General features: G+C 46.7%; 2 protein-coding genes across 3 annotated transcripts; both read left to right on the top strand.

The window, feature by feature from the left end:
* Nucleotides 1-41,741: 41,741 nt before the first annotated feature.
* On the top strand, nt 41,742-143,238 carry LOC121581837 (ras-related protein Rab-27B). Of its 2 annotated transcripts, none has more exons than XM_041897200.2 (7): nt 41,742-41,843; nt 118,401-118,502; nt 123,925-123,994; nt 126,547-126,632; nt 131,133-131,236; nt 132,592-132,715; nt 140,390-143,238. In XM_041897200.2, exons 2-7 carry the CDS (start codon nt 118,420-118,422, stop codon nt 140,574-140,576), a joined length of 654 nt encoding a protein of 217 aa, XP_041753134.1. In that variant the 5' UTR covers nt 41,742-41,843; nt 118,401-118,419; the 3' UTR covers nt 140,577-143,238. The 2 variants fall into 2 exon arrangements, with proteins under 2 accessions (XP_041753134.1, XP_041753133.1); XM_041897199.2 differs by lacking the exon at nt 41,742-41,843 and adding an exon at nt 100,244-100,406.
* LOC123483949 (vegetative cell wall protein gp1-like) lies at nt 81,543-84,848 on the top strand. The gene is made up of 6 exons (XM_045213883.1): nt 81,543-81,641; nt 81,793-81,978; nt 83,878-83,991; nt 84,122-84,311; nt 84,426-84,575; nt 84,685-84,848. The coding sequence occupies exons 1-6, from the start codon at nt 81,543-81,545 to the stop codon at nt 84,846-84,848; spliced, it is 903 nt and encodes a 300-aa protein (XP_045069818.1).
* Nucleotides 143,239-144,179: the final 941 nt, after the last annotated feature.

The following is a 144,179-nucleotide window of genomic DNA, read 5'->3' as shown; positions in this document are numbered from 1 at the left end:
TTGTGGGAGCTATTTTGTTAGATTTCAGTGCGGCTATTGACATTATCGATCATAGTATGCTGATGGAAAAACGTATGTGTTATGGCTTTACACCCTTCTGCTATATTGTAGATAAAAAGTTACCTGTCTAAAAGAACAGATGGTGATCCTTAATGGAAGCCTCTCCAACCAAATCCAGGTAGAATCAGGAATTCCCCAGGGCAGCTGTCTAGGCCCCTTACTTTTTTCAATATTTTCTAATGACATGCCACTGGCCTTGAGTAAAGCCAGCGTGTCTGTGTATGCGGATGACTCAACACTATACACGTCAGCTACTACAGCGAGTGAAATCACTGCAACACTTAACAAAGAGCTGCAGTTAGTTTCAGAATGGGTGGCAAGGAATAAGTTAGTCTTAAATATTTCAAAAACTAAAAGCATTGTATTCGGGACAATCATTCACTAAACCATAAACCTCAACTAAATCTTGTAATAAATTATGTGGAAATTAGCAGGTTGAGGTGACTAAACTACTTGGAGTAACCCTGGATTGTAAACTGTCATGGTCAAAGCATATTGATACAACAGTAGCTAAGATGGGGAGAAGTCTGTCCATAATAAAGCGCTGCTCTACCTTCTTAACAGCACTATCAACAAGGTAGGTTCTACAGGCCCTAGTTTTGTCTGAAGAATAAAGAGACATGTAAACAGCCATAGAAATAGAATGTCAATGAAGGGCATTATCACATTATTATATTTCTATGTTCACAGCCTCTTCTTCAATGCATACAGCTATGTCAAATATGAGATCTGGTTATTAGTGCCTATATCATACATCATAGGATATTTATATTCATAGGAAGCGTTACCATACCATAAATTCATTTTACACCAATAGTGCAAACATCTATATTGACCACAGTAAACGGTATGCGTAAGAGCTAAGTCTGTCTATAATACTAACGGGTAGGGTCTAAGCCTGTCTATAGTATCGATGGGTAGGGTCTAAGCCTGTCTATAATAATGATGGGTAGGGTCTAAGTCTGTCTATAGTATCGACGGGTAGGGTCTAAGTCTGTCTATAATACTAACGGGTAGGGTCTAAGTCTGTCTATAGTATCGATGGGTAGGGTCTAAGCCTGTCTATAGTATCGACGGGTAGGGTCTAAGCCTGTCTATAGTATCGATGGGTAGGGTCTAAGTCTGTCTATAGTATCGATGGGTAGGGTCTAAGTCTGTCTATAGTATCGACGGGTAGGGTCTAAGTCTGTCTATAGTATCGATGGGTAGGGTCTAAGTCTGTCTATAGTATCGATGGGTAGGGTCTAAGTCTGTCTATAGTATCGACGGGTAGGGTCTAAGTCTGTCTATAGTATCGACGGGTAGGGTCTAAGTCTGTCTATAATACTAACGGGTAGGGTCTAAGTCTGTCTATAGTATCGATGGGTAGGGTCTAAGTCTGTCTATAGTATCGATGGGTAGGGTCTAAGTCTGTCTATAGTATCGACGGGTAGGGTCTAAGTCTGTCTATAATACTAACGGGTAGGGTCTAAGTCTGTCTATAGTATCGACGGGTAGGGTCTAAGTCTGTCTATAATACTAACGGGTAGGGTCTAAGCCTGTCTATAGTATCGATGGGTAGGGTCTAAGTCTGTCTATAGTATCGATGGGTAGGGTCTAAGTCTGTCTATAGTATCGACGGGTAGGGTCTAAGCCTGTCTATAGTATCGATGGGTAGGGTCTAAGTCTGTCTATAGTATCGATGGGTAGGTTCTAAGCCTGTCTATAGTATCGACGGGTAGGGTCTAAGCCTGTCTATAATACTAACGGGTAGGGTCTAAGCCTGTCTATAGTATCGATGGGTAGGGTCTAAGCCTGTCTATAATACTAACGGGTAGGGTCTAAGCCTGTCTATAGTATCGATGGGTAGGGTCTAAGTCTGTCTATAATACTAACGGGTAGGGTCTAAGCCTGTCTATAGTATCGATGGGTAGGGTCTAAGCCTGTCTATAATACTAACGGGTAGGGTCTAAGCCTGTCTATAGTATCGATGGGTAGGGTCTAAGTCTGTCTATAGTATCGATGGGTAGGGTCTAAGTCTGTCTATAGTATCGATGGGTAGGGTCTAAGCCTGTCTATAGTATCGACGGGTAGGGTCTAAGTCTGTCTATAGTATCGATGGGTAGGGTCTAAGTCTGTCTATAGTATCGATGGGTAGGGTCTAAGCCTGTCTATAGTATCGATGGGTAGGGTCTAAGTCTGTCTATAGTATCGACGGGTAGGGTCTAAGTCTGTCTATAGTATCGATGGGTAGGGTCTAAGTCTGTCTATAGTATCGACGGGTAGGGTCTAAGTCTGTCTATAGTATCGACGGGTAGGGTCTAAGCCTGTCTATAATACTAACGGGTAGGGTCTAAGCCTGTCTATAGTATCGATGGGTAGGGTCTAAGCCTGTCTATAGTATCGATGGGTAGGGTCTAAGTCTGTCTATAGTATCGACGGGTAGGGTCTAAGCCTGTCTATAATACTAACGGGTAGGGTCTAAGTCTGTCTATAATACTAACGGGTAGGGTCTAAGCCTGTCTATAGTATCGATGGGTAGGGTCTAAGTCTGTCTATAGTATCGATGGGTAGGGTCTAAGCCTGTCTATAGTATCGATGGGTAGGGTCTAAGCCTGTCTATAATACTAACGGGTAGGGTCTAAGTCTGTCTATAATACTAACGGGTAGGGTCTAAGCCTGTCTATAGTATCGATGGGTAGGGTCTAAGCCTGTCTATAGTATCGACGGGTAGGGTCTAAGTCTGTCTATAGTATCGATGGGTAGGGTCTAAGTCTGTCTATAGTATCGATGGGTAGGGTCTAAGCCTGTCTATAGTATCGACGGGTAGGGTCTAAGCCTGTCTATAGTATCGATGGGTAGGGTCTAAGCCTGTCTATAGTATCGACGGGTAGGGTCTAAGTCTGTCTATAATACTAACGGGTAGGGTCTAAGCCTGTCTATAATATCGACGGGTAGGGTCTAAGTCGGTCTATAATACTAACGGGTAGGGTCTAAGCCTGTCTATAATACTATCGGGTAGGGTCTAAGCCTGTCTATAGTATCGACGGGTAGGGTCTAAGTCGGTCTATAATACTAACGGGTAGGGTCTAAGCCTGTCTATAATACTAACGGGTAGGGTCTAAGCCTGTCTATAGTATCGACGGGTAGGGTCTAAGTCTGTCTATAGTATCGACGGGTAGGGTCTAAGCCTGTCTATAGTATCGACGGGTAGGGTCTAAGTCTGTCTATAGTATCGACGGGTAGGGTCTAAGTCTGTCTATAGTATCGACGGGTAGGGTCTAAGTCTATCTATAGTATCGACGGGTAGGGTCTAAGCCTGTCTATAGTATCGACGGGTAGGGTCTAAGCCTGTCTATAGTATCTAACGGGTAGGGTCTAAGTCTGTCTATAGTATCGACGGGTAGGGGTCTAAGTCTGTCTATAGTATCGACGGGTAGGGTCTAAGTCTGTCTATAGTATCGACGGGTAGGGTCTAAGCCTGTCTATAGTATCGACGGGTAGGGTCTAAGCCTGTCTATAGTATCGACGGTAGGGTCTAAGCCTGTCTATAATATACGAACGGGTGGGGTCTAAGCCTGTCTATAGTATCGATGGGTAGGGTCTAAGTCTGTCTATAGTATCAATGGGTAGGGTCTAAGTCTGTCTATAATACTAACGGGTAGGGTCTAAGCCTGTCTATAGTATCGACGGGTAGGGTCTAAGTCTGTCTATAGTATCAACGGGTAGGGTCTAAGTCTGTCTATAGTATCAACGGGTAGGGTCTAAGCCTGTCTATAATACTAACGGGTAGGGTCTAAGTCTGTCTATAGTATCGACGGGTAGGGTCTAAGCCTGTCTATAGTATCGACGGGTAGGGTCTAAGCCTGTCTATAGTATCGATGGGTAGGGTCTAAGTCTGTCTATAGTATCGACGGGTAGGGTCTAAGCCTGTCTATAATACTAACGGGTAGGGTCTAAGTCTGTCTATAGTATCGACGGGTAGGGTCTAAGCCTGTCTATAGTATCGATGGGTAGGGTCTAAGCCTGTCTATAGTATCGACGGGTAGGGTCTAAGTCTGTCTATAGTATCGACGGGTAGGGTCTAAGTCTGTCTATAGTATCGACGGGTAGGGTCTAAGTCTGTCTATAGTATCGACGGGTAGGGTCTAAGTCTGTCTATAGTATCGACGGGTAGGGTCCTAAGCCTGTCTATAATACAACGGGTAGGGTCTAAGTCTGTCTATAATACTAACGGGTAGGGTCTAAGTCTGTCTATAGTATCGGCGGGTGGGTCTAAGCCTGTCTATAGTATCGACGGGTAGGGTCTAAGCCTGTCTATAGTATCGACGGGTAGGGTCTAAGCCTGTCTATAGTATCGACGGGTAGGGTCTAAGCCTGTCTATAATACTAACGGGTAGGGTCTAAGTCTGTCTATAGTATCGACGGGTAGGGTCTAAGCCTGTCTATAATACTAACGGGTAGGGTCTAAGTCTGTCTATAGTATCGACGGGTAGGGTCTAAGTCTGTCTATAATACTAACGGGTAGGGTCTAAGCCTGTCTATAGTATCGACGGTGGGTCTAAGCCTTCTATGTATGGGGTGGGTCTAAGCCTGTCTATAATACCAACGGGTAGGGTCTAAGCCTGTCTATAGTATCGACGGGTAGGGTCTAAGCCTGTCTATAGTATCGATTGGTAGGGTCTAAGTCTGTCTATAGTATCGATGGGTAGGGTCTAAGCCTGTCTATAGTATCGATGGGTAGGGTCTAAGCCTGTCTATAGTATCGACGGGTAGGCCTGGGGTGGCCTAAGCCTGCTCCACAGTACGATGGGTAGGGTCTAAGTCTGTCTATAGTATCGATGGGTAGGGTCTAAGCCTGTCTATAGTATCGAAGGGTAGGGTCTAAGCCTGTCTATAATACTAACGGGTAGGGTCTAAGTCTGTCTATAATACTAACGGGTAGGGTCTAAGTCTGTCTATAGTATCGACGGGTAGGGTCTAAGTCTGTCTATAATACTAACGGGTAGGGTCTAAGTCTGTCTATAATACTCTATATAATACTAACGGGTAGGGTCTAAGTCTGTCTATAGTATCGATGGGTAGGGTCTAAGCCTGTCTATAGTATCGACGGGTAGGGTCTAAGTCTGTCTATAATATCTATCTATAATACTAACGGGTAGGGTCTAAGTCTGTCTATAGTATCGACGGGTAGGGTCTAAGTCTGTCTATAGTATCGACGGGTAGGGTCTAAGCCTGTCTATAGTATCGACGGGTAGGGTCTAAGTCTGTCTATAATATCGACGGGTAGGGTTTAAGTCTGTCTATAGTATCGATGGGTAGGGTCTAAGTCTGTCTATAGTATCGATGGGTAGGGTCTAAGCCTGTCTATAGTATCGACGGGTAGGGTCTAAGTCTGTCTATAATATCTATCTATAATACTAACGGGTAGGGGTCTAAGTCTGTCTATAGTATCGACTGGGTAGGGTCTAAGTCTGTCTATAGTATCGACGGGTAGGGTCTAAGCCTGTCTATAGTATCGACGGGTAGGGTCTAAGTCTGTCTATAATATCGGCGGGTAGGGTTTAAGTCTGTCTATAGTATCGACGGGTGGGTCTAAGCCTGTCTATAGTATCGACGGGTGGGGTCTAAGTCTGTCTATAGTATCGATGGGTAGGGTCTAAGTCTGTCTATAATATCGACGGGTAGGGTCTAAGCCTGTCTATAATACTAACGGGTAGGGTCTAAGTCTGTCTATAGTATCGATGGGTAGGGTCTAAGTCTGTCTATAGTATCGACGGGTAGGGTCTAAGCCTGTCTATAATACTAACGGGTAGGGTCTAAGTCTGTCTATAATACTAACGGGTAGGGTCTATTTCTGTCTATAGTATCGATGGGTAGGGTCTAAGTCTGTCTATAGTATCGACGGGTAGGGTCTAAGTCTGTCTATAATACTAACGGGTAGGGTCTAAGCCTGTCTATAGTATCGACGGGTAGGGTCTAAGTCTGTCTATAGTATCGACGGGTAGGGTCTAAGTCTGTCTATAATACTAACGGGTAGGGTCTAAGCCTGTCTATAGTATCGACGGGTAGGGTCTAAGTCTGTCTATAATACTAACGGGTAGGGTCTAAGTCTGTCTATAATACTAACGGGTAGGGTCTAAGTCTGTCTATAATACTAACGGGTAGGGTCTAAGTCTGTCTATAGTATCGACGGGTAGGGTCTAAGTCTGTCTATAGTATCGACGGGTAGGGTCTAAGTCTGTCTATAGTATCGACGGGTAGGGTCTAAGCCTGTCTATAGTATCGACGGGTAGGGTCTAAGTCTGTCTATAATACTAACGGGTAGGGTCTAAGTCTGTCTATAGTATCGACGGGTAGGGTCTAAGTCTGTCTATAGTATCGATGGGTAGGGTCTAAGTCTGTCTATAATATCGACGGGTAGGGTCTAAGCCTGTCTATAATACTAACGGGTAGGGTCTAAGTCTGTCTATAGTATCGATGGGTAGGGTCTAAGTCTGTCTATAGTATCGACGGGTAGGGTCTAAGCCTGTCTATAATACTAACGGGTAGGGTCTAAGTCTGTCTATAATACTAACGGGTAGGGTCTAAGCCTGTCTATAGTATCGATGGGTAGGGTCTAAGTCTGTCTATAGTATCGACGGGTAGGGTCTAAGTCTGTCTATAATACTAACGGGTAGGGTCTAAGCCTGTCTATAGTATCGACGGGTAGGGTCTAAGTCTGTCTATAATACTAACGGGTAGGGTCTAAGTCTGTCTATAATACTAACGGGTAGGGTCTAAGTCTGTCTATAATACTAACGGGTAGGGTCTAAGTCTGTCTATAGTATCGACGGGTAGGGTCTAAGTCTGTCTATAGTATCGACGGGTAGGGTCTAAGTCTGTCTATAGTATCGATGGGTAGGGTCTAAGTCTGTCTATAGTATCGACGGGTAGGGGTCTAAGCCTGTCTATAGTATCGACGGGTGGGGTCTAAGCCTGTCTATAGTATCGACGGGTAGGGTTCTAAGTCTGTCTATAATACTAACGGGTAGGGTCTAAGTCTGTCTATAGTATCGACGGGTAGGGTCCTAAGTCTGTCTATAATACTAACGGGTAGGGTCTAAGTCTGTCTATAATACTAACGGGTAGGGTCTAAGTCTGTCTATAGTATCGATGGGTAGGGTCTAAGCCTGTCTATAATATCGACGGGTGGGTCTAAGTCTGTCTATAGTATCAACGGGTAGGGTCTAAGCCTGTCTATAGTATCGACGGGTAGGGTCTAAGTCTGTCTATAGTATCGACGGGTAGGGTCTAAGTCTGTCTATAGTATCGACGGGTAGGGTCTAAGTCTATCTATAGTATCGACGGGTAGGGTCTAAGCCTGTCTATAATACTGATGGGTAGGGTCTAAGTCTGTCTATAGTATCGATGGGTAGGGTCTAAGCCTGTCTATAATACTGATGGGTAGGGTCTAAGTCTGTCTATAATACTGATGGGTAGGGTCTAAGTCTGTCTATAGTATCGACGGGTAGGGTCTAAGTCTGTCTATAGTATCGACGGGTAGGGTCTAAGTCTGTCTATAATACTAACGGGTGGGGTCTAAGCCTGTCTATAGTATCGATGGGTAGGGTCTAAGTCTGTCTATAGTATCAATGGGTAGGGTCTAAGTCTGTCTATAATACTAACGGGTAGGGTCTAAGCCTGTCTATAGTATCGACGGGTAGGGTCTAAGTCTGTCTATAGTATCAACGGGTAGGGTCTAAGTCTGTCTATAGTATCAACGGGTAGGGTCTAAGCCTGTCTATAATACTAACGGGTAGGGTCTAAGTCTGTCTATAGTATCGACCGGGTGGGTCTAAGCCTGTCTATAGTATCGACGGGTGGGGTCTAAGCCTGTCTATAGTATCGATGGGTAGGGTCTAAGTCTGTCTATAGTATCGACGGGTAGGGTCTAAGCCTGTCTATAATACTAACGGGTAGGGTCTAAGTCTGTCTATAGTATCGACGGGTAGGGTCTAAGCCTGTCTATAGTATCGATGGGTAGGGTCTAAGCCTGTCTATAGTATCGACGGGTAGGGTCTAAGTCTGTCTATAGTATCGACGGGTAGGGTCTAAGTCTGTCTATAGTATCGACGGGTAGGGTCTAAGTCTGTCTATAGTATCGACGGGTAGGGTCTAAGTCTGTCTATAGTATCGACGGGTAGGGTCTAAGCCTGTCTATAATACTAACGGGTAGGGTCTAAGTCTGTCTATAATACTAACGGGTAGGGTCTAAGCCTGTCTATAGTATCGACGGGTAGGGTCTAAGCCTGTCTATAGTATCGACGGGTAGGGTCTAAGCCTGTCTATAGTATCGATGGGTAGGGTCTAAGTCTGTCTATAATACTAACGGGTAGGGTCTAAGTCTGTCTATAGTATCGACGGGTAGGGTCTAAGCCTGTCTATAATACTAACGGGTAGGGTCTAAGTCTGTCTATAGTATCGATGGGTAGGGTCTAAGTCTGTCTATAATACTAACGGGTAGGGTCTAAGCCTGTCTATAATATCGACGGGTAGGGTCTAAGCCTGTCTATAATACTAACGGGTAGGGTCTAAGCCTGTCTATAGTATCGATGGGTAGGGTCTAAGTCTGTCTATAGTATCGATTGGTAGGGTCTAAGTCTGTCTATAGTATCGATGGGTAGGGTCTAAGCCTGTCTATAGTATCGATGGGTAGGGTCTAAGTCTGTCTATAGTATCGATGGGTAGGGTCTAAGCCTGTCTATAGTATCGAAGGGTAGGGTCTAAGCCTGTCTATAATACTAACGGGTAGGGTCTAAGTCTGTCTATAATACTAACGGGTAGGGTCTAAGTCTGTCTATAGTATCGACGGGTAGGGTCTAAGTCTGTCTATAATACTAACGGGTAGGGTCTAAGTCTGTCTATAATATCTATCTATAATACTAACGGGTAGGGTCTAAGTCTGTCTATAGTATCGATGGGTAGGGTCTAAGCCTGTCTATAGTATCGACGGGTAGGGTCTAAGTCTGTCTATAATATCTATCTATAATACTAACGGGTAGGGTCTAAGTCTGTCTATAGTATCGACGGGTAGGGTCTAAGTCTGTCTATAGTATCGACGGGTGGGGTCTAAGCCTGTCTATAGTATCGACGGGTAGGGTCTAAGTCTGTCTATAATATCGACGGGTAGGGTTTAAGTCTGTCTATAGTATCGATGGGTAGGGTCTAAGTCTGTCTATAGTATCGATGGGTAGGGTCTAAGCCTGTCTATAGTATCGACGGGTAGGGTCTAAGTCTGTCTATAATATCTATCTATAATACTAACGGGTAGGGTCTAAGTCTGTCTATAGTATCGACGGGTAGGGTCTAAGTCTGTCTATAGTATCGACGGGTAGGGTCTAAGCCTGTCTATAGTATCGACGGGTAGGGTCTAAGTCTGTCTATAATATCGACGGGTAGGGTTTAAGTCTGTCTATAGTATCGACGGGTAGGGTCTAAGCCTGTCTATAGTATCGACGGGTAGGGTCTAAGTCTGTCTATAGTATCGATGGGTAGGGTCTAAGTCTGTCTATAATATCGACGGGTAGGGTCTAAGCCTGTCTATAATACTAACGGGTAGGGTCTAAGTCTGTCTATAGTATCGATGGGTAGGGTCTAAGTCTGTCTATAGTATCGACGGGTAGGGTCTAAGCCTGTCTATAATACTAACGGGTAGGGTCTAAGTCTGTCTATAATACTAACGGGTAGGGTCTATTTCTGTCTATAGTATCGATGGGTAGGGTCTAAGTCTGTCTATAGTATCGACGGGTAGGGTCTAAGTCTGTCTATAATACTAACGGGTAGGGTCTAAGCCTGTCTATAGTATCGACGGGTGGGGTCTAAGTCTGTCTATAGTATCGACGGGTAGGGTCTAAGTCTGTCTATAATACTAACGGGTAGGGTCTAAGCCTGTCTATAGTATCGACGGGTAGGGTCTAAGTCTGTCTATAATACTAACGGGTAGGGTCTAAGTCTGTCTATAATACTAACGGGTAGGGTCTAAGTCTGTCTATAATACTAACGGGTAGGGTCTAAGTCTGTCTATAGTATCGACGGGTAGGGTCTAAGCCTGTCTATAGTATCGACGGGTAGGGTCTAAGTCTGTCTATAATACTAACGGGTAGGGTCTAAGTCTGTCTATAGTATCGACGGGTAGGGTCTAAGTCTGTCTATAGTATCGATGGGTAGGGTCTAAGTCTGTCTATAATATCGACGGGTAGGGTCTAAGCCTGTCTATAATACTAACGGGTAGGGTCTAAGTCTGTCTATAGTATCGATGGGTAGGGTCTAAGTCTGTCTATAGTATCGACGGGTAGGGTCTAAGCCTGTCTATAATACTAACGGGTAGGGTCTAAGTCTGTCTATAATACTAACGGGTAGGGTCTAAGCCTGTCTATAGTATCGATGGGTAGGGTCTAAGTCTGTCTATAGTATCGACGGGTAGGGTCTAAGTCTGTCTATAATACTAACGGGTGGGGTCTAAGCCTGTCTATAGTATCGACGGGTAGGGTCTAAGTCTGTCTATAATACTAACGGGTAGGGTCTAAGTCTGTCTATAATACTAACGGGTAGGGTCTAAGTCTGTCTATAATACTAACGGGTAGGGTCTAAGTCTGTCTATAGTATCGACGGGTAGGGTCTAAGTCTGTCTATAGTATCGACGGGTAGGGTCTAAGTCTGTCTATAGTATCGATGGGTAGGGTCTAAGTCTGTCTATAGTATCGACGGGTAGGGTCTAAGCCTGTCTATAGTATCGACGGGTAGGGTCTAAGCCTGTCTATAGTATCGACGGGTAGGGTCTAAGTCTGTCTATAATACTAACGGGTAGGGTCTAAGTCTGTCTATAGTATCGACGGGTAGGGTCTAAGTCTGTCTATAATACTAACGGGTAGGGTCTAAGTCTGTCTATAATACTAACGGGTAGGGTCTAAGTCTGTCTATAGTATCGATGGGTAGGGTCTAAGCCTGTCTATAATATCGACGGGTAGGGTCTAAGTCTGTCTATAGTATCAACGGGTAGGGTCTAAGCCTGTCTATAGTATCGACGGGTAGGGTCTAAGTCTGTCTATAGTATCGACGGGTAGGGTCTAAGTCTGTCTATAGTATCGACGGGTAGGGTCTAAGTCTATCTATAGTATCGACGGGTAGGGTCTAAGCCTGTCTATAATACTGATGGGTAGGGTCTAAGTCTGTCTATAGTATCGATGGGTAGGGTCTAAGCCTGTCTATAATACTGATGGGTAGGGTCTAAGTCTGTCTATAATACTGATGGGTAGGGTCTAAGTCTGTCTATAGTATCGACGGGTAGGGTCTAAGTCTGTCTATAGTATCGACGGGTAGGGTCTAAGTCTGTCTATAATACTAACGGGTAGGGTCTAAGTCTGTCTATAGTATCGATGGGTAGGGTCTAAGCCTGTCTATAATACTGATGGGTAGGGTCTAAGCCTGTCTATAGTATCGACGGGTAGGGTCTAAGCCTGTCTATAATACTAACGGGTAGGGTCTAAGTCTGTCTATAATACTAACGGGTAGGGTCTAAGTCTGTCTATAGTATCGATGGGTAGGGTCTAAGCCTGTCTATAGTATCGACGGGTAGGGTCTAAGTCTGTCTATAATACTAACGGGTAGGGTCTAAGTCTGTCTATAATACTAACGGGTGGGGTCTAAGCCTGTCTATAATATCGACGGGTAGGGTCTAAGTCTGTCTATAATACTGACGGGTAGGGTCTAATTGTGATACAGTTCACAATGTTGAAGCAAAAGTGAAGTTACTGTTCTAATAAATACTATCAGGTTACCTCATGCAACTCTCAATAACTGCGAACAAAACAGGTAAACATTTAAATGAAAAATTGATATTTACTCCTCAACAAAAAAGGATTTGGGTGACTATACGCATGTTTGGGTGACAGTACACGTGTTTGGGTGACATAGTACACATGTTTGGGTGACGTGTTTCCTACAACAGTACCTGCTGTTTGACAGTCTTGGTGTCCCACAGCAGCAGCTGTCCAGAGACAGGGAGGGGATTGGGACAAACTGGTACTGTCTCTGTTACACTGCCAGAGCGCCCAGGTCCAGCGTGTGGTGCTGCAGAAAAACACAAAGGACGTCCCACTGGGGCTACAGGCCAGGGACAGGATCCTACACAACACCACACAGCAACAGGACAGGATCCTACACAACACCACACAGCAACAGGACAGGATCCTACACAACACCACACAGCAACAGGACAGGATCCTACACAACACCACACAGCAACAGGACAGGATCCTACACAACACCACACAGCAACAGGACAGGATCCTACACAACACCACACAGCAACAGGACAGGATCCTACACAACACCACACAGCAACAGGACAGGATCCTACACAACACCACACAGCAACAGGACAGGATCCTACACAACACCACACAGCAACAGGACAGGATCCTACACAACACCACACAGCAACAGGACAGGAGACACCAGACAGATCAGTGAGTATGACATCTGACATACTGCCTTCCATTATCAGAAGTCTAAAACATTTTAGTCATTTAGCAGACGCTAAATGATCCAGAGCGACTTACATTAGTACATTCATCCTAAGATAGCTAGGTGAGACAACATATCACAATCGTATCAAGTACATATTCCCTCAACAAAGTAGTTATCAGCAAAGTCAGAGCTAGTAGGAACATCTGATAAAGGCCTGATGCATGAAGACTTCTATTGTTGTTCCCCCCTTACCAAGATCTCCCTGATAGGACTCAGTTTACCATACCAAGATCTCCCTGATAGGACTCAGTTTACCATACCAAGATCTCCCTGATAGGACTCAGTTTACCATACCAAGATCTCCCTGATAGGACTCAGTTTACAATACCAAGATCACCCTGATAGGACCCAGTTTACCATGGATAAGATCTCCCTGATAGGACTCAGTTTACCATACCAAGATCTCCCTGATAGGACTCACTTTACCATGGATAAGATCACCCTGATAGGACTCAGTTTACCATACCAAGATCTCCCTGATAGGACTCACTTTACCATGGATAAGATCACCCTGATAGGACTCAGTTTACCATACCAAGATCACCCTGCTAGGACTCAGTTTACCGTGGATAAGATCACCCTGATGGGACTCAGTTTACCATACCAAGATCTCCCTGATAGGACTCAGTTTACCATACCAAGATCTCCCTGATAGGATCCAGTTTACCATACCAAGATCTCCCTGATAGGACCCAGTTTACCATACCAAGATCTCCCTGATAGGACCCAGTTTACCATACCAAGATCTCCCTGATAGGACTCACTTTACCATGGATAAGATCTCCCTGATAGGACTCAGTTTACCATACCAAGATCTCCCTGATAGGACTCACTTTACCATGGATAAGATCACCCTGATAGGACTCAGTTTACCATACCAAGATCACCCTGCTAGGACTCAGTTTACCGTGGATAAGATCACCCTGATGGGACTCAGTTTACCATACCAAGATCTCCCTGATAGGACTCAGTTTACCATACCAAGATCTCCCTGATAGGATCCAGTTTACCATACCAAGATCTCCCTGATAGGACCCAGTTTACCATACCAAGATCTCCCTGATAGGACCCAGTTTACCATACCAAGATCTCCCTAATAGGACTCAGTTTACCATACCAAGATCTCCCTGATAGGACTCACTTTACCATGGATAAGATCACCCTGATAGGACTCAGTTTACCATACCAAGATCACCCTGCTAGGACTCAGTTTACCGTGGATAAGATCACCCTGATGGGACTCAGTTTACCATACCAAGATCTCCCTGATAGGACTCAGTTTACCATACCAAGATCTCCCTGATAGGATCCAGTTTACCATACCAAAATCTCCCTGATAGGACCGAGTTTACCATACCAAGATCTCCCTGATAGGACTCAGTTTACCATACCAAGATCTCCCAGATAGGACTCAGTTTACCATGGATAAGATCTCCCTGATAGGACTCAGTTTACCATACCAAGATCTCCCTGATAGGACTCACTTTACCATGGATAAGATCACCCTGATAGGACTCAGTTTACCATACCAAGATCTCCCTGATAGGACTCACTTTACCATGGATAAGATCACCCTGATAGGACTCAGTTTACCATACCAAGATCACCCTGCTAGGACTCAGTTTACCGTGGATAAGATCACCCTGATGGGACTCAGTTTACCATACCAAGATCTCCCTGATAGGACTCAGTTTACCATACCAAGATCTCCCTGATAGGATCCAGTTTACCATACCAAGATCTCCCTGATAGGACCCAGTTTACCATACCAAGATCTCCCTGATAGGACCCAGTTTACCATACCAAGATCTCCCTAATAGGACTCAGTTTACCATACCAAGATCTCCCTGATAGGACTCACTTTACCATGGATAAGATCACCCTGATAGGACTCAGTTTACCATACCAAGATCACCCTGCTAGGACTCAGTTTACCGTGGATAAGATCACCCTGATGGGACTCAGTTTACCATACCAAGATCTCCCTGATAGGACTCAGTTTACCATACCAAGATCTCCCTGATAGGATCCAGTTTACCATACCAAGATCTCCCTGATAGGACCGAGTTTACCATACCAATATCTCCCTGATAGGACTCAGTTTACCATACCAAGATCTCCCAGATAGGACTCAGTTTACCATGGATAAGATCTCCCTGATAGGACACAGTTTACCATGGATAAGATCACCGTGGGGCGTCAAGTAGCTTAGTGGTTAAGAGCGTTGTGCCAGTAACCGAAAGGTCGCTGGTTCTAATCCCCGAGCCGACTAGGTGAAAAGTCTGTTCGATGTGCCCTTGAGCAAGGCACTTAACCCTAATTGCTCCTGTAAGTCGCTCTGGATAAGAGTGTCTGCTAAATGACTAAAAATGTAAAATCACCCTGATAGGACTCAGTTTACCATGGATAAGATCACCCTGATAGGACTCACTTTACCATGGATAAGATCACCCTGACAGGACTCACTTTACCATGGATAAGATCACCCTGATAGGACTCAGTTTACCATACCAAGATCTCCCTAATAGGACCCAGTTTACCATACCAAGATCACCCTGATAGGACCCAGTTTACCATACCAAGATCTCCCTGATAGGACCCAGTTTACCATACCAAGATCTCCCCGATAGGACTCAGTTTACCATACCAAGATCACCCTGATAGGACTCAGTTTACCATACCAAGATCTCCCTGATAGGACTCAGTTTACCATACCAAGATCTCCCTGATAGGACTCAGTTTACGATACCAAGATCTCCCTGATAGGACTCAGTTTACCATACCAAGATCTACCTGATAGGACTCAGTTTACCATACCAAGATCTCCCTGATAGGACTCAGTTTACCATGGATAAGATCACCGTGGGGCGGCAGGTAGCTTAGTGGTTAAGAGCATTGTGCCAGTAACCGAAAGGTCGCTGGTTCTAATCCCCGAGCCGACTAGGTGAAAAGTCTGTTCGATGTGCCCTTGAGCAAGGCACTTAACCCTAATTGCTCCTGTAAGTCACTCTGGATAAGAGCGTCTGCTAAATGACTAAATATGTAAAATCACCCTGATAGGACTCAGTTTACTATGGATAAGATCACCCTGATAGGACTCAGTTTACCATGGATAAGATCACCCTGATAGGACTCAGTTTACCATGGATAAGATCACCCTGATAGGACTCAGTTTACCATGGATAAGATCACCCTGATAGGACTCAGTTTACCATGGATAAGATCTCCCTGATAGGACTCAGTTTACCATACCAAGATCTCCCTGATAGGACTCAGTTTACCATGGATAAGATCTCCCTGATAGGACTCAGTTTACCATACCAAGATCTCCCTGATAGGACTCACTTTACCATGGATAAGATCACCCTGATAGGACTCAGTTTACCATACCAAGATCTCCCTGATAGGACTCACTTTATCATGGATAAGATCACCCTGATAGGACTCAGTTTACCATACCAAGATCTCCCTGATAGGACTCACTTTACCATGGATAAGATCACCCTGATAGGACTCAGTTTACCATACCAAGATCACCCTGCTAGGACTTGGTTTACCGTGGATAAGATCACCCTGATGGGACTCAGTTTACCGTGGACGGTTATCATCTATGGCCATCTCATAAAGGTTCTTCTTAGCGTCAGTGTCGTACAGCCTCACTGTACCCACACCACTGCCCACTAACAGCTATAAGGACACAAGACCAAAGACAGTATTACTGATGGGGTTCCCCGTTCTCCACCGCTGAAACACTCACAGAACTACCTCAGCCCTGGGCTGTGTTCATTAAGCACCCAATGGAAGAAAACAGACTGAAACAGGGAGGGACTACCTGAACTTCGCCAATAAGAAACGGTCATTTTCATTTTCGGTTGCGAAACATTTTACAACGTTTTCCCACTTCATGCCCTTATGAACACTAGTCAAGACCCTGAGAAGCTAGGCCAAATGTCTTACTGTCTGTGGCCCACTCCAGGAACAGCAGAGGGAGGGTTAGGGTTAGGGAAGCTGTGTTGAGGTCAGAGGTCATACCAGTCTGTCAGGCTTGGTGGCCCACTCCAGGGACAGCAGAGGGAGGGTTAGGGTTAGGGAAGCTGTGTTGAGGTCAGAGGTCAGAGGTCATACCAGTCTGTCAGGCTTGGTGACCCACTCCAGGGACAGCAGAGGGAGGGTTAGGGTTAGGGAAGCTGTGTTGAGGTCAGAGGTCAGAGGTCATACCAGTCTGTCAGGCTTGGTGACCCACTCCAGAGACAGCAGAGGGGACTTGGACATGATGGTGGCCTTGGTCTGCATGATGTGGTTGAAGGACCACACCTTGATGACCCAGTCCACGTCCAAACTGGCTACTCTCCTCTCTGAGCAGTCCATCCTGGGACCGGACAGAGAGGTGGATATACATGATGGAGCTGGACATGAAGTGTATCTCCATTTCCATGCTAGTGTTTAGAATGATTACAAGAGCTACTGTAGATAGCTAATGAGTTCAACTCCAACTGGTGCTGGACAAAATAATATTTTCTTGGAGCGAGGCACAACATGTGGTCCTCTGTAGCTCAATTGGTAGAGCATGGCGCTTGTAACGCCAGGGTAGTGGGTTCGATCCCCGGGACCACCCATACGTAAAAATTTGTATAAAAGCGTCTGCTAAATGGCATATTATTATTATTATCAAGGACAGGAAGAAGTGGAGGGAGTGTCATAGTGGCCTTGTGTCCCAAAAAGATAGAGAAGACAAAGGAAGTAGTTAGTGCTGTCCTACCCCCAGCCCCCCTGTACCCCCAACACCCTCCCCGCTGACCAGTGTCTGGCTGGGGGAAGAAGGCTCTATCAGGCCCCATGTCCCCCCCTCAGGATGGGGCTCTGGGTCCCCACTCTCCTCAGGCAACTGCAAGAAAGCATGAGAAGGTGACATGCACATCCTCTCCCAAGTTTCGAAAACTGGTGCAGGGCAAAAATATGTAATACAGAAAGAATAGGTCTGCACACAATATACAGCCAGGTTCAAAACTATTGGCACCCTTGATAAAGATGAGTACAAAATAAACAATACAAATACGGAGCTATATTGAATGCTCCAATTTTGTACAAATTATATTATTTTATACTAATACAATTGCTCAGAGAAAGAGATTTTGTTGAACAAGTAAAATTATTGGCACCCCTGTTTCAATACCTCACCTTGTGAGGATAATGGCACTGAGTCTTTTTCTAGAATGTTTTATGAGTTGGAGAACACTCTGGAAGGAATCTTAGACCTTTCCTCCATACAGAATCCTTCAGGTCCTTGGGGTCCTTGGGGTCCTTGGTACCGGGTCCTTGGGGTCCTTGGAGGCTGGTACTGGGTCCTTGGGGTCCTTGGAGGCTGGTACTGGTTCCTTGGGGTCTTTGGAGATTGGTACTGGGTCCTTGGGGTCCTTGGAGGCTGGTACTGGGTCCTTGGGGTCCTTGGAGGCTGGTACTGGTTCCTTGGGGTCATTGGAGATTGGTACTGGGTCCTTGGGGTCCTTGGAGGCTGGTACTGGGTCCTTAGAGGCTGGTACTGGGTCCTTGGGGTCCTTGGAGGCTGGTACTGGGTCCTTGGGGTCCTTGGAGGCTGGTACTGGTTCCTTAGGGTCTTTGGAGATTGGTACTGGGTCCTTGGGGTCCTTGGAGGCTGGTACTGGGTCCTTGGGGTCCTTGGAGGCTGGTACTGGTTCCTTGGGGTCTTTGTAGATTGGTAGTGGGTCCTTGGGGTCCTTGGAGGCTGGTACTGGGTCCTTGGGGTCTTTGGAGGCTGGTACTGGGTCCTTGGGGACTTTGGAGGCTGGTACCGGGTCCTTAGAGGCTGATACTGGGTCCTTGGGGTCTTTGGAGGCTGGTACTGGGTCTTTGGGGTCTTTGGAGGCTGGTACCGGGTCCTTGGGGTCTTTGGAGGCTGGTACTGGGTCCTTGGGGACCTTGGAGGCTGGTACTGGGTCCTTGGGGTCCTTGGAGACTGGTACTGGGTCCTTGGTGTCTTTGGAGGCTGGTACTGTGTCTTTGGGGTCTTTGGAGGCTGGTACTGGGTCCTTGGGGTCTTTGGAGGCTGGTACCGGGTCCTTGGGGTCCTTGGTGGCTGGTACCGGGTCCTTGGGGTCTTTGGAGGCTGGTACTGTGTCCTTGGAGGCTGGTACTGGGTCTTTGGAGCCTGGTACTGGGTCTTTGGGGTCCTTGGAGGCTGGTACCGGGTCCTTGGGGTCCTTGGAGGCTGGTACTGGGTCCGTGGGGTTCTTGGAGGCTGGTACTGGGTCCTTGGGGTCTTTGGATGCTGGTACTGGGTCTTTGGGGTCTTTGGAGGTTGGTACCGGGTTCTTGGGGTCCTTGGAGGCTGGTACTATGTCCTTGGGGTCCTTGGAGGCTGGTACCGGGTCCTTGGGGTCCTTGGAGTCTGGTACTGGGTCCTTGGGGTCTTTGGAGGCTGGTACTGGGTCTTTGGTGTCCTTGGAGGCTGGTTCCGGGTCCTTGGGGTCCGTGGAGGCTGGTACTGGGTCCTTGGGGTCTTTGGAGGCTGGTACCGGGTCCTTGGTGTCCTTGGAGGCTGGTACTGGGTCTTTGGAGGCTGGTACTGGGTCCTTGGGGTCTTTGGAAGCTGGTACTATCCTTGGGGTCTTCGGAGGCTAGTACCGGGTCCTTGGGGTCCTTGGAGGCTGGTACTGGGTCTTTGTAGTCTGGTACTGGGTCCTTTGAGTTCTTGGAGGCTGGTACTGGGTCCTTGGAGGCTGGTACTGGGTCTTTGGGGTCTTTGGAGGCTGGTACTGGGTCCTTGGGGTCTTTGGAGTTTGGTACCGGGTCCTTGGTGTCCTTGGAGGCTGGTACTGGGTCCTTGGGGGTCCTTGGAGGCTGGTACTGGGTCCTTGGGGTCCTTGGAGGCTGGTACTGGGTCCTTGGGGTCCTTGGAGGCTGGTACTGGGTCCTTGGGGTCCTTGGAGGCTGGTACCGGGTCCTTGGGGTCTTTGGAGGCTGGTACTGGGTCCTTGGGGTCTTTGGAGGCTGGTACTGGGTCCTTGGAGACTGGTACTGGGTCTTTGGAGTCTTGTACTGGGTCTTTGGAGGCTGGTACTGAGTCCTTTGGGTCTTTGGAGGCTGTATAGATATCTTAGATTGTCTTTTAAGAAATTTTACCTCTTGGGGATGTTATTCGAAAAACATAATGTTAACTTTCACTGCTATGCGGATGACACACAGCTGTACATTTCAATGAAGCATGGTGAAGCCCCAAAATTGCCCTCGCTAGAAGCCTGTGTTTCAGACATAAGGGAAGTGGATGGCTGAAAACTTTTACTTTTAAACTCGGACAAAACAGAGATGCTTGTTCTAGGTCCCAAGAAACAAAGAGATCTTCTGTTAAATCTGACAATTAATCTTGATGGTTGTAAAGTCGTCTCAAATAAAACTGTGAAGGACCTAGGCGTTACTCTTGACCCTGATCTCTCTTTTGACGAACATATCAAGACTGTTTCAAGGACAGCTTTTTTCCATCTACGTAACATTGCAAAAATCAGAAATTTTCTGTCCAAAAATGATGCAGAAAAATTGATCCATGCATTTGTTACTTCTAGATTGGACTACTGCAATGCTCTATTTTCCGGCTACCCGGATAAAGCACTAAATAAACTTCAGTTAGTGCTAAATACGGCTGCTAGAATCCTGACTAGAACCAAGAAATTTGATCATATTACTCCAGTGCTAGCTTCCCTACACTGGCTTCCTGTTAAGGCAAGGGCTGATTTCAAGGTTTTACTGTTAACCTATAAAGCGCTACATGGGCTTGCTCCTACCTATCTTTCCGAGTTGGTCCTGCCGTACATACCAATACGTACGCTACGGTCACAAGACGCAGGCCTCCTAATTGTCCCTAGAATTTCTAAGCAAACAGCGGGAGGCAGGGCTTTCTCCTATAGATCTCCATTTTTATGGAACAGTCTGCCTACCCATGTGAGAGACGCAGACTCGGTCTCAACCTTTAAGTCTTTACTGAAGACTTATCTCTTCAGTAGGTCATATGATTGAGTGTAGTCTGGCCCAGGAGTGTGAAGGTGAACGGAAAGGCTGGAGCAACGAACAGCCCTTGCTGTCTCTGCCAGGCCGGTTCCCCTCTCCACTGGGGTTCTCTGCCTCTAACCCTGTTGCAGGGGCTGAGTCACTGGCTTGCTGGTGCTCTTTCATGCCGTCCCTGGGAGGGGTGCGTCACTTGAGTGGGTTGAGTTACTGACGTGATCTTCCTGTCTGGGTTGGCGCCCCCCTTGGTTTGTGCTGTGGTGGAGACCTCTGTGGGCTATACTCGGCCTTGTCTCAGGATTGTAAGTTGGTGGTTGGGGATATCCCTCTAGTGGTGCGGGGGCTGTGCTTTGGCGGAGTGGGTGGGGTTATATCCTTCCTGTTTGGCCCTGTCCGGGGTTTCTTCGGATGGGGCCACAGTGTCTCCGGACCGCTCCTGTCTCAGCCTCCAGTATTTATGCTGCAGTAGTTTATGTGTCGGGGGCTGGGGTTAGTTGGTTATACCTGGAGTACTTCTCCTGTCTTATCCAGTGTCCTGTGTGAATTTAAGTATGCTCTCTCTAATTCTCTCGTTCTCTCTTTCTCTCTGAGAACCTGAGCCCTAGGACCATACGTCAGGACTACCGGGCATGATGACACCTTGCTGTCCCCAGTCCGCCTGGCCTTGCTGCTATTCCAGTTTCAACTGTTCTGCCTGCGGCTACGAAACCCCTACCTGTCCCAGACCTGCTGTTTTCAACTCTAAATGATCGGCTATGAAAAGCCAACTGAGAGACCTGAGCCCTAGGACCATACGTCGGGACTACCGGCCGTGGTGACTCCTTGCTGTCCCCAGTCCGCCTGGCCTTGCTGCTATTCCAGTTTAAACTGTTCTGCCTGCGGTTATGGAACCCCTACCTGTCCCAGACCTGCTGTTTTAAACTCTAATGATCGGCTATGAAAAGCCAACTGAGATTTATTCCTGATTATTATTTGACCATGCTTGTCACTTATGAACATTTTTGAACATCTTGGCATGGTTCTGTTATAATCTCCACCCGGCACAGCCAGAAGAGGACTGGCCACCCCTCATAGCCTGGTTCCTCTCTAGGTTTCTTCCTAGGTTTTGCCTTTCTAGGGAGTTTTTCCTAGCCACCGTGCTTCTACACCTGCATTACTAGCTGTTTGGGGTTTTTAGGCTGGGTTTCTGTACAGCACTTCGAGATATTAGCTGATGTAAGAAGGGCTATATAAAATAAAATTGATTGATTGAAATTGATTGATATATGCTTGTTGTGAAATCATTTGTGAAAACAGAGCAGGTAAGGGATACGTTTAAAGCTACTTGAGTAAAGTAACATTTATCTAAAACTGTAGTGAAGGTTGAGTAGAATAACAGTTATCTATAACTGTAGTGAAAGTTGAGTAACAGTTATCTATAACTGTAATGAAAGTTGAGGAATTTTCCCAAAAAACATGTAGCCCCTGAAAACACAGAGTCTCAGGCTGTCCCAAAAGGCAGTGCACTACTTTTAACCAGAGCCCTTTGGGATATCCTCATTTGGGATACAAACTCAGTCTCAGGGGATGCGCCCAATACCCAGAAAAACAAGCGCTTCCTAAAACGTCCTAATTTCCTGAGGAACATATGGTCTCACTTGATTGGGTGTGGTGTCCTTGCGTCCTAGAGAGGCCTGTGTTGGAGAGTACCCAGGAAGTGCTCCTTGAGGCGTCTTGCCAGGTGGCCGTCTGGCCTGTAGAGAATCAATTCCTGGAGGGGGTGGGGGTGAGGGCGGCATTACGCTGGCTCGTCACCAGGTCTCTGTATGGAGAAAAACATATTGTATTGTTTTAAATGAAGATACTCTCCTTGGTCTTTGCTCCTTGGTTTCAGTGCCTGCTGAACCCCAGTGAAAATATGGAACATAGCTTAGCTGTTTTAGGTAAAGTCATGCTACTGTATCTCCTCACAACACCACCACACTGAGGCTATTCTTCTGTGTGCAAGCCCACTCACTCATAAGGATAACTCCATTATCTCTCTGAGACCATGTGATGTTGTGTGCTAATAGTAAACATGCTCTAAGAATGTGGTGGAGGAACGCTCAATGAGAATGTGGTGGAGGAACGCTCAATAAGAATGTGGTGGAGGAACGCTCAGTGAGAATGTGGTGGAGGAACGCTCAATGAGAATGTGGTGGAGGAACGCTCAATGAGAATGTGGTGGAGGAACGCTCAATGAGAATGTGGTGGAGGAACGCTCACTGAGAATGTGGTGGAGGAATGCTCAATAAGAATGTGGTGGAGGAACGCTCAATGAGAATGTGGTGGAGGAACGCTCAATGAGAATGTGGTGGAGGAACGCTCAATGAGAATGTGATGGAGGAATGCTCAATGAGAATGTGGTGGAGGAACGCTCAATGAGAATGTGGTGGAGGAACGCTCAATGAGAATGTGGTGGAGGAACGCTCAATGAGAATGTGGTGGAGGGACGCTCAATGGGAATGTGGTGGAGGAACGCTCAATGAGAATGTGGTGCAGGAACGCTCAATGAGAATGTGGTGGAGGAACGCTCAGTGAGAATGTGGTGGAGGAACGCTCAGTGAGAATGTGGTGGAGGAACGCTCAGTGAGAATGTGGTGGAGGAACGCTCAATGAGAATGTGGTGGAGGAACGCTCAATGAGAATGTGGTGGAGGAACGCTCAATGAGAATGTGGTGGAGGAACGCTCAATGAGAATGTGGTGGAGGAACGCTCAATGAGAATGTGGTGGAGGAACGCTCAATGAGAATGTGGTGGAGGAACGCTCAATTAAAAAGATATTGGATTCTTTATTTGAAGACCCTTCATATTTAGTTTGCAATGAGTCTCTTACAAATGGTGTAGGTGTGTCCTACGTTTGCAGGATGTAATAAATCAAACTTCTCAGACTAGCTTGAAATGTCCTCAGACAACTGTGTTGTGGTTACTCTGTGTGCGGTAATGTGTCCTCAAATCAAACCAAGTACAAACCCAGGAGCGCACGGCTCAATCCCTTGAGGACCAGAGCTCCACTAAAGCAGACGCCGACCCCGTCCCAATTCTCCATCCTTCTCCCAAAAAGTCCACTTGCACACTCCCTGTCATGGATTTAAAAGCATTGGATTGGTGTAAGCGTTGGGCTGACGGGAAGTGTGTGAGTGCACACTTGGGGAAAAGTGTGGAGAATTGGGACGCAGACCTCCTTGAAGGAGCTGTGCATCCCTGCCTCGGGCAAATTAAGACAGAACAACTGAACAAATCAAATCATGATTAATTGTTTATTGAAAATGATCGGAGAGGTTGAGAGTAGAAGTAGTTCAGGAGCAAAAACAAATAAAATATAATTATTGTAAAATTGACTGTGTCCATAAGGTGTAGATAGTAAGTATAGGCTGGAAGTAGAGGCCTGGGCATTGTTGTTCACTAATTTACCCCAAGTAGGGAAAGGATGGCGGGGTTGAAAAGTAATAAAGGGGAGTATATATATAAAAAACATGGGGGGTTGGAAGTGATGCAGACAATTACATTGATGGAAGATACAATCTATCTGCAATATTAAGCTGATCTACCCCAAATAAAACATTTTTTTTAAAGCAAAAAAATTAATTATAATAATATATATATATATATAATAATAAAAAAAAATATATATAATAATAATAAAAGACAGAACAACTGAACAAATCAATCATGATTAATAGTTTATTCATCGTCCTAAAACATAAAAACACAAGTTAAAACAGTATAAATATGATATTAACATGAACAATAAGTTAGTTAAATAGTCCATGTAGTGATAGTCCATCTACAGTATCATATGAAGTGGAGAGAAACACCAAACTACAGTATAGCTGCAAGCAGCAATGCCGGGGTTCAAGCTGTGGGCCAACTTTGCCACCATCCGGTCAAGTTGGAAACATTGCCCCAGGATGAGCTACTTTTGTACTCCTACCCACGCTTGCTAATGATCAGAACTTCAAATCAAACAGATCATGCAATACGCTTTTAATGTATTTGACCATTTTTTATTACGTTGACGACTTTCAAACGTCTTCTTCTACAGAACCGCTGGACCGATCGGCACCAAATTTGATATCCAGCTATCTATCGATTCACATCTTCAAACACAATATTTTCCCAGGCTCTTGTTCAAACAATATGGCCTCTATGAGCCAATGAGCATGCATGAATGATTTTCCCTGTCAAACAGTGCCACAATGCGGCCAAACGGAACCATACTTCACAGCTTAGCTAGACTCATATCCCTGAGCAGGTGCGCCAAATTTCAAACAGATCAAGAGATATAAACATGTGCCGGTTATAGCGCCACCGTGTGGTCGGTCTGAATGTGCTTAGATGTGTTGAGTCTTGACAGTGTTTGGAACACGTGTACTCAAGTTTTGTTACAATACGAATATTCATGTCGGAGTTATATGCAGACCACACCCACGTGAATGTTTATTGGAAAAACATAATTGGTGAGAGCTTGGCCATAGATGCCATCTATCAAGTTTTGTGCAGATCGGTCATTCGGTGCTAGAGGAGTAGCGTTTTAAGTGTTTTTCACAAAATTCAAAATGGAGGAAAATTCATCATGGCGGACCTTAAGTGTCCTTGAGGCAAATGTGTTCCTTGTGAGGAGAAGGACCTATGAAGAAAATGTAATGACTCTAGCTCACACGGGGTGAGGGGCATGACCTTTCAAAGTTTGCATTTTCAATCGCTTGTTATAGCGCCACCATGTGGCCAATTGGCATGGCATCACATGAGAGGGTGTGGCCCTTGGCCCTTTACCATCTTGGTTTTAACAAAATGTATGGAAGAACCCAAATAATAATAATAATGAACACCAACAAATACAATAGGGTTTCACCCAGCTTCGCTGGCTTGAACCCCTAATAACTGTGTTGTACAATCATTATTAAAACTTTCACCAAAACCCCCCCCTCGACCCAAAAGTGGATCAATCCAATGTCAAAGTCAGTCCTCACAGCTCAGTGTCTCCAAGTCGGTCCATGTTTTGTACGTAGGGGGGGAGTTTGTGATGCAGCATCTCTTCCTCCTTCTTTAGTTTAGCCTCTCCCTGCAGGGAAAATAGCTGGAGGCAGAGATGGGAAGAGAGAGACAGAGACAGAGAGAAAGATGAGAAGAGAGAGAGAGAACGTTAGCTGCCATCCTTAAACCTTTCGATACTTCCTCATGGGGGGCCGTAGCAACCCTGATAATGACATTAAGCTGAGAACTATAATATTTTACAGCAACAACCTGTGGAGAAGAGAAGACACCACGTTTTTCCTAGGTGGTGACTGAAAGACAGTGTGTTTGTGTGTGAGACAAACTTACCACGTGTCTGAGCTGATCATTCTCCTCCTGTAGACCAGTGGTCCTCTGGACTTCAGAGTCAAAGCTGAGGAGCGCAGGCTGGGGTGGTTAGCTGTCAAGGATCCACTAGGAAACGCCAGTATGCACATAGGTTGAAGGCACCACTAGGAAACGCCAGTATGCACATAGGTTGAAGGAACCACTAGGAAACGCCAGTATGCACATAGGTTGAAGGAACCACGAGGAAACACCAGTATGCACATAGGGTTGAAGGAACCACGAGGAAACACCAGTATGCACATAGGGTTGAAGGAACCACTAGGAAACACCAGTATGCACATAGGTTGAAGGAACCACTAGGAAACGCCAGTATGCACATAGGTTGAAGGAACCACTAGGAAACGCCAGTATGCACATAGGTTGAAGGATCCACTAGGAAACGCCAGTATGCACATAGGTTGAAGGTACCACTAGGAAACGCCAGTATGCACATAGGTTGAAGGAACCACTAGGAAATGCCAGTATGCACATAGGTTGAAGGAACCACTAGGAAACGCCAGTATGCACATAGGTTGAAGGAACCACTAGGAAACGCCTGTATGCACATAGGTTGAAGGAACCACTAGGAAACGCCAGTATGCACATAGGTTGAAGGTACCACTAGGAAACGCCAGTATGCACATAGGTTGAAGGAACCACTAGGAAACGCCAGTATGCACATAGGTTGAAGGAACCACTAGGAAACGCCAGTATGCACATAGGTTGAAGGAACCACTAGGAAACGCCAGTATGCACATAGGCTGTATTTCCATGGACATTGTTTAGTTGCCATTTGCTTTATTTTCTTGTTTTGAAACTATTAGATGTTCCTATTACTAGTAGTTCTATTGTCAGCATAGTGCCTATGGTATTATGTTGACACAAACTGAGGCGCAGAGCTAGGTTGGAAATGTCGTTGCTTATTGACCAGGTATTCCTCTAGTTCAGTGTTTCCCAAACCTGGTCCTCCAGTTCCCCCAACAGTACACATTTTTATTGTCACCCTGGACAAGCACACCTGATTCAACTCGTCAACTAATCATCAAGCCCTCAAAGAGCTGAATCAGGTGTGCTTGTCCAGGGCTACAACAAAAAATGTGTACTGTTGGGGGTAACGGAGGACCAGGGTTGGGAAACACTGCTCTAGTTCATATTCATTAGGGCACACAACAGAAAACGGTTTAAAACATTGTGCAACAAAACATGTACATTAGTGTTTCCAGGTAGCCCATGAAGTCCCACCCTGTTTGTCAGTTTTAATCCGTTAGGTGCTTAATGAATACGACCTTGTGACCTAGTGTTTCTGAAGTGTATCAGGGGTGTAATCATTAGTCCAAAAAAGTTGCAAAACATTCAAGAAAGATTTTGCAACAGAATCTGTGTAATGAATACACCCCCGTAGTGTGTCTATAGTCTTGCCCAGAACAAAAGGATATGCATGCACTGGAACAGCACAGAGAGGAAGTTGTGCAGTGAGACCAGGAAGGTGTCAGACCACTGACGGGAGAAGTACGGCGAGAAGACGGGGTTCTGCTCGGGGGCGGGGATAAACGGCAGGATGAACCAATCACGCCACTCCGACTGGCCCTGCAGCTCCTGAGCCTGACGCTGGAAAAACTCCTGGGTCTTCTCTTGGTTCTTTAACTGGGAGGGAGGGAGGGAGAGAGAGAGGCTATGCTGTATATCATTAATCAGTCAACAACATTGGGCTATCCACATTCACACATAATATGTCTGATTAACAATATAAAAAGGACAACAACAACAACAGAAGTCTAAATGCACCTGTACAGTGTAAACAACGTAGTATCTGAAGAGACTGATCCGTAGCTTGGAGACTGTGGGTCTGTAGACGTCTTCTAGCCTACAGAACAGTCTCCGGTCCAGATAGCCCCAGTAGTCCTTCAGGCCATTCAGGTCAAAGTTATGGATGAACAGCTGAAGCTGGTCAATGATCTTGTCCACCTAAAAGGACAGTTCAGCAAAACAATAAGAACTGTTTCTGTGAGAACATACAGGCTTTACTTGGGATACGAACCCAGCAACAACAACAACAAAAAGAGAGAAGTACACATACATGTACCACATTAATCAAATGATGGAAAAAATGCATCATCATCACAGTTTTTGCCTTTAATGCACTGTTCTTTCATACCCGGAAACCTTTGTCCTTGTCTGCTTTGATATCCGAGTCTAGGTGCTTCCGTGCGCTGGTGAAGCCGCGATATATCAAGTATTCTCGGACATGTTCATCCGTCCTCTCGACAGCTGACCCCATCTTTCTCTCCCCCTGTCGATGCAACATGACACACAACGGTGATTGGGTTACACGCTCATGTTCAAGTAAACTCATAAACATTGCAGCTAATAGAGAGAGGCTACAAAAGCATAATAACTATTCATTTACTTTTTCAAATTGCATTGCTATACGAGGGGGTTGCTTTACTGCCTGGACAGGCTGCTTGCACAACTCCATTGCTGGCTATACAAGAGTACCTAGATAGATAGCTTGGTTAGAAAAGTGGCGAGCCACTGCCACAATTGCAAGGTTTTCAACAACAACAAAAATAAGATGAGTTGTAGTGTAATTTACTATTTTATAAGTCACTGTTGGTAATAGTGTGATCAAAATGTATACACACTGTATTTGGTGTAAAACTTACCAAGAGAAAGGGCTGGCTAAAATATTTCCTGTTTTCTTTTTCTCTAGGCTGTCATGTGATAGGAAACGTGTGACGTCATGTGCAGTAGCCCACTAGAGGGCGCATTCACAACAAGTACTGGACAAATAATATGCATTAGAATATTAGGCTACTGTGCACTGAGCGGTCACTCCGCACTCTAAGTAAATATGGTAGCATAAAGTGATTGCAATCTGGGAGCATTGCAGCTCATTTCTAATGTGAGTAGATATATTATAAATACATGAACATTTGCCAATTGTGATCAAATCAAATTGTATTTGCCACATTCACCTTACAGTGAAATGCTTACTTACAAGCCCTTAACTAACAATGTAGTTTTAAGAAAGACTACCAAAAGAAATCACAAAAAAAGACAGTATAAAATAATACGAAATAAAAGTAACAAATAATTAAAGAGCAGCAGTAAAAATAACAATAGCGAGGCTATATACAGGGGGTACCGGTACCGAGTCAATGTGCGGGGGCACCGGTTAGTCGAGGTAATTGAGGTAATATGTACATGTGGGTAGAGTTAAAGTTACTATGCATAAATAATAAACAGAGTAGCAGCAGCGTAAAAGAGGGGTGGGGGGGCAATGCAAATAGTCTGGGTAGCCATTTGATTAGATGTTCAGCAGTCTTATGGCTTGGGGGTAGAAGCTGTTTAGAAGCCTCTTGGACCTAGACTTGGCGCTCCGGTACTGCTTGCCGTGCGGTAGCAGAGAGAACAGTCTATGACTAGGGTGGCTGGAGTCTTTGACAATTTTTAGGGCCTTTCTCTGACACCGCCTGGTATAGAGGTCCTGGATGGCAGGAAGCTTGGCCCCAGTGATGTACTGGGCCGTACGCACTACCCTCTGTAGTGCATTGCGGTCGGAGGCCGAGCAGTTGCCATACCAGGCAGTGATGCAACCAGTCAGGATGCTCTCGATGGTGCAGCTGTAGAACCTTTTGAGGATCTGAGAACCCATGCCAAATCTTTTCAGTCTCCTTAGGGGGAATAGGTTTTGTCAGGCCCTCTTCACGACTGTCTTGGTGTGCTTGGACCATGTTAGATGTTTCTCAAAATGGTAAATTGTCCCAATATAAATATTAGATCCTATAACTAAGTCAGTCAGTCACAGTTCGGGTGGATAGAGATTCAGTCATTGTCAGTGCAAGGCATTCACCCAAGCATGATGCTTCCCTGTAGGCCCCTAACCCTAACCCCTCCATGTAGGCCCCTAACCCTTCCCTGTAGGTCCCTAACCCTAACCCCTCCATGTAGGCCCCTAACCCCTCCCTGTAGGTCCCTAACCCCTCCATGTAGGCCCCTAACCCCTCCCTGTAGACCCTAACCCCTCCATGTAGGCCCCTAACCCTAACCCCTCCATGTAGGCCCCTAACCCTAACCCTTCCATGTAGGCCCCTAACCCCTCCCTGTAGGTCCCTAACCCCTCCATGTAGGCCCCTAACCCCTCCCTGTAGGCCCCTAACCCCTCCCTGTAGGTCCCTAACCCTAACCCCTCCATGTAGGCCCCTAACCCTTCCATGTAGGCCCCTAACCCCTCCATGTAGGCCCCTAACCCCTCCATGTAGGCCCCTAACCCTAACCCCTCCATGTAGGCCCCTAACCCTAACCCCTCCCTGTAGGCCCCTAACCCCTCCATGTAGGCCCCTAACCCCTCCCTGTAGGCCCCTAACCCTTCCATGTAGGTCCCTAACCCTAACCCCTCCATGTAGGCCCCTAACCCTTCCATGTAGGCCCCTAACCCTTCCATGTAGGCCCCTAACCCCTCCCTGTAGGCCCCTAACCCTTCCATGTAGGCCCCTAACCCTTCCCTGTAGGCCCCTAACCCCTCCCTGTAGGCCCCTAACCCCTCCATGTAGGCCCCTAACCCCTCCCTGTAGGCCCCTAACCCCTCCATGTAGGCCCCTAACCCCTCCATGTAGGCCCCTAACCCCTCCATGTAGGCCCCTAACCCCTCCATGTAGGCCCCTAACCCTAACCCCTCCCTGTAGGCCCCTAACCCCTCCATGTAGGCCCCTAACCCTCCATGTAGGCCCCTAACCCCTCCATATAGGCCCCTAACCCTAACCCCTCCATGTAGGCCCTAACCCCTCCATGTAGGCCCCTAACCCATCCATGTAGGCCCCTAACTCCTCCATGTAGGCCCCTAACCCATCCATGTAGGCCCCTCACCCTAACCCCTCCATGTAGGCCCCTAACCCTAACCCCTCCATGTAGGCCCCTAACCCATCCATGTAGGCCCCTAACCCCTCCATGTAGGCCCCTAACCCCTCCATGTAGGCCCCTAACCCCTCCATGTAGGCCCCTAACCCTAACCCCTCCATGTAGGCCCCTAACCCCTCCATGTAGGCCCCATAACCCATCCATGTAGGCCCCTCACCCTAACCCCTCCCTGTAGGCCCCTAACCCTTCCATGTAGGCCCCTCACCCTAACCCCTCTCTGTAGAACCCTAACCCTTCCATGTAGGCCCCTAACCTCTCCCTGTAGGCCCCTAACCCTTCCATGTAGGCCCCTAACCCCTCCATGTAGGCCCCTAACCCCTCCATGTAGGCACCGAACCTCTCCATGTAGGCCCCTAACCCTAACCCCTCCCTGTAGGCCCCTAACCCCTCCATGTAGGCCCCTAACCCCTCCATGTAGGCCCCTAACCCCTCCATGTAGGCCCCTAACCCTTCCATGTAGGCCCCTAACCCCTCCATGTAGGCCCCCTAACCCCCTAACCCTCCATGTAGGCCCCTAACCCCCTCCATGTAGGCCCCTAACCCTAACCCTCCATGTAGGCCCCTAACCATTCCATGTAGGCCCCTAACCCCTCCATGTAGGCCCCTAACCCCTCCATGTAGGCCCCTAACCCCTCCATGTAGGCCCCTAACCCCTCCATGTAGGCCCCTAACCCATCCATGTAGGCCCCTCACCCTAACCCCTCCCTGTAGGCCCCTAACCCTTCCATTTAGGCCCCAACCCCTCCATGTAGGCCCCTAACCCATCCATGTAGGCCCCTAACCCCTCCATGTAGGCCCCTAACCCTTCCATGTAGGCCCCTGACCCCTCCATGTAGGCCCCTAACACATCCATGTAGGCCCCTCACCCTAACCCCTCCCTGTAAGCCCCTAACCCTTCCATGTAGGCCCCTAACCCCTCCATGTAGGCCCCTAACCCTTCCATGTAGGCCCCTAACCCCTCCCTGTAGGCCCCTAACCCCTCCCTGTAGGCCCCTAACCCCTCCATGTAGGCCCCTAACCCCTCCCTGTAGACCCCTAACCCCTCCCTGTAGGCCCCTAACCCCTCCCTGTAGGCCCCTAACCCCTCCATGTAGGCCCCTAACCCCTCCATGTAGGCCCCTAACCCCTCCCTGTAGGCCCCTAACCCCTCCATGTAGGCCCCTAACCCCTCCATGTAGGCCCCAAACCCCTCCATGTAGTCCCCTAACCCTTCCATGTAGGCCCCTAACCCTTCCATGTAGGCCCCTAACCCCTCCATGTAGGCCCCATAACCCATCCATGTAGGCCCCTAACCCTAACCCCTCCCTGTAGGCCCCTAACCCTTCCATGTAGGCCCCTAACCCTTCCATGTAGGCCCCTAACCTCTCCATGTAGGCCCCTAACCCTTCCATGTAGGCCCCTAATCCCTCCATGTAGGCCCCTAACCCCTCTATGTAGGCCCCTAACCCCTCCATGTAGGCCCCTAACCCCTCCATGTAGTCCCCTAACCCTTCCATGTAGGCCCCTAACCCTTCCATGTAGGCCCCTAACCCCTCCCTGTAGGCCCCTAACCCTTCCATGTAGGCCCCTAACCCCTCCATGTAGGCCCCTAACCCCTCCATGTAGGCCCCTAACCCTTCCATGTAGGCCCCTAACCTCTCCCTGTAGGCCCCTAACCCTTCCATGTAGGCCCCTAACCCCTCCATGTAGTCCCCTAACCCATCCATGTAGGCCCCTCACCCTAACCCCTCCCTGTAGGCCCCTAACCCTTCCATGTAGGCCCCTAACCCTTCCATGTAGGCCCCTAACCTCTCCCTGTAGGCCCCTAACCCTTCCATGTAGGCCCCTAACCCCTCCATGTAGGCCCCATAACCCTTCCATGTAGGCCCCTAACCCTTCCATGTAGGCCCCTAACCTCTCCCTGTAGGCCCCTAACCCCTCCCTGTAGGCCCCTAACCCCTCCATGTAGGCCCCAAACCCCTCCATGTAGGCCCCTAACCCCCTCCATGTAGGCCCCTAACCCCTCCCTGTAGGCCCCTAACCCCTCCCTGTAGGCCCCTAACCCCTCCATGGGCCCCAAACCCCTCCATGTAGGCCCCTAACCCCTCCATGTAGGCCCCTAACCCCTCCCTGTAGGCCCCTAACCCCTCCATGTAGGCCCCTAACCCCTCCATGTAGGCCCCTAACCCCTCCAGGTAGGCCCCTAACCCTAACCCCTCCATGTAGGCCCCTAACCCTTCCATGTAGGCCCCTAACCCCTGCATGTAGGCCCCTAACCCCTCCATGTAGGCCCCCTAACCCTTCCATGTAGGCCCCTAACCCTTCCATGTAGGCCCCTAACCCCTCCCTGTAGACCCCTAACCCCTCCCTGTAGGCCCCCTAACCCCTCCCTGTAGGCCCCTAACCCCTCCATGTAGGCCCCTAACCCCTCCATGTAGGCCCCTAACCCCTCCATGTAGGCCCCTAACCCTTCCATGTAGGCCCCTAACCCCTCCATGTAGGCCCCTAACCCCTCCATGTAGGCCCCTAACCCCTCCATGTAGGCCCCTAACCCTAACCCCTCCATGTAGGCCCCTAACCCATCCATGTAGGCCCCTAACCCATCCATGTAGGTCCCTCACCCTAACCCCTCCCTGTAGGCCCCTAACCCCTCCCTGTAGGCCCCTAACCCTTTCATGTAGGCCCCTAACCCCTCCATGTAGGCCCCTAACACATCCATGTAGGCCCCTAACCCCTCCATGTAGGTCCCTAACCCTTCCATGTAGGCCCCTAACCCCTCCCTGTAGGCCCCTAACCCTTTCATGTAGGCCCCTAACCCCCCCTGTAGGCCCCTAACCCTTTCATGTAGGCCCCTAACCCCTCCATGTAGGCCCCTAACCCCTCCCTGTAGGCCCCTAACCCCTCCATGTAGGCCCCTAACCCCTCCATGTAGGCCCCTAACCCCTCCCTGTAGGCCCCTAACCCCTCCATGTAGGCCCCAACCCCTCCATGTAGGCCCCTAACCCCCTCCATGTAGGCCCCTAACCCCTCCATGTAGGCCCCTAACCCTAACCCCTCCATGTAGGCCCCTAGCCCCTCCATGTAGGCCCCTAACCCCCTCCATGTAGGCCCCTAACCCCTCCATGTAGGCCCCTAATCCTTCCATGTAGGCCCCCTAACCTCTCACTGTAGGCCCTAACCCCTCCATGTAGGCCCCTAACCCCTCCATGTAGGCCCCTAACCCTTCCATGTAGGCCCCTAACCCTCCATGTAGGTTCTAACCCCTCCCTGTAGGCCCCTAAACCTTCCATGTAGGCCCCTAACCCCTCCATGTAGGCCCCTAACCCATCCATGTAGGTCCCTCACCCTAACCCCCTCCATGTAGGTCCCAACCTAACCCCTTCCATGTAGGCCCCTAACCCTAACCCCTCCATGTGGCCCCTAACCCCTCCCTGTAGGCCCCCTAACCCCTCCATGTAGGCCCCTAACCCCTCCATGTAGGCCCCTAAGCCTAACCCCTCCATGTAGGCCCCTAACCCTTCCATGTAGGCCCCTAACCCCTCCATGTAGGCCCCTAACCCATCCATATAGGCCCCTAACCCTAACCCCTCCATGTAGGCCCCTAACCCCTCCATGTAGGCCCCTAACCCCTCCATGTAGGCCCCTCACCCTAACCCCTCCCTGTAGGCCCCTAACCCTTCCATGTAGGCCCCTCACCCTAACCCCTCTCTGTAGAACCCTAACCCTTCCATGTAGGCCCCTAACCCCTCCATGTAGGCCCCTAACCCCTCCATGTAGGCACCGAACCTCTCCATGTAGGCCCCTAACCCTAACCCCTCCCTGTAGGCCCCTAACCCCTCCATGTAGGCCCCTAACCCCTCCCTGTAGGCCCCTAACCCCTCCCTGTAGGCCCCTAACCCCTCCCTGTAGGCCCCTAACCCCTCCATGTAGGCCCCCTAACCCCTCCATGTAGGCCCCCTAACCCTCCCCTGTAGGCCCCTAACCCTAACCCCTCCATGTAGGCCCCTAACCCCTCCATGTAGGTCCCTCACCCTAACCCCTCCCTGTAGGCCCCTAACCCCTCCATGTAGGCCCCTAACCCCTCCATGTAGGCCCCTAACCCCTCCATGTAGGCCCCTAACCCCTCCATGTAGGCCCCCTAACCCCTCCATGTAGGCCCCTAACCCTAACCCCTCCATGTAGGCCCCTAACCCCTCCCTGTAGGCCCCTAACCCCTCCCTGTAGGCCCCCTAACCCCTCCCTGTAGGCCCCTAACCCCTCCATGTAGGCCCCTAACCCCTCCATGTAGGCCCCTAACCCCTCCATGTAGGCCCTCCCTAACCCCTCCATGTAGGCCCCCTAACCATTCCATGTAGGCCCCTAACCCCTCCATGTAGGCCCCCTAACCCCTCCATGTAGAACCCTAACCCCTCCATGTAGGCCCCTCATCTAACCCCTCCCTGTAGGCCCCTAACCCTTCCATTTAGGCCCTAACCCCTCCATGTAGGCCCCTAACCCATCCATGTAGGCCCCTAACCCCTCCATGTAGGCCCCTAACCCTTCCATGTAGGCCCCTGACCCCTCCATGTAGGCCCCTAACACATCCATGTAGGCCCCTCACCCTAACCCCTCCCTGTAAGCCCCTAACCCTAACCCCTCCATGTAGGCCCCTAATCCCTCCATGTAGATCCCCTAACCCCTCTATGTAGGCCCCTAACCCCTCCATGTAGGCCCCCTAACCCTACCCCCTCCATGTAGGGCCCCTAACCCCCTCCATGTAGGCCCCTAACCCCTCCATGTAGGCCCCCTAACCCATCCCTGTAGGCCCCTAACCCATCCATGTAGGCCCCTCACCCCTAACCCCCTCCATGTAGGCCCCTAACCCCTCCATGTAGGCCCCCTAACCCCTCCATGTAGGCCCCTAACCCCCTCCATGTAGGCCCCTAACCCTTCCATGTAGGCCCCTAACCCCTCCCTGTAGGCCCCTAACCCCTCCCTGTAGGCCCCCTAACCCTAACCCCTCCATGTAGGCCCCTAATCCCTCCATGTAGATCCCTAACCCCTCTATGTAGGCCCCTAACCCCTCCATGTAGGCCCCTACCCCTACCCCCTCCATGTAGGCCCCTAACCCCTCCATGTAGGCCCCTAACCCCTCCATGTAGGCCCCTAACCCATCCCTGTAGGCCCCTAACCCATCCATGTAGGCCCCTCACCCTAACCCCTCCATGTAGGCCCCTAACCCCTCCATGTAGGCCCCCTAACCCCTCCATGTAGGCCCCTAACCCCTCCATGTAGGCCCCTAACCCTTCCATGTAGGCCCCTAACCCCTCCCTGTAGGCCCTAACCCCTCCATGTAGGCCCCAACCCCTCCATGTAGGCCCCTAACCCCTCCCCTGTAGGCCCCTAACCCCTCCATGAAGGCCCCTAACCTCTCCATGTAGGCCCTAACCCCCTCCCTGTAGGCCCCTAACCCTTCCATGTAGGCCCCTAACCCCTCCATGTAGACCCCTAACCCCTCCATGTAGGCCCCTAACCCCATCCATGTAGGCCCCTAACCCCTCCATGTAGGCCCCTAACCCTAACCCCTCCATGTAGGCCCCTAACCCCTCCATGTAGGCCCCTAACCCCTCCATGTAGGCCCCTAACCCCTCCATGTAGGCCCCTAACCCCTCCATGTAGGCCCCTAACCCTAACCCCTCCATGTAGGCCCCTAGCCCCTCCATGTAGGCCCTAACCCCTCCATGTAGGCCCCTAACCCCTCCATGTAGGCCCCTAACCCTTCCATGTAGGCCCCTAACCTCTCACTGTAGGCCCCTAACCCCTCCATGTAGGCCCCTAACCCCTCCATGTAGGCCCCTAACCCTTCCATGTAGGCCCCTAACCCCTCCATGTAGGCTTCTAACCCCTCCTGTAGGCCCCTAAACCTTCCATGTAGGCCCCTAACCCCTCCATGTAGGCCCCTAACCCATCCATGTAGGTCCCTCACCCTAACCCCTCCATGTAGGTCCCTAACCCTAACCCTTCCATGTAGGCCCCTAACCCTAACCCCTCCATGTAGGCCCCTAACCCCTCCCTGTAGGCCCCTAACCCCTCCATGTAGGCCCCCTAACCCCTCCATATAGGCCCCTAACCCTAACCCCTCCATGTAGGCCCCTAACCCTTCCATGTAGGCCCCTAACCCCTCCATGTAGGCCCCTAACCCCTCCATGTAGGCCCCTAACCCCTCCATTTAGGCCCCTAACCCTAACCCCTCCATGTAGGCCCCTAACCCATCCATGTAGGCCCCTAACCCATCCATGTAGGTCCCTCACCCTAACCCCTCCCTGTAGGCCCCTAACCCCTCCCTGTAGGCCCCCTAACCCTTTCATGTAGGCCCCCTAACCCCTCCATGTAGGCCCCTAACACATCCATGTAGGCCCCTAACCCTCCATGTAGGTCCCTAACCCTTCCATGTAGGCCCCTAACCCCTCCCTGTAGGCCCCTAACCCTTTCATGTAGGCCCCTAACCCCTCCCTGTAGGCCCCTAACCCTTTTCTGTAGGCCCCTAACCCCTCCATGTAGGCCCCTAACACATCCATGTAGGCCCCTAACCCCTCCATGTAGGCCCCTAACCCCTCCCTGTAGGCCCCTAACCCCTCCATGTAGGCCCCTAACCCCTCCATGTAGGCCCCTAACCCCTCCCTGTAGGCCCCTAACCCCTCCATGTAGGCCCCTAACCCCTCCATGTAGGCCCCTAACCCCTCCATGTAGGCCCCTAACCCCTCCATGTAGGCCCCTAACCCCTCCATGTAGGCCCCTAGCCCCTCCATGTAGGCCCCTAACCCCCTCCATGTAGGCCCCTAACCCCTCCATGTAGGCCCCTAACCCTTCCATGTAGGCCCCTAACCTCTCACTGTAGGCCCCTAACCCCTCCATGTAGGCCCCTAACCCCTCCATGTAGGCCCCTAACCCTTCCATGTAGGCCCCTAACCCCTCCATGTAGGCTTCTAACCCCTCCCTGTAGGCCCCTAAACCTTCCATGTAGGCCCCTAACCCCTCCATGTAGGCCCCTAACCCATCCATGTAGGTCCCTCACCCTAACCCCTCCATGTAGGTCCCTAACCCTAACCCTTCCATGTAGGCCCCTAACCCTAACCCCTCCATGTAGGCCCCTAACCCCTCCATGTAGGCCCCCTAACCCCCTCCATGAGGCCCCTAACCCTTCCATGTAGGCCCCCTAACCCTCCCATGTAGGCCCCTAACTCCTCCATGTAGGCCCCTAACCCATCCATGTAGGCCCTTCACCCTAACCCCTCCATGTAGGCCCCTAACCCTAACCCCTCCATGTACGCCCTAACCCTAACCCCTCCTGTAGGCCCCTAACCCCTCCATGTAGGCCCCTAACCCATCCATGTAGGCCCTAACCCCTCCATGTAGGCCCCTAACCCCTCCATGTAGGCCCCTAACTCCTCCATGTAGGCCCCTAACCCTAACCCCTCCATGTAGGCCCCTAACCCTAACCCCTCCATGTAGGCCCCTAACCCCCCCCTGTAGGCCCCTAACCCCTCCATGTAGGCCCCTAACCCTCCTTGTAGGCCCCTAACCTCTCCATGTAGACCCCTAACCCTAACCTCTCCCTGTAGGCCCCTAACCCCTCCATGTAGGCCCCTAACCCTTCCATGTAGGCCCCTAACCCCTCCATGTAGGCCCCCAATCCTTCCATGTAGGCCCCTAACCCCCTCCCTGTAGGCCCCTAACCCCTCCTGTAGGCCCCTAACCCCTCCATGTAGGCCCCTAACCCCTCCATGTAGGCCCCTAACCCCTCCCCTGTAGGCCCCTAACCCCTCCCCTGTAGGCCCCTAACCCCTCCATGTAGGCCCCCTAACCCTCCATGTAGGCCCTTAACCCCTCCATGTAGGCCCCTAACCCCTCCCTGTAGGCCCCTAACCCCTCCCTGTAGGCCCCTAACCCCTCCCTGTAGGCCCCTAACCCCTCCATGTAGGCCCCTAACCCCTCCCTGTATGCCCCTCACCCTAACCCCTCCATGAAGACCCTAACCCCTCCCTGTAGGCCCCTAACCCCTCCCTGTAGGCCCCTAACCCTTCCCTCAGACATTAATAAACACAGTGTCCAGAAGAGGCTGTTTAGCCTCAGACATTAATAAAGACAGTGTCCAGAAGAAGCTGTATAGCCTCAGACATTAATAAAGACAGTGTCCAGAAGAGGCTGTGTAGCCTCAGACATTAATAAACACAGTGTCCAGAAGAGGCTGTATAGCCTCATACATTAATAAAGACAGTGTCCAGAAGAGGCTGTATAGCCTCAGACATTAATAAAGACAGTGTCCAGAAGAGGCTGTGTAGCCTCAGACATTAATAAAGACAGTGTCTAGAAGAGGCTGTGTAGCCTCAGACATTAATAAAGACAGTGTCCAGAAGAGGCTGTATAGCCTCATACATTAATAAAGACAGTGTCCAGAAGAGGCTGTATAGCCTCAGACATTAATAAAGACAGTGTCCAGAAGAGGCTGTATAGCCTCAGACATTAATAAACACAGTGTCCAGAAGAGGCTGTATAGCCTCATACATTAATAAAGACAGTGTCCAGAAGAGGCTGTATAGCCTCAGACATTAATAAAGACAGTGTCCAGAAGAGGCTGTGTAGCCTCAGACATTAATAAAGACAGTGTCCAGAAGAGGCTGTGTAGCCTCAGACATTAATAAAGACAGTGTCCAGAAGAGGCTGTGTAGCCTCAGACATTAATAAAGACAGTGTCCAGAAGAGGCTGTGTAGCCTCCTTTTAATCACTTTCCCAGGATAGACGTGAAGGCCTTGTGTGTAGGCACAGCATGCTGCTGGTGGTGTAGACCATTGCGAATCAAACATGATTATAACCCTGAAGTGCTGATCGTTCCTGCTAATGTCTGTCTCTTCTGTTCTACTGTCTGAAATTGTATTATCTATGGACACAGCTATTAATAATTCAATATGATATGTTTTCCTCCTACTCTGTACTGAACCATTATTCATGAATCATGTTCATTTTCCCACGACAGTACAGTACAATATGCCTATCCTATATTCATTTAGGCATCTGCAGATCTAAATCCATTAGCTTTTCCATGAACGTGCAACAGGGACTTTCTCCATTAAACTGATCGATTGTAGTCATTTCTGCACGGCGCTGCATTTTTCAGGCTATTTTCATTGTCCTCGTGGTGTAGTGACAGGCAGCGGCGGACCAGAAATGCCAGATGTCCAGTCCGCCCCCTGGTGATGGCAGGTAGAAGAAGAAGAGAGAAGGACTTTAGCCATAGGCTACGTGGGATCAACAAGGCAATGCACAGGAGGATGAGCCTATTATGTCCTATTGTGTCAAGGTAAATCAGACATACAATATTGTAGAACCAATAATATTCTACGCTAGGCTTAGCTACGCTAGATATACTTTCTGTAGGATGCAAAAGGTTAAGACAAAGAGAGAGATTACAAGGGAATGACTTACTGTATTGTCCTGTAGGGTACATGTATTGTTCTGTAGGGTGCATGTATTGTTCTGTAGGGTGCATGTATTGTTCTGTAGGGTGCATGTATTGTTCTGTAGGGTACATGTATTGTTCTGTAGGGTACATGTATTGTCCTGTAGGGTACATGTATTGTTCTGTAGGGTGCATGTATTGTTCTGTAGGATGCATGTATTGTTCTGTAGGGTGCATGTATTGTTCTGTAGGGTACATGTATTGTTCTGTAGGGTACATGTATTGTTCTGTAGGGTACATGTATTGTTCTGTAGGGTACATGTATTGTTCTGTAGGGTACATGTATTGTTCTGTAAGGTACATGTATTGTTCTGTAGGGTACACGTATTGTCCTGTACTGTAAAATGTTGGCAAAGGTTTGCAATGGAATGCATTTGCATGCATTCTCCCCATCCAATGTTTGTTGTCATGGAAACATCCTTTTTTTTATGTCTGTATGTACAGTACAGCATATTTTCAACTGGTGGTAAATCTCTAAAATATTCACATATTGTCACCCTCTGCTCTGGTCGACTATACTCAGGAATCAACGGTACTCTGAGGTAATGTACATTCATAACTATTCCCACTACCGACATCTAGGGCACCACACACACTCACGCACACAGCACCCAGATCACTTTGAACATTCTCCTTTTTCAGTCTTCAGACTAATTGGACGGGGCAAAGCTTTCCTTTTTAAAAGTTTCCATGGAAATACATGTATTTATTTTGTTTATACCACTAGATTTTAATACTTTGATTCTGGTATTGGTGATATGCAGAATTATAGAATCATGTTTGATGAAAACCAACCAGGCCTAAGCAGAATGTCAGTCCTCATCGAGGATCATCTTCATCAGTACAATAAACTATAGACACACTAGAAGGGTTTCTGTTCTGAACCATCTAGCTGCCCCACAGATGTTTGCAATGAGTAAAGAGTTTCCATGACAACAGGTGAGTAAGAAAGTAGATTACCTTTACATGGAAAAAGGTACTGAACTTGCTTGATACCTAAACTAAACATGTACTATGTGTGTGGTACAACGCATGATATTCAAATCTTTATTTTCTAAAACTGCAGCAGAAATCTGTCATGTCATCTGTAATGAGTGGACATCATCATCATCATCATCATCATAGTTTTTGTAGTTGTCGCTGATTTGCCTGAGGGACAGGCAAGCATTAGTGCGTAATCTTTTGATTGATGTGAAATATTTTGAAAAAAGGAGTGTCATCACATCACCATGGCATGTAAATAAAATGCGAACAGGGGCTCTGGGTGGACCTGCACGGGGTGGGTGCAGTGCAGGACATGTAACCTGTTGAATATGAAGCGACAGCTCTTAGAAGATTTCACGGCACTAGGACCCAGACCGAGCTACCGTTCTTCTCTACAGTAGAAACTGTGTTCGCGACGTACAAGTGTCAGCCATCCTCACATGGGAAGGAGCACCATGCTAATAAAATAGGTTGTGAAAGGTACGTTGAAGTATTTTGTTACCATGTGCCATGAATATATGATTTTTTTTTTTAAAACGTCAACGCTGTTGTTGTGCTGAAATGAGAGGTATTGTAGATGTTTTATTCTCTCGATGCAGGATATGAAGATGATGGAACGACTCATTGGTAGAGAAACATGGGATAGGCAGCACACACCTGCAAACAAGATTTTAGTCGCAAGCAGTGTTATAAATGACAAATTATGGAATTCTAGGTGGTTACTTGTGCGATACATTGTTGCCATAATAGGTGAATCGTTTCTTTAGCACATTTTGCTACATTTCTCATCACTAACCCCACCGTAGACTGAGTCATACGGTTCCAACCCTGCCCAGTGCCCACTGATGGTAGCCTGTAGAAAACTGGCTGCATCTTATATCGACAACTGCATCTTGCGAAACAATTCATTGAAAAATATGTACTGCAAAACAATGCAACGGGAACCGCAGTACATTTGTTTTCAGTTTGGATGTTGGTTTGATATTTGGAGTTTGCTCGTCAATACCTCTTCGACGGAAGGTCCTATGATTATTAGGGTGATATATCTAGAATCGGATGACGATTTCTGCCTTCCGTTTTCAAAAAGTGACTTTACGTTGGTTTCAATGAGGGACTATTATGCGCTGGCGGCTAAGGGACCGTCTTAAAAGTGCAATCAGCCAAACCTGGTGTTTACAGAAAAACTAGATTTTTGTCTCACTTATCTAGATATCTTAAACCAACTTAGTTTTTTCCCACAACAATTACATTTGAAAATGTTAACTTGTTAATTTTTGTATGGATTTCATGTAAAAATATGAGCTCAAAAAAACAATGAGAATTCCCATTTTAAAGTTCCCTGATTATAAATGAATACTTAATGTCATAATTATATTTTTTAATGGCTTCCGATCCACATGTGCTAGAGCTCTACAGACGAGCGGTGTTCCCTGACCTCTATTATCAAAGCAAATTACCTTTTCAAAATGCCTCCCCTTTGATTTTCTACAAATATTTCTGCTATTACAGCTGTGGTTATGAATTAACATACAGATAAAATTGTTTCATACCTTCCAGCCCAAATGACTATACTATATCTAAAACCACTTGATGTTAGGTCACTGACCCCCGTCCTCCATAGTACTACACCCATTAGAATTGCAATTTTTCATTTAACTGAAAAGACATGAATATTTCCTGTGATCGGTCTAATTTTCAATAGCTCACTGTCCATATGAGCTATAAATCTACAGACAAGTGTGATGGGTTCCTTGAATTCTCTTATCATAGGTACACTTTTTGTTTTGATTCCCCTTGGTCCACTTGGAAATATTTCTCATATTACTGCTTTGGTTACTAATTAACGTACAGATCTACTTTTCTATAGCTTTATATCCAGATGGTTTTGAAATCTAACACTGAAAATACTTTCCAATATTGTACATATATTGGAAAGTATTAAACCAACATATATTGGAAACAGTCACCTCAAATATTTGGCACCCTTGATAAAGATGAGCAAAAAAGACAGTATAAAATAAATAATTCAAATACAACAAAAAAGATTTGTCAATTATATTTTGTACCCTATGTTGTGATTTTCACCCAAAAAAAATCTCACACTATTCAAACCCCACAATCGAATAAACAGCCTATGAAGCTCTCTTAGCCTATAGATCACATAATGCTGACAAAATAATCTGAACAAAAAACGACACACATATTCTGGAATTTCTGTGCATCCAATTGCTACTCAATATCCAAAAAACAGCACACGCTTTTTCTGCGAACCTGCACATCATCATCCTCTCTTTTGTGGCACCGATGTGAGGGTTTATGGCAGGGGAAACGGTGTTGCAGTAGTCTAGTGTGTGGGTTTATGGCAGGGGAAACGGTGTTGCAGTAGTCTAGTGTGAGGGGTTTATGGCAGGGGAAACGGTGTTGCAGTAGTCTAGTGTGAGGGTTTATGGCAGGGGAAACAGTGTGGCAGTAGTCTAGTGTGAGGGGTTATGGCAGTAGTCTAGTGTGAGGGGTTATGGCAGGGGAAACAGTGTTGCAGTAGTCTAGTGTGAGGGTTTATGGCAGGGGAAACGGTGTTGCAGTAGTCTAGTGTGAGGGTTTATGGCAGGGGAAACGGTGTTGCAGTAGTCTAGTGTGAGGGTTTATGGCAGGGGAAACGGTGTTGCAGTAGTCTAGTGTGAGGGTTTATGGCAGGGGGAAACGGTGTTGCAGTAGTCTAGTGTGAGGTTTATGGCAGGGGAAACGGTGTTGCAGTAGTCTAGTGTGAGGGTTTATGGCAGGGAAACGGTGGTGCAGTTGTCTAGTGTGTGGGTTTATGGCAGGGGAAACGGTGTTGCAGTAGTCTAGTGTGAGGGGTTTATGGCAGGGGAAACGGTGTTGCAGTAGTCTAGTGTGAGGGGTTATGGCAGTAGTCTAGTGTGAGGGTTTATGGCAGGGGAAACAGTGTTGCAGTAGTCTAGTGTGAGGGTTTATGGCAGGGGAAACAGTGTTGCAGTAGTCTAGTGTGGGGGGTTATGGCAGGGGAAACGGTGTTGCAGTAGTCTAGTGTGTGGGTTTATGGAAGGGGAAACGGTGTTGCAGTAGTCTAGTGTGTGGGTTTATGGCAGGGGAAACGGTGTTGCTGTAGTCTAGTGTGTGGGTTTATGGCAGGGGAAACGGTGTTGCAGTAGTCTAGTGTGTGGGTTTATGGCAGGGGAAACGGTGTTGCAGTAGTCTAGTGTGTGGGTTTATGGCAGGGGAAACGGTGTTGCAGTAGTCTAGTAGGTGGGTTTATGGCAGGGGAAACGGTGTTGCAGTAGTCTAGTGTGAGGGGTTATGGCAGGGGAAACGGTGTTGCAGTAGTCTAGTGTGAGGGGTTATGGCAGGGGAAACGGTGTTGCAGTAGTCTAGTGTGTGGGTTTATGGCAGGGGAAACGGTGTTGCAGTAGTCTAGTGTGTGGGTTTATGGCAGGGGAAACGGTGTTGCAGTAGTCTAGTGTGAGGGGTTATGGCAGGGGAAAACGGTGTTGCAGTAGTCTAGTGTGAGGGTTTATGGCAGGGGAAACGGTGTTGCAGTAGTCTAGTGTGAGGGGTTATGGCAGGGGAAACGGTGTTGCAGTAGTCTAGTGTGTGGGTTTATGGCAGGGGAAACGGTGTTGCAGTAGTCTAGTGTGTGGGTTTATGGCAGGGGAAACGGTGTTGCAGTAGTCTAGTGTGTGGGTTTATGGCAGGGGAAACAGTGTTGCAGTAGTCTAGTGTGAGGGGTTATGGCAGGGGAAACGGTGTTGCAGTAGTCTAGTGTGTGGGTTTATGGCAGGGGAAACGGTGTTGCAGTAGTCTAGTGTGAGGGGTTATGGCAGGGGAAACGGTGTTGCAGTAGTCTAGTGTGTGGGTTTATGGCAGGGGAAACGGTGTTGCAGTAGTCTAGTGTGTGGGTTTATGGCAGGGGAAACGGTGTTGCAGTAGTCTAGTGTGAGGGGTTATGGCAGGGGAAACGGTGTTGCAGTAGTCTAGTGTGTGGGGTTATGGCAGGGGAAACGGTGTTGCAGTAGTCTAGTGTGTGGGGTTATGGCAGGGGAAACGGTGTTGCAGTAGTCTAGTGTGTGGGTTTATGGCAGGGGAAACGGTGTTGCAGTAGTCTAGTGTGGGGGTTTATGGCAGGGGAAACGGTGTTGCAGTAGTCTAGTGTGGGGGTTTATGGCAGGGGAAACGGTGTTGCAGTAGTCTAGTGTGAGGGGTTATGGCAGGGGAAACGTGTTGCAGTAGTCTAGTGTGTGGGTTTATGGCAGGGGAAACGGTGTTGCAGTAGTCTAGTGTGGGGGTTTATGGCAGGGGAAACGGTGTTGCAGTAGTCTAGTGTGAGGGGTTATGGCAGGGGAAACGGTGTTGCAGTAGTCTAGTGTGTGGGGTTATGGCAGGGGAAACGGTGTTGCAGTAGTCTAGTGTGTGGGTTTATGGCAGGGGAAACGGTGTTGCAGTAGTCTAGTGTGAGGGGTTATGGCAGGGGAAACGGTGTTGCAGTAGTCTAGTGTGTGGGGGTTATGGCAGGAAAACGGTGTGTGGGTTTATGGCAGGGAAACGGTGTTGCAGTAGTCTAGTGTGAGGGGTTATGGCAGAACGGTGTTGCAGTAGTCTAGTGTGAGGGGTTATGGCAGGGGAAACGGTGTTGCAGTAGTCTAGTGTGTGGGTTTATGGCAGGGGAAACGGTGTTGCAGTAGTCTAGTGTGTGGGTTTATGGCAGGGAAAACGGTGTTGCAGTAGTCTAGTGTGTGGGTTTATGGCAGGGAAACGGTGTTGCAGTAGTCTAGTGTGTGGGGGTTATGGCAGGGGAAAGCAGTGTTGCAGTAGTCTAGTGTGTGGGTTTATGGCAGGGGAAACGGTGTTGCAGTAGTCTAGTGTGTGGGTTTATGGCAGGGGAAACGGTGTTGCAGTAGTCTAGTGTGTGGGGTTATGGCAGGGAAACGGTGTTGCAGTAGTCTAGTGTGTGGGTTTATGGCAGGGAAACGGTGTTGCAGTAGTCTAGTGTGAGGGGTTATGGCAGGGAAACGGTGTTGCAGTAGTCTAGTGTGTGGGTTTATGGCAGGGGGAAACGGGTGTTGCAGTAGTCTAGTGTGAGGGGTTATGGCAGGGGAAACGGTGTTGCAGTAGTCTAGTGTGTGGGGTTATGGCAGGGGAAACGGTGTGTGGGTTTATGGCAGGGGAAACGGTGTTGCAGTAGTCTAGTGTGTGGGTTTATGGCAGGGGAAACGGTGTTGCAGTAGTCTAGTGTGTGGGGTTATGGCAGGGGAAACGGTGTGTGGGTTTATGGCAGGGGAAACGGTGTGTGGGTTTATGGCAGGGGAAACGGTGTGTGGGTTTATGGCAGGGAAACGGTGTTGCAGTAGTCTAGTGTGTGGGTTTATGGCAGGGGAAACGGTGTTGCAGTAGTCTAGTGTGAGGGGTTATGGCAGGGAAACGGTGTTGCAGTAGTCTAGTGTGTGGGTTTATGGCAGGGGAAACGGTGTTGCAGTAGTCTAGTGTGAGGGGTTATGGCAGGGGAAACGGTGTTGCAGTAGTCTAGTGTGTGGGTTTATGGCAGGGGAAACGGTGTTGCAGTAGTCTAGTGTGTGGGTTTATGGCAGGGGAAACGGTGTTGCAGTAGTCTAGTGTGGGGGTTTTATGGCAGGGGAAAGCGGTGTTGCAGTAGTCTAGTGTGGGGGGTTTATGGCAGGGGAAACGGTGTTGCAGTAGTCTAGTGTGTGGGTTTATGGCAGGGGAAACGGTGTTGCAGTAGTCTAGTGTGTGGGTTTATGGCAGGGAAACGGTGTTGCAGTAGTCTAGTGTGGGGGTTTATGGCAGGGGAAACGGTGTTGCAGTAGTCTAGTGTGTGGGTTTATGGCAGGGGAAACGGTGTTGCAGTAGTCTAGTGTGGGGGTTCATGGCAGGGGAAACGGTGTTGCAGTAGTCTAGTGTGAGGGGTTATGGCAGGGGAAAACGGTGTTGCAGTAGTCTAGTGTGTGGGGTTATGGCAGGGGAAACGGTGTTGCAGTAGTCTAGTGTGTGGGTTTATGGCAGGGGAAACGGTGTTGCAGTAGTCTAGTGTGAGGGGTTATGGCAGGGGAAACGGTGTTGCAGTAGTCTAGTGTGTGTGGGTTATGGCAGGGGAAACGGTGTGGGTTTATGGCAGGGGAAACGGTGTTGCAGTAGTCTAGTGTGAGGGGTTATGGCAGGGGAAACGGTGTTGCAGTAGTCTAGTGTGTGGGTTTATGGCAGGGGAAACGGTGTTGCAGTAGTCTAGTGTGTGGGTTTATGGCAGGGGAAACGGTGTTGCAGTAGTCTAGTGTGTGGGTTTATGGCAGGGGAAACGGTGTTGCAGTAGTCTAGTGTGAGGGTTTATGGCAGGGAAATGGTGTTGCAGTAGTCTAGTGTGTGGGGTTATGGCAGGGGAAACGGTGTTGCAGTAGTCTAGTGTGTGGGTTTATGGCAGGGGAAACGGTGTTGCAGTAGTCTAGTGTGTGGGTTTATGGCAGGGGAAACGGTGTTGCAGTAGTCTAGTGTGTGGGTTTATGGCAGGGAAAACGGTGTTGCAGTAGTCTAGTGTGAGGGGTTATGGCAGGGGAAACGATGTTGCAGTAGTCTAGTGTGTGGGTTTATGGCAGGGGAAACGGTGTTGCAGTAGTCTAGTGTGAGGGGTTATGGCAGGGGAAAACGGTGTTGCAGTAGTCTAGTGTGTGGGTTTATGGCAGGGAAACGGTGTTGCAGTAGTCTAGTGTGAGGGGTTATGGCAGGGGAAACGGTGTTGCAGTAGTCTAGTGTGTGGGGTTATGGCAGGGAAACGGTGTGGGTTTATGGCAGGGGAAGCGTGTGGGTTTATGGCAGAACTGTGTGGGTTTATGGCAGGGAAACGGTGTTGCAGTAGTCTAGTGTGTGGGTTTATGGCAGGGGAAACGGTGTTGCAGTAGTCTAGTGTGAGGGGTTATGGCAGGGAAACGGTGTTGCAGTAGTCTAGTGTGTGGGTTTATGGCAGGGGAAACGGTGTTGCAGTAGTCTAGTGTGAGGGGTTATGGCAGGGGAAACGGTGTTGCAGTAGTCTAGTGTGTGGGTTTATGGCAGGGGAAACGGTGTTGCAGTAGTCTAGTGTATGGGTTTATGGCAGGGGAAACGGTGTTGCAGTAGTCTAGTGTGGGGGGTTTATGGCAGGGGAAACGGTGTTGCAGTAGTCTAGTGTGGGGGTTTATGGCAGGGGAAAGCGGTGTTGCAGTAGTCTAGTGTGTGGGTTTATGGCAGGGGAAACGGTGTTGCAGTAGTCTAGTGTGTGGGTTTATGGCAGGGGAAACGGTGTTGCAGTAGTCTAGTGTGTGGGTTTATGGCAGGGGAAACAGTGTTGCAGTAGTCTAGTGTGAGGGGTTATGGCAGGGGAAACGGTGTTGCAGTAGTCTAGTGTGTGGGTTTATGGCAGGGAAACGGTGTTGCAGTAGTCTAGTGTGAGGGGTTATGGCAGGGAAACGGTGTTGCAGTAGTCTAGTGTGTGGGTTTATGGCAGGGGAAACGGTGTTGCAGTAGTCTAGTGTGTGGGTTTATGGCAGGGGAAACGGTGTTGCAGTAGTCTAGTGTGAGGGGTTATGGCAGGGGAAACGGTGTTGCAGTAGTCTAGTGTGAGGGGTTATGGCAGGGGAAACGGTGTTGCAGTAGTCTAGTGTGTGGGGTTTATGGCAGGGAAAACGGTGTTGCAGTAGTCTAGTGTGTGGGTTTATGGCAGGGGAAACGGTGTTGCAGTAGTCTAGTGTGTGGGGTTATGGCAGGGGAAACGTGTTGCAGTAGTCTAGTGTGTGGGGTTATGGCAGGGGAAACGGTGTTGCAGTAGTCTAGTGTGTGGGTTTATGGCAGGGGAAACGGTGTTGCAGTAGTCTAGTGTGGGGGTTTATGGCAGGGGAAACGGTGTTGCAGTAGTCTAGTGTGGGGGGTTTATGGCAGGGGAAACGGTGTTGCAGTAGTCTAGTGTGTGGGTTTATGGCAGGGAAACGGTGTTGCAGTAGTCTAGTGTGGGGGTTCATGGCAGGGGAAACGGTGTTGCAGTAGTCTAGTGTGAGGGGGTTATGGCAGGGGAAACGGTGTTGCAGTAGTCTAGTGTGTGGGGGTTATGGCAGGGGGAAACGGTGTTGCAGTAGTCTAGTGTGTGGGTTTATGGCAGGGGAAACGGTGTTGCAGTAGTCTAGTGTGAGGGGTTATGGCAGGGGAAAACGGTGTTGCAGTAGTCTAGTGTGTGGGGTTATGGCAGGGGAAAAGGTGTGTGGGTTTATGGCAGGGGAAACGGTGTTGCAGTAGTCTAGTGTGAGGGGTTATGGCAGGGGAAACGGTGTTGCAGTAGTCAGTGTGTGGGTTTATGGCAGGGGAAAACGGTGTTGCAGTAGTCTAGTGTGTGGGTTTATGGCAGGGGAAACGGTGTTGCAGTAGTCTAGTGTGTGGGTTTATGGCAGGGGAAACGGTGTTGCAGTAGTCTAGTGTGTGGGTTTATGGCAGGGGAAACGGTGTTGCAGTAGTCTAGTGTGTGGGGTTATGGCAGGGGAAACGGTGTTGCAGTAGTCTAGTGTGTGGGTTTATGGCAGGGGAAACGGTGTTGCAGTAGTCTAGTGTGTGGGTTTATGGCAGGGGAAACGGTGTTGCAGTAGTCTAGTGTGTGGGTTTATGGCAGGGGAAAAGCGGTGTTGCAGTAGTCTAGTGTGAGGGGGTTATGGCAGGGAAACGATGTTGCAGTAGTCTAGTGTGTGGGGTTTATGGCAGGGGAAACGGTGTTGCAGTAGTCTAGTGTGAGGGGTTATGGCAGGGGAAACGGTGTTGCAGTAGTCTAGTGTGTGGGTTTTATGGCAGGGGAAACGGTGTTGCAGTAGTCTAGTGTGAGGGGTTATGGCAGGGGAAACGGTGTTGCAGTAGTCTAGTGTGTGGGGTTATGGCAGGGGAAACGGTGTGGGTTTATGGCAGGGGAAACGGTGTGTGGGTTTATGGCAGGGGAAACGCGTGTGTGGGTTTATGGCAGGGAAACGGTGTTGCAGTAGTCTAGTGTGTGGGTTTATGGCAGGGGGAAACAGTGTTGCAGTAGTCTAGTGTGAGGGGTTATGGCAGGGGAAACGGTGTTGCAGTAGTCTAGTGTGTGGGTTTATGGCAGGGGAAACGGTGTTGCAGTAGTCTAGTGTGAGGGGTTTATGGCAGGGAAACGGTGTTGCAGTAGTCTAGTGTGTGGGTTTATGGCAGGGAAACGGTGTTGCAGTAGTCTAGTGTATGGGTTTATGGCAGGGGAAACGGTGTTGCAGTAGTCTAGTGTGGGGGTTTATGGCAGGGGAAACGGTGTTGCAGTAGTCTAGTGTGGGGGTTTATGGCAGGGAAACGGTGTTGCAGTAGTCTAGTGTGTGGGTTTATGGCAGGGGGAAACGGTGTTGCAGTAGTCTAGTGTGTGGGTTTATGGCAGAAACGGTGTTGCAGTAGTCTAGTGTGTGGGTTTATGGCAGGGGAAACAGTGTTGCAGTAGTCTAGTGTGAGGGGTTATGGCAGGGGAAACGGTGTTGCAGTAGTCTAGTGTGTGGGTTTATGGCAGGGGAAACGGTGTTGCAGTAGTCTAGTGTGAGGGGTTATGGCAGGGGAAACGGTGTTGCAGTAGTTTAGTGTGTGGGTTTATGGCAGGGGGAAACGGTGTTGCAGTAGTCTAGTGTGTGGGTTTATGGCAGGGGAAACGGTGTTGCAGTAGTCTAGTGTGAGGGTTTATGGCAGGGGAAACGGTGTTGCAGTAGTCTAGTGTGAGGGGTTATGGCAGGGGAAACGGTGTTGCAGTAGTCTAGTGTGTGGGTTTATGGCAGGGGAAACGGTGTTGCAGTAGTCTAGTGTGTGGGTTTATGGCAGGGAAACGGTGTTGCAGTAGTCTAGTGTGTGGGGGTATGGCAGGGGAAACGGTGTTGCAGTAGTCTAGTGTGTGGGGTTATGGCAGGGGAAACGGTGTTGCAGTAGTCTAGTGTGTGGGTTTATGGCAGGGGAAACGGTGTTGCAGTAGTCTAGTGTGGGGGTTTATGGCAGGGAAACGGTGTTGCAGTAGTCTAGTGTGGGGGGTTTTATGGCAGGGGAAACGGTGTTGCAGTAGTCTAGTGTGAGGGGTTATGGCAGGGAAACGGTGTTGCAGTAGTCTAATGTGTGGGTTTATGGCAGGGGAAACGGTGTTGCAGTAGTCTAGTGTGGGGGTTTATGGCAGGGGAAACGGTGTTGCAGTAGTCTAGTGTGAGGGGGTTATGGCAGGGAAACGGTGTTGCAGTAGTCTAGTGTGTGGGGTTATGGCAGGGGAAACGGTGTTGCAGTAGTCTAGTGTGTGGGTTTATGGCAGGGGAAAACGGTGTTGCAGTAGTCTAGTGTGAGGGGGTTATGGCAGGGGAAACGGTGTTGCAGTAGTCTAGTGTGTGGGGTTATGGCAGGGGAAACGGTGTGTGGGTTTATGGCAGGGGAAACGGTGTTGCAGTAGTCTAGTGTGAGGGGTTATGGCAGGGGAAACGGTGTTGCAGTAGTCTAGTGTGAGGGGTTATGGCAGGGGAAACGGTGTTGCAGTAGTCTAGTGTGTGGGTTTATGGCAGGGGAAACGGTGTTGCAGTAGTCTAGTGTGTGGGTTTATGGCAGGGAAACGGTGTTGCAGTAGTCTAGTGTGGGGGTTTATGGCAGGGGAAACGGTGTTGCAGTAGTCTAGTGTGTGGGGTTTATGGCAGGGGAAACGGTGTTGCAGTAGTCTAGTGTGTGGGGTTATGGCAGGGGAAACGGTGTTGCAGTAGTCTAGTGTGGGGGTTTATGGCAGGGAAAGCGGTGTTGCAGTAGTCTAGTGTGGGGGGTTTATGGCAGGGAAACGGTGTTGCAGTAGTCTAGTGTGAGGGGTTATGGCAGGGGAAACGGTGTTGCAGTAGTCTAGTGTGTGGGTTTATGGCAGGGGAAACGGTGTTGCAGTAGTCTAGTGTGGGGGGTTTATGGCAGGGGAAACGGTGTTGCAGTAGTCTTGTGTGAGGGGTTATGGCAGGGGAAACGGTGTTGCAGTAGTCTAGTGTGTGGGGTTATGGCAGGGGAAACGGTGTTGCAGTAGTCTAGTGTGTGGGTTTATGGCAGGGGAAACGGTGTTGCAGTAGTCTAGTGTGAGGGTTATGGCAGGGGAAACGGTGTTGCAGTAGTCTAGTGTGTGGGGTTATGGCAGGGGAAACGGTGTGTGGGTTTATGGCAGGGGAAACGGTGTTGCAGTAGTCTAGTGTGTGGGTTTATGGCAGGGGAAACGGTGTTGCAGTAGTCTAGTGTGTGGGTTTATGGCAGGGGAAACGGTGTTGCAGTAGTCTAGTGTGTGGGTTTATGGCAGGGAAACGGTGTTGCAGTAGTCTAGTGTGTGGGGTTATGGCAGGGGAAAACGGTGTTGCAGTAGTCTAGTGTGTGGGTTTATGGCAGGGGAAACGGTGTTGCAGTAGTCTAGTGTGTGGGTTTATGGCAGGGGAAACGGTGTTGCAGTAGTCTAGTGTGTGGGGTTATGGCAGGGGAAACGGTGTTGCAGTAGTCTAGTGTGTGGGTTTATGGCAGGGGAAACGGTGTTGCAGTAGTCTAGTGTGAGGGGTTATGGCAGGGGAAACGGTGTTGCAGTAGTCTAGTGTGTGGGTTTATGGCAGGGGAAACGGTGTTGCAGTAGTCTAGTGTGAGGGGTTATGGCAGGGGAAACGGTGTTGCAGTAGTCTAGTGTGTGAGGTTATGGCAGGGGAAACGGTGTGTGGGTTTATGGCAGGGGAAACGGTGTTGCAGTAGTCTAGTGTGTGGGTTTATGGCAGGGAAAGTGTTGCAGTAGTCTAGTGTGTGGGGTTATGGCAGGGGAAACGGTGTGTGGGTTTATGGCAGGGGAAACGGTGTGTGGGTTTATGGCAGGGGAAACGGTGTGTGGGTTTATGGCAGGGAAACGGTGTTGCAGTAGTCTAGTGTGTGGGTTTATGGCAGGGGAAACGGTGTTGCAGTAGTCTAGTGTGAGGGGTTATGGCAGGGGAAACGGTGTTGCAGTAGTCTAGTGTGTGGGTTTATGGCAGGGGAAACGGTGTTGCAGTAGTCTAGTGTGAGGGGTTATGGCAGGGGAAACGGTGTTGCAGTAGTCTAGTGTGTGGGGTTATGGCAGGGGAAACGGTGTGTGGGGGTTTATGGCAGGGGAAACGGTGTTGCAGTAGTCTAGTGTGTGGGGTTATGGCAGGGGAAACGGTGTGTGGGTTTATGGCAGGGGAAACGGTGTTGCAGTAGTCTAGTGTGTGGGTTTATGGCAGGGGAAACGGTGTTGCAGTAGTCTAGTGTGTGGGGTTATGGCAGGGGAAACGGTGTGTGGGTTTATGGCAGGGAAACGGTGTGTGGGTTTTATGGCAGGAAACGGTGTGTGGGTTTATGGCAGGGGAAACGGTGTGTGGGTTTATGGCAGGGGAAACGGTGTGTGGGTTTATGGCAGGGGAAACGGTGTGTGGGTTTATGGCAGGGGAAACGGTGTGTCGGTTTATGGCAGGGGAAACGGTGTGTGGGTTTATGGCAGGGGACACGGTGTGTGGTGTCGGGAATAATGCGAACCTGAGGAGCTTTGTGTTCACAATGTCCTAAAAAATAAATAACCGGAATGCGGAATTCAAGCAAACCGAACTCGGACCACCTTTCGAGATGGTCTCAGTTCGGTTCGTTTCAGGGACTCTTGAGGGGTCTGAGTTCAATTTGTAGTGTTCACACTGCATAGAAAATTAAGCTAATTGCACTAAGTTCACAAAAACTGTCAAAGGGACCAAGTATGAAAACACCTTTAGACCATTCCTCCATACGGAATCTTTCTACCCTTTTCAATTAAAAGGTTTTCAATGAGTTTCAAGTCTGGAGTAAATGTACCATATATTTGTTGAATTTGATGTGTGCTTGCGGTTATTGTCTTGCTGTAAGATCCACTTCCGGCCAAGTTTCAGCCAGGCAATCAGAGTAGATAATAAACAGAGTAGCAGCAGCGTGGGTGTGGCGTCAATATGCGTGTGTGTGTTTTGTGTGTGAGCGTAATAGTGTATGTGTGTGTGTGTGTGTGTGTGTGTGTGTGTTGGAGTGTCAGTGTAGTATGTGGGAGTGTGTGGGTAGAGTCCAGTGAGTGTGCATAGAGTCAGTGCAAAAATAAGAAGGGGTCAATGCAAATAGTCAGGGTAGCCATTTGATTAACTGTTCAGCAGTCTTAAGGCTTGGGGGTAGAAGCTGTTCAGGAGCCTTCTGGTCCCAGACCTGGTGCTCTGGTACCACTTGCCGTGTGGTAGCAGAGAGAACAGTATGACTTAGGTGTCTGGAGTCTCTGACACCGCCTGGTATACACTACCGGTTAAAAGTTTTAGAACACCTCCTCATTCAAGGGTTTTTCTTTAATTTTACTATTCTCTACATTGTAGAATAATAGTGAAGACATCAAAACTATGAAATAACACATATGGAATCATGTAGTAACCAAAAAAGTGTTAAACAAATCAAAATATATTTTATATTTGAATTCTTCAAATAGCCACCCTTTGCTTTGATGACAGCTTTGCACACTCTTGGCATTCTCTCAACCCAAATAAATGCTTCACAGAGTTCAAGTAACAGACACATCTCAACATCAACTGTTCAGAGGAGACTGTGTGAATCAGGCCTTCATGGTCAAATTGCTGCAAAGAAACCACTATTGTACTCCTGAGTGGCGCAGTGGTCTAAGGCACTGCATCGCAGTGCTAACTGTGCCACTAGAGATCCTGGTTCGAATCCAGGCTCTGTCGCGACCGGGAGATTCATGGGCGGCGCACAATTGGCCCAGCGTCGTCCAGGGTAGGGGAGGGAATGGCCGGCAGGGATGTAGCTCAGTTGATAGAGCATGGTGTTTGCAATGACAGGGTTGTGGGTTCGATTCCCACGGGGGGCCAGTATAAAAAAAATATGTATTGACTAACTGTAAGTTGCTCTGGATAAGAGCGTCTGCTAAATGACTAAAATGTAAATGTAAAATATTAAAGGACACCAAAAAGAAGAAGAGACTTGCTTGGGCCAAGAAACACGAGCAATGGACATTAGACCGGTGGAAATCTGTCCTTTGGTCTGGAGTCCAAATTTGAGATTTTTGGTGTCAACCGCTGATGCGGTGTGGATGAACGGATGATCTCCGCATGTGTATTTCCCACCGTAAAGCATGGAGGAGGAGGTGTTATGGTGTGGGGGTGCTTTGCTGGTGACACTGTCTGTGATTCATTTAGAATTCAAGTCATACTTAACCAGCATGGCTACCACAGCATTCTGCAGCAATACGCCATCCCATCTGTTTTGGGCTTAGTGGGACTATCATTTCTTTTTCAACAGGACAATGACCCAACACACCTCCAGGCTGTGTAAGGGCTATTTTACCAAGAAGGAGAGTGATGGAGTGCTGCATCAGATGACCTGGCCTCCACAATCCCCAGACCTCAACCAAATTGAGATGGTTTGGGATGAGTTGGACAGCAGAGTGAAGGAAAAGCAGCCAATAAGTGCTCAGCATATGTGGGAACTCCTTCAAGACTGTTGGAAAAGCATTCCAGGTGAAGCTGTTTGAGAGAATGCCAAGAGTGTGCAAAGCTGTCATCAAGGCAAAGGGTGGCTATTTGAAGAATCTCAAATATAAAATATATTTTGATTTATTTAACACTTTTTTGGTTACTACATGATTCCATATGTGTTATTTCATAGTTTTGATGTCTTCACTATTATTCTACATTGTAGAAAATAGTCAAAATAAAGAAAAACCCTTGAATGAGTGGGTGTTCTAAAAACTTTTGACCGATAGTGTATATTGGTCCCCCTAATACAGGACTAGTGAAGGCCCAGTGCACTACTTTTGTGAAAAACGTTAAACTAAATGTATTTGAGTGTTTACCAGCATTTGTAACTTGAGTCTGATAATTATCTGTACAAAACAGTTAATCTGATAATATTTGTGGAATATAAAAAAATTATTTGATTGATATAGCCTATGTTTTTTTTATTCTTGAAATACTTTGCAAATGCAACTTATTTCTGTGTGGAAACTGAAACGGTTTATTCATTCCTTTTCAGTTTTAGTAGACGCTCTTATCCAGTAGAGGGCGCATACATTCTCATACTGGTCGCCCGTGGGATTCGAACCCACAACCCTAGCGTTGCAAGTGCCACGCTCTACTAACTCAGCTACATCATCACAGACCACTTGATAGCTCATTGTACTCAATTACTCTATTGTTGCATTGTTTTTCTTCATGGTGATGGAAAGTCTACAGGTACAAACCTAGATGACCAGCCTATGTACAATACAGTGATGTACATTTACATAAAGTGGTTTGTAAGGATGGTAAATGAATACTGCACAAAAAGTAAAATATTTAATTTGATATGGATGTTTTGAGTCTTTGCCCATAACTTTGCACCTTTTGATGTAAATGTTTGGGGACAGGGTTTTATTCTTTCTGGATTCCATTAGAATGACAATTGCAGAGAAAGGGACAGGGCGACAACTCTTACAGAAAGGGACAGGGCAACAACTCTTACAGAAAGGGACAGGGCAACAACTCTTACAGAAAGGAACAGGGCAACAACTCTTACAGAAAGGGACAGGGCGACAACTCTTACAGAAAGGGACAGGGCAACAACTCTTACAGAAAGGGACAGGGTAACAACTCTTACAGAAAGAGACAGGGCAACAACTCTTACAGAAAGGAACAGGGCAACAACTCTTACAGAAAGGGACAGGGCAACAACTCTTACAGAAAGGGACAGGGCAACAACTCTTACAGAAAGGGGCAGGGCAACAACTCTTCCAGAAAGGGACAGGGCAACAACTCTTCCAGAAAGGGACAGGTCAACAACTCTTACAGAAAGGGGCAGGGCAACAACTCTTACAGAAAGGGACAGGGCAACAACTCTTACAGAAAGGGACAGGGCAACGACTCTTACAGAAAGGGACAGGGCAACGACTCTTACAGAAAGGGACAGGTCAACGACTCTTACAGAAAGGGACAGGTCAACGACTCTTACAGAAAGGGACAGGGCAACGACTCTTACAGAAAGGGACAGGGCAACAACTCTTACAGAAAGGGACAGGTCAACAACTCTTACAGAAAGGGACAGGGCAACAACTCTTACAGAAAGGGACAGGGCAACAACTCTTACAGAAAGGGACAGGGCAACAACTCTTACAGAACAACTCTTACAGAAAGGGACAGGGCAACAACTCTTACAGAAAGGGACAGGGCAACAACTCTTACAGAAAGGGACAGGGCAACAACTCTTACAGAAAGGGACAGGGCAACAACTCTTACAGAAAGGGACAGGGCAACAACTCTTACAGAAAGGGACAGGGCAACAACTCTTACAGAAAGGGACAGGTCAACAACTCTTACAATTCCAACTATTGAATCTTGCAAGATACTGATCTTTAATTATACAACTACCTTTTTTTTGCCAAAGCAGAGATGCTGAAAAAAAATGCAGTCTGCTCTAGACCTCTACATCGGTCAGCTAATACTAGTAAAGGCCCAGTGCACTACTTTTGTGAAAGGTGATTTATTTCAAAAACTAATTTTTTATTAATAATTATTTTTATTTTCCGATTTTTCAGGGGATGCTGCAGCATCCTCAAGCACCCGTACTTTCCGCGGCTATGCATTTCAAAGTTATATTCTTAAATTCTTAAAATAATCAATGGGTACATATCATTAATTTATTATTCAAAACATTGATGCAGCAACTGCAGTTTGCCCCTTTTTTAAGTCAGAACATTTGAATATCATGGGAGGCAAAACGGATGTCAACAGTAGGCAACACTCAACAAACCCTTTGCAGTTGTTTTGAGTGGTGTCCAATCTTTAATTCATTTATGACGGAAAAATAACAGCTTTTCCAAATTAGCCTCAGGTTCTGACTAATAGTAATTTGGTGTGTGCTTTATTTGTGTGTATTAATACGCATGTGTAAATTGGAAAAAAAAAAAAAAATTGTTGCATATCCCAACTCTCTCTGAGACACTGTCGGAGAGTGGGGTCACGGCCAGATGGATAACAATATTATTTAGACTCTCATTGCTTTTGGCAATTAGTTAGTCATCTCACTCCTGTCCGATGATGAGCTATATCTCTATATCTCTCTAACACATCCACTGTTTTATATCTCTCTTAACACATCTACTGTTGACGCAACAATGGGTTGTGATTTACAAAGCATTCATAGATCACAGACAGGCCTGTGGTTGTAGTGTTCTGGTGAGTTGTTGTAATAAATGTATGTTGACACTAACATCACTGCTGTACGGTTAGGGTTGTGTCTCCTGTTCCCACTCAGCTCAGTGTCAGTGATCAGTAATTGGTGCAGGTGTTCCTGCTGGGTTGGAGCAGGGGGAGAGAGAGAGGTCGGGATGGGGGGGTCGGAGGTCAGGAGAGAGGCAGCTGCTGAGGAAGTGTTCTCTGTGGATCTTCTCAGTGGAGGCCTGTCTCTGTTAACCTGGCAGGCTGCAGGGGGTCTCTAATACCTTATTCACACAACTGTACAGCACCACGTACTGGGCTGGCCTGGTTACGTATCCACCTGTCTATTAACCTGGCAGGCTGGGGGGGCCACCTGGTACCGGGCAACGCAGGAGTGGATCTTTCTTTCCCTCAGGCGTTTCTCCCTGCAGCCATCCACCTGTATGCCTAAACTGTCTACAGAACAACAGCTACATCAGGTGTCTGTCTTAACGTGGTTCATGCATAGATAATGTTACCTGACACCCAGTGTCTGGCTATAGAACAACAGCTACATCAGGTGTCTGTCTTAACGTGGTTCATGCATAGATAATGTTACCTGACACCCAGTGTTGTGATTTGTTGCTATCCATTACATATTATATTTAACAAAAAGTAATCTTGTTACGTTACACTATTACTTTGAAAGTAATATATTACAGATTACTCGTTGCATTCGTTTTTTTGGAACCCCTGTAGGCCTACCTAGGCTATCAGCATGGAGCTCCTCTATCGGCCTACCTGGGTTATCAGATGTCCATTCAGAACACTGGTGCGTTTTCCCCTGAGTTTGGTTAGTTTGGTTAGTTTGGTTAGTTTGGAACACTTGGGAGCACACTAAACTGCTCATCTTTGCCGGTAATGAGATCATCGAGGTAACGTTGGACCCCGGCGAGACCGATCAGTGTCTGGTCCATAGCTCTCTGAAACAAGGCCCGGAGCTGAGGTGATTCCAAAAGGAAGCCTCCGGTAACTGTACAGTCCTTTGTGAGTCACTATGGTCAACAGTTCCTGTACAGTCCTTTGTGAGTCACTGTGGTCAACAGTTCCTGTGACTCTTGGTCCACATGCATCTGTAGATAGGCCTGACATAAGTCTATCTTACTGAATTTTTTGTCCTCCAGCTAAACCAGAAAATAGTTTGTCAATGAGGGGTAGTGGATATCTTTCAGCAGTCAAGACGGGGTTAACGGTGACTTTGAAATCACCACAGTCTGACTGATTCATATTTTTTTAAATGACTGAAACGATGTGTGTAACCCATTCACTGGATCCTATACTCCACTCTCGACTAGTCTGTTTAGCTCAGTTTCAACTTTTGGTTTTATGGCGTATGGGACAGGTCTAGCGTTGAAGCATTTTGGCTTGCTGTCTGGTTTCACGGTCCGTTTAACTGTTATGTCCTTCATACTGCCAAGTTCCCCATTGAACACATCCGCCTGTTTCCTCAATATCCCTTGTAGGTTTTGTGTCCTCTTTTGCAACCGTGTGAATTTCCTGCCAGTTTAGTTTGATATTTTCCAGCCATGTGCGTCCTAGCAAAGCTGGATGGTTGCCTTTCACGATGTAGAGTGGTATCTTTACCTTGTGTTCGTTGAGCTCCACTGTAACAATCACGCTTCCTCTCACTGGAACAGTCTCACCAGAGTATGTTTTCAGCGTGTTCTTCGTGGGCTGTGCTGTGAGGTGATGTAGTTTCTCTGTGTATACAGCCTCAGACAGCAGAGATACGGCTGCTCCAGCGTCCACTTGCATCCATACTGCTTTTCCATCCAGTAGCGGTGTCACCCAGTATGTGTCCATTGTCTGAAATGGACAAAACATGCAAAGATTCTTCCCCCTTCAGACAGGGTATCACTTTGTTCATCCTATGTGTGCTTCAATTTATGCACTTTTTTTTTGTACTTCCTATAGTCGCTTTTCCTTTGCTCAGTATTTTTGTTTGATTATGTATTTTTGTTTTTACATGCACGTTCGATATGACCCTTTTTGCCACAACTTTTGCAATCTAAGTCTTTGCACCAACACTCCTCTGCTTGGTGACCTAGTTTCCCACTGTGATTGCATGGCTCGGTGACCTGGTTTCCCACTGCGATTGCATGGCTTGGTGACCTGGTTTCCCACTGCGATTGCATGGCTTGGTGACCTGGTTTCCCACTGCGACAGCATGCAATGTTAAGTTACTCTGTCAAAAGGCGTTTCTGAATTGCCTCGCTGCGTATGCCACACACTAACCTCAGTGATCGCCCAAGTTCAATGTTCAGATAACTGTTTCAATACAGCCACAAATTGTAAAGCCACAAACCCCTCCTCTTGATTTCTCTTATGAAACCTGAATCTCTCCGCAATGATCAGTGGTTTGGGAGAACAACGTACTCATTTTCAGTTACATTTTCGTCATTTAGCAGACGCTCTTATCCAGAGCGACTTACAAATTACTCAAAACATGCTGTGTAAGAACTCCATTGTTCCACAGATTCATTTTACATTTGACATTTTAGTCATTTAGCAGACGCTCTTATCCAGAGCGACTTACAGTTTTTAGTGAGTGCATACATTATTTAATTTTTTTATTTTTCATACTGGCCCCCCGTGGGAATCGAACCCACAACCCTGCCGTTGCACACGCCATGCTCTACCAACTGAGCTACATCCCTGCCGGCCATTCCCTCCCCTACACTGGACGACGCTGGGCCAATTGTGCGCCGCCCCATGGGTCTCCCGGTCGCGGCCGGCTACGACAGAGCCTGGATTCGAACCAGGATCTCTAGTGCCTTAGACCACTGCGCCACTGTTCCTATATTTGTGGCCTACCTAGGTATAAAAAATGTATGCACTCACTAACTGTAAGTCGCTCTGAATAAGAGTGTCTGCTAAAATGACTAAAATTTATAAAAAAAAAAAAAAAATAGGTAAAAATATTTCCACCCAGTGTAGATATTTTCTGTTTATTTTTCTTTCTCACACTTTTAAGACGGTCCCTTACTCCCAGCCCTTTTTTCTTCTTCTTTGCACAAACAGTGATTCCACTTTCTCCAGCAGCGAAACTCTTCCTCTCCCTTGAGGCTCTCTTTGCTGTGACGTCGGCAGCTAGCTAGCATCACTCTTGACTGGCTAGCTCCACGTTTTCTTTGCGTCATTCTACAGCGAAAAAACCCGAATTAAACTCAGATTTTCTACCGAAAATAATTAACACAAATATGAGAACGTTTCTTCCTCGTTGGCAGTTTTGTTGTATAGCACACTGTATTACTTATACAACTACTATAAGGACAGGACATGAGACCGGAGTAGAAACTAACGTGAGCATTGTTTAATGCGTTTCACAGGATAAAAAACATTCCAATGTAGGCATGCAGGGGGACGTTACAAGTGCCCTAAAGGGACAAACTAGAATATCAATACACAACAATAACTTCCCCATGCTCGAAGGGATAGTAATTGTCTGTTTATTCCCCCCAGAGATGGGATAGTCATTTAAAAATCATGTTAAACACTATTATTGCACACAGAGTGAGTCCATGCAACTTATTGTGACTTGTTAAGCACATTTTTACTCCTGAATTTATTTAGGCATGCCATAACAAAATGGTTGAATACTTATTGACTCAAGACATTTCAGCTTTTCATTTGTAATTCATTTGCAAACATTTCTAAACACATAATTCTACTTTGACATTATTGGGTATTGCATGTAGATCAGTGACACGAAATCTAAATTTAATATATTTAAATTCAGGCTGTAACACAACAAAATGTGGAAAAAGTCAAAGGGTATGAATACTTTCTGAAGGCACTGTATATCCGGGTTGCGTCCGGTTTATACGGACCAACATCACATGCGTACTAGCGCTCTGCGCGCACACGGAGCAGCACGAACAGTGACGTCATCCAAAAACATGGCGGACATTGGATGAATATAAATGTTAATATCTTCGGCTGTGAGTGATGACATTTATAGGAGCAGTCGAAACCGTGCTTATAGACCAGAACCCTGGCCTCTTGGTTTCAATGGGCTTATTTTGGACCTAAGCAGATACGTGAGGTTAGATACACACAGACCGTATATAGACCGCATGAGAGAGGAAGGTACACAACACAATGACGAGAGGGACAGAGACAGTTCGTGAAAGTATGCCTTAACTACTTTTAAGAACTAGTCAAATGATTTCGTCAGACAGCCCTGCAGTAAACTTAGGCAGGCTAGTTAAATAGGATGACTAAAGACAGTACAGTATTGGGGGGGAACAGAGATAACGTTGCCTGGCTGGCTGGCTGCTACTGCCTGAGCAGAGATGAGATGATGACTTTAAGGAATGAAAAATAATAAAGTAATCAAATAAAAACAAAGTAATATACACAACTGAAATATTGTATTATTTCATAATAATTTTCTTGTTTTACTATTGATGTGGACCTGACAGAGACAATGGAATATTTAAATGTTTTGGCAATTTAATGTTCACTAGTTTGGGGTTTGGAATTTCCATATAAATGCTCTAAAATCATTGTAATGTCATTATTTCATAATGCATTTAATGTTTAAAAAGATAATCGAAAATATGCTAACCGAAAATAAGCGAACCGAACCGACCTCGAAAAGCACTTACAAGGAGAGAGAGAGCGAGAGAGAGATCCATGACAATGAACTGAACCTTTTCAGCCTGTATTTTTAATCACAAATAAGAGCCATACATGATGAGGTTTTTGTCATTTATGATGTAACGGTAAAGACGTCATGTTGTGGTTTCTCTCTCTCTCTCATACTTCTAACTTCTTCTAATTGCCAGCATTAAATAATTAATTGAAGCTGCAGCAAGGCTGAGAAATGCCAAGGACCCTTTGTGGATCGGGGTCTTCCCAGATAATCATTCTGAATGGAACCCTTGTGTACAGGGCCCAATCCACATCTGTGTGTAATGTGAATAGACGAATCTTATGGCTATGGTCATAATCAGTTTGGGCTGTATAGCCAACTCGTATGGTCGTTGGTTGTACAGCCCAAAAAGCTCTGGAACCAGACTTGTATACTTTATGTAGCCTGACCAAAAACCAGCAGAGCTCAATACGTCAGTGTCGTTGTTGAATGTGGCTTAAACCCTACATGTCGATGAGAGGGGAGTCTCATGATTCTCACTACTACCACAGAGTGTTCAGTTCCACTAGACCTGGAGTCAGTCAGTCCATCACTCCCTCTCCTGGGCTTTTAATGCATCCATCCCTTTCCCCCTCTCTACTCTACTCTCTCCCCTCTCTACTCTCTCTACTCTACTCTCTCTACTCTCCCCTCTCTACTCTCTCTACTCTACTCTCTCTATTCTCCCCTCTCTACTCTCCCCTCTCTACTCTCCCCTCTCTACTCTCTCTACTCTCCCCTCTCTACTCTCTCTAATCTACTCTCTCTACTCTCCCCTCTCTACTCTCTCTACTCTACTCTCCCCTCTCTCCCCTCTCTACTCTCCCCTCTCCCCTACTCTCCCCTCTACTCTCCCCTCTCTACTCTCCCCTCTCTACTCTCCCTCTCTCCCCTCTCTACTCTCCCTCTCTACTCTCCCCTCTCTACTCTCTCTACTCTCTCCCTCTCTACTCTCTCTCTCTCTACTCTCTCTCTACTCTCTCTCTACTCTCCCCTCTCTACTCTCCCCTCTCTACTCTCCCCTCTCCCCTCTCTACTCTCCCCTCTCTACTCTCTCTACCCTCTCTACTCTCTCTACTCTCCCCTCTCTACTCTCCCCTCTCTACTCTCTCTACTCTCTCCCTCTCTCTCTACTCTCCTCTCTACTCTCCCTCTCTCCTCTCTCTACTCTCCCCTCTCTACTCTCTCTACTCTCCCTCTCTCTACTCTCCCTCTCACCTCTCCTCTCACCTCTCCCCTCTCTACTCTCCCTCTCCACTCTCTCACCATCTCACTCTCTACTCTCTCCCTCTCCCCCTCTACTCTCTCCCTCTCTACTCTCCCTCTACTCTCTACTCTCTCTACTCTCCCCTCTCTACTCTCTCTACTCTCCCCTCTCACCTCTCCCCTCTCTACTCTCCCCTCTCTACTCTCTCTACCCTCTCTACTCTCTCTACTCTCCCCTCTCTACTCTCCCCTCTCTACTCTCTCTACTCTCTCTACTCTCCCCTCTCTAATCTCCCCTCTACTCTCTCTACTCTCTCTACTCTCCCCTCTCTACTCTCTCCCCTCTCCCCTCTCTACTCTCTCTACTCTCCCCTCTCTACTCTCTCTACTCTCCCCTCTCTACTCTCCCCTCTCACCTCTCCCCTCTCTACTCTCCCCTCTCTACTCTCTCTACCCTCTCTACTCTCTCTACTCTCTCTACTCTCCCCTCTCCCCTCTCTACTCTCCCCTCTCTACTCTCTACTCTCCCTCTCTACTCTCCCCTCTCTCTCACTCTCCCCTCTCTACTCTCTCTCCCTCTCCCTCTCTACTCTCCCCTCTCTACTCTCTCTACTCTCCCCTCTCTACTCTCTCTACTCTCCCCTCTCACCTCTCCCCTCTCTACTCTCCCCTCTCTACTCTCCCCTCTCTACTCTCTCTACCCTCTCTACTCTCTCTACTCTCCCCTCTCTACTCTCCCCTCTCTACTCTCCCCTCTCTACTCTCCCCCTCTCTACTCTCCCCTCTACTCTCTCTACTCTCTCTACTCTCCCCTCTCTACTCTCTCCCCTCTCCCCTCTCTACTCTCTCTACTCTCCCCTCTCTACTCTCTCTACTCTCCCCTCTCTACTCTCCCCTCTCTACTCTCTACTCTTGCCCCTCTACTCTCCGAGGGGTGCTTTGGTTTATTCACGATTTATGTGCAAATTTGGAGGAGAAAGTGTTTGTTTCCCTGAAGAAGGATTGTACTGGAGTGTTGTCTTGGTCCACCTACTGTACCGTACTGGAAGGGAGACAGCCAGGGAGACAGCCAGGGAGACAGCCAGGGAGACAGCCAGGGAGGCAGCCAGGGAGACAGCCGGGCGAGGGGAGGCAGGAGGAAATACATGATATGGAGGAGAAAGTGTTTTGTGATTCTCCTAGGGCAGGAGTGTACATTTTGTGAAGAAAGATAGGATTAGGAGGACAGGGGTGTGTGGTCCAGCTACTGGACTGTACAGGGAGCTGGTAACACAACAAGCAGGTAGCGGAGCGTGGGGAGGCAGGAGGAACCGAGCGGAGGGGAGGCTGGAGGAACCGAGCGGAGGGGAGGCTGGAGGATCCGAGCGGAGGGGAGGCTGGAGGATCCGAGCGGAGGGGAGGCTGGAGGAACCGAGCGGAGGGGAGGCTGGAGGAACCGAGCGGAGGGAAGGCTGGAGGAACCGAGCGGAGGGGAGGCTGGAGGAACCGAGCGGAGGGGAGGCTGGAGGGGGCAACAATCCTCATCTTGGATTTATAGAGTTCATTTCATTCAGTAGAGTGGTAGAGGATGTAGAGCAGAGAATTCATAGAACCCATGGAAGCAGGATTAGCTTTGTAAGAAGGAGTTCTACAATTACATACCCACTTTATTGTTATTATGTGTGATTTTTATATACGAATATTACAATGGTTACACAGCCCTGTCATGTATGATTAGCGTCATCATGGTGATTACTGTAAATGTGTATTAAGCCACCGTTTGTTATGTAAATAAGGCATTGTGTAATACAGTAATACCAATGCAATGTTGTGAAGAGCTATTGTTTGACTATACAAGGCTGGTAACAAGGCTAAGCTAATCCTGTTTCTATTCGGGCGGTTAAAGCGTTCAGCCAGTAACCGAAAGGTTTCCAGTTCGAATCCCGGAGCCGACAAGGTGAAAAATCTGTTGTTCTGCCCTTGAGCAAGGCAGTTAACCCCCCACAACAACAGCTCCCCGGGCGCCCAATGTGGCAGCCCCCTGCACCTCTCCGATTCAGAGGGGTTGGGTTAATAGCGGAAGTCAAGTTTAGGTTGGACCTTGTGTGCAATCATCATGATAAGGTTCTCATCACTGGAGATAGTTTGTTATCCCCTATCACATTTCATAACGCTTTTAAAACAAGTACCTGCACTCCAGATGGCCAAATACGCCAATAGATGGTATGGGCATACTTGTCTAGTACACATCCATCTGTCTATATCGTCACGAGAAAGTATATATTTGGTTCAAATGTCCTCAAAAATGCACAGTGCGCCGTCAGATTAATATCCTTTCTTCCTTCAACTACCAATGGCGCAAAGCGGCTTTCACTCCTCTGCCTGCTACTTGCATGCTCACAGGGCCCTTGCACGTTGCCATAGCAACCTGACTCACACAGCTTTGAGCTAGAACCACAATCTCTACCAGGTTGAACACGGTGACATTGTAACTCCCGAATTGATAGTGCAGTTTGTTTCAGGGATTTTACAACTAGCTAACTACTTCACATGCTGATATTGACTGGTATTATTGTGTGTAGCTATGATTTCTAGCTAGCGACCTAGCTAACCAGCATTGCATTGTGGGTTTTGTAGTGGACTTGAGCTCTGCAGATTTCCACAACAATTTTCACATGTTGCTTCCTAAGTTAATATAATGGCGAAATGCAAAAATATTTCACAACATATATTATTCTCACATATTTGCATTATTTAACAATGTAAATCCTAGGAATTTGTGGTTTTGAGTGGATTATTCCTTTAAAGGGGAAAGGACATGGTCAGGAAGCTACCATCGATCGCCATGACAATTCTCTCAGCATTTTTGTCTTTAGAATACATGTTTTTTATACTGTTTTGGAGGAGGATTTCATTAAACAAGAATACTTTTTTTTAACACATAGCCAGTGGCCAAGATGCTGCATTCCAGGAGTTGAGGTTTCTGCTCCTTTAGAAAACAAGAGCTCTGACCAATGACATTGCTTGTTTCCATAGCAATTGTCATGTTGATTTTGAATTGTGTTGACGGTTGTGAGCTAAATGTCATTTTGTCTTGAGGCTGGAGCACAGGTTATCCTTTACTGTGCTCCGTCTGGATGTTGCAGATGAGCTGATTGGTTTCCTGAGTTCACTGGGAACGAAACGGAAGCAAAAGAGCCAGAACTGCAAAGGGCAATCTGAACCTGTCCAGCGTAGAAACGCTTGTTTTCATTTTCAATTGCGAAACGTTTGTGCTACGGTGTGCACTAATGAATACAATCCTGATGAACTGAGACGCTGTCTGCTGTCTGCCTCTTTCTCCGTGTTTTCACAGGCTTCTTGTTGTGACTCCGGGCTCAGGCTCAGCTAACAGGGCTGGGTGTTCAGGATGTGGACTGGCTTTAAAGATGCACTGTGCAGAAATCGCTCCGCCATTTCCTGATTGCTAAATTCTAATAGTTCGCATTATTTCAGTTTGTGACAAAACAAGCAAGTATAGTATAGAGAATCATTGTACCATCTAAACCGCTGTAAAATATATTTTCCATAACCAAAAAATATTGTATTTTCAGTTGTTTGAAGCAGGTGTACAAAAACCGAAAGTAAAAGACGCAAAAACTAAACCTAAGAACAGGAAGCATAGAAATAGCGCACATAGAACAGATCTACCGCTTCTTAGACCTGCTTTCAATGAGAATGACAGATCTATAACTCTCATTTCTATGTGAATTTGGTCGGGTTACATATTGCAGCTTTTAAAAAGTCAAACAGAGATATCTGTCACCTACGTCACACAGAAATCATAATCAGAAACAATGGTGGCAGATAGATTCACTTCTTTGTCTTCCCTGTACCTCCCTGATCACTGTCTGAAAAGACACAACGTAAACAAAAAACTATTAGAATTTAACAGTAAATATTGCACTCAAAAATTTTTTTTTTTAAATTGACATTTCAAGTGCTATATTATCAGCTATGTACAGTGTTTTAGAAATGTGCAAAATAGTTGTAGTACGAATAGTAGGGGAAGATAAATAAACAGAAAATATTGGTGGTATTTACAATGTTGTTTGTGCTCCACTGGTTGCCCTTTTCTCATGGCAACGGGCCACAAATCTTGCTGCTGTGATGGCACACTGTGATATTTTGCCTTAAGGGAGTTTCTCAATTTTTGATTTGTTTTCAATTCTTTGTGGGTCTAGCAGGAGGTTAGGAAGTGCAGCTCAGTTTCCACCTCGTTTTGTGGGCAGTGTGCACATAGCCTGTCTTCTCTCGAGAGCCAGGTCTGCCTATGGCTGCCTCTCACACTAGCAGGGCTATGCTCAATAGCAGGGCTATGCTCAATAGCAGGGCTATGCTCAATAGCAGGGCTATGCTCAATAGCAGGGCTATGCTCAATAGCAGGGCTATGCTCAATATCAGGGCTATGCTCAATAGCAGGGCTATGCGCGTAGTCAAGGATTTTCTTCATTTTGGGTCAGTCACAGGGGCCAGGTATTCTGCCACTGTGTACTCTCTGTTTTAAGGTCAGATAGCCTTCCAATTTGCTCTGTGTTTGGTTGTGTCAAATAGTTATGTTTTTGCTTTCTCATAATTTGGTTGGGTCTAATTGTGTTGTTGTCCTGGGGCTCTGTGGGTTCTGTTTGTGTTTGTGAACAGAGCCCCAGGGCCAGCTGGCTGAGGGGACTCTTCTCCAGGTTCATCTCTCTGTAGGTGATGGCTTTGTGATGGAATGTGTGGGCAACGCTTCCTTTTAGGTGGTTGTAGAATTTAACAGCTCTTTTCTGGATTTTGATAACTAGTGGGTATAGTCCTAATTCTGCTCTGCATGCATGTTTAAAAAATAAATAATGTAATTGTACACAAAGTATATTTTTGCAGAATTCTGCATGCAGAGTCTCAATTCGGTGTTAGTCCAATTTTGTGAATTCTTGGTTGGTGAGCGGACCCCAGACCTCACAACCATAGATGGCAATGGGTTCTATAACTGATTTGAAGTATGTTTAGCCAGATCCTGACTGGGATGTCAAGTTTTATGTTCCTTCACTCTCTCTCTCTCTCTCTCTCTCTCTCTCTCTCTCTCTCTCTCTCTCTCTCTCTCTCTCTCTCTCTCTCTCTCTCTCTCTCTCTCTCTCTCTCTCTCTCTCTCTCTCTCTCTCTCTCTCTCTCTCTCTCTCCCTCTTTCTCTCTCTCTCTCTCTCTCTCTCTCTCTCTCTCTCTCTCTCTCTCTCTCTCTCTCTCTCTCTCTCTCTCTCTCTCTCTTTCTATCCCCTTTCTCTCTCTCTCTCTCTTTCTATCCCTCTCTCTCTCTCTCTCTCTCTCTCTCTCTCTCTCTCTCTCTCTCTCTCTCTCTCTCTCTTTCTATCCCCTTTCTCTCTCTCTCTCTTTCTTTCTTTCTATCCCCTTTCTCTCTCTCTCTCTCTCTTTCTTTCTATCCCCTTTCTCTCTCTCTCTCTTTCTTTCTTTCTATCCCCTTTCTCTCTCTCTCTCTCTCTTTCTTTCTATCCCCTTCCTCTCTCTCTATCTCTCTCTCTACTCTCTCTCTCTTTCTTTCTTTCTATCCCCTTCCTCTCTCTCTATCTCTCTCTCTACTCTCTCTCTCTTTCTTTCTATCCCCTTCCTCTCTATCTGTCGCTCGTTCACACTCAGTCCTGTGGGCCTTATACAGTATGTGGGAATATTTAATACATTTTTTGGCCTCCAGTCGACTGCCATGGAGGATTTAAAAGGATACTGCGAGATGTTCTATTTCCCTAGATTCAGATGAACTGATTTCCTACTTCCCCAGAGTCAGATCAACTCATGGATACAATTTTTTGTCGCTGTGTGGAGTTTGAAGATAATTGAAGTTAGCTTATCATTACCTTAGCGCAAATGCTGGAAGTCTACTCAAGCTGGGTGGTTAACACTGTACTCTATCTATTCAGTAGCCTGAAGTGCTTTGAAAGGCTGGTCATGGCTCACATCAACATCATCATCCCGGAAACCCTAGACCCACTCCAATTCACATACCACCCCAACAGATCCACAGATGACGCAATCTCAATCGCACTCCTCACTGCCCTTTCCCACCAGGACAAAAGGAACACCTATGTGAGAATGCTGGTCATTGACTACAGCTCAGCGTTCAACACCATAGTGCTCACAAAGCTCATCACTAAGCTAAGGACCCTGGGACTGAACACCTCCCTCTGCAACTGGATCCCGGACTTCCTGACGGGCCACCCCCAGGTGGTAAGGGTAGAAAACAACACATCTACCACGCTGATCCTCAACACGGGGGCCCCTCAGGGGTGCGTGCTTAGTCCCCTCCTGTACATGACTCCAACACCATCATTAAGTTTGCTGACGACACAACAGTGGTAGGCCTGATCACCAACAACGATGAGACAGCCTATAGGGAGGAGGTCAGAGACCTGGCAATGTGGTGCCAGGACTACAACCTCTCCCTCAACGTGAGCCAGACAAAGGAGTTGATCGTGGACTACAGGAAAAGGAGGGCCGAACACGCCCCCATTCACATCGACGGGGCTGTAGTGGGGCGGGTTGAGAGCTTCAAGTTCCTTGGTGTCCACATCACCAACAAACTAACATGGTCCAAACACACCAAGACAATCGTGAAGAGGGCACGACAACGCCTATTCCCCCTCAGGAGACTGAAAAGATTTTGTATGGCTCCTCAGATCCTCAAAAATTCTAGAGCTGCACCATCGAGAGCATCCTGTTTATTATCTATCCATAGTCACTTTACCCCTACCTACTGTAGGCTTTTATTGTGGTCCTCTGTAGCTCAGCTGGTAGAGCACGGCGCTTGTAACGCCAAGGTAGTGGGTTCGATCCCCGGGACCACCCATACACAAAAATGTATGCACGCATGACTGTAAGTCGCTTTGGATAAAAGCGTCTGCTAAATGGCATATTATTATTATTATTATTATTATTACTGTGGATAGACAGCGAGTAGCAGCAGTGTAAAAACAAAAGGGGGGAGGGGGGGTGTCAATGCAAATAATCCGGGTGGCCATTTTATTAATTTTTCAGCAGTCTTATGGCTTGGGGTAGAAGCTGTTAAGGACCCTTTTGGACCTAGACTTGGCGCTCCGGTACCGCTTGCTGTGCGGTAGCGGAGAGAACAGTCTATGACTTGGGTGACTGGAGTCTTTGACAATTTTTTGGGCCTTCCTCTGACACCGCCTGGTATATAGGTCCCTGGATGGCAAGAAGCTTGGCCCAAGTGATGCACTACCCTCTGTAGCGCCTTACGGTTGGATGCAGAGCAGTTGCCATACCAGGCGGTGATGCAACCGGTCAGGATAATAATAATAATAATATGCTATTTAGCAGACGCTTTTATCCAAAGCGACTTACAGTCATGCGTGCATACATTTTTGTGTATGGGTGGTCCCGGGGATCGAACCCACTACCTTGGCGTTACAAGCGCCGTGCTCTACCAGCTGAGCTACAGAGGATGCTCTCAATGGTGCAGCTGTATAACTTTTTGAGGATCTGAGGAGCCATGCAAAATCTTTTCAGTCTCCTGAGGGGGAATAGGCGTTGTCGTGCCCTCTTCACGACTGCTTTTCTTTAGAAAACAAGGACATTTCCTAGTGACCCCAAACTTTTGAACGGCGGTGTACCTCGACTAAACTGTACCCCTGCACATTGACTCTGTACCGGTACCCCCTGTATATAGCCTCTCTACTGTTATTTCACATTGACTCGGTACCGGTACCCCCCTGTATATAGCCTCTCTACTGTATATAGCCTCATTATTGTTATTTTATTGTGTTACTTTTTATTTTTTACTTTAGTTTATTTAGTAAATATTTTCTTAACTCTATTTTCTTGAACTGCATCGTTGGTTAAGGGCTTGTCATTAAGCATTTCACGGTAAGGTCTACACCTGTTGTATTCGGCGCATGTGACATAACATTTGAACTTGATTTGATTCTTTACAAGTATAATACGAAACTAAAATATTTCAGTTTAGTTGTTTTAAATTAAGTTATTTAAAAAATATATTTTCTCCAAAGTAGGCATTTCATTCGTCCGCCGTTGGCCCAAGGATAGGCTGTGCATGACATCTCAAGTCAACACAGCTGGCCAGTCAATATGCAACAAGCCTGTATTGACACGGTTAGAACAATAACTATTGTTCCTTCAGGAGGAGGTCATACCCTTGCGCCTCAATTTGCAATAGCAAGTAAACATCCTCGTGTTCCCGTCACAAACAGTGGTGAACTAAACAGTCCATCCCAGAATATAACAGATGCCTTAAGACTGCTTTAATTTGGCCTTCGTGACTTCCAGGCTTGTTTTCCTCCACCCCGTGGTTAACTCACTGACGGGGTCACGTGATCGCTTTCTTTTCACTGCCGTCTGAATACAGCGAGTGCTTTCTATCCGTCTGATACTCGACGTGACCAAAAGTATGTGGACACCTGCTCGTCCGACATCTCATTTTCAAAATCATGTGGGGCCCTGTCCATATAACACGACCTTCAGTGCTAGGACTCCTCCATGAAGTTCTCCTGTTCACACATTCATTGATGAGGCCAGCGTGGAATAACTATTACACACAGTTAGCGAGCTTAACAGCTCTGAGATTGCTTTCGACGGTTAGTGGGCCACTGTGGACACTGATGACATGGGGTCCTCTCTCTGTTTTGTGTAATGAGAAATAGACTAAAGATTCTCAATCATGTTGATCCATGGAAATTCCTGCTTATGTAGGTAGTAGGTAGCTTCTGCCACTGCCCTGTGATTCACTATATATACTAATATATATATTATATATACTAATATATTTACTAATATATCTACATGTATCATGTTTATGGATATAAACTTTCTATATCCTTCGGTGGATAATGTCCACAATGATTTTAAAATCCCAAACAACAAAACCCCTTATTCTCTGTAGATGGTGTAATGACTGTGATCCATCTCCATTAATAACGATTTGATAGGTTCATTGGCCATCTCATATAATATTTAAAAACAAAAAAACGACCTTTTAAATGAGAAGTAGGCATTGGTCTAAAACATGAGCACAACAACGCCTACTCCACCCATGCTCTACCAAGGTTTTCCAGCACACAGCTTTGACCTACTGCAGTAGCGATCTATTGTAGTTCCAACAATGTGTAGGCAGGTTGCTTAGGATTCAAACCTTCTCAAACAGCCTAATTCATACTCTTAGAGGAGGTGCTTCCACAACAATGTGATTTGTACCCGCATACAAGTTAAAAGATTGGATTCTTCACACATCACACTAATCCCATTCCACTACCCGTTCAAGCTTTTTTTATTATTATATGAAAACAAGCTCTGCTTTTATACATTCAAGACCATCATGATTGACTGAGCTGTTTTGTCTTGTAGAAATGTGGTGCCTGCCTGCATTTCCTTAAATATTTGTATTTAGCAAAAAAAAAAAAAAAATCATAAACTATTTTTTGGGTCAGTAGTTGCCCAACCTAACACCAGATGGGCCCCCCGTGGGAATCGAACCCACAACCCTGGCGTTGCAAACGCCATGCTCTACCAACTGAGCTACATCCCCTGCCGGCCATTCCCTCCCCTACCCTGGACGACGCTGGGCCAATTGTGCGCCGCCCCATGGGTCTCCCGGTCGCGGCCGGCTACGACAGAGCCTGGATGGTGGTGTGTTAAACACAGTCACTCGTAGATAGAGTTCTGTAACCGTTAGCTTACCGTTAGCTTACCGTTAGCTTACCGTTAGCTTACCTGTGTAATATTGACATAAGCTCAGAAACACTTGTTTTTGCAAACATGGTCCTGTTTTATCAATTGCTGCGCTGATCAATGGGCAGTTCATTACCTCTGTCAAATCAATATGTAGCTTAAAGTGTGTGCATTTATCTTTGCAATAAAGATGGTGACGCTACAACAATACACATTTACTATTTGGTTAGGTTTTCAGATTATTTTGTGCTCAATGGAAATGAATGGTAAATAATGTATTGTGTCATTTTGGAGTCAATTTTATTGTAAATAAGAATAGAATATGTTTCTAAACTCTACATTAATGTGGATGCTACCATGATTATGGATAGTCCTGAATGAATTGTGAATAATGATGGGTGAGAAAGTTACAGATGCACAAATATCATACCCCCAAGACATGCTAACCTCTCACCATTACAATAACATTTTGGGGGGGATTTGGTATGTGTGCGTCTAACTTTCTATTCAGGATTATCCGTAATAATGGTAGCATCACTGTATATATTCAGTTGAAGTCGGAAGTTTACATACACTTAGGTTGGAGTCATTAAAACTCGTTTTTCAACCACTCCACAAATTTCTTGTTAACAAACTATAGTTTTGGCAAGTTGGTTAGGACATTTACTTTGTGAATGACACATGTAATTTTTCCAACAATTGTTTACAGACAGATTATTTCACTTATAATTCACTGTATCACAATTCCAGTGGGTCAGAAGTTTACATTCACTAAGTTGACTGTGCCTTTAAACAGCTTGGAAAATTCCAGAAATGATGTCATGGCTTTAGAAGCTTCTGATAGGCTAATTCACATAATTTGAGTCAATTGGAGGTGTACCTGTGGATGTATTTCAAGGCCTACCTTCAAACTCAGTGCCTCTTTGCTTGACATCATGGGAAAATCAAAAGAAATCAGCCAAGACCTCAGAAAAACAATTGTAGACCTCCACAAGTCTGGTTCATCCTTGGGAGCAATTTCCAAATGCCTGAAGGTACCACGTTCATCTGTACAAACAATAGTAGGCAAGTATAAACACCATGGGACCACGCAGCCGTCATACCGCTCAGGAAGGAGACGCGTTCTGTCTCCTAGAGATGAACGTACTTTGGTGCGAAAAGTGCAAATCAATCCCAGAACAACAGCAAAGGACCTTGTGAAGATGCTGGAGGAAACAGGTACAAAAGTATCTATATCCACAGTAAAACGAGTCCTATATCGACATAACCTGAAAGGCTGCTCAGCAAGGAAGAAGCCACTGCTCCATTTTTGGAGAAATGTCCTCTGGTCTGATGAAACAAAAATAGAACTGTTTGGCCATAATGACCATCGTTATGTTTGGAGGAAAAAGGGGAATGCTTGCAAGCCGAAGAACACCATCCCAACCGTGAAGCACGGGGGTGGCAGCATCATGCTGTGGGGGTGCTTTGCTGCAGGAGGGACTGGTGCACTTCACAAAATAGATGGCATCATGAGGAAGGAAAATTATGTGGATATATTGAAGCAACATCTCAAGATATCAGTCAGGAAGTTAAAGCTTTGTTGCAAATGGGTCTTCCAAATGGAAACTTTGTGAGCAGAACTGAAAAAGCGTGTGCGAGCAAGGAGGCCTACAAACCTGACTCAGTTACACCAGCTCTGTCAGGAGGAATAGGCCAAAATTCACCCAACTTATTGTGGGAAGCTTGTGGAAGGCTACCTGAAACGTTTGACTCAAGTTAAACAATTTAAAGGCAATGCTACCAAATACTAATTGAGTGTATTTAAACTTCTGACCCACTGGGAATGTGATGAAAGAAATAAAAGCTGAAATAAATCATTCTCTATACTATTATTCTGACATTTCACATTCTTAAAATAAAGTGGTGATCCTAACTGACCTAAGACAGGGAATTTTTACTAGGATTAAATGTCAGGAATTGTGAAAAACTGAGTTTAAATGTATTTGGCTAAGGTGTATGTAAACTTCCGACTTCAACTGTAAATTATTTTAGTAGCAGGACACTGTAAAGTCATTATTCCACTGAAGAGTATGAATTAGGCTGTTTGGGAAGGTTTGAATCCTAAGCAACCTGCCTACACATAGTTTAAAGTACAATACACCAACATAGCTACTGTAGTAGGTCAAAGCTGTGTGCTGGAAAACCTTGGTAGAGCATGGGTGGAGTAAGCGTGAATTTCCTTTCTTTTTCGGCCTCAGCCTCGTTTTTTGGCTTGCACCTCAAGAAATGCTGGCGGCCATGACAGAAACCAAAATAGAGTTGTCTTGGGGGGTGTGGTTTGATGTGTTTCTTAGGCGTGTCCTTGCCACCACCAAGACACACCCATCTGTCAGAACCTTGCCCACAGCTGTTCGATATTACTGTTAGCATTCTGGTAATAGATGCCCAATGGGCTTTAAAAAAAATTATTTTTGGCGCCCCCTTGTGTACTAAGCTGGTAATACTGTGAATCCCGGGATGACAGAAGGACGGTATGACGATATGAACATCTGGAGACCGCCCCCAACCCCTACTACAGAGTAAATATGAGAAGAATGCAATTGCTGAATTTATGTAGATATTCTTTCTAAACTAAGTGTTTTGATAACTTTCAAATGTAGTAACAGGTCCATGTAGAATAAACAACCTTTTACGTAATACCATAGAAGCAGTGTTCTGATAATATAAACAATGTTCACCTTTGACCTTTCATTGTCATTCCCAGCCGATACAGATATGTCAGTGGTCATACCTTCCTGTCTGGTGGTAATGGGGTTACCTTGGTAACATGTCAGAGTGGTCATACCTTCCTGTCTGGTGGTAATGGGGTTACCTTGGTAACATGTCAGAGTGGTCATACCTTCCTGTCTGGTGGTAATGGGGTTACCTTGGTAACATGTCAGAGTGGTCATACCTTCCTGTGTGGTGTCCCATGTACAACAGGAGTTCACTGATCCTGGTGCAGAATACACAGGGTTTCTCCCTCCCCATATTGACTGATAACATTCGATTCAATAATTTAAAAAAAAGTTGTGTTTAGTAAAATGTTAATGCAGAGTGCCAGGTCTCTCTCCATTCAGAGACATCAGTATCAAGCCCGTCTGTCAGTCTGGACTTCATCACATCATCTTCCAAGTCTCCATGTTCCGGGCTCCATACATGTTTCTGTGAACACATACACACATAGTCACTCTTCCATTACCAATGGCAGTTAGGATAGTGAATATCTGACACACAAACAGGCACTGTGTTTGAAGTTTGAACAGGTCAGATAAAACTTACTCAATTAATGGTCTCCCCATCAAACGACTGAGGCTGCCGTCTGGCAAAAGCATCTCCAGACCATCTGTAGAACTAGGCAGAGTTGAGGCAGGGTTCGTCAGTGACACATGGAATGAAAAGGGAATTGCTATTACTGGACATATGTGCTGTACTGTATTAGTATTAGGAATCACCTCAATATGGACGTGTTTAGTGTATGTGTTGAGGGCCTGGTCTCTATATGCATCTCATGTGAACACAAACACACAGTCACTGTTCTATTTCCAATGTCAGTTAGGGTGATATCTGACACACAAACATACTACACTGAACAAAAATATAAATGCAACATGTAAAGTGTTCGTCCCATGTTTCATGAGCTGAAATAAAATATCCCAGAAGTGTTCCATATGCACAAAAAGCTTATTTCTCTCAAATTGTGTGCACAAATTTGTTTATATCCCTGTTAGTGAGCATTTCTACTTTGTCAAGATAATTCTTCCACCTGACAGGTGTGGCATATCAAGAAGCTGATTAAACAGCATGATCATTACACAGGTGCACCTCGTGCTGGGGACAATAAAAGGTCACTCTAAAATCTGCATTTTTGTCTCACTACAAAATGCCACAGACGTCTCAAGATTCAAGGGAGCGTGCAATTGGCATGCTGACTGCAGGAATGTCCACCAGAGCTGCTGCCAGAGAATTGAATGTTCAATTCTCTACAATAAGCCGCCTCCAACGTCATTTTAGAGAATTTGGCAGTACGTCCCAACCGGCCTCACAACTGCAGACTACTTGTAACCACGCCAACCCAGGACCTCCCCAGACCATGTGTAACCACGCCAACCTAGGACCTCCCCAGACCACGTGTAACCACGCCAACCCAGGACCTCCCCAGACCACGTGTAACCACGCCAGCCCAGGACCTCCCCAGACCACGTGTAACCACGCCAGCCCAGGACCTCCCCAGACCACGTGTAACCACGCCAACCCAGGACCTCCCCAGACCACGTGTAACCACGCCAGCCCAGGACCTCCCCAGACCACGTGTAACCACGCCAGCCCAGGACCTCCCCAGACCACGTGTAACCACGCCAGCCCAGGACCTCCCCAGACCACGTGTAACCACGCCAGCCCAGGACCTCCCCAGACCACGTGTAACCACGCCAGCCCAGGACCTCCCCAGACCACGTGTAACCACGCCAGCCCAGGACCTCCCCAGACCACGTGTAACCACGCCAGCCCAGGACCTCCCCAGACCATGTGTAACCACGCCAACCCAGGACCTCCACATCCGACTTCTTCACCTGTGGGATCGTCTGAGACCAGCCACCCGGATAGCTGATGAAACTGAGGAGTATTTCTGTTTGTAAAAAGCCCTTTTGTGGGGGAAAACTCATTCTGATTGGTTGGGCCTGGCTGTAACTCAGTAAAATTGTACAGATTGTTCCACGTTGCGTTTATATTCTTGTTAAGTATATATTGTATGCTCCAACAAATGTAGAAAATGATTTTATAGTAATACAATTGCTCTGAGAAGTTGTGTTTTTTTTTAGGTGACTGACTGTATGTGACTGGGATATTGATGACCCAGAGAGAGAGAGAGTGTTTGGGACACATCCAAAGTGTTGTGGCCTGTGTATGATGAGTCCCATTGTCTGTCTAACTTCATTATTCCAATGGCTCCACTCTCAAATTGATAGCTGCAATAACTGCTCCATTACCAAGAGCTGTGTGTGTGTGTGTGTGTGTGTGTGTGTTATGTGTGTGTGTGTGTGTGTGGGTTTTAAAGATTAAATGATCTTGCTGCTCTTTCTTTCACCACATTTACATTTACATTTACGTCATTTATCAGACGCTCTTATCCAGAGCGACTTACAAATAGGTGCATTCACCTTATAGCCAGTGGGATAACCACTTTACAATGTTATGTTTTTATTTGTATTATTTTTTTTTTTTGGGGGGTGGAGGGGTGGGGTGGGTTGGAGTAAAGGGGGGGGTAGAAGGATTACTTTATCCTATCCCAGGTATTCCACCAGTCTTGATTGTTTTTGTTGTTCATGTCATCATGTGATGAGCAACCCCCAAACCCCCTCTGGTTTGATGAGCAACCCCCAAACCCCCTCTGGTTTGATGAGCAACCCCCAACCCCCCTCTGGTTGGATGAGCAACCCCCAAACCCCCTCTGGTTGGATGAGCAACCCCCAAACCCCCTCTGTTTGATGAGCAACCCCCAACTCCCCTCTGGTTTGATGAGCAACCCCCAAACCCCCTCTGGTTTGATGAGCAACCCCCAAACCCCCTCTGGTTTGATGAGCAACCCCCAAACCCCCTCTGGTTTGATGAGCAACCCCAAACCCCCTCTGGTTTGATGAGCAACCCCAACCCCCCTCTGGTTTGATGAGCAACCCCCAACCTCCCTCTGGTTTGATGAGCAACCCCCAACCTCCCTATGGTTTGATGAGCAACCCCCAACTCCCTCTGGTTTGATGAGAAACCCCAAACCCCCTCTGGTTTGATGAGCAACCCCAACCCCCTCTGGTTTGATGAGCAACCCCCAACCTCCCTCTGGTTTGATGAGCAACCCCCAACCCCCCTCTGGTTTGATGAGCAACCCCCAACCTCCCTATGGTTTGATGAGCAACCCCCAACCCCTCTGGTTTGATGAGCAACCCCAACTCCCCCTCTGGTTTGATGAGCAACCCCAACACCCCTATGGTTTGATGAGCAACCCACAACCCCCCTCTGGTTTGATGAGCAACCCCAACCCCCTATGGTGTGATGAGCAACCCCCAACTCCCCTCTGGTTTGATGAGCAACCCCCAACCCCCCTATGGTTTGATAAGCAACCCCCAACCACCCTCTGGTTTGATGAGCAACCCCCAACCCCCTTCTGTCTGATGAGCAACCCCCACCCCCCTTCTGGTTTGATGAGCAACCCCAACCCCCTCTGGTTTGATGAGCAACCCCCAAACACCCTCTGGTTTGATGAGCAACCCCCAACCCCCCTCTGGTTTGATGAGCAACCCCCAACACCCCTATGGTTTGATGAGCAACCCACAACCCCCCTCTGGTTTGATGAGCAACCCCCAACCCCCCTATGGTGTGATGAGCAACCCCCAACTCCCCTCTGGTTTGATGAGCAACCCCCAACCCCCTATGGTTTGATAAGCAACCCCCAACCACCCTCTGGTTTGATGAGCAACCCCCAACCCCCTTCTGTCTGATGAGCAACCCCCACCCCCTTCTGGTTTGATGAGCAACCCCCAACCCCCCTCTGGTTTGATGAGCAACCCCCAAACACCCTCTGGTTTGATGAGCAACTCCCAACCCCCCTCTGGTTTGATGAGCAACCCCCAACCCCCCTCTGGTGTGATGAGCAACCCCCAACCCCCCTCTGCTGTGATGAGCAACCCTCAACCCCCCTTTGGTTTGATGAGCAACCCCCAACCCCCCATCTGCTGTGATGCGCAACCCCCAACCCCCCTCTGGTGTGATGACCAACCCCCAAACCTTCCTCTGGTGTGATGAGCAACCCCCAACAACCCTCTGGTGTAATGAGCAACCCCCAACCCCCCTTCTGGTGTGATGAGCAACCCCCAACCACCCTCTGGTGTGATGAGCAACCCCCAACCCCCCTCTGGTGTGATGAGCAACCTCCAACCCCCAACCCCCCTCTGGTGTGATGAGCAACCCCCAACCCCCAACCACCCTCTGATGTGATGAGCAACCCCCAACCACCCTCTGGTGTGATTAGCATCCCCCAACCACCCTCTGGTTTGATGCGTAACCCCCCAAGCCCCAACCCCCCTCTGGTGTGATGAGCAACCCCCAACCACCCTCTGGTGTGATGAGCAACCCCCAACCCCCTCTGGTGTGATGAGCAACCCCCAACCCCCCTCTGGTGTGATGAATAACCCCAACCCCCTCTCTGGTGTGTTGAGCAACCCTCAACCCCCTCTGGTGTGATGAGCAACACCCAACCCCCCTCTGGTGTGATGAGCAACCCCCAACCCCCCTCTTGTGTGATGAGCAACCCCCAACCCCCTCTGGTGTTATGAGCAAACCCAACCCCTCTCTGGTGTGATGTGCAACCCCCAACCCCCCTCTGGTGTGATGAGCAACCCCCAACCCCCAACCACCCTCTGGTGTGATGAGGAACCCCCAACCCCCAAACACCCTCTGGTATGATGAGCAACCCCCAACCCGCAACCCCCCTCTGGTGTGATGAGCAACCCCCAACCCCCAACCACCCTCTGATGTGATGAGCAACCTCCAACCCCCAACAACCCTCTGGTATGATGAGCAAACCCCAACCACCCTCTGGTGTGATGAGCAACCCCCAACCACCCTCTGGTGTGATGAGCATCCCTCAACCGCCCTCTGGTTTGATGAGCAACCCCCCAACCCCCAATCCCCCTCTGGTGTGATGAGCATCCCCCAACCGCCCTCTGGTGTGATGAGCAACCTCCCAAACTCCCTCTGGTGTGATGAGCAACCCCCAACACCCAAACACCCTCTGGTGTGATGAGCAACCCCCAACCCCCTCTGGTTTGATGAGCAACCCCAAACCCCTCTGGTTTGATGAGCAACCCCAACCCCCTCTGGTTTGATGAGCAACCCCCAACCTCCCTCTGGTTTGATGAGCAACCCCCAACCTCCCTATGGTTTGATGAGCAACCCCCAACTCCCCTCTGGTTTGATGAGAAACCCCCAAACCCCCTCTGGTTTGATGAGCAACCCCCAACCCCCCTCTGGTTTGATGAGCAACCCCCAACCCCCCTATGGTGTGATAAGCAACCCCCAACCACCCTCTGGTTTGATGAGCAACCCCCAACCCCCTTCTGTCTGATGAGCAACCCCCACCCCCCTTCTGGTTTGATGAGCAACCCCCAACCCCTCTGGTTTGATGAGCAACCCCCAAACACCCTCTGGTTTGATGAGCAACTCCCAACCCCCCTCTGGTTTGATGAGCAACCCCCAACCCCTCTGGTGTGATGAGCAACCCCCAAACCCCCTCTGCTGTGATGAGCAACCCTCAACCCCCCTTTGGTTTGATGAGCAACCCCCAACCCCCCATCTGCTGTGATGCGCAACCCCCAACCCCCCTCTGGTGTGATGACCAACCCCCAAACCTTCCTCTGGTGTGATGAGCAACCCCCAACAACCCTCTGGTGTAATGAGCAACCCCCAACCCCCTTCTGGTGTGATGAGCAACCCCCAACCACCCTCTGGTGTGATGAGCAACCCCCAACCCCCCTCTGGTTTGATGAGCAACCCCCAAACCCCCTCTGGTTTGATGAGCAACCCCCAAACCCCCTCTGGTTTGATGAGCAACCCCAAACCCCCTCTGGTTTGATGAGCAACCCCCAACCCCCCTCTGGTTTGATGAGCAACCCCCAACCTCCCTCTGGTTTGATGAGCAACCCCCAACCTCCCTATGGTTTGATGAGCAACCCCCAACTCCCCTCTGGTTTGATGAGAAACCCCCAAACCCCCTCTGGTTTGATGAGCAACCCCCAACCCCCTCTGGTTTGATGAGCAACCCCCAACCTCCCTCTGGTTTGATGAGCAACCCCCAACCCCCCTCTGGTTTGATGAGCAACCCCCAACCTCCTTATGGTTTGATGAGCAACCCCCAACCCCCCTCTGGTTTGATGAGCAACCCCCAACTCCCCTCTGGTTTGATGAGCAACCCCCAACACCCCTATGGTTTGATGAGCAACCCACAACCCCCCTCTGGTTTGATGAGCAACCCCCAACCCCCTATGGTGTGATGAGCAACCCCCAACTCCCCTCTGGTTTGATGAGCAACCCCCCAACCCCCCTATGGTTTGATAAGCAACCCCCAACCACCCTCTGGTTTGATGAGCAACCCCCAACCCCCTTCTGTCTGATGAGCAACCCCCACCCCCTTCTGGTTTGATGAGCAACCCCAACCCCCTCTGGTTTGATGAGCAACCCCCAAACACCCTCTGGTTTGATGAGCAACTCCCAACCCCCTCTGGTTTGATGAGCAACCCCCAACCCCCCTCTGGTGTGATGAGCAACCCCCAACCCCCTCTGCTGTGATGAGCAACCCTCAACCCCCTCTGGTTTGATGAGCAACCCCCAACCCCCCATCTGCTGTGATGCGCAACCCCCAACCCCCCTCTGGTGTGATGACCAACCCCCAAACCTTCCTCTGGTGTGATGAGCAACCCCCAACAACCCTCTGGTTGTAATGAGCAACCCCCAACCCCCTTCTGGTTTGATGAGCAACCCCCAACCACCCTCTGGTGTGATGAGCAACCCCCAACCCCCCTCTGGTGTGATGAGCAACCTCCAACCCCCAACCCCCTCTGGTGTGATGAGCAACCCCCAACCCCCAACCACCCTCTGATGTGATGAGCAACCCCCAACCACCCTCTGGTGTGATTAGCATCCCCCAACCACCCTCTGGTTTGATGCGAACCCCCAAGCCCCAACCCCCCTCTGGTTGATGAGCAACCCCCAACCCCCCTCTGGTGTGATGAGCAACCCCCAACCCCCTCTGGTGTGATGAGTAACCCCAACCCCCTCTCTGGTGTGTTGAGCAACCCTCAACCCCCCTCTGGTGTGATGAGCAACACCCAACCCCCCTCTGGTGTGATGAGCAACCCCCAACCCCCCTCTTGTGTGATGAGCAACCCCCAACCCCCCTCTGGTGTTATGAGCAAACCCAACCCCTCTCTGGTGTGATGTGCAACCCCCAACCCCCCTCTGGTGTGATGAGCAACCCCCAACCCCCAACCACCCTCTGGTGTGATGAGGAACCCCCTAACCCCCAACCACCCTCTGGTATGATGAGCAACCCCCAACCCGCAACCCCCTCTGGTGTGATGAGCAACCCCCAACCCCCAACCACCCTCTGATGTGATGAGCAACCTCCAACCCCAACAACCCTCTGGTATGATGAGCAAACCCCCAACCACCCTCTGGTGTGATGAGCAACCCCCCAACCACCCTCTGGTGTGATGAGCATCCCCCAACCGCCCTCTGGTGTGATGAGCAACCCCCAACCCCCAACCACCCTCTGGTGTGATGAGCAACCCCCAACCGCCCCCTCTGGTGTGATGAGCAACCCCCCAAACCCCTCTGGTGTGATGAGCAACCCCCAACACCCAAACACCCTCCTGGTGTGATGAGCAAACCCCAACCCCCCTCTGGTGTGATGAGCAACCCCCAACCCACCCTCTGGTGTGATGAGCATCCCTCAACACCCTCCTCTGGTTTGATGAGCAACCCCCCAACCCCCAATCCCCCTCTGGTGTGATGAGCATCCCCCAACCGCCCTCTGGTGTGATGAGCAACCTCCCAAACTCCCTCTGGTGTGATGAGCAACCCCCAACACCCAAACACCCTCTGGTGTGATGAGCAACCCCCAACCCCCTCTGGTGTGATGAGCAACCCCCAACCCCCTCTGGTGTGATGAGCAACCCCCAACACCCCTATGGTTTGATGAGCAACCCCCAACCCCCCTCTGGTTTGATGAGCAACCCCCAAACCCCCTCTGGTTTGATGAGCAACCCCCAACCCCCCTCTGGTTGGATGAGCAACCCCCAAACCCCCTCTGTTTGATGAGCAACCCCCAACTCCCCTCTGGTTTGATGAGCAACCCCCAAACCCCCTCTGGTTTGATGAGCAACCCCCAAACCCCCTCTGGTTTGATGAGCAACCCCCAAACCCCCTCTGGTTTGATGAGCAACCCCCAACACCCCTATGGTTTGATGAGCAACCCACAACCCCCCTCTGGTTTGATGAGCAACCCCCAACCCCCCTATGGTGTGATGAGCAACCCCCAACTCCCCTCTGGTTTGATGAGCAACCCCCAAACCCCCTATGGTTTGATAAGCAACCCCCAACCACCCTCTGGTTTGATGAGCAACCCCCAACCCCCTTCTGTCTGATGAGCAACCCCCACCCCCCTTCTGGTTTGATGAGCAACCCCCAACCCCCCTCTGGTTTGATGAGCAACCCCCAAACACCCTCTGGTTTGATGAGCAACTCCCAACCCCCCTCTGGTTTGATGAGCAACCCCCAACCCCCTCTGGTGTGATGAGCAACCCCCAACCCCCTCTGCTGTGATGAGCAACCCTCAACCCCCCTTTGGTTTGATGAGCAACCCCCAACCCCCCATCTGCTGTGATGCGCAACCCCCAACCCCCCTCTGGTGTGATGACCAACCCCCAAATCTTCCTCTGGTGTGATGAGCAACCCCCAACCCCCCTCTGGTTTGATGAGCAACCCCCAACCTCCCTATGGTTTGATGAGCAACCCCCAACCCCCCTTCTGGTGTGATGAGCAACCCCCAATCACCATCTGGTGTGATGAGCAATCCCCAACCGCCCTCTGGTTTGATGAGCAACCCCCAACCCCCCTCTGTTGTGATGAGCAACCCCCAACCCCCCTCTGGTTTGATGAGCAACCCCAAAACACCCTCTGATTTGATGAGCAACTCCCAACCCCCCTCTGGTTTGATGAGCAACCCCCAACCCCCCTCTGGTGTGATGACCAACCCCCAACCCCCCTCTGGTGTGATGAGCAAATCCCAACAACCCTCTGGTGTAATGAGCAACCCCCAGCCCCCCTCTGGTGTGATGAGAAACCCCCAACCACCCTCTGGTTTGATGAGCAACCCCCAACCCCCTTCTGGTGTGATGAGCAACCCCCAACCACCCTCTGGTGTGATGAGCAACCCCCAACCCCCTCTGGTGTGATGATCAACCTCCAACCCCCAACCCCCTCTGGTGTGATGAGCAACCCCCAACCCCCAACCACCCTCTGGTGTGATGAGCAACCCCCAACCACCCTCTGGTGTGATTAGCATCCCCCAACCACCCTCTGGTTTGATGCGCAACCCCCAACCCCAACCCCCTCTGGTGTGATGAGCAACCCCCAACCACCCTCTGGTGTGATGAGCAACCCCCAACCCCCCTCTGGTGTGATGAGCAACCCCCAACCCCCCTCTGGTGTGATGAATAACCCCAACCCCCTCTCTGGTGTGTTTAGCAACCCTCAACCCCCCTCTGGTGTTATGAGCAACCCCCAACCCCTCTCTGGTGTGATGTGCAACCCCCAACCCCCCTCTGGTGTGATGAGCAACCCCCAACCCCCAACCACCCTCTGGTGTGATGAGCAACCCCCAACCACCCTCTGGTGTGATTAGCATCCCCCAACCACCCTCTGGTTTGATGCGCAACCCCCCAACCCCCAACCCCCCTCTGGTGTGATGAGCAACCCCCAACCACCCTCTGGTGTGATGAGCAACCCCCAACCCCCCTCTGGTGTGATGAGCAACCCCCAACCCCCCTCTGGTGTGATGAATAACCCCAACCCCCTCTGGTGTGTTTAGCAACCCCAACCCCTCTGGTGTGATGAGCAACCCCCAACCCCCTCTGGTGTGATGTGCAACCCCCAACCCCCCTCTGGTGTGATGAGCAACCCCAACCCCCAACCACCCTCTGGTGTGATGAGCCCCAACCCCCAACCACCCTCTGGTATGATGAGCAACCCCCCAACCCCAACCCCCTCTGGTGTGATGAGCAACCCCCAACCCCCCTCTGGTGATGATGAGCAACCCCCAACCCACCCTCTGGTGTGATGAGCAACCCCAACCCTCTGGTGTGATAAGCCCCCAACCCCCTCTGGTGTGATGAGCAACCCCCCAACCCCCCTCCGGTGTGATGAGCAACCCCCAACCCTCAACCACCCTCTGGTGTGACGATCAACCCCCAACCACCCTCTGGTTTGATGAGCAACCCTCAACCACCATTAATTGTTAAGCATCTTATAGCTACAGCATCTTACAGCTATTTGGAATTGCATTAAATATATTTACACTGGCATATACTATCTATTCATCATTTAAACTTTTTCACTGATTTTCTCTCCCACCACCACCACAACCTCTACCTCCTTTACCTTTATGTCATGTTAGCTCTGGAGTTAAGGGACTTGTAAGAAATCTTGTCTGTCTGTCAGTGGTGTTCTGCTGTTGGTCTGGATTCATAAAGCGCATTCGTTCTGCAAAGGGGTTGCAATCACTCTGGATGTCTCAGGAGTTCTGGGCTGCGGGTCCGTGGCATTTCACGTTCTTCTTAACCAGAGAGACGTCACTACTATGGCTGTGATGTTAGACTTCTCACCCAGAGAGAGTGTGTTGAGTTGTGATGTTCTATACACTGGAGAGGTGCTGTAAGCTACCCAACCTATAACTGAAACGCTTGTTTCTAAACAATGTTGCTCCAGAGCCTGATCATGTCATTTTGCTCCAGAGCCAGACCAGGGGCGAATTTGTGGTGTAAATATTGGGGGGATGCATTTCTAATGCATCTCTTAGGGCTATATGGAGGGCTATAGGGAGGGCTATATGGAGGGCTGTAGGGAGGGCTGTAGGGAGGGCTGTAGGGAGGGCTGTAGGGAGGGCTGTAGGGAGGGCTGTAGGGAGGGCTGTAGGGAGGGGTATAGGGAGGGCTGTAGGGAGGGCTATAGGGAGGGCTATAGGGAGGGGTATAGGGAGGGGTATATGGAGGGCTATAGGGAGGGCTGTAGGGAGGGCTATAGGGAGGGCTGTAGGGAGGGCTGTAGGGGAGGCTATAGGGAGGGCTGTAGGGAGGGCTATAGGGAGGGCTATAGGGAGGGCTATAGGGAGGGCTATAGGGAGGGCTGTAGGGAGGGCTATAGGGAGGGCTATATGGAGGGCTGTAGGGAGGGCTGTAGGGGAGGCTATAGGGAGGGCTATAGGGAGGGCTATAGGGAGGGCTATAGGGAGGGCTATAGGGAGGGCTGTAGGGGAGGCTATAGGGAGGGCTGTAGGGAGGGCTATAGGGAGGGCTATAGGGAGGGCTGTAGGGAGGGCTGTAGGGGAGGCTATAGGGAGGGCTGTAGGGAGGGCTATAGGGAGGGCTGTAGGGGGGGCTATAGGGAGGGGTAAATGGAGGGCTGTAGGGAGGGCTATAGGGAGGGCTATATGGAGGGCTGTAGGGGAGGCTATAGGGAGGGCTATAGGGAGGGCTATAGGGAGGGCTGTAGGGAGGGCTATAGGGAGGGCTATATGGAGGGCTGTAGGGAGGGCTGTAGGGGAGGCTATAGGGAGGGCTGTAGGGGAGGCTATAGGGAGGGCTATGGAGGGCTATATGGAGGGCTGTAGGGAGGGCTGTAGGGGGGGCTATAGGGAGGGCTGTAGGGAGGGCTGTAGGGAGGGCTGTAGGGAGGGCTATATGGAGGGCTATAGGGAGGGCTGTAGGGAGGGCTGTAGGGGAGGCTATAGGGAGGGCTGTAGGGGAGGGCTGTAGGGAGGGCTATAGGGGAGGGCTATAGGGGAGGGCTGTAGGGAGGGCTATATGGAGGGCTATATGGAGGGCTGTAGGGAGGGCTGTAGGGGAGGCTATAGGGAGGGCTGTAGGGAGGGCTGTAGGGAGGGCTATAGGGAGGGCTATAGGGGAGGGCTGTAGGGAGGGCTATATGGAGGGCTGTAGGGAGGGCTATAGGGAGGGCTATAGGGAGGGCTATAGGGAGGGCTGTAGGGGAGGCTATAGGGAGGGCTGTAGGGAGGGCTATAGGGAGGGCTATAGGGAGGGCTATAGGGAGGGCTATAGGGAGGGCTGTAGGGAGGGCTATATGGAGGGCTGTAGGGGAGGGCTGTAGGGGAGGCTATAGGGAGGGCTGTAGGGAGGGCTATAGGGAGGGCTGTAGGGGGGGCTATAGGGAGGGGTAAATGGAGGGCTGTAGGGAGGGCTATAGGGAGGGCTATATGGAGGGCTGTAGGGGAGGCTATAGGGAGGGCTATAGGGAGGGCTATAGGGAGGGCTATAGGGAGGGCTGTAGGGAGGGCTATAGGGAGGGCTATATGGAGGGCTGTAGGGAGGGCTGTAGGGGAGGCTATAGGGAGGGCTGTAGGGGAGGCTATAGGGAGGGCTATATGGAGGGCTATATGGAGGGCTGTAGGGAGGGCTGTAGGGGAGGCTATAGGGAGGGCTGTAGGGGAGGGCTGTAGGGAGGGGCTATATGGAGGGCTATAGGGAGGGCTGTAGGGGAGGGCTGTAGGGGAGGCTATAGGGAGGGCTGTAGGGGAGGGCTGTAGGGAGGGCTATAGGGAGGGCTATAGGGAGGGCTGTAGGGAGGGCTATATGGAGGGCTATAGGGAGGGCTGTAGGGAGGGCTGTAGGGGAGGCTATAGGGAGGGCTGTAGGGAGGGCTGTAGGGAGGGCTATAGGGAGGGCTGTAGGGAGGGCTGTAGGGAGGGCTATATGGAGGGCTGTAGGGAGGGCTATAGGGAGGGGTATATGGAGGGCTGTAGGGAGGGCTGTAGGGAGGGCTATAGGGAGGGCTGTAGGGAGGGCTATAGGGAGGGCTGTAGGGAGGGCTATAGGGGAGGCTATAGGGAGGGCTGTAGGGAGGGCTATAGGGAGGGCTATATGGAGGGCTGTAGGGAGGGCTATAGGGAGGGCTATAGGGAGGGCTATATGGAGGGCTGTAGGGAGGGCTTATGGAGGGCTGTAGGGGAGGCTATAGGGGAGGGCTGTAGGGAGGGGTATTGGAGGGCTATATGGAGGGCTGTAGGGAGGGCTATAGGGAGGGCTATATGGAGGGCTGTAGGGAGGGCTATAGGGAGGGCTATATGGAGGGCTGTAGGGAGGGCTGTAGGGGAGGCTATAGGGAGGGCTGTAGGGAGGGCTGTAGGGAGGGCTATAGGGAGGGCTATAGGGAGGGCTGTAGGGAGGGCTATATGGAGGGCTGTAGGGAGGGCTGTAGGGAGGGCTATAGGGAGGGCTGTAGGGGAGGGCTATAGGGAGGGCTATAGGGAGGGCTGTAGGGAGGGCTATTGGAGGGCTGTAGGGAGGGCTATAGGGAGGGCTATAGGGAGGGCTATAGGGAGGGCTGTAGTGAGGGCTGTAGGGGAGGCTATAGGGAGGGCTGTAGGGAGGGCTATAGGGAGGGCTATAGGGAGGGCTATAGGGAGGGCTATAGGGAGGGCTGTAGGGAGGGCTATATGGAGGGCTGTAGGGAGGGCTGTAGGGGAGGCTATAGGGAGGGCTGTAGGGAGGGCTATAGGGAGGGCTGTAGGGGGGGCTATAGGGAGGGGTAAATGGAGGGCTGTAGGGAGGGCTATATGGAGGGCTGTAGGGGAGGCTATAGGGAGGGCTATAGGGAGGGCTATAGGGAGGGCTATAGGGAGGGCTGTAGGGAGGGCTATAGGGAGGGCTATATGGAGGGCTGTAGGGAGGGCTGTAGGGGAGGCTATAGGGAGGGCTGTAGGGGAGGCTATAGGGAGGGCTATATGGAGGGCTATATGGAGGGCTGTAGGGAGGGCTGTAGGGGAGGCTATAGGGAGGGCTGTAGGGAGGGCTGTAGGGAGGGCTGTAGGGGAGGGCTATATGGAGGGCTATAGGGAGGGCTGTAGGGAGGGCTGTAGGGGAGGCTATAGGGAGGGCTGTAGGGAGGGCTGTAGGGAGGGCTATAGGGAGGGCTATAGGGAGGGCTGTAGGGGAGGGCTATATGGAGGGCTATATGGAGGGCTGTAGGGGAGGGCTGTAGGGGAGGCTATAGGGAGGGCTGTAGGGAGGGCTGTAGGGAGGGCTATAGGGAGGGCTATAGGGAGGGCTGTAGGGAGGGGCTATATGGAGGGCTGTAGGGAGGGCTATAGGGAGGGGTATATGGAGGGCTGTAGGGAGGGCTATAGGGAGGGCTATAGGGAGGGCTGTAGGGAGGGCTATAGGGAGGGCTATATGGAGGGCTATAGGGGAGGCTATAGGGAGGGCTGTAGGGAGGGCTGTAGGGGAGGGCTATAGGGAGGGCTATAGGGAGGGCTATAGGGAGGGCTATATGGAGGGCTGTAGGGAGGGCTATATGGAGGGCTGTAGGGGAGGCTATAGGGAGGGCTGTAGGGGAGGGGTATATGGAGGGCTATGGGAGGGCTGTAGGGAGGGCTAGGGAGGGCTATGGAGGGCTGTAGGGAGGGCTATAGGGAGGGCTATAGGGAGGGCTGTAGGGAGGGCTATAGGGAGGGCTGTAGGGAGGGCTATAGGGAGGGCTATAGGGAGGGCTATATGGAGGGCTGTAGGGAGGGCTATAGGGAGGGCTATATGGAGGGCTGTAGGGGAGGCTATAGGGAGGGCTGTAGGGAGGGGTATATGGAGGGCTATATGGAGGGCTGTAGGGAGGGCTATAGGGAGGGCTATAGGAGGGCTGTAGGGAGGGCTATAGGGAGGGCTATATGGAGGGCTGTAGGGAGGGCTATAGGGAGGGCTATATGGAGGGCTGTAGGGGAGGCTATAGGGAGGGCTGTAGGGAGGGGTATATGGAGGGCTATATGGAGGGCTGTAGGGAGGGCTATAGGGAAGGGTATATGGAGGGCTGTAGGGAGGGCTATAGGGAGGGCTATATGGAGGGCTGTAGGGAGGGCTATAGGGAGGGCTGTAGGGAGGGGTATATGGAGGGCTGTAGGGAGGGGTAAATGGAGGGCTGTAGGGAGGGCTGTAGGGAGGGGTATATGGAGGGCTGTAGGGAGGGCTATAGGGAGGGGTAAATGGAGGGCTGTAGGGAGGGCTGTAGGGAGGGGTATATGGAGGGCTGTAGGGAGGGCTGTAGGGAGGGGTATATGGAGGGCTATAGGGAGGGCTGTAGGGAGGGCTATAGGGAGGGCTATAGGGAGGGGTATATGGAGGGCTGTAGGGAGGGGTATATGGAGGGCTATAGGGAGGGCTGTAGGGAGGGGTATATGGAGGGCTGTAGGGAGGGCTATAGGGAGGGGTAAATGGAGGGCTGTAGGGAAGGTTACATGGAGGGCTGTAGGGAGGGGTATATGGAGGGATATAGGGAGGGGTATAGGGAGGGCTGTAGGGAAGGTTACATGGAGGGCTGTAGGGAGGGGTATATGGAGGGATATAGGGAGGGGTATAGGGAGGGCTGTAGGGAAGGTTACATGGAGGGCTGTAGGGAGGGGTATATGGAGGGATATAGGGAGGGGTATAGGGAGGGCTGTAGGGAGGGGTATAGGGAGGGCTGGAGGGCTATAGGAGGGGTATATGGAGGGCTTTAGGGAGTGCTATTTTGAAAACACAGTCTTGAATGATGGGGGAAATTGTTTTTGCCAAAATAGACACGTAATTATAATTTTTCATGAACAATAACTGGTAAAGTTGCATAGTTTTAGAAAGTTCTGGAACTCACTTTTCTGGTAAGAATTGTTATGAATTTCTGAGGTGTACTGAGGACATATACAAATATTATGAAAATATGATAAATCATATTATTTATTTCTTATTCAACAAAAATGGGGCAAAAGGGCTTGAAATGATTTAAATGCTTTCTAAATATCAAATCAATAAAATTATTTAGACTTTGCTATGAAACTCGAAATTGAGCTCAGGTGCATCCTGTTTCCATTGATCATCCTTGAGATATTTCTACAACAAAGATGAACAGAGTAAAGTACAGCAAGATCCTTGATGAAAACCTGCTCAGGACCTCAGACTGGGGCGAAGGTTCACCTTCCAAATGAATTTATTTGCAAATTATGGTGGAAAATAGGTATTTGGTCAATAACAAAAGTTTCTCAATACTTTGTTATATACCCTTTGTTGGCAATGACACAGGTCAAACGTTTTCTGTAAGTCTTCACAACGTTTTCACACACTGTTGCTGGTATTTTGGCCCATTCCTCCATGCAGATCTCCTCTAGAGCAGTGATGTTTTGGGGCTGTCGCTGGGCAACACGGACTTTCAACTCCTTCCAAAGATTTTCTATGGGGTTGAGATCTGGAGACTGGCTAGGCCACTCCAGGACCTTGAAATGCTTCGTACGAAGCCACTCCTTCATTGCCCGGCCGGTGTGTTTGGGATCATTGTCATGCTGAAAGACCCAACCACGTTTCATCTTCAATGCCCTTGCTGATGGAAGGAGGTTTTCACTCAAAATCTCACGATACATGGCCCTATTCATTCTTTCCTTTACACGGATCAGTCGTCCTGGTCCCTTTGCAGAAAAACAGCCCCAAAGCATGATGTTTCCACCCCCATGCTTCACAGTAGGTATGGTGTTCTTTGGATGCAACTCAGCATTCTTTGTCCTCCAAACACGACGAGTTGAGTTTTTACCAAAAAGTTCTATTTTGGTTTCATCTGACCATATGACATTCTCCCAATCCTCTTCTGGATCATCCAAATGCACTCTAGCAAACTTCAGATGGGCCTGGACATGTACTGGCTTAAGCAGGGGGACACGTCTGGCACTGCAGGATTTGAGTCCCTGGAGGCGTAGTGTGTTACTGATGGTAGGCTTTGTTACTTTGGTCCCAGCTCTCTGCAGGTCATTCACTAGGTCCCCCCGTGTGGTTCTGGGATTTTTGCTCACCGTTCTTGTGATCATTTTGACCCCACAGGGTGAGATCTTGCGTGGAGCCCCAGATCGAGGGAGATTATCAGTGGTCTTGTATGTCTTCCATTTCCTAATAATTGCTCCCACAGTTGATTTCTTCAAACCAAGCTGCTTACCTATTGCAGATTCAGTCTTCCCAGCCTGGTGCAGGTCTACAATTTTGTTTCTGGTTTCCTTTGACAGCTCTTTGGTCTTGGCCATAGTGGAGTTTGGAGTGTGACTGTTTGAGGTTGTGGACAGGTGTCTTTTATACTGATAACAAGTTCAAACAGGTGCCATTAATACAGGTAACGAGTGGAGGACAGAGGAGCCTCTTAAAGAAGAAGTTACAGGTCTGTGAGAGCCAGAAATCTTGCTTGTTTGTAGGTGACAATACTTATTTTCCACCATAATTTGCAAATAAATTCATTAAAAATCCTACAATGTGATTTTCTGGATTTTTCTTTCTCAATTTGTCTGTCATAGTTGACGTGTACCTATGATGAAAATTACAGGCCTCTCTCATCTTTTTAAGTGGGAGAACTTGCACAATTGGTGGCTGACTAAATATTTTTTTCCCCACTGTATCAGACACTGCATTTGAGGAACAACGGGAAAGTAATTTATTTTATTTTATTTTATTTTCACCTTTATTTAACCAGGTAAGCCAGTTGAGAACAAGTTCTCATTTACAACTGCGACCTGGCCAAGATAAAGCAAAGCAGTGCGATAAAAACAACAACACAGAGTTACATATGGGGTAAAACAAAACATAAAGTCAAAAATACAACAGAAAATATATATATACAGTGTGTGCAAATGTAGCAAGTTATGGAGGTAAGGCAATAAATAGGCTATAGTGCAAAATAATTACAATTAGTATTAACACTGGAATGATAGATGTGCAAGAGATGATGTGCAAATAGAGATACTGGGGTGCAAATGAGCAAAATAAATAACAATGCTTATGCTTTGAAAGTTGATAAACTTGTAATCTCATTTTTGAGAAAATGGCCTTTGAATGTTTTGGTACCTACTGGAGAGCTCTTCTTTGTCTCCACCCATTCAGCATAGTTCACACCCTCTTAAGCTTTAGCCACACCCATCTCATTTCGCTCTTGGAGCGTTCAGAGCGCACACTGGACGCTCTGGCCAATGAGCAGGGTTGATCCGAGCATTCTGACCTCACAACTGCAGTCAAGCACCCAAGCTAACTGGCTAACATTGGCTCGCTTGCTAGCTACTTCCAGACACAAATGAGAGAACACCCCACTGACCAATTTACTCGCCCTATCAAAGCTGGTTAGGCTGTTTTTATGTTATACAGAGCGTTGGTGACTGTAACTGTGCTGCTGGCAACAATTTAAATATGCTTTTTTGCTGACGTTTACTGACACCGGCCATATTCAACGGTGTTGAGCGTTCGTAAATTCATCAGTTATTCTGCTCTCTAGCATACTCAGACTGAATTTACGAACGCACCCGAAATGGTTACTTGCATAGTGGAGTCTTTTGTTAAGACATGTAGCTATCTAGCTAGGTAAACAATTAACCATAATGTCACGATCGTCGGGAACAGAGGACCAAGGCGCAGCGTTGCAGGCAAACATACTCTTTAATTAGAGACACGATCAAAACAACAAACGATACGTGACAGTTCACGGTCTAACCTAAACAGACTTGAAACAAGATCCCACAAACACAAATGGGAAACCGACAGTTTAAATATGGCTCCCAATCAGAGACAACCAACGACAGCTGACACTCGTTGCCTCTGATTGGGAGCCACTCAGGCCAACATAGAAATACACATACTAAATAAACAAATGAAATGCACACCCTGGCTCAACATACAAGTGTCCCCAGAGCCAGGGCGTGACAGTACCCCCCCCTAAAGGCGTGGACTCCGACCGCACCCACCAAACACCACAGGGAGGGACCGGGTGGGCACTCCGCTTAGGCGGCGGATCCGGCTCCGGGCCTGATCCCCGCTCCCTCTCCAACCCCCCAAAGTACCCCTGGTCCGGTCTGGCCCCGCTGGCCGGAGCTGGACTGCACACTGGTGGAGCGGATTGCTCTAGCTCCGGCGTGAAGCATCTGACCGGTGCCGGACCAGCCACCGGTGGAACAGGCACGGGCCGTGCCGGACTGACGACGCACACCACTGGCTTGGTGTGGGGAGCAGGAGCGGACCGCGCCGGGCTGACAAACGCACCACTGACTTGGTGCGGAGAGCAGGGGCGGGCCGGACCGGGCTGACGAAGCGCACCACTGACTTGGTGCGGGGAGCAGGAACGGCCGTGCCGGGCTGACGGCGCACCACTGACTTGGTGCAGGGAGCAGGAACGGGCCGAGCTGGGCTGGCGAAACGCACCACTGACTTGGTGCGGGGAGCAGGACTGGGCCGGACCGGGTGACGAAACGCACCACTGACTTGGTGCGGGGAGCAGGAGCGGGCCGGACCGGGCTGACGGGCGCACCACTGACTTGGTGCGGGGAGCAGGAACGGGCCGAGCTGGGCTGACGAAAACGCACCACTGACTTGGTGCGGGGAGCAGGAATGGGCCGGACCGGGCTGACGACGCGCACCACTGACTTGGTGCGGGGAGCAGGAGCGGGCCGGACCGGGCTGACGAGCGCACCACTGACTGGGTGCGGGGAGCAGGAACGGACCCGTGCCGGGCTGTGACGGCGCACCACTGACTTGGTGCGAGTGGCAGGAACAGGCCGGACCGTACTGGGAACACACACCACTGGCCCTACGTGGGGATCAGGAACAGGCCGGACCGGACTGGCAACACACGCCAGTACCTCTCGCCGTGCCTCTACATCCTCCTTCCCCCTGGTGACCAGTGACTCCCGTAACCTGGCGGTCTCCTGCTGCCCCGTCGTCCACGGCGTTAGCCCCCCCCCTAAAAAATTTATGGGCTTGTCTCTCCCCCGTGCTCATGGCCTCCATCCCTCTTGCCAGACTCTCACTCATCTCCTCCCAGGTCCATCCTCTCTCCTCGTCACGCTGCTTGATCCAGTCGAGGTGGGATCTTCTGTCACGATCGTCGGGAACAGAGGACCAAGGCGCAGCGTTGCAGGCAAACATACTCTTTAATTAGAGACACGATCAAAACAACAAACGATACGTGACAGTTCACGGTCTAACCTAAACAGACTTGAAACAAGATCCCACAAACACAAATGGGAAACCGACAGTTTAAATATGGCTCCCAATCAGAGACAACCAACGACAGCTGACACTCGTTGCCTCTGATTGGGAGCCACTCAGGCCAACATAGAAATACACATACTAAATAAACAAATGAAATGCACACCCTGGCTCAACATACAAGTGTCCCCAGAGCCAGGGCGTGACACATAATCCCAACTCATGACTTTACTACCCTGCATGAATCTGCAGGTAGCTAACCAACCAGGTTCAATGTTAGCTAGCTAATATTAGGCTATAACTAGCAAAGCAAATGTCTCTGAGATACGAATAATAAGATCATACACGTAAAGTTAGCTAGCGAGCCAGCCAGCTGACGTTAGCTAGCTAGCTAACAGTACACTTTAACTTGAAATGAAAACGACTTTCTGTCAAAATTAGAAACATGTAATATCTGAAAATGTAGCTATCTAGACTCTCTTACCCGTATACATCATGGATGGACGTGTCTGCCTCACGGATGCCATGGTTGCCCTTAGTTTGAAGATGTTTTCTCCATCTCCTTAGCTATCATACTCTAATGCCACTGATTTCAAAACTCGGTCCTCCAGAAAGTGGAGAGCAACACTTATGCAGTTTAACTACGCGATACATTTAAAAAAAAAGCCGCATTAGACAGGATTACCTACACATACTGACCAGCTCAAATAGACAGAAGCGTGCTATATGGCAGACCAATCTGAACTCTTCTCTCGGCATGTCCAGCCCACTCATTATCTCAGCCAATCATGGCTAGCGGGAAGTTTGCTGTCTTTTTTTGTGGCTAAACCAACTAGGCTCGTAATTGAACAATTGTATTCATATTTACAGATGGCATACAAGTTTGTTATTAAGGCACACGAAGTTCACATGTTCCAGAAGGTGTGAACTTTCTGAAAAACGCGTTTAGAAAACGCATTTTGATTATTATTTTTTGTTTACGTTCAAATGGCTCTCCTGTGGAGTAGTGACCCGCGACATACTCCTAGTTTCCTGAAACGAGTCACATTTGGTAAAGCCAATTTGACATTTTGCTCAGTACATTGTTTTCACTGAGGAAATTTACAAGTCTGCTGTTATTGATAATGCAGAGAATTTTCCCAAGGTTGCTGTTGACACATATCCCACGGTAGTTATCTTTCTCCACATTTGTGGATTGGGGTTATCAGTCCTTGGTTCCAAATATTGGGGAAGAAGCCAGAGCTGAGGAGGATGATAAAGAGTTTAAGAATAGCCAATTGGAATTTGTGGTCTGTATATTTTATCATTTCATGTAGGATACCATCAACACCACAGGCCTTTTTGGGTTGGAGGGTTTGTATTTTGTCCTGTAGTTCATTCAATGTAATTGGAGAATCCAGTGGGTTCTGGTAGTTTTTAACAGCTGACTCTAAGATTTGTAATTGATCATGTACAGTACCAGTCAAAAGTTTGGACACACCTATGCATTCAAGGGTTTTTCTTTATTTTTACTATTTTCTACATTGTAGAATAATAGTGAAGACATCAAAACTATGAAATAACACATATGGAATCATGTAGTAACCAAAAAAGTGTTAAACAAATCAAAATATTTGTTATATTTGAGATTCCTCAAATAGCCACCCTTTGCCTTGATGACAGCTTTGCACAGTGTTGGCATTCTCTCAACCAGCTTCACCTGTTGTCACGTTGTATAAGGATTTGAAGACAGGCGCAGGAATACGCAATAGGGGTTTTATTTTCTCCACAAGGTACGTCATGAATAACGACGGGAACAAAGCCCAAAACAGACACGTGTGTATATATATAACTCAGGGATGTAACCCAAACAAAAGAGAGAGGTGTAAACCTCTAAACAATACACAGGACGAGACCCGTAAAAACAAGAGCACAATACACGGTACTCACAAGACCAATGGACATGGGACAATATATAATATAATATGGACTTGGTCTTCTACCAAATGGGGCTATCTTCTGTAGACCCACCCCTACCTTGTCACAACACAACTGATTGGCTGAAACGCATTAAGAAGGAAATAAATTCCACAAATTAACTTTTAAGAAGGCACACCTGTTAATTGAAATGCATTCCAGGTGACTACCTCATGATGCTGGTTGAGAGAATGCCAAGAGTGTGCAAAGCTGTCATCAAGGCAAAGGGTGGCTATTTGAAGAATCTGAAATATAAAATATATTTTGATTTGTTTAACACTTTTTTGGATACTACATGATTCCATATGTGTTATTTCATAGTTTTGATATCTTCTCTATTATTCTACAATGTAAAAAATAGTAAAAATAAAGAAAAACCCTTGAATGAGTAGGTGTGTCCAAACTTTTGACTGGTAGTGTATATGTTTTTGCTGTTTTGTTTTTTGTTATAGAGAAAAAAAGATTGGAGAAGTGGTTTATCCACACATCTCCGTTTTGGATAGATAGCTCTTCGTGTTGTTTGTTTAGTGTGTTCCAATTTTCCCAGAAGTGGTTAGAGTCTATGGATTCTTCAATTACATTGAGCTGATTTCTGACGTGCTGTTCCTTCTTTTTCCATGGTGTATTTCTGTATTGTTTTAGTGATTCACCATAGTGAAGGCGTAGGCTCAGGTTATCTGGGTCTCTATGTTTTTGGTTGGATAGGTTTCTCAATTTCTTTCTTAGGTTTTTGCATTCTTCATCAAACCATTTGTCATTGTTGTTAATTTTCTTAGGCTGTCTGCTTGAAATTTTTAGATTTGATAGAGAAGCTGAAAGGTCAAATATACTGTTTAGGCTTTCTACTGCCAAGTTTACACCTTCACTATTACAGTGAAATGTTTTGTCCAGGAAGTTGTCTAAAAGGGATGGAATTTGTTGTTGCCTAATAGTTTTTTGGTAGGTTTCTACACTACTTTCCTTCCATCTCTCTCTCAATTCAATTCAAAGGGCTTTATTGGCATGGGGAAACATATGTTTACATTGCCAAAGCAAGTTAAATGGATAAACAAAAGTGAAATAAACAATAAAAAGTATCTCTCTCTCTCTGGGTGTGTGTGTGTGTGTGTGTGTGTGTGTGTGTGTGTGTACTTCCGCACTCATGTGTGTTTGCTCTAGAGTAAGCCTTGCCCCTCCCCCTGGGCTGTCAGCCACACCCCTTCCTCACACACACACACACAGAGAAACCGAGGGAACGAAATGGAGAGGGAGAAAGAGAGGAACCTGGTGTTACATCTGGCCATAGTGGGCTTACCCTGCAGCCAGGGGTGTGGCCTACAGAGCTGGTGATACAGCTTGAAGCTAGGTTAAGTCAGCTGCCTCACCGTACAGGGCTGAGGGTTTGGAAGATAAGGTGCTGCTGCTACTGCTGGGTTGAGGACTGGCTGGTTTCAGTGAAGGGCACAGAGCTAAAACGGTAAGGGATGACCCAGTTTTTACTCTGGCTTGACTGGAATGGAGAGGAAGAGAGAGAGAGAGAGAGAGGTGGAGGTTGGTTGGTTCTGGGGCTGTCCTAGTCAGAAAGGTTCATCTTGGCTGACATAGACGGTGGAAGGAGAGAGGAGAGGTTAGTGAAGGAGCTGGGAGCTGAGGAGGTTAATGTGAAGTGAAGGGGTTGGGAGCTGAGGAGGTTAATGTGAAGTGAAGGGGTTGGGAGCTGAGGAGGTTAATGTGAAGGGGTTAGGAGCTGGGAGCTGAGGAGGTTAATGTGAAGTGAAGGGGTTGGGAGCTGAAGAGGTTAATGTGAAGTGAAGGAGTTGGGAGCTGAGGAGGTTAATGTGAAGGGGTTGGGAGCTGAGGCTCACAGTTCTAGTGGTTGAGAGTTGGTTTGTGGTTGGTTTGAGACGTAGGCAGGAATGCGATCACACCCTAACTCTACAAGTTGATAACTGTTTGACTACTGTGTATAACACAATGTTGTGTAATAAAGGAGTAGCTTCTGCTTCTGTAATCTCTGTAGGGAATGTCTCCCTTTCTCCTTATCCTCCAACCTTCTAGGATGCGTTTCTGTTTTCTCCTTATACGGTGCATAAATACTGAAGACGCTATAGTCATTTCTTCAGTGGAGCACTTGTTAGTTATGGTGACTGTTTGAGTCAAGTCCTGAACTTGATTATACAAATATTTTGTTTAAGTAGTGGTTGTTATCAGGCTTGGGTGGCTCCAGATTTTTACTGTCGGCTCCAGAAACTTTGTGTTAGGAAAACATTCATTTGAACAGGTCATGAAGCCAACACATACATACAATACTGTAGCCTACCATGAAATACTGTAGCCTACCATGAAATACTATAGCCTACCATGAAATACTATAGGCTACCATGAAATACTGTAGCCTACCATGAAATACTGTAGCCTACCATGAAATACTATAGTCCCATGAAATACAGTAGCCTACCATGAAATACTGTAGCCTACCATGAAATACTCTAGCCTACCATGAAATACTATAGTCTACCATGAAATACTGTAGCCTACCATGAAATACTATAGCCTACCATGAAATACTATAGGCTACCATGAAATACTGTAGCCTACCATGAAATACTGTAGCCTACCATGAAATACTATAGTCCCATGAAATACTGTAGCCTACCATGAAATACTGTAGCCTACCATGAAATACTGTAGCCTACCATGAAATACTGTAGCCTACCATGAAATACTCTAGCCTACCATGAAATACTATAGTCTACCATGAAATACTGTAGCCTACCATGAAATACTATAGCCTACCATGAAATACTATAGTCTACCATGAAATACTGTAGCCTACCATGAAATACTGTAGCCTACCATGAAATACAGTAGCCTACCATGAAATACTGTAGGCTACCATGAAATACTGTAGCCTACCATGAAATACTGTAGCCTACCATGAAATACTCTAGCCTACCATGAAATACTATAGTCTACCATGAAATACTGTAGCCTACCATGAAATACTCTAGCCTACCATGAAATACTATAGCCTACCATGAAATACAGTAGCCTACCATGAAATACTGTAGCCTACCATGAAATACTATAGTCCCATGAAATACTGTAGCCTACCATGAAATACTGTAGCCTGCCATGAAATACTGTAGCCTACCATTAAATATTGTAGCCTACCATGAAATACTGTAGCCTACCATGAAATACTATAGCCTACCATGAAATACTGTAGCCTACCATGAAATACTATAGTCTACCATGAAATACTGTAGCCTACCATGAAATACTGTAGCCTACCATTAAATATTGTAGCCTACCATGAAATACTGTAGCCTACCATGAAATACTGTAGCCTGCCATGAAATACTATAGTCTACCATGAAATACTTTAGCCCCATGAAATACTGTAGCCTACCATGAAATACTGTAGCCTGCCATGAAATACTGTAGCCTACCATTAAATATTGTAGCCTGCCATGAAATACTATAGTCTACCATGAAATACTGTAGCCTACCATGAAATACTGTAGCCTACCATGAAATACTATAGTCTACCATGAAATACTGTAGCCTACCATGAAATACTGTAGCCTACCATGAAATACTATAGTCCCATGAAATACTGTAGCCTACCATGAAATACTCTAGCCTACCATGAAATACTGTAGCCTACCTCTCTCTTTGTCTCTCTCTCTCACCCTAACCCTCACTCTCTCTCTTACTCTCTCTCTCTCTCTCTCTCTCTCTCTCTCTCTCTCTCTCTCTCGCTCTCTCTCTCTCTCGCTCTCTCTCTCTCTCGCTCTCTCACACTCGCTCTTTCTTAGTACAGTAAAGGTTTAATGACTGCTTGTGGCTCATCTCTCAGAGAAGAGGAGACCGAGAAGAGCTTGTCTGTGACCCATTTGAACCGCTGATACAAATGGCACCCTATTCCCTACATAGTACAGTACTTCTGACCAGGGGCTCTGGTTCTAACGGCACCCTGTTCCCTACATAGTACACTACTTCTGACCAGGGGCTCTGGTTCTAACGGCACCCTGTTCCCTACATAGTACACTACTTCTGACCAGGGGCTCTGGTTCTAACGGCACCCTGTTCCCTACATAGTACACTACTTCTGACCAGGGGCTCTGGTTCTAATGGCACCCTGTTCCCTACATAGTACACTACTTCTGACCAGGGGCTCTGGTTCTAACGGCACCCTGTTCCCTACATAGTACACTACTTCTGACCAGGGGGCTCTGGTTCTAACGGCACCCTGTTCCCTACATAGTACACTACTTCTGACCAGGGGCTCTGGTTCTAACGGCACCCTGTTCCCTACATAGTACACTACTTCTGACCAGGGGGCTCTGGTTCTAACGGCACCCTGTTCCCTACATAGTACACTACTTCTGACCAGGGGCTCTGGTTCTAACGGCACCCTGTTCCCTACATAGTGCACTACTTCTGACCAGGGGCTCTGGTTCTAACGGCACCCTGTTCCCTACATAGTACACTACTTCTGACCAGGGGCTCTGGTTCTAGTTATTTAATTGTCAATGCGTTCAGCACTATAGTAAATAGAACAGGGCACCATTTGGGACTCAGGTTTCACCTTGTTTGTATGAAAAGGCGGTTTGTTCTAATTAATTGAAATGGTATTGACTTGCAAATGATTGAATTATTCCTAACCTAATAATGAACCTTAAGCCACAAGTGTTGTTTTTCACTGCTTGTGTGTGTGTGTGTGTGTGTGTGTGTGTGTGTGTGTGTGTTGTGTTTTCCTCTATTGCATGTTTCTCTGCTGTTTGACAAACACACCCCAAACACACCACTGCAGTTGTTGCTGCGTGTTGTTTTAACAAGTTAATTATGGGTGGATGTAGTTGTTTTAGTTATCAACCCTTTCAGCATTATTGTATTGCAGTAACATTACTATATCGGAAATGAATATCCCCAAATGTATGCTTCTCAATACTCTGCTGGCATGGGTTCGGGGAAATGTGTGTAGAAACTAAGGATATTGCATGTCTCTTTGTAAAACAACACCAAATACCACCTGACTGGAGCCTAACCATGGGTGTGTGTGTGTTTAGGAAAACGATATCCTGTAGGCTTAAGCTAACCTCAGCACAAACCTCTAAGGATTATGGATAATGATATGTTTTGGTCAATCACTAGGCTAGATTCGTTTGTTGAACAACAATAGTTCACCTACACCTCAATTATATATTAGATCAGTTCACCTACACTACCAGTCAAAAGTTTGGACACACCTACTCATTCGACGTTTTTTTTCTTTCTTTTTACTATTTTTTTAGATTGTAAAAAGTAGCAAAGACATGAAAACTATGAGATAACACATATGGAATCATGTAGTAACCCCCCCCAAAAAATCAAAATATATTTTCTATTTGAGATTCAAATAGCCACCCTTTGCCTTGATGACAGCTTTGCACACTCTTGGCATTCTCTCAACCAGCTTCATGAGGTAGTCACCTGGAATGCATTTCAATTAACTGGTGTGCCTTCTTAAAAGTTAATTTGTGGAATTTATTTCCTTCTTAATGCGTTTGAGCCAATCAGTTGTGTTGTGACAAGGGGGGGTATACAGAAGATAGCCCTATTTGGTGAAAGACCAAGTCCATATTATGGCAAGAACAGCTCAAATAAGCAAAGAGAAACAACAGTCCATCATTACTTTAAGACATGAAGGTCAGTCAGTACGGAACATTTCAAGAACTTTGAAAGTTTCTTCAAGTGCAGTTGCAAAAACCATCAAGCGCTATGATGAAACTGGCTCTCATGAGGACCGCCACAGGAATGGAAGACCCAGAGTTACCTCTTTTGCAGAGGATAAGTTCATTAGAGTTATCAGCCTCAGAAATTGCAGGCCAAATAAATGATTCACAGAGTTCAAGTCACAGACACATCTCAACATCAACTGTTCAGAGGGGACTGTGTGAATCAGGCCTTCATGGTCGAATTGCTGCAAAGAAACCACTACTAAAGGACACCAAAAAGAAGAAGAGACATGAGCAATGGACATTAGACCGGTGGAAATTTGTCCTTTGGTCTGGAGTCCAAATTGGACATTTTTGGTTCAAACCGCGTAGCCTAGATATCAATGCATACACACAAACTATCTAGGTCAAATAGGGGAGAGGCGTTGTGCCGTAAGGTGTTGCTTTATCTGTTTTTTGAAACCAGGTTTGCTGTTTATTTGAGCAATATGAGATGGAACGGAGTTCCATGCAATAATGGCTTTATATAATACTGTACGCTTTCTTGAATTTGTCCTGGATTTGGGGACTGTGAAAAGACCCCTGGTGGCATGTCTGGTGGGGTACGTGTGTGTGTCAGAGCTGTGTGTAAGTTCACTATGCAAACAATTTGGGATTTTCAATACATTAATGTTTCTTATAAAAAGAAGAAGTGATGCAGTCAGTCTCTCCTCAACTCTTAGCCAAGAGAGACTGGCATGCATAGTATTTATATCAGCCCTATGATTACAATGAAGAGCAAGACGTGCCGCTCTGTTCTGGGCCAGCTGCAGCTTAACTAGGTCTTTCCTTGCAGCACTGGACCACACAACTGGACAATAATCAAGATTAGACTAGAGCCTGCAGAACTTGCTTTTTGGAGTGTGGTGTCAAAAAAGCAGAGCATCTCTTTATTACGGACAGACCTCTCTCCATCTTTACAACCATTGAATCTATATGTTTTGACCATAATAGTTTACAATCTAAGGTAACACCAAGTTACTCCTCAACTTGTTCAACAGCCACACCATTCATTACCAGATTCAGCTGAGGTCTAGCATTTAGGGAATGATTTGTACCAAATACAATGCTCTTAGTTTTAGAGATGTTCAGGGCCAGTTTATTAGTGGCCACCCATTCCAAAACAGACTGCAACTCTTTGTTAAGGGTTTCGGTGACTTCATTAGCTGTGGTTGCTGATGCATATATGGTTGAATCATCAGCATAGATGGACACACATGCTTTGTTTAATGCCAGTGGCAGGTCATTGGTAAAAATAGAAAAGAGTAGAGGGCCTAGAGAGCTGCCCTGTGGTACACCACACTTTACATGTTTGACATTAGAGAAGCTTCCATTAAAGACAACTTTTTGAGTTCTATTGGATTTGAGTTCTATTTGAGCTCTGAATCCACGATATGGCAGAGGTTGAAAAGCAATAACACATACGTTTTTTCAACAACAGGTTATGGTCAATAATATCAAAGGCTGCACTTAAATCTAACAGTACAGCTCCCACAATCTTCTTATTATCAATTTCTTTCAACCAATCATCAGTCATTTGTGTCAGTGCAGTACATGTTGAGTGCCCTTCCCTATAAGCATGTTAATTTGTTTACAGAGAAATAGCATTGTATTTGGTCAAACCCCATTTTTCCCAACAGTTTGCTAAGAGCTGGCAGCAAGCTTATAGGTCTACTGTTAGAACCAGTAAAGGCTGCTTTACCATTCTTGGGTAGCGGAATTACTTTGGCTTCCCTCCAGGCCTGAGGACAAAGACTTTCCTCTAGGCTCAGATTAAAGATACAGTGGGGAAAAAAGTATTTAGTCAGCCACCAATTGTGCAAGTTCTCCCACTTAAAAAGATGAGAGAGGCCTGTAATTTTCATCATAGGTACACGTCAACTATGACAGACAAATTGAGAAAAAAAATCCAGAAAATCACATTGTAGGATTTTTTATGAATTTATTTGCAAATTATGGTGGAAAATAAGTATTTGGTCACCTACAAACAAGCAAGATTTCTGGCTCTCACAGACCTGTAACTTATTCTTTAAGAGGCTCCTCTGTCCTCCACTCGTTACCTGTATTAATGGCACCTGTTTGAACTTGTTATCAGTATAAAAGACACCTGTCCACAACCTCAAACAGTCACACTCCAAATTCCACTATGGCCAAGACCAAAGAGCTGTCAAAGGACACCAGAAACTAAATTGTAGACCTGCACCAGGCTGGGAAGACTGAATCTGCAATAGGTAAGCAGCTTGGTTTGAAGAAATCAACTGTGGGAGCAATTATTAGGAAATGGAAGACATACAAGACCACTGATAATCTCCCTCGATCTGGGGCTCCACGCAAGATCTCACCCTGTGGGGTCAAAATGATCACAAGAACGGTGAGCAAAAATCCCAGAACCACACGGGGGGACCTAGTGAATGACCTGCAGAGAGCTGGGACCAAAGTAACAAAGCCTACCATCAGTAACACACTACGCCTCCAGGGACTCAAACCCTGCAGTGCGAGACATGTCCCCCTGCTTAAGCCAGTACATGTCCAGGCCCATCTGAAGTTTGCTAGAGTGCATTTGGATGATCCAGAAGAGGATTGGGAGAATGTCATATGGTCAGATGAAACCAAAATAGAACTTTTTGGTAAAAACTCAACTCGTCGTGTTTGGAGGACAAAGAATGCTGAGTTGCATCCAAAGAACACATTTACATTTACATTTTAGTCATTTAGCAGACGCTCTTAACCAGAGCGACTTACAGGAGCAATTAGGGTTAAGTGCCTTGCTCAAGGGCACATTTACGTCATTTAGCAGACGCTCTTATCCAGAGCGACTCACAAATTGGTGCATTTACCCTATAGCCAGTGGGATAACCACTTTACACTTTTTTTGGGGGGGGTAGAAGGATTACTTTATCCTATCCCAGGTATTCCTTAAAGAGGTGGGGTTTCAAATGTCTCCGGAAGGTGGTGAGTGACTCCGCTGTCCTGGCGTCGTGAGGGAGCTTGTTCCACCATTGGGGTGCCAGAGCAGTGAACAGTTTTGACTGGGCTGAGCGGGAACTATGCTTCCGCAGAGGAAGGGGAGCCAGCAGGCCAGAGGTAGATGAACGCAATGCCCTCGTTTGGGTGTAGGGACTGATCAGAGCCCGAAGGTACAGAGGTGCCGTTCCCCTCGCTGCTCCATAGGCAAGCACCATGGTCTTGTAACGGATGCGAGCTTCAACTGGAAGCCAGTGGAGTGTGCGGAGGAGGGGGGTGACGTGAGAGAACTTGGGAAGGTTGAACACCAGACGGGCTGCGGCATTCTGGATGAGTTGTAGGGGTTTAATGGCACAGGCAGGGAGGCCAGCCAACAGCGAGTTGCAGTAATCCAACACCATACCTACTGTGAAGCATGGGGGTGGAAACATCATGCTTTGGGGCTGTTTTTCTGCAAAGGGACCAGGACGACTGATCCGTGTAAAGGATAGAATGAATGGGGCCATGTATCGTGAGATTTTGAGTGAAAACCTCCTTCCATCAGCAAGGGCATTGAAGATGAAACGTGGCTGGGTCTTTCAGCATGACAATGATCCCAAACACACCGCCCGGGCAACGAAGGAGTGGCTTCGTAAGAAGCATTTCAAGGTCCTGGAGTGGCCTAGCCAGTCTCCAGATCTCAACCCCATAGAAAATCTTTGGAGGGGAGTTGAAAGTCTGTGTTGCCCAGCGACAGCCCCAAAACATCACTGCTCTAGAGGAGATCTGCATGGAGGAATGGGCCAAAATACCAGCAACAGTGTGTGAAAACCTTGTGAAGACTTACAGAAAACGTTTGACCTGTGTCATTGCCAACAAAGGGTATATAACAAAGTATTGAGAAACTTTTGTTACTGACCAAATACTTATTTTCCACCATAATTTGCAAATAAATTCATTAAAAATCCTACAATGTGAAATTCTGCATTTTTTTCTCATTTTGTCTGCCATAGTTGACGTGTACCTATGATGAAAATTACAGGCCTCTCTCATCGTTTTAAGTGGGAGAACTTGCACAATTGGTGGCTGACTAAATACTTTTTTTCCCCACTGTATGACAGATAGGAGTGGCTATAGAGGCAGCTACCATCCTCAGTAGCTTTCCATCTAAGTTGTCAATGCCAGGAGGTTTGTCATTATTGATCGATAACAATAATTCTTCCACCTCTCCCACACTAACTTTACAAAATTCAAACTTGCAGTGCTTTTCTTTCATTATTAGTTTTTTATGCATGAATACGATGGCTCACTGTTCATTGTTGGCATTTCCTGCCCAAATTTGCCCACTTTGCCAATGAAGTAAACATTACAATAATTGGCAACATCAAATGGTTTTGTAATGAATAAGCCATCTGATTCTATGAAAGGTGGAGTTCAATTTGTCTTTCTACCCATAATTTCATTTAAAGTACTCCAACGTTTTTTTTTCTCCATTATTCTTTATATCATTGATCTTGGCTTCATAATACAGTTTGTTCTTCTTTTTGTTGAGTTTAGTCACATAATTTCTCAATTTGCAGTAAGTCAACCAGTCAGATGTGCAACCAGACTTATTATCCACTCCTTTAGCCCCGTCTCTTTCAACCATACAGTTTATCAATTCCTCATCAGTCCATGGAGTTCTAACAGTCAGTATCCTAACAGGTGCATGTTGATCAATAATTGGAAAAAGCAATTTCATAAATTCATCAAGTGCAGCATCTGGATGCTCCTTATTAATCACATCAGACCAACAAATATTTTGTACATCATCCACATAAGAGTCACAGCGAAATATTTTATATGACCTCTTATACACTATTTTAGGCCCAGCTTTTGGAACTTTGGCTTTCCTGGATATAGCCACTATATTGTGATCACTGCATCCAATGGGTACGGATACAGCTTTAGAACAAAGTTCTACAGTATTAGTAAAAATATGATCGATACATGTGGATGATCTTGTTCCTGTAGTGTTTGTAAACACCCTGGTAGGTTGATTAATAACCTGAACCAGATTACAGGCACTGGTTACAGTAAGAAGCTTCCTCTTGAGTGGACAGCTTGATGAAAACCAGTCAATATTCAGGTCCCCAAGAAAGTAGACCTCTCTGTTTACACTATCAAGCATTTCACACATATTATTTAGATACTGACTGTTAGCACTTGGTGGCCTATAGCAACACCCCAAAAGAAAAGGCTTTAGATGTGGCAAGTGAACCTGCAGCCACAACACTTCAATAACACTTGACATAAGATCTTCTCTAAGCATTACAGGGATATGGCTCTGAATATAGACAGCAACACCTCCCCCATAAGCATTTCTGTCTCTTCTATAGATGTTATGTTCTTGTATTGCTACTGCTGTATCATCAAATGAATGATCTAAGTGAGTCTCAGAAATGGCTAATATATGAATGTTATCTGATGTTAGCAAGTTATTGATTTCATGAACCTTATTTCTAAGGCTACATATATTAAAATGAGCTATTTTGAGCCCTTTCCTGGGTAGCTTATCAGAGATAGACATAATACTGGAAAGAGCAAACAAAGCAAGATAAACAAATATATATTCAACAGTCCATTAATCAATTGGTGTGTGTAAGTGTGTGTGTGTGTGCTACGGGGTTGAAGCTACAAACCCAAAGGCTTGGCTCTCTCATCCCTTCCAGGCTTCTGGGAAGGAGGGCGGACAATGAGCCTGTCATAGCGGATGTAAGCAATGTCCCCACGCGCTCTGGCAGCTTTCATGGCTATTTCCTCTTCTGGCGCACAGCTTCAGGATAGTCCTCGTTGAGAAAGATATACATTCCTCTCAAGTTCTTGGCTCTTTCCAGAACAGCTACCTTGTCCTTGAACCTCAGGAACTTGACCACGATCGGCCTGGGCCTGTCACCTGGGCCGGTGGTGGGTTTTCCAGTCCTGTGGGCCCGCTCCACCTCAATCTTCCTGTGGTCCATCTTCAGTTTCTCAGAGATCATTTCCCTCACTTTGTCCTCAGACTCCGTCCAGGTCTCATGTGGAGATTCTGCAATTCCGTCCACAACCATGTTGTTACGCCTTGATTGCAAACTGTTCTTTAGGTCCTGGACCTCTCTGGTTAGGTCGTCCATTCTTTTATTAGTCGAATCCACCAGTATTTGGACAAATAACTTTTTCTTGTAACAACTGCTTGTAGAACTATTTTTTGTTCGTTTAAAAGATCCTTTACGTGTGATAGAGAGACAACACTGTCCTCGACAACGTACTTTGGTCTTTGTCATGGTAGCTAGCAACGTAGGTTACGCTGTTACTCCTCGCAGTTCCAGACAGGACAGGTCACAGGGAAGATGGAAAACAACAAACAGCAGGGATCTAGACAGCCACAAACCCGGGACAATCCGCCGTCCCAGCCACAGTGGCTAACCGCATCGCCGCGTTCAAGCCCTCAAGAAAACCCAGCTAGCTTGATATGCTGCTAGCTAGCAGCTAGGCTAGCTGCAACGCCAAATAGCTCCTCAGACCCATCCTTGGTCGGCAGGATCATTGGACAGAGACTAGCAATCCCAGCAACTGACGCCAACTGTGTCGTGGGATCCAAACGAAAAACTTAGCTGGCTACAAAGAACTTCAAGTGCTCAAACGCTGTTTAGCAAACTCCAGTCGTTTTACATTTGTTGGATGACATGAAAATAAAGCTCTTTGACCACGCACACCAGTGGTGGGTTTGGCGTCGAAAAAATGAGAATGCTAATGCAGAGAATAACCTTCTGTAAAATACGGTGGTGGATCTTTGATGTTATGGGGCTATTTTACAGGCCGTTACTGTCAGTACCAGGTGAGGGAGGGGGGACAAGCAGTTACTTCTCCTGGTTATCAGAGGGTGGAGAGGAGGATCTGATGGTTCACAGTATCAAAGGCAGCGGAAAGGTCTAGAAGGACGAGAGCAGTGGAGCAGAGAGGGCTATGGGAGTATAGACTATGTACCCTGTCCTCTGTTTCCCCGTGTCCCGTTCCCTCTCAGGAAATGGGTTATATTGGGCTTTGTGTTAGATCCCTTATGGTCCTCTGTAGCTCAGCTGGTAGAGCACGGCGCCTGTAACGCCAGGGTAGTGGGTTCGATCCCCCGGGACCACCCATACGTTAAAATGTATGCACACGTGACTGTAAGTCGCTTTGGATAAAAGCGTCTGCTAAATGGCATATTATTATTATTATTATTATTATTATTATTATTATTATTATAGATCGATCTCCCAGGTTGACCTCCAGCACTGCTAACCTTTCTATCTGACTGCTGCTGCTGCTACAGGTGTCAGCCCACCCCTGCCCTGTGAGGGGAAACCCCATGGGGTCAAAGGATAGCAGGGAACATCGGATAATATACACGCAGAGGTGAAAGTAGATGTATTTTCTTCCCGGTACGGGACATCCTGAAAAAATGTATGGGCCTAATCATAGAATTACACAGAACCCCTAATCATTCAGTAGGATCTCTGTGGGCCTAGTTGTAAAGATTTGTCATTTAACTTTTAAAATGTATTACTTTTTATTGTAGCATAAAACACAACCAGTCATGATGTTTTCATCTGATTGTCAAACTATCTCTTCATAGGGATCCTTTACTAGGTTACCCATGCACGTTCATCCACTCACAACATATTTCCAGCCTCCAAACAGTGGTCAATGGAGCGACATCTTTTACACAAAACACCAAAAGGTGTAGGCCTAATGACATTAGATTTCGGCCACTCATCTCTGAGTTGGCAAATTGTCAGTGGAACCACATGGTATTTTGGAGCGTAGGCTATACCTGTTTTCAAGTCCATTCGCTAATTTCTCATGCATCTGACATACAGTAATGACTCTGACGTGCGGTAATGATAAATAGTGGTGTAATAGCCTACAGTTTTCTTGACATTTTGTTTTCATTATTGCTGATGTTTTAACGGTACGGCGTATCCCAACTATTTATTTTGCTGGGATGCCGGACCATACCGCCTTACTTTCACCACTGCACACAATCACACATGCACACCTTGATCCACCTTGGTCCACCTTGGTCAACCTTAATCCACCTTGGTCCACTTTGGCCTACCCTGGTCCACCTTGGCCTACCCTGGTCCACCTTGGTCCACCTTGATCCACCTTGGTCCACCTTGGTCCACCCTGGTCCCCCCTGGTCCACCTTGGCCTACCTTGGTCCACCCTGGTCCACCTTGGTCCACCCTGGTCCACCTTGGTCCACCCTGGTCCACCCTGGCCTACCTTGGTCCACCCTGGTCCACCTTGGTCCACCTTGGTCCACCCTGGCCTACCTTGGTCCACCTTGGTCCCTGCTTCTCTCCCTCTCAGTTCTGTGTTAGATCGATCTCCCAGGTTGACCTCCAGCACCGCTAACCTTTCTGTCTGACTGGAGCTGCTGCTGGTACAGGTGTTAGTTCACCCCCTGCTGTGATGTCAGCCCACCCCTGCCTCCTACACCACGGGACCCAGGGATAGCAGTGGGTGATGGAGAGGGTTTTAAACATCAGATAGAACACATGCAGACGCAGGCAACTCACTCACACTCATAAAGCCTCACACACTGAGTCTGAGCTGCTGAAAGTCATCTGAACCCTCTGAAAGGCCACCTGATCACCTGAAAGGAGACCTTTCTTTTATTTCTACCTGGTAGTTAATTGCACTCACCAGGTGTCCCAGGTCTGAATTAGCCCCTGATTAGAAGGAGAGGATGAAAAACAGAGGTGTTTCGGCCCTCCAGGACCGGAATTGAAGAACCCTGATCTAGATCAATGAAAGCAGTTTTTTTTTTGTTGTTGATAGAATTTGAACAAATATTTCTTGGCATTGAGCATGTAGGGTGAGACATTTCTGTTTAGTATTTAGAATCAGGGTCCAGATAGCTGTATTGACTGATGCAAGAGAAACGGCTCTCTGCTAATTCTAAAGCAATCAGCCAGACGTGTCAAACACACACACACACACACACACACACACACACACACACACACACACACACACACACACACACACACACACACAAACACACTTCCCAGACCTGTTCTCCCGGAGGCCACAGCGATCAATAGGTTCTCTAGAACCACCGCCTGCCCTACTGCAGAATCCTCACCAGCTAGAATCCAAACCACCAATCTCTCTCTCCAGCCTTAAGTGCCTAAGATGTGGCGCTCCAAAATATTCATCATACTTCTGTTCTGAAATTTATTTAGAATAATGTCAACTCGTCATAATTGTGCAGGTAAAAAAATGCACACAATAACCTCCCGCTATTGTAACGGTGAGGTTAGTATGTCTTGGGCGAGGGGGGGGGGTATGATATTTGTTCGTCTAACTTTTCTCACTCATCATTATTCACGAACAATATTGTTGACAATTTTAGTGTTTAATTCTTAGTCGATGGAACGATAACCTTTTTTGTTGTTGTTGTTTGTAAATGCCTCCTTTGGAACACTTCTTTTGAATTACTGACATCTGAAGATACAAGACATCAGAAACGTCAGTGAGAAATAACGTGACGCATGCTGCTTCCTTTCAAGAGGTTAAACCGTTTCGTGATCGTGATCTCTGTGTGACTGTGGCCACAAGTCAGATGTCGATGTGCAGGATGAGGACTCATTTTCTGTTACAGATTGCACGATCGAGGTCTAGGACAAATCAACTGAATAGCAAATCACTATTCATAAGCAGTTCAGTAGAGGACTGATGTTTGGTAGATAGCCATAGACATCTCTATGGGTGCAGTAATACGGTTCTTTGGTTTTGGTTTGATCCTGCTATTAAAATCCAGAACTAATTTGTCCAAACCCGGCAGTAGAGATATTTAACAGCTTATCGAAATTGAGATCAGACAGCGTTCAGAATGTCTTCATTTGAAAAGCGTGCTTCCTATTTACAGGACTGCATAATTTGTGTTGCTGTTGCCTTATCTAACCAGGAAATGTATAATCTCTTTTACAAGAGCTTTTCTTGTGCATTTCCATAACAAAATTGAATGAGACATGAATTCATATCCAATTCATACCCACTTGGTGCATTAATGTGTAATGTGTTTCAGGATTTCATTGTACCACTGTGTACTATAGCGACTGTTTGTAGTAATAAATTGTCTGCTAGTAAAGCAATAGGAGCCAGCCTCCATAGGCCAATACTTTCATCATCTATTCACTGTTGCACAAATATCCAGATGTAAAGGACTGTTCTGTAGCCAACAGCTGGAGTTGGAGGTGGAGAAATGTATTGTAATGGGATGCGTCTAGATACACTTCAAATCAGCTCCCTGCCTCCTTGTTCCACCATTGCAGTGTCTAAAACCTTGTGCCTGAGTCAAAGCTATTCGCTGCTCTGGGCACCCCAATGGTGGAACAAGCTCCCCTCACGACGCCAGGACAGCGGAGTCACTGACCACCTTCCGGAGACACTTGAAACCCCACCTCTTTAAGGAATACCTGGAATAGTATAACAGTAATCCTTCTACCCCCCCTTTACTACCACTGTCTTTTGTCTAAACTAACACCTGACTTATTTCACCTGCTAGCACTGACTTGTTTAAAGAAATGTACTTATTGTGATCGAGATGTAGTTGTCCCTGATTGCGCTGACTTTGCTCACAGCTGCTTGTTTGAAGAAGTGTACTTACTGTGATCAAGATGTGGTTGTCCCACTGGCTATCCTAATTTGAATGCACCAATTTGTAAGTCGTCTCTGGATAAGAGCGTCTGCTAAATGACTTAAATGTAAATGAGTCACACTTATGCATCCCAAATGGCACCCTATTCCCTACATAGTGCACTACTTTTGGCCAGATCCTTACGGGGTATAGGGTGCCATTTGGGGTGAAGACCCTGTCTGACTGGACCATTGTTGTTCAGTGGGGTCCTCGAGTATCTTGTTGATTTTATATTCCTCTTCTTACCAGCTGTCTTCACTTAGCTCTTCACAAGAAAAGGGCCCATGAATGGAAAGGGAAATGAACATAGCAAACCAATTTCCTCACTCTCAAAACAAACGGGGACTACCTCCTTTCACGTCATTTAGCAGACGCTCTTATCCAGAGCGACTTACAGTTAGTGAATACATATATATTTTTTATTTTTTTTATACTGGCCCCCCCGTGGGAAACGAACCCACAACCCTGGCGTTGCAAACGCCATGCTCTATCAACTGAGCTACATCCCCTGCCGGCCATTCCCTCCCTTACCCTGGACGACGCTGGGCCAATTGTGCGCCACCCCATGGGTCTCCCGGTCGCGGCCGGCTGCGACAGAGCCTGGATTCGAACCAGGATCTCTAGTGGCACAGTTAGCACTGCGATGCAGTGCCTTAGACCACTGCGCCACTCAGGAGTACATGACAGACATGTATTGCATTTCCTGTTGGAACAGAATGTTTTGGTCCAATCTGTACAGAAAACTACCCTAGCAAGCGGTTGGTGATCGTAACCGCACAGACTCATTGGGTTATTTTGGTGTACATAAAGTGAGGCCGTAGATGTGTTTGTGAGAGGAGGAAGCCTCAATGCAGTCACCTGATTCATACTGCTACTAACTACAGATGGGTCCCCCTGAGGGACAGTTGAGGTCCACTGATCAGCCACTAATCACATCCTCAGGACGTCCTGATTCCTCTGACAATGGATCATTAGATGGGTAGGCTTCTCATCCGCCTGGGGACGAGGGCTGGTTAACAACATCATGGAACTACCAGAGCCGTTATGTGATTTTAAGATTCTAATAACTCCGCTGTTGTGAAAGTCATTCACCCCGTCATCAACTTTTCCTAAATAAGTGTTTTTAAAAGAGCTGCTTGGACAGCTGGGAAATAAGGTGCTGTCGTACTGTTGCCCTCCAGCTCTCTCTCTCGTCGCTCTCTTTCTCTCCCTACTGAGCGAATTGGAGTCTCATGATCTTCATGTCTAAATATAATCCACGGGTCAGTGAGGCAAACAGACAGACCAATACGCACAACAGGAAGAGGACAGGACTGGGCCACTAGAGCTAAACTAAAGGACCTCCTCTTTGGGGACCTAAAGGCCATTTGGGATCTGATTACTTTGTTTTCCACTAATAATATGGTCATTTGACTAACAGTGTCATCCAGTGTCATCCCAGTGTCATCCAAAGTAACTTGCGGTTAACACATTATGTGCGTGGTACCTTCTGGGATCCAATTGATCACTCTACATAACTACTCTACAGAACCACTCTACAGAACTACTCCTGTGGGGGGAGGGTGGGAGGGGGGGGGGGGAACACACTGTACAGTCAGTAGCAGTGTCTCTGCTTTCCCATCCACAGTCAGTAGCAGTGTCTCTGCTTTCCCATCCACAGTCAGTAGCAGTGTCTCTGCTTTCCCATCCACAGTCAGTAGCAGTGTCTCTGCTTTCCCATCCACAGTCAGTAGCAGTGTCTCTGCTTTCCCATCCACAGTCAGTAGCAGTGTCTCTGCTTTCCCATCCACAGTCAGTAGCAGTGTCTCTGCTTTCCCATCCACAGTCAGTAGCAGTGTCTCTGCTTTCCCATCCAACCAGAGGAGCGCCTGATGCCTCATGGGGATGAGATCATGTGCCACCCCTTCTGAGAGAGATCACATCGGATAGCATAGCACATAAAACACACGCACACACACACACACACACACACACACACACACACACACACACACACACACACACACACACACAAGGTTTCCCCCGATACGCCCTCTCTACCCACCCAGTGACTGGTGCTCCCAGGCTCTTTCCCAGAAGGCCACAGTCTAACATCTAACCTCTGACACATAGCATAATATATATATATATATATATATTAAAAAGATCAAGAAAGGAGATAGAAGGGATATATAATAGAATGGTCGAGACGCGGCTTGAAAACCGGAGGGCTACAACTAGTCTAGAGATCTGGCACATCATTACTGTGTTGAAGTCTGAAGGAATGTCTAGTTCTTTCATAGTGTTGTCTGTTTTATAGTAGCCTACAGCGAAATGAGTTCCCTAGTAACAGGACCACTAATTCTCAACCTATAGAACCAATCATGTCACAGCCCAGACTGACCTTACAAATTGAATTAGTGTGTGTTTGTGTGTGTGCGTGTTTTAAGGAGACAAAATTAGATTTCCATTAGTCAACTCTCACAGAATACCTCCTTCTCATGACATGGATGGTGCTGTTGTTTGTTTGACAAACCTTTACTGACCCCAGGCCAGTTCCCCGTTGTCTGTTTGTTTGTTTCCAACTTGTATGTATGTATGTGTCTTTCAGATAGGCTGGGATGAAGCCGCTGTCTAACAACCTCCCGAGTGGCACAGTGGTCTAAGGCACTGCATCGCAGTGCTAGCTGTGCCACTAGAGAACCTGGTTTGAATCCAGGCTTTGTTGTAGACGGCCGCGACCGGGAGACTCATGGGGCGGCGCACAATTGGCCCAGCGTCGTCCAGGGTAGGGGAGGGAATGGCCGGCAGGGATGTAGCTCAGTTGGTAGAGCATGGTGTTTACAACGCCAGGATTGTGGGTTCGATTCCCACGGGGGGCCAGTATGTAATAAAAAAAATGAAAAAATAACGTATGCACGCGCTAACTGTAAGTCGCTCTGGATAAGAGCGTATGCTAAATGACTAAAAATGTAATGTAAATGTAACTTGATGTACTCACCCAGTGACCTTGTGGTTAAAGTGTCTGTCCTGAGATTGGAAAGTTGTTGATTTAATCCCCAGTGTTTGTTTACTCCAGGTTCAGCGCGGTCAGCACGATGACTGATGGGGACTATGATTACCTCATCAAGCTCCTGGCTCTGGGGGACTCTGGAGTAGGGAAGACTACGTTTCTCTACAGGTAAACACACACAACTACTTCTGCTATAATATAGCATATACAGTTGAAGTCGGAAGCTTAGCCAAATACATTTAAACTCAGTTTTTTTGTCTTAGGTCAGTTAGGATCACCACTTTATTTTCAGAATGTGAAATGTCAGAATAATAGTAGAGATAATTATTTATTTCAGCTTTTATTTCTTTCATCACATTCACAGTGGGTCAGAAGTTTACAATTAGGTAGCATTGCTTTTAAATTGTTTAACTTGGGGTCAAACGTTTCGGGTAGCCTTCCACAAGCTTCCCACAATAAATTGGGTGAATTTCGGCCCATTCCTCCTGACAGAGCTGGTGTAATTGAGTCAGGTTTGTAGGCCTCCTTGCTCGCACACACTTTTTCAGTTCTGCCCACACATTTTCAATAGGATTGAGGTCAGGGCTTTGTGATGGCCACTCCAATACCTTGACTTTGTTGTCCTTAAGCCATTTTGCAACAACTTTGGAAGTATGCTTGGGGTCATTGTCCATTTGGAAGACCCATTTGCTTTAACTTCCTGACTGATGTCTTGAGATGTTGCTTCAATATATCCACATCATTTTCCTTCCTCATGATGCCATCTATTTTGTGAAGTGCACCAGTCCCTCCTGCAGCAAAGCACCCCCACAGCATGATGCTGCCACCCCCCGTGCTTCACAGTTGGGATGGTGTTCTTCGGCTTGCAAGCAGCCCCCTTTTTCCTCCAAACATAACGATGATCATTATGGCCAAACAGTTCTATTTTTGTTTCATCAGAGCAGAGGACATTTCTCTGAAAAGTACGATCTTTGTCCCCATGTGCAGTTGCAAACTGTAGTCTGGCTTTTTTATGGCGGTTTTGGAGCAGTGGCTTCTTCCTTGCTGAGCGGCCTTTCAGGTTATGTCAATATAGGACTTGTTTTACTGTGGAGATACTTTTGTACCTGTTTCCTCCAGCATCTTCACAAGGTGCTGTTGTTCTGGGATTGATTTGCACTTTTCGCACCAAAGTATGTTCATCTCTAGGAGACAGAACGCGTCTCCTTCCTGAGTGGTATGACGGCTGCGTAGTCCCATGGTGTTTATACTTGCGTACTATTGTTTGTACAGATGAACGTGATACCTTCAGGTGTTTAGAAATTGCTCCCAATGATGAACCAGACTTGTGGAGGTCTACAATTTATTTTCTGAGGTCTTGGCTGATTTCTTTTGATTTTCCCATGATGTCAAGCAAAGAGGCACTGAGTTTGAAGGTAGGCCTTGAAATACATCCACAGATACACCGCCAATTGACTCAAATGATGTCAATTAGCCTATCAGAACCGTCTACAGCCATGACATCATTTTCTGTAATTTTCCAAGCTGTTTAAAGGCACCGTCAACTTAGTGTATGTAAACTTCTGACCCACCGGAATTGTGATACAGTGAATTATAAGTGAAATAATCTGTCTGTAAACAATTGTTGGGAAAAATTACTTGTGTCATGCACAAAGTAGATGTCCTATCCGACTTGCCAAAACTATAGTTTGTTAACAAGAAATTTGTGGAGTGGTTGAAAAACAAGTTTTAATGACTCCAACCTACGTGTATGTAAACTTCCGACTTCAACTGTATTTATCATGTATTATGGGGGACTCTGGAGTAGGGAACACTACCCTTCTCTATAGGTACACACACAACTAAATAGTTATTAGGGATGTGCATTTTTCCCTTTCAACACGATTCGATACGTACATGGATCTAGATACGTGAGCTCCTATACAATACAGGAATGATACTTTTCGTTTGAAACGATTTGGTGCGATTCGGTTTGATTTTAGGAACAAATCGATGCAATACGATTCGATGCACAAACATTTGTTGCATAAACACATTAATCTTCCGTTAAAAATACAAATCTGCTGCTGTGTGAATGATGTACTGCGCCTTCAGAAAGCATTCACACCCTTTGATTTATTCCACATTTACAAGGTGGGATTAAAATTGATTTAATTGTCATTTTCTGTCAAAGATCTACAAAAAATACTCTAATGTAAAAGTGGAAGAAAAATGTGAACATTTGTAAAAAATAAATAAAATAAATAAAACACTAATATATTAATTGTCTGTTTTTGTCTTTGTGGTTGAATCTGTGTTTGAAATTCACTGCTCGACTGAGGGATCTTATAGATAGTTGTATGTGTGTGGTACAGAGATGAGGTAGTCATTCAAAAAATCATGTTAAACACTATTATTGCACACAGAGTGAGTCCATCCTACTTATTTGACTTGTTAAGCACATTTTTTACTCCTGAACTTTAGGCTTGCCATAACAAAGGGGTTGAATATTTATTGACTCAAGACATTTCAGCTTTTCATTTTTAATTAATTTGTAAACATTTCTAAAAACATAATTCTACTTTGACATTATGGGGTATTGCTTGTAGGCCAGTGACACAAAATCTAAATGTAATAATTTTTTAATTTAGGCTGTAACACAACAAATAGCGGAAAAAGTCAAGGGGTGGGGAAACTTTCTGAAGGCGCTGTATTACTTCTAGACTTTACCTGCTTCCCAAATGACACCCTGTTCCCTTTATAGTGCACTACTTTTGACCAGAAACCTCTATATTTAGGGAATAGGGTGCCAATTGGGACACAATGCATACGTCTATGGTGTATGGAGCCACAAGGGAAACCCTATCAGTTATTATAGTAATACTACTTTCCTCTACAGATACACAGACAACAAGTTGTTATATCTAATATGTTATATATATATATATTATTATTATTATATACGACTTTCCTCTACAGATACAGTGCCTTCGGAAAGTATTCAGACCCCTTAACTTTTACCAAATTTTTTTACGTTACAGGTTACAGGTATATATATTTTTTAATTTCCCTCATCTACACACAATACCCCATAATGACAAATGAAAAACAGGTTTTTATAAATTTTAGCAAATTTATAAAAAAGTAAAAACTGAAATATCACATTTACATAAGTATTCAGACCCTTTCCTCAGTACTTTGTTGAAGCACCTTTGGCAGAGATTACAGCCTTGAGTCTTCTTGGGTATGACGCTACAAGCTTGGCACACCTGCATTTGGGGAGTTTCTCCCATTCTTCTCTGTAGATCCTCTCAAGCTCTGTCAGGTTGGATGGGGAGCGTCGCTGCACAGCTATTTTCAGGTCTTTCCAGAGATGTTAGATCGGGTTCAAGTCCGGGATCTGACTGGGCCACTGAAGGACATTCAGAGACTTGCGGGAGGATCTTGTCAATGATCTCAAGGCAGCTGGGACCATAGTCACCAAGAAAACAATTGGTAACACACTACGCCATGAAGGACTGAAATCCTGCAGCGCCTGCAAGGTCCCCCTGCTCAAGAAATCACATATACAGGCCCGTCTGAAGTTTGCCAATGAACATCTGAATGATTCAGAGGAGAACTGGGTGAAAGTGTTGTGGTCAGATGAGACCAAAATCGAGCTCTTTGGCATCAACTCAACTCGCCGTGTTTGGAGGAGGAGGAATGCTGCCTATGACCCCAAGAACACCATCCCCACTGTCAAACATGGAGGTGAAAACATTATGCTTTGGGGGTGTTTTTCTGCTAAGGGGACAGGACAACTTCACCGCATCAAAGGGACGATGGACGGGGCCATGTACCGTCAAATCTTGGGTGAGAACCTCCTTCCCTCAGCCAGGGCATTGAAAATGGGTCGTGGATAGCTATTCCAGCATGACAATGACCCAAAACACACGGCCAAAGCAACAAAGGAGTGGCTCAAGAAGAAGCACATTAAGGTCCTGGAGTGGCCTAGCCAGTCTCCAGACCTTAATCCCATAGAAAATCTGTGGAGGGAGCTGAAGGTTCGAGTTGCCAAACTTCAGCCTCAAAACCTTAATGACTTGGAGAAGATCTGCAAAGAGGAGTGGAACAAAATCCCTCCTGAGATGTGTGCAAACCTGGTGGCCAACTACAAGAAACATCTGACCTCTGTGATTGCCAACAAGGGTTTTGCCACCAAGTACTAAGTCATGTTTTGCAGAGGGGTCAAATACTTATTTCCCTCATTAAAATGCAAATAAATTTATAAAATTTTTCACAAATGCATTTTTCTGGATTTTTTTGTTATTATTCTGTCTCTCACTGTTCAAATAAACCTACCATTAAAATTATAGACTGATCATGTCTTTGTCAGTAGGCAAACGTACAAAATCAGCAGGGGATCAAATACTTTTTTCCCTCACTGTATATATAAATTACTTAAAAATCATACAATGTGATTTTCTGGATTTTTGTCTCTCACAGTTGAAGTGTACCTATGATACAAATTACAGACCTCTACATGCTTTGTAAGTAGGAAAACCTGCAAAATCGGCAGTGTATCAAATACTTGTTCTCCCCACTGTATATAGACACCCCTTCAAATTAGTGGATTCGGCTATTTCAGCCACACCCGTTACTGACAGGTGTATAACATCGAGCACGCAGCCATGCAATCTCCATAGACAAACATTGGCAGTAGAATGGCCTTACTGAAGAGCTCAGTGACTTTCAACGTGGCACCGTCATAGGATGCCACCTTTCCAACAAGTCAGTTAGTTAAATGTCTGCCCTGCTAGAGCTGCCCCGGTCAACTGTAAGTGCTGTTATTGTGAAGTGGAACGTCTAGGAGCAACTACACTCAGCCGCGACGTGGTAGGCCACACAAGCTCACAGAACGGGACCGCAGAGTGCTGAAGCGCGTAAAAATCGTCTGTCCTCGGTTGCAACACTCACTACCAAGTTCCAAACTGCCTCTGGAAGCAACGTCAGCACAAGAGCTGTTCGTCGGGAGCTTCATGAAAAGTGTTTCCATGGCCGAGAAGCCGGACTAATGGTCTGGGGTTGTTTTTCATGGTTCGAGCTAGGTCCCTTAGTTCCAGTGAAGGAAAATCTTAACGCTACAGCATACAATGCCATTCTAGAAGATTCTGTACTTCCAACTTTGTGGCAACAGTTTGGGGAAGGCCCTTTCCTGTTTCAGCATGACAATGCCCCCGTACACAAAGCGAGGTCCATACAGAAATGGTTTGTCGAGATCGGTGTGGAAGAACTTGACTGGCCTGCACAGAGCCCTGACCTCAACCCCATCGAACACCTTTGGGATGAATTGGAACGCCGACTGCGAGCCAAGGCCTAATCGCCCAACATCAGTGCCCGACCTCACTAATGCTCTTGTGGCTGAATGGAAGCAAGTCCCCGCAGCAATGTTCCAACATCTAGTGCAAAGCCTTCCCAGAAGAGTGGAGGCTGTTATAGCAGCAAAGTGGGGGGGACCAACTCCATATTAATGCCCATGATTTTGGAATGACATGTTCGACGAGCAGGTGTCCACATACTGTTGGTCATGTAGTGTACATTATTATTGAATTAATACTACTATCCTCTTCAGGTACACAGACAACAAGTTCAACCCCAAGTTCATCACCACGGTGGGAATAGACTTCAGGGAAAAGAGAGTGGTAAGTACACACACACACACACACACACACACACACACACACACACACTCCTCATTCTACTCATCTGTCTCAAAGTGAGCACTTGCACACTCCCGTCATGTATTTAAAAGCATTGGATTGAATGAAGCATTGGCTGTAGAGACTTTCCACCATTTGTTAAATCCATGATGTGGAGATTGGAGGGTGAGAATCGGTATGAAGCCAGCGAAGGTATTACCATTTATCCTCCTTCTAAAGACCGTCTCTTTCTCTTCTCTTCATTCATGTCAAGTTGACTTACTGGGCTGGGAAGAGGAGCTGTAAAGTTGAATTAAATGCACTGTTAAGCCATGTGACTGTAGTCCTTTATGACTCCAGTGCTCAGAATGAAGTACAATCTCTCCTGTCAAAGACAGCCAACACTTATCACTGTGACTCTAAACCATGATCTGTGCCAGTAGGATCATCAATGAGATGTAAGATGCTGTAAATGTGACAGTGACTTCTGCTTTAGGAGGGAAACAGAAAGCTTACATCTCTTAAAGTGCTAGGAGACAGTAGAGCAGGGTACGTGTTATAGGTACATTTTCAACCAAAACCTTTCCTCCGTTTTTGGCTTGAGGAAAGAGGTCGTCATCTTCCTGAGGCTCTTCCAGATCTGACCTTTGTGTTCACACTGAAATGAGATCTGTGACCATATGTGAAGCTGGTTAACTCTCTGGCCTCCAGTTAGCAAGTATTTGAATCTACATACTTGAACATCCAGATGTGATGCTTTGATAAAGGACAGAGTCGTGAATAGAGTTCAAATTCCAAGGGAGCTAGGAGGGGCTAGGTACCCACATAACTAAAAAGGGGGAGGGAGGGAGGGAGGGGGGAGGTGAGTGAGGGGGAGGTGAGGGAGGGAGGGGGAGGTGAGGGAGGGGGAGGTGAGGGAGGGGGGTGAGGGAGGGGGAGGTGAGGGAGGGAGGGGGAGGTGAGGGAGAGGGAGGTGAGGGAGGGGGAGGTGAGGGAGGGAGGTGAGGGGGAGGTGAGGAAGGGAGGGGGGAGGTGAGGGAGTGAGGGAGTGAGGGAGGGAGGGGAGGTGAGGGAGGGAGGTGAGGGAAAGAGGGGGAGGTGAGGGAGGGAGGGGGAGGTGAGGGAGGGAGGGGGAGGTGAGGGGGAGGTGAGGGAGGGAGGTGAGGGGGAGGTGAGGGAGGGAGGGATTGGGAGGTGAGGGAGGGAGGTGAGGTAGAGGGAGGTGAGGGAAAGATGGGGAGGTGAGGGAGGAGGGTGAGGTGAGGGAGGGAGGTGATGGAGGGAGGTGAGGGAGGGGGGAGGGAGGGAGGTGAGGGGGGGGGAGGTGAGGGATGAGGGGGAGGTGAGGAAGGGAGGGAGGGAGGTGTGGGAGGGGGAGGTGAGGTAACGAGGGAGGGGGAGGTGAGGGAGGGGGAGGTGAGGGAAGGAGGGAGGGGGAGGTGAGGGAAGGATGGAGGGGGAGGTGATGGAGGGGGAGGTGAGGAAGGGAGGGAGGGAGGTGAGAGAGGGAGGGGTAGGTGAGGGAGAGGAGGTGAGGAAGGGGGGAGGGGGAGGTGAGGAAGGGAAGGGATGGAGGGGGAGGTGAGGAAGGGACATCCTACCACCTCCTAGAGGGATCCAATCCTACCACCTCCTAGAGGGATCCAATCCTACCACCTCCTAGAGGTATCCAATCCTACCACCTCCTAGAGGGATCCAATCCTACCACCTCCTAGAGGGATCCAATCCTACCACCTCCTAGAGGTATCCAATCCTACCACCTCCTAGAGGGATCCAATCCTACCACCTCCTAGAGGTATCCAATCCTACCACCTCCTAGAGGGATCCAATCCTACCACCTCCTAGAGGGATCCAATCATACCACCTCCTAGAGGGATCCAATCCTACCACCTCCTAGAGGGATCCAATCCTACCACCTCCTAGAGGTATCCAATCATACCACCTCCTAGAGGGATCCAATCCTACCACCTCCTAGAGGGATCCAATCCTGTGACGCGGGAACAAAGTGGATTATGACACCGTCTGCTGTTTTAGTGATGGTCCTCTGAGTCTGAGGCTCACCAGGACATCAGATGGTTACTGGCTAGCATTTGCTTTGCCATCCAGGAATACAGTAGCAGGCTACAGCTAGACAATGAATACAGTACAGTCCATGAATACAAAATACATCTATTTACAATGTATGGGAGAACTGTGAAGGATTTTTCTCCCTCACAGTTCTCCCATACAGACACTGTTCGGTTTCTCTGAATCTCCTTCTATTTAATAGGACCCTGTTTTTTATCTGTTCACTTGTTGAAATTGTTCCAGGATTTTCTTTGGATTCTGCAGCAAAAGCAATTTTCCTTTCCCAAGATAACTGTTTTATTCTCTGTTGGTAACACCACCTTCAAAACAGGGTTTGCTTTCTGTTTGTTTTAAACCCAGACCCCTACTCTGGATAGATGGCGTGTAGATAAGGAGTAGTTTAGGCAACTGTCTTAATCGTGTGTGTGTGTGTGTGTGTGTGTGTGTGTGTGTGTGTGTGTGTGTGTGTGTGTGTGTGTGTGTTTCAGGTGTACACAACGTCGGGCCCCAATGGAACCACAGGGAAGACCTTTAAAGTTCACCTCCAGCTCTGGGATACGGCTGGACAGGAGAGGTACTGGAGCTGTATAAGGCGTTGTTAATGTTTATTATCAAAAAAGGGGAATGAATAGAATTACTGCACCTACATTACTATGCACTCCTCTCCTCTTAGCTCTGCTTTACATTTTAGACAAACCACTGCTGCAATTGCAGGTCAGTATTATTATTTATTTTTTGTCATTTAGCAGACACTCTTATCCAGAGCGACTTGCAGGAGCAATTAGGGTTAAGTGCCTTGCTCAAGGGCACATCGACAGATTTTTCACCTAGTCAGCTCAGGGATTAGAACCAGCGACCTTTCAGTTACTGGCACAACGCTCTTAACCACTAAAGCTACCTGCCGCCCTAAAAACGGACCTTGTTTAACGACGGTGTCTCAAGCTCTCACAACGTGAGATTCTCTCAACGTATCACTCCCCCTTGCATTGTGAGAATGACGCTCGATGTAGTTCCACAAGGCCTTGACAAGCCTTAACAATTAAACATCTTCACAAAGCCTGCCTGTGTTGCTAACGGCTGAGACCCCTCCGTTTGTACGTGACAGAAACCTAAGTGTCTTTTTGATGTGGAAAAGAACCCTCTCAGAGAACACAGCATCAAAATGAGACGAACTGAGTTTGCGTCACAAATGGCACCCTATTCCCTATACAGTACACTACTTTTGACCAGATCTCTTTGGGCCCTGGTCAAAAGTAGTGCACTACATAGGGAATAGGGTGTAATTTGGGACACTTGTAGTATGTATTGATGACTCATCAGTGGTATAATATAGTATGTATTGATGACTCATCAGTGGTATAATATAGTATGTATTGATGACTCTTCAGTGGTATAATATAGTATGTATTGATTACTCATCAGTGGTATAATATAGTATGTATTGATGACTCATCAGTGGTATAATATAGTATGTATTGATGACTCATCAGTGGTATAATATAGTATGTATTGATGACTCATCAGTGGTATAATATAGTATGTATTGATGACTCTTCAGTGGTATAATATAGTATGTATTGATGACTCATCAGTGGTATAATATAGTATGTATTGATGACTCTTCAGTGGTATAATATAGTATGTATTGATGACTCATCAGTGGTATAATATAGTATGTATTGATGACTCATCAGTGGTATAATATAGTATGTATTGATGACTCATCAGTGGTATAATATAGTATGTATTGATGACTCATCAGTGGTATAATATAGTATGTATTGATGACTCATCAGTGGTATAATATAGTATGTATTGATGACTCATCAGTGGTATAATATAGTATGTATTGATGACTCATCAGTGGTATAATATAGTATGTATTGATGACTCATCAGTGGTATAATATAGTATGTATTGATGACTCATCAGTGGTATAATATAGTATGTATTGATGACTCATCTGTGGTATAATATAGTATGTATTGATGACTCATCAGTGGTATAATATAGTATGTATTGATGACTCATCTGTGGTATAATATAGTATGTATTGATGACTCATCAGTGGTATAATATAGTATGTATTGATGACTCATCTGTGGTATAATATAGTATGTATTGATGACTCATCTGTGGTATAATATAGTATGTATTGATGACTCATCAGTGGTATAATATAGTATGTATTGATGACTCATCAGTGGTATAATATAGTATGTATTGATGACTCATCAGTGGTATAATATAGTATGTATTGATGACTCTTCAGTGGTATAATATAGTATGTATTGATGACTCATCAGTGGTATAATATAGTATGTATTGATGACTCATCAGTGGTATAATATAGTATGTATTGATGACTCATCAGTGGTATAATATAGTATGTATTGATGACTCATCAGTGGTATAATATAGTATGTATTGATGACTCATCAGTGGTATAATATAGTATGTATTGATGACTCATCAGTGGTATAATATAGTATGTATTGATGACTCATCAGTGGTATAATATAGTATGTATTGATGACTCATCAGTGGTATAATATAGTATGTATTGATGACTCTTCAGTGGTATAATATAGTATGTATTGATGACTCATCAGTGGTATAATATAGTATGTATTGATGACTCATCAGTGGTATAATATAGTATGTATTGATGACTCATCAGTGGTATAATATAGTATGTATTGATGACTCATCAGTGGTATAATATAGTATGTATTGATGACTCATCAGTGGTATAATATAGTATGTATTGATGACTCATCAGTGGTATAATATAGTATGTATTGATGACTCATCAGTGGTATAATATAGTATGTATTGATGACTCATCAGTGGTATAATATAGTATGTATTGATGACTCTTCAATGGTATAATATAGTATGTATTGATGACTCTTCAGTGGTATAATATAGTATGTATTGATGACTCATCAGTGGTATAATATAGTATGTATTGATGACTCATCAGTGGTATAATATAGTATGTATTGATGACTCATCAGTGGTATAATATAGTATGTATTGATGACTCATCAGTGGTATAATATAGTATGTATTGATGACTCATCAGTGGTATAATATAGTATGTATTGATGACTCATCAGTGGTATAATATAGTATGTATTGATGACTCATCAGTGGTATAATATAGTATGTATTGATGACTCATCAGTGGTATAATATAGTATGTATTGATGACTCTTCAGTGGTATAATATAGTATGTGTTGATGACTCATCAGTGGTATAATATAGTATGTATTGATGACTCATCAGTGGTATAATATAGTATGTATTGATGACTCATCAGTGGTATAATATAGTATGTATTGATGACTCATCAGTGGTATAATATAGTATGTATTGATGACTCATCAGTGGTATAATATAGTATGTATTGATGACTCATCAGTGGTATAATATAGTATGTATTGATGACTCATCAGTGGTATAATATAGTATGTATTGATGACTCATCAGTGGTATAATATAGTATGTATTGATGACTCTTCAATGGTATAATATAGTATGTATTGATGACTCATCAGTGGTATAATATAGTATGTATTGATGACTCTTCAGTGGTATAATATAGTATGTATTGATGACTCATCAGTGGTATAATATAGTATGTATTGATGACTCATCAGTGGTATAATATAGTATGTATTGATGACTCATCAGTGGTATAATATAGTATGTATTGATGACTCATCAGTGGTATAATATAGTATGTATTGATGACTCATCAGTGGTATAATATAGTATGTATTGATGACTCATCAGTGGTATAATATAGTATGTATTGATGACTCATCAGTGGTATAATATAGTATGTATTGATGACTCATCAGTGGTATAATATAGTATGTATTGATGACTCATCAGTGGTATAATATAGTATGTATTGATGACTCATCAGTGGTATAATATAGTATGTATTGATGACTCATCAGTGGTATAATATAGTATGTATTGATGACTCATCAGTGGTATAATATAGTATGTATTGATGACTCATCAGTGGTATAATATAGTATGTATTGATGACTCATCTGTGGTATAATATAGTATGTATTGATGACTCATCAGTGGTATAATATAGTATGTATTGATGACTCATCAGTGGTATAATATAGTATGTATTGATGACTCATCAGTGGTATAATATAGTATGTATTGATGACTCATCAGTGGTATAATATAGTATGTATTGATGACTCATCAGTGGTATAATATAGTATGTATTGATGACTCATCAGTGGTATAATATAGTATGTATTGATGACTCTTCAATGGTATAATATAGTATGTATTGATGACTCATCAGTGGTATAATATAGTATGTATTGATGACTCTTCAGTGGTATAATATAGTATGTATTGATGACTCATCAGTGGTATAACATAGTATGTATTGATGACTCATCAGTGGTATAATATAGTATGTATTGATGACTCATCAGTGGTATAATATAGTATGTATTGATGACTCATCAGTGGTATAATATAGTATGTATTGATGACTCATCAGTGGTATAATATAGTATGTATTGATGACTCATCAGTGGTATAATATAGTATGTATTGATGACTCATCAGTGGTATAATATAGTATGTATTGATTACTCATCAGTGGTATTATGTCATGTGTGTATACTTCAAGTCATTTCTGAAAGGGTCTTCACTATGCCAGAAGGACATCTTCACTATGCCAGAAGGACATCTTCACTATGCCAGAAGGACATCTTCACTATGCCAGAAGGACATCTTCAATTCTCTAAATTGAAAGATAATTTCATATTTGTGAATTGAATCACTTGCAAGCAGGAAGCCACTCTGGCAATCTTGCAACAGCAATATGGTCATTTGGCAAATGCTTTTATCCAAAAGCGACTTAAAGAACTGTCTCCTTTTATCCAACAGCTACTTAAAGAACGTCTCCATTAGCAGATATATTCAGTAAAGGTGGCCCATGTGGGAATCAAACCCACCACCCTGCTGTTACTAACCTCCATGCCCTAACCCACTGAGTGGTTGCGCCCCTCCTCTTCCCAGGTTCAGGAGTCTAACCACAGCCTTCTTCAGAGATGCCATGGGCTTCCTGCTCATGTTTGACCTCACCAGCCAACAGAGCTTTCTGAACGTCCGCAACTGGATGAGTAAGTAGTGGTCTAAGTATCCAGTGCCTACACCCACACACACACACACACACACACACACACACACCCACACCCACACCCACACCCACACCCACACACACACACACACAATCCTGAGAGAATATGCCATTTAGCAGACGCTTTTATCCAAAGTGACTAACAGTCATGTGTGCATAAATGTTTTATGTGGGTGGCCCCAGCAGGAATCGAACCCACAACCCTTGGCGATGTAAGCTTCCAACTGAGCTACACACGACCACTTTACAAGACCCATATCTTCAAAACACTGGCGTGCTTCAACCTGAATGGTACAGAACGTGGCCATGCCAGGCCAGGGTTGGCCATTCAGTCTATTCACTTTATTCAATTGAATAGAATTACAAAGTTTCCCCCCTTACCTTTACTTAACCAGTCAATTAACAACTAATTCTTATTGACAATGACGGCCTGACATTTGAAAATAAGACATTTTAATTAAGGAGGTATTGGAAGACCAGACAGGTCCTCAGTGGATCAATATGAATCAATACTGTAATCATTAAGGAGGTATTGGAAGACCAGACAGGTCCTCAGTGGATCAATATGAATCAATACTGTAATCATTAAGGAGGTATTGGAAGAACAGACACGTCCTCAGTGGATCAATATGAATCAATACTGTAATCATTGAGGAGGTATTGGAAGACCAGACAGGTCCTCAGTGGATCAATATGAATCAATACTGTAATCATTAAGGAGGTATTGGAAGACCAGACAGGTCCTCAGTGGATCAATATGAATCAATACTGTAATCATTAAGGAGGTATTGGAAGACCAGACAGGTCCTCAGTGGATCAATATGAATCAATACTGTAATCATTAAGGAGGTATTGGAAGAACAGACAGGTCCTCAGTGGATGAATGCACTCACTAACTGTAAGTCGCTCTGGATAAGAGTGTCTGCTAAATGACTAAAATGTAAAATGTAAAATGTATCCTGTACTCTAATCATGTTGGCTTTAGATTTAGCACACAGCGCTTCACATGTAATGACTGTAATAACTGTTTAATGTTGTCCCCTGGCCAGCTGGAGGCCAATGTTAACTGTTTCATGTTGTCCCCAGGCCAGCTGCAGGCCAATGTTAACTGTTTCATGTTGTCCACAGGCCAGCTGCAGGCCAATGTTAACTGTTTCATGTTGTCCCCAGGCCAGCTGCAGGCCAATGTTAACTGTTTCATGTTGTCCCCAGGCCAGCTGCAAGCCAATGTTAACTGTTTCATGTTGTCCCCAGGCCAGCTGCAGGCCAATGTTAACTGTTTCATGTTGTCCCCAGGCCAGCTGCAGGCCAATGTTAACTGTTTCATGTTGTCCCCAGGCCAGCTGCAGGCCAATGCTTACTGTGAGAACCCAGACATTGTGTTGGTGGGCAACAAGGCAGACCTGGCGGACCAGAGAGAGGTGCAGGAGAAGCACGCTAAGGAACTAGCCGACAAGTACGGGTGAGTATGCGCACGCACGCACAAACCCACGGAGAAGAGAGAGCCAGAACCCCCAACAGACCTAATGAGCATTAGGTTAGTCTTACCTCAGAATATCAACAACTGTGGTCTAAAGTAGGGTACAGCTGAGAAAGGGCAATGTGGCTTTTACTGTTGCTGAGGCTGCAGTCATAGTGCTAGTGATGATGGTATTGTCCAGGGGTTTTATTGTTGTCGAGCTCTCACTCTCCATGTAATCAGTGATCAATACTTCTACTGAATATGTCTCCTCTGTCGTTTATGAGTGCTGGGCTTGTCATTCAGAGCTCTTTGTTTGTGTGTGTGTGATTGTTTGTTTGTTTGTTTGTTTGTTTGTGTGTGTGTGTGTGTTGTCATTGAGAGCTGTACATAAGGAGACTCTGTGATCTTGATGTAAATGTATTTCCAAAGAGTGACCTGGTTGTTATCTCTTTAGGGTACCCAGGTTTGCCAGTGTAATGTGATATCTCTTTAGGGTACCCAGGTTTGCCAGTGTAATGTGATACAGTGGGGAAAAAAAGTATTTAGTCAGCCACCAATTGTGCAAGTTCTCCCACTTAAAAAGATGAGAGAGGCCTGTAATTTTCATCATAGGTACACGTCAACTATGACAGAAAAATTGAGGAAATAAAATCCAGAAAATCACATTGTAGGATTTTTAATGAATTTATTTGCAAATTATGGTGGAAAATAAGTATTTGGTCACCTACAAACAAGCAAGATTTCTGGCTCTCACAGACCTGTAACTTCTTCTTTAAGAGGCTCCTCTGTCCTCCACTCGTTACCTGTATTAATGGCACCTGTTTGAACTTGTTATCAGTATAAAAGACACCTGTCCACAACCTCAAACAGTCACACTCCAAACTCCACTATGGCCAAGACCAAAGAGCTGTCAAAGGACACCACAAACAAAATTGTAGACCTGCACCAGGCTGGGAAGACTGAATCTGCAATAGGTAAGCAGCTTGGTTTGAAGAAATCAACAGTGGGAGCAATTATTAGGAAATGGAAGACATACAAGACCACTGATAATCTCCCTCGATCTGGGGCTCCACGCAAGATCTCACCCTGTGGGGTCAAAATGATCACAAGAACTGTGAGCAAAAATCCCAGAACCACACGGGGGACCTAGTGAATGACCTGCAGAGAGCTGGGACCAAAGTAACAAAGCCTACCATCAGTAACACACTACGCCGCCAGGGACTCAAATCCTGCAGTGCCAGACGTGTCCCCCCTGCTTAAGCCAGTACATGTCCAGGCCCGTCTGAAGTTTGCTAGAGTGCATTTGGATGATCCAGAAGAGGATTGGGAGAATGTCATATGGTCAGATGAAACCAAAATATAACTTTTTGGTAAAAACTCAACTCGTCGTGTTTGGAGGACAAAGAATGCTGAGTTGCATCCAAAGAACACCATACCTACTGTGAAGCATGGGGGTGGAAACATCATGCTTTGGGGCTGTTTTTCTGCAAAGGGACCAGGACGACTGATCCGTGTAAAGGAAAGAATGAATGGGGCCATGTATCGTGAGATTTTGAGTGAAAACCTCCTTCCATCAGCAAGGGCATTGAAGATGAAACGTGGCTGGGTCTTTCAGCATGACAATGATCCCAAACACACCGCCCGGGCAACGAAGGAGTGGCTTCGTAAGAAGCATTTCAAGGTCCTGGAGTGGCCTAGCCAGTCTCCAGATCTCAACCCCATAGAAAATCTTTGGAGGGAGTTGAAAGTCCGTGTTGCCCAGCGACAGCCCCAAAACATCACTGCTCTAGAGGAGATCTGCATGGAGGAATGGGCCAAAATACCAGAAACAGTGTGTGAAAACCTTGTGAAGACTTACAGAAAAAAATGTTTGACCTGTGTCATTGCCAACAAAGGGTATATAACAAAGTATTGAGAAACTTTTGTTATTGACCAAATACTTATTTTCCACCATAATTTGCAAATAAATTCATAAAAAATCCTACAATGTGATTTTCTGGATTTTTTCTTCTCATTTTGTCTGTCATAGTTGACGTGTACCTATGATGAAAATTACAGGCCTCTCTCATCTTTTTAAGTGGGAGAACTTGCACAATTGGTGGCTGACTAAATACTTTTTTTCCCCACTGTATCTCTTTAGTGTCACGATCGTTACACGTTGAAGCGGACCAAGGCGCAGCGTGATAAGCGTACATTCTTTATTAAGTACACACACGAACCAAAACAACAAACGATACGTGAAGTCCTAGGTTATAAACACCAAACCTTTACGGATCAAGATCCCACAAAATACTAGTGCCAAACAGGCTGCCTAAGTATGGTCCCCAATCAGAGTCAACGAGCTACAGCTGCCTCTGATTGGGAACCACCCTGGGCAACATAGATCAAAACGAACTAGAACCAAAAACATAGAAAACAAAACATAGAAAATCCACACCCTGGCTCAACATATAAGAGTCCCCAGAGCCAGGGCGTGACATTTAGAGTACCCAGGTTTGCCAGTGTAATATAATTTGATCATGACAGGACATTATTTTCTCTGAACGCTTTCTCCTTTCTAGTCCCTCTTTTGTTTTGTTTTTCAAATGTTTGTTTATTTTTCTCGTTGACTAGTAGCTCCACAGATGTTACATACTCTCTGATGTGATCTGGGTTCTCTGTCCTGTCTGATATGGGTTCTCTGTCCTGTCTGATCTGGGTTCTCTGTCCTGTCTGATCTGGGTTCTCTGTCCTATCTGATCTGGGTTCTGTATGTCCTGTCTGATCTGGGTTCTGTTTGTCCCCTGTCGGATCTGGGTTCTGTTTGTCCTTTCTGATATGGATTCTGTATGTCCCCTGTCTGATCTGGATTCTATTTGTCCCCTGTCTCATCTGGGTTCTCTGTCCTGTCTGATCTGGGTTCTCTGTCCTTTCTTATATTGGTCCTCTGTCCGGTCTGATCTGGGTTCTGTATCTCCTGTCTGATCTGGGTTCTGCATGTCCTGTCAGATCTGGGTTTGTATTTGTATTTATTATGGATCCCCATTAGCAACTACTCTTCCTGGGGTCCAGAAAAATTAAGGCAGTTAATACAATTTTAAAACATTAAAATAAATTCACAGACTGTGTCCCCTCAGGCCCCTCTATATCATATCTACAGGACAACATCCATGTGTACGTGTGTATAGAGCGGATGTTATCATGTGTGTGTGTATGCATGTGTCTGTGCCTGTGTTTGTGTTGCTTCCCTGTTCCATCAGGTGTTTTTTTTATCTGTTTTTTAAATCTAATTTTACTGCTTGTATCAGTTACTTGATGTGGAATAGAGTTCCATGTAGTCATGGCTCTATGTAATACTTTGCGCCTCCCATAGTCTGTTCTGGACTTGGGGACTGTGAAGAGACCTCTGGTGGCATGTCTTGTGGGGTATGCATGAGGTGTCCGAGCTGTGTGCCAGTAGTTCAAACAGACAGCTCGGTGCATTCAACATGTCAATACCTCTCACAAATACAAGTAGTGATGAAGTCAATCTCTCCTCCACTTTGAGCCAGGAGAGATTGACATGCATATTATTAATATTAGCTCTCTGTCTACATCCAAGGGCCAGCCGTGCTGCCCTGTTCTAAGCCAATTGCAATTTTCCTAAGTCCTTTTTTGTGGCACCTGACCACACGACTGAACAGTAGTCCAGGTGCGACAAAACTAGGGCCTGTAGGACCTGCCTTGTTGATAGTGCTGTTAAGAAGGCAGAGCAGCGCTTTATTATAGACAGACTTCTCCCCATCTTAGCTTCTGTTGTATCAATATGTTTTGACCATGACAGTTTACAATCCAGGGTTACTCCAAGCAGTTTAGTCACCTCAACTTGCTCAATTTCCACATTATTTATTACAAGATTTAGTTAAGGTTTAGGGTTTAGTGAATTTTTTGTCCCAAATACAATGATTTTAGTTTTAGAAATATTTAGGACTAACTTATTCCTTGCCATCCACTCTGAAACTAACTGCAACTCTTTGTTAAGTGTTGCAGTCATTTCAGTCGCTGTAGTAGCTGACATGTATTGTGTTGAGTCATCCGCATACATAGACACTCTGGCTTTACTCAAAGCCAGGGGCATGTCATTATTAAAGATTGAAAAAAGTAAGGTGCCTAGACAGCTGCCCTGGGGAATTCCTGATTCTACCTGGATTATGTTGCAGAGGCTTCCATTAAAGAACACCCTCTGTGTTCTGTTAGACAGGTAACTCTGTATTCACAATATAGTACGGGGTGTAAAGCCATAACACACACAGTGCGGAAAAAAAGTATTTAGTCAGCCACCAATTGTGCAAGTTCTCCCACTTAAAAAGATGAGAGAGGCCTGTAATTTTCATCATAGGTACACGTCAACTATGACAGACAAATTGAGAATTTTTTTTCCAGAAAATGACATTGTAGGATTTTTTAATGAATTTATTTGCAAATTATGGTGGAAAATAAGTATTTGGTCACCTACAAACAAGCAAGATTTCTGGCTCTCACAGACCTGTAACTTCTTCTTTAAGTGGCTCCTCTGTCCTCCACTCGTTACCTGTATTAATGGCACTTGTTTGAACTTGTTATCAGTATAAAAGACACCTGTCCACAACCTCAAACAGTCACACTCCAAACTCCACTATGGCCAAGACCAAAGAGCTGTCAAAGGACACCACAAACAAAATTGTAGACCTGCACCAGGCTGGGAAGACTGAATCTGCAATAGGTAAGCAGCTTGGTTTGAAGAAATCAACTGTGGGAGCAATTATTAGGAAATGGAAGACATACAAGACCACTGATAATCTCCCTCGATCTGGGGCTCCACGCAAGATCTCACCCCGTGGGGTCAAAATGATCACAAGAACGGTGAGCAAAAATCCCAGAACCACACGAGGGGACCTAGTGAATGACCTGCAGAGAGCTGGGACCAAAGTAACAAAGCCTACCATCAGTAACACACTACGCCGCAAGGGACTCAAATCCTGCAGTGCCAGACGTGTCCCCCTGCTTAAGCCAGTACATGTCCAGGCCCGTCTGAAGTTTGCTAGAGTGCATTTGGATGATCCAGAAGAGGATTGGGAGAATGTCATATGGTCAGATGAAACCAAAATAGAACTTTTTGGTAAAAACTCAACCTCGTCGTGTTTGGAGGACAAAGAATGCTGAGTTGCATCCAAAGAACACCATACCTACTGTGAAGCATGGGGGTGGAAACATCATGCTTTGGGGCTGTTTTTCTGCAAAGGGACCAGGACGACTGATCCGTGTAAAGGAAAGAATGAATGGGGCCATGTATCGTGAAATTTTGAGTGAAAACCTCCTTCCATCAGCAAGGGCATTGAAGATGAAACGTGGCTGGGTCTTTCAGCATGACAATGATCCCACACTGCCCGGGCAACGAAGGAGTGGCTTCGTAAGAAGCATTTCAAGGTCCTGGAGTGGCCTAGCCAGTCTCCAGATCTCAACCCCATAGAAAATCTTTGGGGGGAGTTGAAAGTCTGTGTTGCCCAGCGACAGCCCCAAAACATCACTGCTCTAGAGGAGATCTGCATGGAGGAATGGGCCAAAATACCAGCAACAGTGTGTGAAAACCTTGTGAAAACTTACAGAAAACGTTTGACCTGTGTCATTGCCAACAACGGGTATATAACAAAGTATTGAGAAACTTTTGTTATTGACCAAATACTTATTTTCCACCATAATTTGCAAATAAATTCATTACAAATCCTACAATGTGATTTTCTGGATTTTCTTTTCTCATTTTGTCTGTCATAGTTGACGTGTACCTATGATGAAAATTACAGGCCTCTCTCATCTTTTTAAGTGGGAGAACTTGCACAATTGGTGGCTGACTAAATACTTTTTTTTCCAGCAGCAGACTATGATCGATTATGTCAAAAGCCTCACTGAAGTCTAACAAAACAGCCCCTACAATCTTTTTATCATCCATTTCTCTCAGCCAATCATCAGTCATTTGTGTAAGTGCTGTGCTTGTTGAATGTCCTTCCCTATAAGCATGCTGAAAGTCTGTTGTCAATTTGTTTACTGTAAAATAGCATTGTATCTGGTCAAACACCATTTTTTACAAAAGTTTACTACGGGTTGGTAACAGGCTGATTGGTCGGCTATTTGAGCCAGTAAAGGGGCTTTACTATTCTTAGGTAGCGGAATGACTTTAGCTTCCCTCCAGGCCTGAGGGCACACACTTTCTAGTAGGCTTAAATTGAAAATATGGCAAATAGGATTGGCAATATCGTCTGCTATTATCCTCAGTAATTTTCCATCCAAGTTGTCAGACCCCAGTGGCTTGTCATTGTTGATAGACAACAATACTTTTTTTCACCTCCTCCACACTCACTTTACGGAATTCAAAATTACAATGCTTGTCTTTCATAATTTGGTCAGATATACTTGGATATGTAGTGTCAGCGTTTGTTGCTGGCATGTCATGCCTAAATTTGCTAATCTTGCCAATGAAAAAATCCTTGAAGTAGTGTGCAATATCAGTTGGTTTTGTGATAAATGAGCCATCTGATTCAATGAATTAAATGATTAAATGAAATTTTCATTTAAGGTGCTCCAAAGCTTTTTACTATCATTCTCTATGTCATTTATCTTTGTTTCATATTGTAGTTTCTACTTCTTTTTATTCAGTTTAGTCACATGATTTCTCAATTTGCAGTACGTTTGCCAATCGGTTGTGCAGCCAGACTTATTTGCCATTCCTTTTGCCTCATCCCTCTCAACCATAACATTTTTCAATTCCTCATCAATCCACTGGGATTTAACAGTTTATATAGTCATTTTCTTAATGGGTTCATGCTTATTAGTAACTGGAGTAAGCAATTTCATAAATGTGTCAAGTGCAGCGTCTGGTTGCTCCTCATTACACACCACAGTCCAACACATTATTTACAGCAACAACATAGGAATCACTACAAAACTTATTGTATGACCTCTTATACACTATATTAGGCCCAGCCTTTGGAACTTTGGTTTTCCTAGATATGGCTACTATATTGTGATCACTACATCCAATGGATCTGGATACTGCTTTCAAGCAAATTTCTGCAGCATTAGTAAAGATGTGATCAATACATGTTGATGATTTAATTCCTGTGCTGTTTGTAACTACCCTGGTAGGTTGACTGATAACCTGAACCAGGTTGCAGGCACTGGTTACAGTTCGAAGCTTTTTCTTGAGTGGGTAGCTTGATGAAAGACAGTCAATATTTAAATCACCCAGAAAATATACCTCTCTGTTGATATCACATACATTATCAAGCGTTTCACACGTTATCCAGATACTGACTGTTAGCACTTGGTGGTCTATAGCAGCTTCCCACCAGAATGGGTTCTGTATGTCTTGTCTGATCTGGGTTCTGTATGTCCTGTCTGATTTGGGTTCTGTATGTCCTGTCTGATCTGGGTTCTGTATGTCCCCTGTCTGATCTGGGTTCTGTATGTCCCCTGTCTGATCTGGGTTCTGTATGTCCTGTCTGATCTGGGTTCTGTATGTCCTGTCTGATCTGGGTTCTGTATGTCCTGTCTTATATGGGTTCCGTTTGTCCGATGTCTGATATGGGTCCTCTGTCCTGTCTGATCTGGGTTATATATGTCCCCTGTCTTATCTGGGTTCTGTGTGTCCTGTCTGATCTGGGTTCTCTATGTCCTCTGTAGGATCCCGTACTTTGAGACGTCGGCAGCGACGGGGTCTGAGGTGGACAAGGCGGTCATCACCCTACTAGACCTGGTCATGAAGAGGATGGAGCAGTGTGTCGACAAGCCCACCGCCGAGCCCGCCAACGGGGGAGGAACCGCCAAGCTGGAGGACGCTGCGCCTGACCAGAAGAAGTGTGCATGCTAGACCTGGCCCCTCCCACGTCCCCTTCTCCCTACTCTGGTTGGTCCTCTAGTGCGCCCTCTGGTGGCCAGACACAGAAGGGCAGCAGCGTGGCCACAGCATGACGTGTGATGGGGCAGCTCAGTCAGCCACACTGCAATGGGGCTGTGGTTCTGGTCTTGCATGGCCTGTGTGTACTGTTCTGGACCTGGCTATGTGTCTCTCCTGCCTGTCCTGTGTTGTGTTGTGTTGCGTCCCAAATGTCACCCTGTTCCCTATATAGGGCATTACTTTTGACCAGAGCCCATAGGGTGTGCACTATGTACATTTACCTTGGACATAATGGACAACACAGCGGGACGAGGTAGAGCTGAGTTCATTATTTCCAAGTTAACGTACAGAACGGAGGCATTTATCCCGCTTATACCACAGTTGCCAAACAATACTAAAGCATACATTTTCTGGTAGAAATGTTTTCATAGATATTTTAATTAATTAAAAGTAAATTCATACTTTTTCATCCTCCCATCAAACCTGATGGTTAGTCTGTTGCCAGGGATGCGACCCATCTGTTCATTCTTTCTGTTCTACGTCTATTGACGTTTTTATCCGGTTGCCATGCTGGCTTGCTTGCTAGCTAGACAACTATTTTTAACACAATCACGTCAACCTCTGCAGCCAGAATAACAGCAAAGTAGCTGCATTTGTGTTTGTTTAAGCTGTTTTTTGAAGTGACATTCATTGGATACATCCATAACAGTGAGCTGATGATGCACGACTTTGGCATTGAAAAGTTTGCGTTCTCGTCAGGACACTGTTCATTATGAGGAGATCGCATTGCATATTTACATTTGAGTCATTTAGCAGACACTCTTATCCAGAGCGACTTGCAATAGCAGTTAGGGTTAAGTGCCTTGCTCAAGGGCACATTGACACATTTTTCACCTAGTTAGCTCGGGGATTCGAACCAGCGACCTTTCAGTTACTGGCCCAATGCTGTTAACCGCTAGGCTACCTGCCACCCTTATCGAACATATCAAGCACTAGGCTTGAAGCTAGCTAAACAGTTTGTTGCTAGCAAACATGCCAATATGACAACCGAATTCAACAATGTCAGTTGCTGAAAACATCTGGTCAAAATAGAAAAGTGGGAGGGTTTGACAGCATAGCGCCACTTGCGTCATGATTGCAACATTGAAGGACTGGAGAAATTCATGTTCATCCCATCACTCACCACGTTAGGTCATCAGAGGTCTCTGCAAAATCAAATGAATGCCAGCTAGCTAGTTAGCTAAGTTTTTCCTCGTTGGACCTGCGTTTACAATGTATCCAATATGGGTTTGTGTGGTTGTTGGTTTAGCTTTTCTGTAACTTTGTACCAAGTACAGTCTGCATGTTCAGTGCTTTTATACTGCGTCATGATTAGGTGTCCCGTATATATCTGTCCCAGAGACATCCAACTGTCCTCTGTATTTGTTTTTAAATGCCCATTCTAGAATGCCCTTCTAGCCAATCAGAAAGAAGTATTCTACAGCGCTGTGGTATAAATAGGGATTAGGGTGGCATTTGGGACGAAAGCCCGGCCTACCGGAGGCCTCTGCTTTGTAAGACTTTGTATCCCCATGTTGTTTAGAAGTATCTGTCCAATCTAATCTACTGCCTTGGCTTTTAAGGCCCCATCCATATTGCAGTAACAATATTATATTAATAAAACATTTGACCAGTTATTTATATATGATTTAGATTTTGTTTTTGTTTTTGTTTATTTAAATTTAAGTTCTTATTCTACAGTTGTTGTTTTTTTTTTTTTACTTTTTGTTTTAGATTAGATTATTATTATAGTCAATCTACTCCTTTAGATTATGGTTCAACACACTCATTTACAGTAAATGTAATCCCCAAATAACGGTACTTTTTTGACAACAGTGTATAGCTAAATGTGCATAAAAGAGAGTAAAGGTATGATCAACTTTATCATATTGTAATATCACTCAGTCAATACTGAGATTATACTACTGTCAGGAAAATGCATTGCCAAGCAGTAAATATCTCATTGATGATAACTGCTGTTGGTCTGTTTGTGTGCCAAAATCACCTTCACATTGCCTGTAGTCCAAATCAAATCTAATGTTATTGGTCCCATACACACGTTTAGCCGATGTTATCGCGTGTGTAGCAAAAGGCTTGTGTTCCTAGCTCCAACAGTGCAGTACCATCCAACCAGGTCAGGAGTGTCTGTCCGTCTGTGGCTGTCTGTCTGTCTGTGGCTGTTACCAAGGGCCTTTGACGCTCCTAGCTACTAATCTCGTGTGACGGACTTTAACATCAAATCTAGTGCACGCGATATTTAGTTCTGTGTTCTGAGATTGTGTTCCTACATTTTGCCACATGGACCAACTTTACAGGACTAACTCCACTCCTCACGCCCCCTGGCTAAAGACAACGCAGTGATAACACACTGCTCCCCAACCTTCTCTTACTCCTGAATGTAACATCCTCAACTTTTCTATAGCAAAAAATTAATAACACGATGGTACACAGTGAGACCAAGACAGGCAGTCGGTGTTAGCTGTTATCGTGTTTTAAGACAAGACAAAGGCCATAATGTAGTGACTGTTCGGTGTATATCTGATGTGGAAGTAGTGTTTAATAAACATACTGTAGGTCATGTTTGACTTTAAAAAGATTATGTGGTGATTTGTAGAACTTGGTGAGAAAATGGTATTCCTTACAATGGAGTTAGGCTACGATTTGAGATTGATCAGGTTATCAGTGGATATTTGTTATCAGAGATGTCTTTATTCAGATCCCATCATGGGTGATTTGTTTTTTCCCATTTAAATAGAGGGGGATATCCGAGGCTACTTGAATAGTTCACTACTGCAGAGCAACCCTCATCTTCTCTCCTTGATCACTCACATTGGTATTTCCTATTACCAGTAAGAAGCCTCTTCGGTGATCAATGGTGCCAACTTGTATACTGTCCAGGGAATATACTGTATTTCTTAAAACGACAAAATAACAGTGTGTTATCTTTTCACTTCATGAATTGAGTCATATTGTGTGAATCTGAACCCCCAGAGAAATAGACTGACTCAGTTATATTTACATGGAGAAGCCCAGTACAGAGTCAGGAAGAGCAGCAGTGGTGACTTTGTGACGGTGATGTTCGTGATGCATGTTCATTTGCATCAGAGGAAAAACGTAATCCGATTTCTCTAATTCAATCCAGTGTGCATTCTAGATTTAGAATCAAAGGCTCTGAGTTGTTGTTAGCCAACCAGCCAAACCAAGACGAGTGCCAAACCAAGACGAGTGCCAAACCAAGACTAGTGCCAAACCAAGACTAGTGCCAAACCAAGACTAGTGCCAAACCAAGACTAGTGCCAAACCAAGACTAGTGCCAAACCCAGACTAGTGCCAAACCCAGACTAGTGCCAAACCAAGACTAGTGCCAAACCAAGACTAGTGCCAAACCAAGACTAGTGCCAAACCAAGCAACCAAGCCTAGTGCCAAACCAAGCCTAGTACCAAGCAACCAAGCCTAGTGCCAAACCAAGCCTAGTGCCAAACCAAGCCTAGTGCCAAACCAAGACTAGTGCCAAACCAAAATGTTAACTCTCCTTA

Source organism: Coregonus clupeaformis, unplaced genomic scaffold (assembly GCF_020615455.1).
Source record: "Coregonus clupeaformis isolate EN_2021a unplaced genomic scaffold, ASM2061545v1 scaf0166, whole genome shotgun sequence".
Taxonomy (NCBI): Eukaryota; Metazoa; Chordata; class Actinopteri; order Salmoniformes; family Salmonidae; genus Coregonus; species Coregonus clupeaformis.
The sequence above is the reverse complement of the archived record's forward strand: the minus strand, read 5'-3'. Positions and strand labels throughout refer to the sequence as shown.

Excerpts from the sequence above, each read along its gene's own strand:
- LOC121581837 (XM_041897200.2), top strand. The coding sequence starts at position 118,420 with ATGACTGATGGGGACTATGATTACCTCATCAAGCTCCTGGCTCTGGGG. Across the intron at positions 118,503-123,924 it reads AAGACTACGTTTCTCTACAG|GTACACAGACAACAAGTTCA; the intron begins GTAAACACACAC and ends TATCCTCTTCAG. Across the intron at positions 126,633-131,132 it reads GATACGGCTGGACAGGAGAG|GTTCAGGAGTCTAACCACAG; the intron begins GTACTGGAGCTG and ends TCCTCTTCCCAG.
- LOC123483949 (XM_045213883.1), top strand. The coding sequence starts at position 81,543 with ATGTGCAACCCCCAACCCCCCTCTGGTGTGATGAGCAACCCCCAACCC. Across the intron at positions 81,979-83,877 it reads CAACACCCAAACACCCTCTG|CATCCCCCAACCACCCTCTG; the intron begins GTGTGATGAGCA and ends TGGTGTGATTAG. Across the intron at positions 84,312-84,425 it reads CCAACCCGCAACCCCCTCTG|CAACCCCCCAACCACCCTCT; the intron begins GTGTGATGAGCA and ends TGGTGTGATGAG.